The 143,799-nt window shown below is 37.8% G+C and overlaps 8 protein-coding genes across 26 annotated transcripts in view; 3 read left to right on the plus strand and 5 right to left on the minus strand.

Annotated features, from left to right (window-relative positions):
* Positions 1 to 11,639: 11,639 nt before the first annotated feature.
* Positions 11,640 to 14,827, plus strand: LOC104608032 (uncharacterized). 5 transcript variants are annotated; one of them, XM_019199573.2, is made up of 5 exons: positions 11,777 to 11,931; positions 12,203 to 12,445; positions 12,670 to 12,741; positions 13,711 to 13,979; positions 14,084 to 14,827. In XM_019199573.2, the coding sequence occupies exons 4-5, from the start codon at positions 13,899 to 13,901 to the stop codon at positions 14,648 to 14,650; spliced, it is 648 nt and encodes a 215-aa protein (XP_019055118.1). In that variant the 5' UTR covers positions 11,777 to 11,931; positions 12,203 to 12,445; positions 12,670 to 12,741; positions 13,711 to 13,898; the 3' UTR covers positions 14,651 to 14,827. The 5 variants fall into 5 exon arrangements, with proteins under 5 accessions (XP_088743297.1, XP_019055118.1, XP_010272191.1 ...); XM_088887171.1 differs by lacking the exons at positions 11,777 to 11,931; positions 12,670 to 12,741 and adding an exon at positions 11,640 to 11,752; XM_010273889.3 differs by lacking the exon at positions 12,670 to 12,741.
* A 3,286-nt stretch (positions 14,828 to 18,113) lies between these two features.
* On the minus strand, positions 18,114 to 21,355 carry LOC104608023 (BTB/POZ domain-containing protein SR1IP1-like). The gene is made up of 5 exons (XM_010273869.2): positions 20,965 to 21,355; positions 20,752 to 20,821; positions 19,900 to 20,511; positions 19,249 to 19,788; positions 18,114 to 19,009 (listed from the first exon to the last, which is right to left on the minus strand). Exons 1-5 carry the CDS (start codon positions 21,063 to 21,065, stop codon positions 18,470 to 18,472), a joined length of 1,863 nt encoding a protein of 620 aa, XP_010272171.1. The 5' UTR covers positions 21,066 to 21,355; the 3' UTR covers positions 18,114 to 18,469.
* Positions 21,356 to 27,651: 6,296 nt separating this feature from the next.
* Positions 27,652 to 41,345, minus strand: LOC104608015 (uncharacterized). 3 transcript variants are annotated; one of them, XM_088889072.1, is made up of 4 exons: positions 40,866 to 41,344; positions 29,191 to 29,419; positions 28,457 to 28,581; positions 27,652 to 27,962 (listed from the first exon to the last, which is right to left on the minus strand). In XM_088889072.1, the coding sequence occupies exons 1-4, from the start codon at positions 41,205 to 41,207 to the stop codon at positions 27,921 to 27,923; spliced, it is 738 nt and encodes a 245-aa protein (XP_088745198.1). In that variant the 5' UTR covers positions 41,208 to 41,344; the 3' UTR covers positions 27,652 to 27,920. The 3 variants fall into 3 exon arrangements, with proteins under 3 accessions (XP_088745198.1, XP_010272158.1, XP_088745199.1); XM_010273856.2 differs by having other exon boundaries at positions 27,652 to 28,103; positions 40,866 to 41,343; XM_088889073.1 differs by lacking the exon at positions 28,457 to 28,581 and having other exon boundaries at positions 27,652 to 28,103; positions 40,866 to 41,345.
* Positions 41,346 to 50,596: 9,251 nt separating this feature from the next.
* On the plus strand, positions 50,597 to 91,700 carry LOC104607991 (transcription initiation factor TFIID subunit 4b). Of its 9 annotated transcripts, none has more exons than XM_088887707.1 (15): positions 50,880 to 50,914; positions 51,043 to 51,148; positions 68,413 to 68,688; positions 68,787 to 68,942; positions 69,050 to 69,133; positions 69,213 to 70,292; positions 73,684 to 73,814; positions 73,947 to 74,034; positions 74,181 to 74,316; positions 74,439 to 74,494; positions 74,566 to 74,622; positions 74,694 to 74,837; positions 89,631 to 89,696; positions 90,028 to 90,292; positions 91,208 to 91,700. In XM_088887707.1, the coding sequence occupies exons 3-15, from the start codon at positions 68,428 to 68,430 to the stop codon at positions 91,387 to 91,389; spliced, it is 2,706 nt and encodes a 901-aa protein (XP_088743833.1). In that variant the 5' UTR covers positions 50,880 to 50,914; positions 51,043 to 51,148; positions 68,413 to 68,427; the 3' UTR covers positions 91,390 to 91,700. The 9 variants fall into 9 exon arrangements, with proteins under 9 accessions (XP_010272122.1, XP_088743832.1, XP_010272131.1 ...); XM_088887708.1 differs by having other exon boundaries at positions 68,416 to 68,688; XM_010273820.3 differs by having other exon boundaries at positions 50,597 to 50,914; positions 68,413 to 68,942; positions 69,050 to 69,145; positions 69,228 to 70,292.
* A 5,386-nt stretch (positions 91,701 to 97,086) lies between these two features.
* Positions 97,087 to 116,833, plus strand: LOC104607978 (casein kinase II subunit alpha-2). Its single transcript, XM_010273786.3, has 10 exons — positions 97,087 to 97,529; positions 104,208 to 104,337; positions 106,027 to 106,221; positions 108,017 to 108,174; positions 112,582 to 112,672; positions 112,840 to 112,905; positions 113,736 to 113,818; positions 114,025 to 114,088; positions 114,201 to 114,269; positions 116,466 to 116,833. The coding sequence occupies exons 1-10, from the start codon at positions 97,228 to 97,230 to the stop codon at positions 116,523 to 116,525; spliced, it is 1,218 nt and encodes a 405-aa protein (XP_010272088.1). The 5' UTR covers positions 97,087 to 97,227; the 3' UTR covers positions 116,526 to 116,833.
* A 3,282-nt stretch (positions 116,834 to 120,115) lies between these two features.
* LOC104607961 (leucine-rich repeat protein 1-like) lies at positions 120,116 to 122,963 on the minus strand. Its single transcript, XM_010273763.2, has 7 exons — positions 122,798 to 122,963; positions 122,505 to 122,637; positions 122,321 to 122,392; positions 122,015 to 122,158; positions 121,810 to 121,881; positions 121,642 to 121,713; positions 120,116 to 120,346 (listed from the first exon to the last, which is right to left on the minus strand). The coding sequence occupies exons 1-7, from the start codon at positions 122,871 to 122,873 to the stop codon at positions 120,277 to 120,279; spliced, it is 639 nt and encodes a 212-aa protein (XP_010272065.1). The 5' UTR covers positions 122,874 to 122,963; the 3' UTR covers positions 120,116 to 120,276.
* Positions 122,964 to 129,889: 6,926 nt separating this feature from the next.
* On the minus strand, positions 129,890 to 134,081 carry LOC104607970 (uncharacterized protein At2g23090-like). The gene is made up of 3 exons (XM_010273773.3): positions 133,939 to 134,081; positions 133,698 to 133,738; positions 129,890 to 130,222 (listed from the first exon to the last, which is right to left on the minus strand). Exons 1-3 carry the CDS (start codon positions 134,009 to 134,011, stop codon positions 130,103 to 130,105), a joined length of 234 nt encoding a protein of 77 aa, XP_010272075.1. The 5' UTR covers positions 134,012 to 134,081; the 3' UTR covers positions 129,890 to 130,102.
* The window catches only part of LOC104607947 (myosin-2 heavy chain-like protein), a 15,124-nt gene continuing 1,214 nt past the window's right edge, over positions 129,890 to 143,799 (minus strand). For 2 of the 5 annotated variants that reach the window (XM_010273751.3, XM_088887856.1), the window contains exons 2-8: positions 137,698 to 137,851; positions 137,417 to 137,589; positions 135,507 to 137,337; positions 133,939 to 135,384; positions 133,698 to 133,738; positions 131,830 to 131,951; positions 129,890 to 130,222 (exon numbers count right to left, since the gene is read on the minus strand). In XM_010273751.3, coding sequence (XP_010272053.1) covers positions 135,328 to 135,384; positions 135,507 to 137,337; positions 137,417 to 137,589; positions 137,698 to 137,851 — 2,215 coding nt within the window. In that variant the 3' untranslated portion in view covers positions 129,890 to 130,222; positions 131,830 to 131,951; positions 133,698 to 133,738; positions 133,939 to 135,327. Of the gene's footprint in view, positions 130,223 to 131,829; positions 131,980 to 133,697; positions 133,739 to 133,938; positions 135,385 to 135,506; positions 137,338 to 137,416; positions 137,590 to 137,697; positions 137,857 to 143,799 lie in introns of all 5 variants that reach the window. The other 3 variants (XM_019199561.2, XM_010273743.3, XM_088887855.1) reach the window with 2 other exon arrangements.

Raw genomic sequence — 143,799 nt, forward strand, 5'->3', positions numbered from 1 at the left:
CGCGGCTCATGGTGCCGCTGCCATGCGGTGCCGGCTGTGTGCGCGGTCGGTGCTGCCGTGCGGTGCGCGCTGCTGCCTCTATTGCTGCCGTGTGGTGTGGTGCACGCTGCCGGGCGGTGCGTGCGGCTGGGCGGCCCGCTATGCGTGCTACTGCCTATGACTACGTGCTGCTGCCTCTACTGCTGCCGTGTGGTGCGGTGCGCGCAGCCGGGCGGTGGCCCATAACAGGTGCGTGTTGCACGCTGCTAGGCGGTGCGTGCGGCTGGGCGGCCCGCTGTGCGTGCTATTGCCTTATGACTGCGCCGCAGTGTGCTTCCGGCTGGCATGCCCATAACATTAACAGAACCACAGGATGGATTCATTTTTATTAAAATAAAAAAAAAAACAGATGACACTCAAGGAGAATTAGATCATATAATTTGTTTAAGGGCATCCACTAGCTACCTACCTAATTTTGGTGTTAGTTACAAAGGGATGCTTCTTATGGATTAATTTTTATTAAAATAAAAAAAAAAGATGACACTACAGGAGAATTAGATCATATAATTTGTTTAAGAGCATCCACTAGCTACTTAATTTTGGTGTTAGTTACAAAGGGATGCTTCTTATGGAGAAACCAGATTTGTCATTCACGAATTAATGCACTCTTTACACCGATCTCACACCACATCTCAAATGTGCATTGGGAATAGACTTGTTCATAGGCCGGGCCGGGTTTTCACTCTGTATTAACAGATCTTTCTAAGGCTCAAGCCTAAGCCCGGTCCGACCATTGGGCCTATAACTTGGGCCCGAGCCCGATTCTCATAAAAAGCCCGAAGTTTGGGCCTGAGCCCGAGCCCAAAATTTAGCCCATGCTATTACTCCTGCTGAAGCGGCTGAATAGAGATAGATAGATAGATAGATAGAGAGAGAGAGAGAGAGAGAGAGAGAGAGAAAGAGAGAAATTATAAAGAAAAAAATAAAAAATGTATATATTAAATTATAAATATATATATATATATATTTCAATAAATTTTATACTATTTATATATTTTATATAATATATAAAATACATATTATGTATTTTATAAAATATATAATGCTGAGTCGAGCCGGGCCGGGCATTTTTTGACAAATCCCGAGCCTGGCGTGAAACACAGTTGAGCTTACTGTGTTAGGCCCGAGGTCAGGCCCGCAGGCCTAATTACATGACCAAGCCCGACCAGGGTGCGAACCGGGCCAGGCCGGGCCATCAGGCTACCCGGCCCATGTACAAGAGATGTTTCAATTGTTGTGAGCTTGGTGTGAGGAGCAAATTTGGATTCTTTTATGGATGAAAATAGAAAATGTCAAATAGGGGTGTTAAGGGACTGGTATTTATTGGCTTGGATCACACTTATATTAGATTAGGTCAGGCAGAACTATTGGTGATCATAAAAAATTGAAAAATCAAATCAAATGGAAGTGATGAGACCAAACCAAAAACTCTAGTTAATCAAACATGCTGGTTCGATATTTTCGAAAAAGTGAAGATACTGGTTCGATTTTGGTCAACCAATATAAAAAACTGACAATTAACTAAACCAACTAATATACATTATATATATTATATATATCATTTATTATTTATAATATAATATTTATATGTATTTCTAGTATTTTTATTATATATTTATATATTTATTTATAATATATATTATAAATATCAAAAAATTGAAAAATTACCAAACCAAACTGATAGTTAACCGAACCAATCAATTGGTTAATTGATTAGCTTTGGTTTGTTTTTAGTTACCAATTTTGCAAAAATTTATAGTACCAGTTCGTTTTGGAAAATAGGCCCAAGGTTCAATTAAATGACCTGTGAGCACCACTAGGTTGAACCAATATCTAGTCCATTGATAGAGGACAAAAGTATGGGTGTCACTTTGGACCCAATCTAAATTAAAAGCAATTTGAACATTTTGGATTAAATTGGACCGAGATGGGTTAGGTGAATATCCAATCGATTGACAACCCTATTCTCAAGTGTTGGGGGTTGATTAATTAGAAATGTTTAAGCACCTATGATATATATTATCAATAATATAAAATTATATAATATAAATACTAGAAATATATGAAATCTATTATATTAATAATAATATATAATATATTATATATTATAAATGTATATATTTATATAGAATATATAATATATATTAAAAATATATATACCAGTCAATTCGATTAATTGTCAGTGTTTCATTTTGGTTAACCAAAACCAAACTGGTACTTTGGTTTTTCCAAAACATCGAATTAATCGATTCAGATGACCAGATTGTTTAGTTCAATTTCATCGATTCAATTTGATTTTTTTTATTTTTCAGTTTTTTTGTTTTTTATGAGCATCCCTATTCAAATGAACAATCTTCCAAATAATTTTTATTGTTTTATAGGCTTTTTAGCCTTTTACTGATACTAGTGTAAGAGGATGAAAAGATGTAAAGACATTTAGTGTCCATTTGGTTCATAGTTGGAATCAGAATTGGAATCAAAACCCGTCAAAATTGGAATCAAAATGGTCTATTCCCATAACCTGTTTGGTTCAGACATGAATAAGATTAGGGGAATGCCAATCCACCAGGAATGGGAATAGGATTCCAATTACACCCAACCAAACAATTAGAATCAAAATGGGTCATTCTGATTTCGATTCTAGACCCTTATTCCCATGAACCAAAAGGGCCCTTAAATTTTGAAAGGATTTTTTACTAAACTTACTTAAATGCATTTAACACATCGGTCAAATTTAAGGATTAAAATAGTTAAAACATTTGTTATTAACACTATATGATGGTATTGAAATATTCTAATACAAATTTTATAACCTAAATGTGAAGTCAAGGCAAGTATCAACATTATAAAGTTTAGTGCAAGGGCATTTGTGCAACTGAATGATAAGGGCAAGTATCCACTTTATAAACTTACTTAAATGCATTAACTCATCAATCAAATTTAAGGATTAAAGTACTTAAAGGGTTTGTAACCATTAATACTATTAACATTATATGATAGTATTGAAATATTCTGATACAACTTTTATAACCTAAACGCGAAGTCAGGACAAGTATCAACATTATAAAGTCTAGTGCAAGGGCATGTGTGCAAGTAAATGGTATGGACATAAGTTGATATTGCACATCAAATTTACTTTTGTGACATGCACCAAAACCAAGGCAAATATGTACTTTATAATAATATAGATAAAATAGATTCTAAAATAAAGTTATAAGCCACAATTGGAAAACCCTTCCAAATGAATTCGGATTTGCTTGTCACTGAGTGCGTCTCACAGAACTTGCAGCCACACATCGAAAGTATCTCCCGTACTTATATGCTGTCATTCATGGGAAGATATTCCCAATTCACGACTGCAACATGCTTTGAAGTTAGTGTTAGGCACACTCTATGAGGAGCAAATCCGAACTCCTCCCAAACACACTTAGATGTTAAGAGCCATCTTTAAATAGAAGAGGTGGCACTAATTAGCCCATTAACAAATTGGATCATTTTATAAAGCACTATTAAGAATAACAATGCTAAAGACATGACTCCCAAAACACTTGGGCTCCTAGCTACTTGGTCAGAGAATTGTGTCTGACCAAGTGCCTTAGTTTAGGGTTTAGGGTTAGGACTTGGGATTTAGTAAAACATAGTGTTTTTTTTTTCAAGTAAATCAATAGTTGGTTGGGCACACTGGTCCGACCATGGTGGGGGCAAAATAAAGCTCCATGACAATATGAATTAACATGTCACATGGAGAGAGCCTTGTAAACAGCATAGGGTGTTGAGTATGGACAGCCAAAGTTTTCTCCCATATGTTGCACTTTTTATCTATTTTAATTTATGGAGAAAGGTTTAGCTGAACGCACGATGACTGTTCAGCTGGTTGTGGAATCAATAATAAGGTTCTAAGTCAGTAATAAAATACATGGGACCTGCACACTTTACAGTGGGGCTCATGAATTTATTACTAGAATGGAACCTTATAATTGGTTCCACAGCCTGTTGAACAGCCACCATGTTCAGCTAATCCAAATTCCACATTATGTACACTCTCATTCAATTGTGTAACAGCTGGACAGGTGTCCCATTACTTGTGTAATGTCATATGCATAGGCATTTACAAACATTTAGGCTTTGTTTGGTTTGAAGGAAAAAGTAAGAAAAGGAAAAGAAAGGTAGGAAATCTTTACAAACCTTGTATGGGCTTTCCTACCTTTCCCTTCCTTTCTCTACCTTTTTCCTTTAAACCAAACATAACCTTAATGGATCCAAACAGGTAGGGGTGTCAATGGACCAGGTTGGGTTGAAGTCTAAATGAAAATCAATTTAAATAGATTGGACGGACTAACAAGACATTGAATTGGAACAGTCCAGACTTAGCTTATGTTTGGTTTGAAAGAAAAGATAGGAAAATCTCTACAAAATTTGTAAAGATTTTCCTACCTTTCCTTTCCGTACTTTTTCTTTCAAACCAAATACAGCCTTAATGGTCCAAAATATTTATTAAATTTGATTGGAGCCCGTCCATTTATAATAGATTTTTATTGGAATGGGTCGAACTGAACCAATTGAACAGTTTGAACAGTCCAGACATTAAATTGGACCAATCCATAATGGTCCAAATATTCATTGGATTGAATTGAACCCGATCCATCGTATGCATTGGACTCATACTGGACCGGATCAGATTGGACAAATATTCGATATTGACAGCGTACCTGCGGGTACATAATAAAAGTGTAAGACATCGTGATTCATCTAGAGCTACAAATAGTTAAAATCAAATCGGATAGATATAGGTATATCCAAAATCAATATGTTTATATTTGAATTTGATTCATTTGAACCAGATTTTATCCATCAAATTTATATCATGTTTGAACCGAATTTGGATTATAATCGGATATTGAATAGGATAAACAAATAAAACTAAAAAATGATCTAAATATTATATATTATTAATAAATTAAAATGACTTTGGTATTGTAATTCATAAACAAAATGAATTGCAATATGAAACTTGAAGCTAACAACTTGATAAAGGGGATGTTTGGAACCGTGGCTGTTTTTTAAAAAAAAATGGTGCCACATCGGATCCATATAGGCGTTTCAACAAACGCCCATGTATCTCATTGTTTGGTTCAGCCAATTATTAAAAAATTGGGCATGCCTCAAAAATCGGGACCCTACCGATGCATAAACTGCCAAATTTAGCATTTCATACATTGGTGAACCGTTTCCCTCAACGGTTGACTGATGTGTATCCTATGGTGATGAAAATTATCTTACCAAACATCATAGTGTTGTTCACTGCCTACATGGCAAAAGCGTTTTTTGTAAAAAAGGAGCCTTTGAAACATAAGCATTTTTTCTTGAAAATCGATCCCAAAAAACACCCACACTTCCAAACACCATAAAAATACAACATTCAAACCAACTTTCCTTAAATCGATTCAATATAAATTTTATACCAAAAAAGTATATATTTGAATCGAATCGCGTATGGGTGGATCCATATTTAAATAAATCAAATTTGATTCACCTTTGATGGGATTGAATTCAAATTCAAATATGAACCATTGAATCATGCAGCCCTAGACTCATCTGATTCTCTCCTTTTTTTTTTTCAAGGTTTCAATCAAAGTTTCATTGATTCTCTTATTTTAGTAAAAAAAAAATCATAATAATAGTTAAACTAAGCAAGTCAAGCGGATTAAAGGTTAAACCATACTCGACGTGTCGGAAATTGTATGGGGCCATGGTTCCGGATTTAGTCTACGTTACTCATGAGTTGCATCAAACGACAAAAGTTTAATAAATAAATGGGCGGCCGGATGGGCTCAGGCATGGGCACACAACTGAGAGTTGTATAACTTACCACGTAGCAAAATTCAGAATAAATAATTCAATTGGCCCCACTTAAGAGGGAGCTCACACGAAAAATCAATATGATAGATGTGATTAGACTATCTCATATATGCTCCATTTTGGAGATATCAAAAGTTCCACCCAAATATTTTCTTTAAAAATATAAATTTTCCCATTTTTCAAATAAAGTGTAATATGATTTTTGGCACAGTATGAGGTGTATGAAAAAAACATGATTTTGTGTTTTTTTTTTAACAAAAACAATTGTCACACCAGCAAAATCACAAAATTACATTATTTTTGCTGTTGTGATAGTTGGTTTTATTTAAAGAAAAAGAAAACAAAATCATACGCATTGCCAAACAGCCCTTTAAATTTTAGGAAGTGATCAATCGAATATTGTTATGTCCGGCCCGATTATCGTAATGTAAGACAATGGCAATTTGTGGGTCCTCAGACAGGTTAATGGATGATATGATGGATTCCCATACCCAAGCCTTAACTACTCAAAAATAAAAATCTAAATCTCTCCTTGCTTAGCATAGTTCCAGATTTTGTTTGATATGATATAAATTAATGTTTTCTTTCAATTTCCCATAAAACAAAAATAGAAAAAAAGGACCCGTAATTGAATAGGTTGCTTTTCCTCCTTCCATCCCACCACCACCACCTCTACCCACTTGCATGTAGGGCTAGAGTACCTTAAAGTAAGTGACCTGTCCACTCTTGCGCCTTTTATTCTGTTTGCACCTTAAAAAAGGAAAAAAAGAAAAAAAAAGAAAAACAAAAGACACACTTAGGGGGAGGGGTGTTGTTTTTTCTCTGGCCCTACTCTCAAGAGTCAAGACTACGAATTACCTAAGTCTTAGTTCAAGTATTGAGCATTTTCTGCATGCAGACAGAGAAACATAGGCAGAGAAAATCAAAAGAAAGGAAAGGGAGAAACAGAATGTGGGAGCAGGTTGTTTTTTCCCACCACCACTTGCATATAACCAGCAACAACAGAGCAACTAGAATCCTCTAACTCTAAGAACTAAAGTGAACTAATTGGAGTTTAGGACATCTCTTACTATAGATCCCATATTTGGGGCATTATGTTTATGGACTCTTTCTCCCGTTTGACGACCCCCTACATAATTTATATTTGGGAATATCTCGGGATTGGGGTTATAGGTACCGGACCCATAAAGCAATTTGGGGCCCAATAACATGCTCTGTGTTCCCATATGTCCAGAGAATTACAACTCGCCATTAAATATGATGACAAGTTGAAGAGATTAGAGATTAAAGTAGAGCATAAACCAGATTGAAATGATACCATGTTGCCATATCCATCTGCATGAGTGCCATGGCGGAAACGACTTTTTCTGTACAACTGTTGGAAGGTTCCTGACGAAAATAATATTAATGCAGAGATCAGATGGCTTAAAGAAGTCATCTATCTGCTGATTTTTCCTTTTCCTTTTATTTTTTTTAATCCGGTCTGTCTCTCATGTAGCAACTTGTTGGTTTCAGAGTAGAGTTCAGATTGGCTCTCCCTGGATTCATTGCACCTTAACTCCTTTGCGTCATAAAACATCTAGTGGCCTTGTAGCTAGTTCTGAGTCTTCATGGCTAAAATCAATCCTGTTTTCAAACACTCATAACTGTGAGAAAGATGATGAAGGGGAGAAGGGTATGCTGACACACAAGAGGGGTACGAATTCAAAGAATATAGAATAGATAAAAGAGCTACCATTACCATATATTACCTCTCTGCATGCGCTGGCCCGCCCCGCTCATGACGTTTGAATTCAGTGCAAAAGCTATGTTCTTTCTGGGGCTCTCACAGGGGGAGGAGGGTCCAGCCCTGGGTACGGTGAGTTGGGAGCCTGGGTATTATCTTCTATATATGGCTATATGCTATATAAGCCAAACATGGTTATGGTTATTGGTTTGGACTTTGGACTTTGGGGGGGACGGGAAGAAATAAGAGTCGCTTTCTTCTCCACAAAGCTTTCCTACAAAAAAGATTCTTGCTTCATTTAATCACTCTTGTCCTGTCACAAGTATTCGTTATATCTAATTTATTCCAGGACGCAATTGATGGAAAATGTTTTGGAATTGAAACTGTCCTATGTTGATGTAATGTTTTTTAAATTCTATTTTTGCCCATGAAAAACATCACTGAGACAAAGATTAATTTATGAAATTAGCTGCCCCAATAATAAAGTGATTCACTCTATATATTCAAGTGGGTTTCATTGTCTATTTCATCCAGTGAACACAACAAAGATGATCAAAAGTTGGGGTTGAACTTAAAGCCTCAGACAACCGGAAGGTTTTTTTTTTTTTGGAGGTCAAAGTATATTTATCAGAAAATTACAATTAATATTTTCAAGGGAGATTTAAGTAATTTTCCCTTGCACAGAAGATATCAACTACAGATTTAACACTTTGGTTTGGAGCAGTAAAATGTTCGATAGATTTTACAATAGTAATTAGGAATCACCAATTATATATCTGAACTATGAACTATGAACTATGAAGGATGGCAGTAGAAGGGCCCCACCAAATGCACGCCCATAAATGAATAGATATTTCTGGGAGCGAGTGTATATAATATATAGGATTAGACATTTTGATCAGTAAGCTAAGTTATTTTAGAGATAAGACAGTTTATAAACAGCGATCAGAAAGTAACTCATTCTTGCTTTATTTTTTTAACCCCATTAAAGGAGCGTGGCCCCGGGAACACAGCCAAGTTCAGTCCATGGTTCTCAGGCTTTTTTTTCTTTTCTGCTCTCTCTTTCTTCCGTGGCAAACACATGGACCCACCATTCCAGATGGTTGCACCGTCGCTCACCGGCAACGCGTGCGCTTCTGTACCACCCCAGTCCTCTTCCCCTTCTGTTGAGATTGAGGCTAGTAGTGCACGAGCACTTGAGCAGAGCAGAGGTTGATGAGCTCTTGTTATGCGCATGAACCCTAAATGCATGTGATCCTCCTTGATAAATGATAACCACAACCAGACATCCATTTCCATTTGAATATATATATTGTAAGTATATACTTCTGAAAGATATTCATTCAATTCTTCCATTTTTTAAATCCTTCCTTAATTCATATTTCATATATATACTTATGGGGTTTGATTTTACAATCTGGCTATATGTATAACTCCCAGCCCAGAAGGGCAGAACAGAACATATGACATTTTCGAACAAGTAGACAAACAAAGTAATTAATTAATTGCAGTTTGTAGAGCAAATATTTTGAAGCAAACAACTCCAACACCACTCATTTAAATTCTACAGATTGGCTTCGATATTATTGTGGGTTGACAAGAGGAATAAAATTATTTTGAAGGGATTCTCTTGGTCTGGGACCTGGACACAGGCACACAGTCTAGGGGCCATTAGATTTGCCACCATCGATCGGATGGTTGGTATGTATATATGTGGTCCATCAATGGAATTCACCTTTTCCCTACAACAGGACGACTTGGGATCTAGGTTAGAACAAAAGAACGTGCAAGGCCAACCTGAATGTTGAAAATTAAAAGCAAAAATCTGTTGTCAGATCAGAGATGGGTGTTTAGGGCATAATCCATGGACAAGGCTCAGAAAAGGAAGGAGCATCATCCAGAGAAGAAACCCAGGATTCGGTCTCAATAAGCTTCTTTTCTTTCATTGTCCCATGATTTGGTGACTTTGTTTCCTGTTGTGCTTGGTTTTTTGGCATCATCTACAGACAACTCTTCGAAATATGGTTGGATTCCGATCAACACGGTTGTCAAGATTAGACTCTATAGAATGTCTTAATATATATAGAGAGAGAGAGAGATTATTCAGTAGTAATCAACAAGAAGGGTCGAAATAAGAGTTCACCCAGCTAACTAGTCTGTCGCTGTCCGACACATGGAAAAGGTTGAGAAGCATCTGGCAGGATAAGGATTCCTTTCAAGTTGTCTTTACATCGATCGTTCATGTCCAGTTGCCCACTCTTTATTTATTTTCTTCTACTGTCTCTTAGCTTCTCAAGCATGTTCTTACCCACTCATCGATCCATCAGTTAGTTTCTCTCATCAACTACTCTACAATAAATAAGATTAATTTTCAAGTTTCCAAACAATACTCTCAAAGCAAAACCCACGAAACCCGTTACCATCACTACGCAATCGACAATTAATTCAGGATCAAATCAGTGATCATGAAGTTCCTTGCATGCATATTAATTTGTCTCTGCTTGGTACAAAAATTGGAAAAGATTAATTCAAGTGTTTGTTTGTTTTGCCTGAATTTTTGGAGTCAGTCAGTAACAGATCGTCAACCACAATAGATCATATCGATGGCACATGAGTCATGACTGACTAAATGAGAGTGGGGACCCATAACTTAATTAATATTGAATACAGTGTCAACCCCCACCTAATATATTGGGACCTATAAGAAAATCAGATTGATCAGTTGTTTTTTAGAATATCTGATCTATATATCATTTTAATATCTTTCAAAGAGTTTAAATGTGCATTTTGACTAAGAATTTAAATTAAATCTTGGCTCAACCAATTAATCTTCAAGATGGTACCAATTGAGTGGTGGGTCTGAACATCCTAGCTAGTCTAATCTTGGACAGATGACAAATTATAGGGCCCCAGACTGATTATGGATCTTGTGTCCCCAGTCTGTCAATCACAGACCAAGCTTTTTTTTTTTCTTTCTTTTCCACAAAATAGCTAGCTAGAGGAGGTTCCCCCTACTGTTTGTTTTACAATAATTTTGATGATGCCTGCCCATGACAGATGATGGACGATTATGGTAGTTGGAATTGCATATTTATTAAAGTGGGTCCATGCATGTAATTCTCTCTACTGATCATTCTTGATTCTCCTTCCATTGGTGCCAATGTCCCTCTTACATTTACATTATGGTTAATTGATTCCTTCAATCCAAACTCATCAAACTTGTGCCCAACCCATTTCCAAAATGGTTGTTAATATCGTGGAGGAGAACTTCACAAAATAAGAATGAAGTAGCCTACCTCTTTGCTTTTTTTTTTGTCCTTTGTTTTAATTTTTGTACTTTTCCTTAAAAACCAAAATATATTTTATTTTTTCTTTTCTTTTAATTTTTCATCTCTGTTCTATTTAATTAATCATTCTTCTATTACATATATATATATATATATATATATTTGCTTCTATTCTTAACTGATACATATAACATGAATATTGAAGTAAAAAAATATGGGGTATATGATAAGAAAATTAATTTAGTGCAAATTTCCTATACCATTTTGGTTAATTGGCATAGGAAATTAAAACCATATCATACATGCATTTTTGATAAGTTTCCTTTTAATAATAAAATCAAGGGGTTTTTACCGTTCAGTCATCTAAAAATCCCTAAATTCAAAGGGTTATGTACGGATACTATGTGATGATGATGATGATGATCTATCTGATCTGGACAAACAACACATGTTATATCAAGGGTGCCCCGGCCCTCATCAATCATCATACATAGTCTCTATGATGTCATTCTTCAGCGTGGCAAGGACCCAGGCCAGGACCCCCTTTAATTTTCTGCACGCTTACGTTCATGGTGATGAACTTCATGCATGTACATATTATTACCATTTAATGTTCTTAAATCCTGAATTTGAAGTAGAATGCATGCTTCACTAAATAACTTCCCAATCTTCCCTTAAGACATTACAGCTAGGTTTAATTTTGCATTGCTTTGTTTTGATGATTTTTTGGACTATTTCTTGAGAGAGAGAGAGAGAGAGAGAGAGAGAGAGAGAGAGAGGTACCCACATAGCGTACGGGAAAGATCAATGAAGTGGAGCGTCACGGCCTACCTTAAGGAATGTAAGGCCTCTCTCTCTCTCTCTCTCTCTCTCTCTTCTCTCTCACTCCATATGAATGTATAGTGCATGGATATAAAATGTGTATATTATTGAGACAACTGTTAATGGAGATATAGAATTCCTGGTGCATGTGATTCATCTTAGCAGGCTAAGCTGTCCGCTTGATGATTGTCTGGAGTAGTAAGGCTCTGAGCTTCTGAACTTAGCTATTATAGAATAATATATTTGAGGAGGTTTTCTTTTTATTATATTTAAATTAAAATATTTTTGCTTCTTGTGCTGAACCTGTCCCAAGCATCTCTTCCACATACCTCGAATCATATTGGCCAAGGCACTGGGATTTGTTTGGCATGCCTCATTCCCTAATACAATAATATTTTCCTCTCACTGTGAAAAGAGAGAATCTTAAATTCTTCTCTGGTTTTTATTTCATCTTATTCTATGTTCGCAGTGTATATACTTAATTCGTTCGGAATGCCAAGCTAAGACTAAGAGGGTGTGTGTTAGCTTGTTTCCTCAAAGCTAGCTGTGGTTGGAGAGGAGTGGGTGCAAGCACATAAATAGTCGTGTTGCTCTCCCCCCCTGAAGGAGTTTGAATTTCTTTTCCTTCTTTCTTTCTTTCTTCCTTCTTCTTCCTCCTCGGAATACCAAGGTGTTCGATCTCTACTTATCAGCTCATCACCAGACTCCACAGGTCAGGATACGCACTCTTCTCTCTTCTCTTTTCTACCTTCACCTCTTATACTTGATTAAGTTGTTGAAAGACACAAGATTACAGACGTTTTTCTTACTTGTTCCTCGAACCTTGCCTGCTCAAAAATTATCCTACTGTACCTGAAATTTCAGAGATCTGTACAGAGATCTGTTTTGAATGACCTTAGCTTGTGGTCATAGAGCTCCGTTTTATTCCCTCTACAGATGGAACATGTCGATACCCAACATGCTATTATAAATTGGACAGTTGGGCTCTCTGGATTGCAATCGGAACTGGTATTCTGTTTTCTGAAATATACTTTTGTCTGTTTTCAGAATAGATTATATATGTTTCCTGTTAGGGTTGCTAGTTCAATACGCCCCGACCTTTAAAGCTTGTCAACACCTCCTGTTGGTAAGCTTTATCACCGGGCAGTACACCCACATTATAACTCTTATGAATTGCTAATTTCAGAAAACATAAAAGCCTCGGATCAAACTTGCTCTGATTGGTATCTACTTGCTTTTGATAGTAGCCTTGCTTGGTTATCAGGAACTGGAAAAGAATATGAATATATCAGTAGGAACTGAAACTTGAGACATTCAGTTCTACCAATGACATTCTAGTGATTTATGGATATGATCCCTTAATTAATTGCCTTTTTTTTCTTCTTGAGATCCTTTAATTTAATTGTCCATTTATTTTGTTTGTCCTCTCTATTTATGTTTATCACTGGTTTTAAAATTTACAAGACACTCTGAGCTAGCGCCAGAAAAGCAAGCAAAAACGATGAATTTATTTATTCCCAGAATTAAGAAATTAATAAAAGCGGTTTTAATTACAAGGAGAAATATTAGGTGAGGACTGAGCAAAGTGGCCAACAGCGAATAAAGAAAGAGTATTTCTTTGTTTGAAGTAAATCTCATGTAGAAGAAGATAACTCTAGTCTTATCTTTGTTAAAGAAATTTGAGACAAGGTCCTTCTATGTGATCTTCCAGAGATTGTTCAGCACATGGAAGAACCAAACAGGTCTAAAAAAAAGCTGGCATCGCCTTTCTTTCATTTTGATAGTTGTATAAAAAGAAATTCGAGTCATGACAGTAGTTACGCCCATTTTTCCACATGTCGATGCTTTATGATCTGAAAATTTTGGGTTGTGACAGTGTATACTGTATAGGCCAATCTCCAACAGCTGTAATTTTGATCTACCGGGTTCTGTTTTTTTTTTTTTTGAACTTTTTGCAACAATTTTCTTGTTTGACAGGTACAGGAAGAGGCAATAAGGCGATATGTTTTGACATCTTATAAATATTCAAGATGCAAATCTGAAGAATAGAACCCGATCCGAAATCTGAACAGAAACATCTCCGAGTTGTTAATTTTGATTTTTCTTGTGAAGATCACCATCAGAGAAAGAAAGGAGGAAGAACAAAAAGGCAAACTGCAGCTCAGATGGAGAGAATTCTGAAGCCTTATGATAAGGAATCCATGAAAATGGCCATGCTAAAGCATGAAAAGACATTCAAAGAGCAGGTACTCCAAACGTAAAACCTTTCTTTGATTTCTCCTTCTTTTCTCATCGGTCCATTGTCTATCCCCTATAATTCTAAGCTTGATGAGGGTGATCGATCGTGCAGCTATATGAACTTCATCGTCTATACCAAATTCAGAAGATGCTAATGAACAACATGAAAGGCAGTACTGGACCAGATAGGTGTGTTCCAAATGGATGGAACTTAGAGAAGGATATCAGTTTCAGCCAGGCTAATTGTACTTACAGAGAACAGCAGAAGCCACGAAGGAGACTTGACCTGGAACAGCCAGCCGAAGACTGCAATGCGGACGAAGGTGGAGATGGAGTGCTGGAGATAGAGGACGAGAGCGATATTGAGCTAACACTGGGGCCCGCAATTTACAGACGAAGAAAAAAAGATGAAACACCACTAACTTCAGATTCTGGACCAAGTTTTTCTTCGTCGTCCACTGAATCTGGCCATATGAAGACAAATACCGGGGCCCATAACAGGATTGATACAAGGGAAGAGTTAGGAGGCCATAACTGGGGGCTCATTCAGGTTCCTGACATGCAATCGGGTTTCCAGAGTGAAAGGAAGAACACTTTTGATGTTGAAGAACAATTGAGACAAGAGACACTAAACCGGCCTCCTTGGCTTTACCATGTTTTCAGTCTGAACCTGACTTAGACTAGCTTCCGAACTTTTAAACTGCTTCTGATCTGATTGACTAATCCTTGATGGCTGTTTGTGTTAACTTTTTCTCTTAGTTTTCAGTATAGTGGATGATGAAGTTTATAAAGAACTAAACAAGCAGGATATAGTTACAGATATATTCCAATTAGATTCAGTTCTGGAAATCCCAAATACACATTTCCATTGTTACTAAACCCACTCAACTGGGAAATGATTTCTCTACCAATTTCAGCTAGCGTAGTTTACTGTGCTTCTTTTCTTCGTGCATTAAGGTAATTAACAAGAATCGTGGTCACTATACAACTGCATGATTGCTTCTTCTTCGTGCATTAAGGTAATTAACAAGAATCGTGGTCACTATACAACTGCATGAGTGCTTCTTTTCTTCGTGCATTAAGGTAATTAACAGCTCAGTTTGGAAGGAGTACAAATACAAATATGTAGAGTGCAAAATCTTATATTTTGTATTATTTTATATGTATTTGTACTGTGCATAATTTGTACTCCTTCCAAACATTGCTTAAGGTTCCATATGTTACCTAACTTTAGTTATTGTATTTTTTTCTGAATTGTTAGGTTGTAAGGTTAGTGGGTTAGTGGGGATTTAGTGTATGAGTTAATTATTTCAAATTTTGGAATTTGTATTGATGGGTTGAGGTATGAAGAGGCCATTGCCTGGTGCAATTGTAAAACCTTATTTGACAAATATGAGAATGTGGATTTGAGCATGAGAGCGGCTAATTCGTGCAAGAACATGCCAAACGTTAAGGTCTGAACAAAGAAGAGTCTTGTTTTAAAAGGCCGGACACCCTCAAGGTGTTCAAGGAGAGGTCCAACCTCCTCAAAGGTGGTCATCTTCTTTTTTTTTTTTTTTTTTTAAATGAACCTAGGGGGTGATCGATCATCAATTTGATTGTCAAATCAATATACGAGAAATATAGCTAGGAAACAAAACTGGATCATGCATGGTAGTAAAGACGATGATATCATCTTTGATTTCGGAGAACCTTACAATTGATGTTGGGCATTGAATCATTGTAATGCGGAAAGGGACTATCTTTATCAAATCCTCACCGGTAGCCAAAATTTCAAGCCCAATGCTTTGGATCGTGTGCTGACTATGTATACACAAAAACTTATCATGATTATGGATAATCATTATAGAATTTGGGATTCAGGTGGGGACACAAAGCTTTAATCTTTATGACAAGGGAGTTGCATATCTTTCATTATTTTATGTCTTTGAATTTCTTAATTAATTTTTAAGTACTCATTGATTTTGTGGGTTAATTAGTGGATTCAAGTAGTTGGCTAATTTCTTATAGTCTAAATTTGATAGGTTGAGGTATGGAAAACAAAGAGTTCTGCTTGAAGAGACCAAACGCCCTTGAAGTTTTTAGGCCTGACCCAAACAAAGTGGATTGGTTTTCTCCCCAAGTAAGAGATGGATGGAGAGTGAAATCAATTGTTCTATTCTAATAACCTCTTGAAGAAGTATTATGTTCTTGTCAAGTTGGCATTATGTTATCGTTATGTCATCATCAAAGGTGGTCATATATATATATACATATTACTTGCCACATCATCATCTTCATAGAAGGAATACATGCCACATCATCTTCTACACATAAGGACTACTTGCCTCATGATCATCATCATAGTTGGATTGGACATCATCACTTTTTTTTATCAAATACATTGAGATCTTTGATTCCCATGGCGGTGTTTGGAACCAGTGTCATTGCTCCAGAAAACGGTGACACATCAACGCCATGTTGGAAAAATTGGTGCTCCATGAAATGTCAATATGTTTAGAATTGCTTTTTCATAAAAAACGGTGCTCCAAGCCATGCTTTGGAAATCGAGAAGGCGTTGTTTGGATCAACGCCGAATTCAATGTTTTCTCAAATTGGAGCTCGCTACAGCCAACGAGGACATGATGTGGCAGTGACATGGACTTCCTATAATGGGTAGCAGTGCTAAAAACAAATATAGAGCATTGGTACTAAACAGTAGATGTTACTATTGCTCCAGGAAACGTCCTACTTGACAGCAATGTTTAATTTTCAAACAAAAAAAAGACACCATTTTTTCATAAAACGGTACTTCCAATCCACACAGATACAACACCGTATTCTGCAACATCGATGCCAAACATATACCATATATTTGAGGGGGCGTGTTAGGGAGTTGAGATAAGGTTCAGTTTGTCATCATGAAATAACAATGAGATAGAGAGTTTTAAGATGGTTAGGATGGGTTTAGGGTAGAGATTAAGTTAGATTGATTTTATACTACTTATTATTGAATTAATGCGATATATTCAATTTCTCTTATATTTTACACCCACTTTAATTCTTTGGCAATTAACCAGCAGAAGTAGAAAGCAGGCTTATTAGTCCATAAAGTAAAATTTAAACAAGGTATCGGTCCCAAGAATTAGATTCCAAGTAAACAACATGGAAAAGACTTTCCATGTCAAAATTTTTATGGAGCATATATGCGCCGTTTGGTAAGGATTTCAGAAAGAAAACTTTTCCATTGTTTTAAACAACTATTTCTTTTGAAATGATAACTATCAAAAACAACCATACGTACAGAACTCTTTTATATGTCAGGACAAAACTGTTAATTTCTTGGTACAACCATTTGCTTCCCAGACTGGATGAACCGCTTTTAGTGGACATGCTCTTTTGGTTCTATTGTGATTGGCCACTACATGAATAAGCACTACTACTAACCTGTCCGACCACAGCATGAACAACCACTACTGTCCCTCGTGCATTTCTCGCTTTTCCAAAAGGTTCCAATAATTCATGGACAAACCTTTAGCTTAATTTGCTGTTATGCTGTACTACTCTCTCTCTCTCTCTAGAAATTCAGAATGCCGACACTTCCAGAGCAAGATATAAGATAAATTTGACAAGGTTGTTTTAGTTCATGTGAGAATGCAATGTTTTAATGAAAAGAAGAAAAGCCAAACATGAAAGATATTTACAGCCCTAAATTGCTCTCCCCGTAACATATATTTTGCTCATTATAATAATAAAAAAAAAGGTTGAAAACAAGAGAGTATGGCAGTGCTCGTTTATGTCTCTTGTTTAATTTGTACAATTGCATGAGGGACTTCTGTGTTTGTCCGGACAAAAGTTATCCAAACAAAAATGGAGGCATGCCTCTGACATGATAATACAGTACGATATCTGAAGCTGCTGTTAGCCTGTGACGTTGATTTCCACAAGGAAGAAGAAAGAACAAGTCTCTGTGACAGTGACGACAACCCAATATATCAATATATATGTTCTTATCAGTTTAAACTTCATACTCCAAGCCGTTGAACCGGTACAATTAATGGAACCTTTTCTGTGATAAATGATAATATCCACCGAGGCAATTTATCATCTACATATAGTAAAATTAATGCTTAGTGTTTAAGGCTTGTTGAAACTCAGAGTACAAAGAACTTTTAAGCCTTAAATAACAAATGGATTTAACTGACAATATTTTTCCCATTTCTAATGTAGAAATTAACTGCAATCGGCCATCCTAGTAAAGAGAAACTCTATTAGTATTATGGTCTCTGTATTTTACTAATCACCAACCTTGAATCTCTAGAGTTCTAGGAACTGTAATGGCAAAATAATTTACAACCACATTTACTTGATTGAAGTAGAGTGGGGAAAATAAAAAAAAAAAAGAATGCCCACTATGTCCTGTTGTCAAGCCATTGAAACAAGGACATAGAAACAGAGTATACTCCTGTTGTTGCCTGCAGTAAGTAAAATATTTTGAAATCAGAGCTGCATAGATGAATCAAGAGATGGAATGCCGTCTATTTCTGCTGGGCTTTATCCGACCTTTGCCATCAGAAGGCTTCACTCCATCTGCACGCACGAAGGGGTAGAGGCGCCCAAGCTTTTTGGACACAGAGTTGATAAATGACGGTTTCGACCGAGGCAACGGAGGCTTATCAGCAGATGGTGGAGTGCTTCCCGATGGGATGATTTCTGCTGATTTTTCGAGTTGTTTTAATCGCATCCGCATCTTTACCAGCTCTATCTTCAGGTCTTCGTTTTCTCTTCGTAAGCTCACGACCTCATCAGGGGCTGAGTGATAATCTGCAGAGTACAAATTCAATTTTTGAGGCAGAGAAGGAGATTCCCCACCCATGAGGTTGCCACCACCCATAACATCCCGAAGACGTTGCTGCTCGTAGTAAAGAACCTGAACCACGATTTGCACAGGGAGCCGATCGTTCTGGGCTGCATGAGCACAGGCTTCCCGGGATAGCTTCTGGCAGTCCATCAAGCTGCAAACCTTCTTCCTCTCCATGTCAGTCAGAGCAGGATGAGCCTGCAATGTGAAAACCATGGTATAATATTGCCCAGATAATTTTCTGTAAGAAGAAAACTATAATTTGGTAAAAGTAACAGAAGCTAGATAGAGAAGAGAATTAGTTGATGAGCTCATCTATGTACTTCCCCAACTATGATGACTAGGCGGCCATTCAAGTGACTGTAATACATAAAAAATTAAGCACAGTAATAGATTAAGCATAGATGAAAAGAAAATTCCGTATACAGCAAACAAACCTTCAAGTATATATCAATGGCTCTGTACATTCCATCCTCTGTTACCCTTGCTTGTTCTGGGATCAACTCAGCAAGAGCAATGAACCTCGATACAGATAAATTACGGTCAGAAGCTATTTCAGCAAGGTAGCTCTCCATTAGCTTCCCAACCCGCTCCATGTCACTCGGAGGAGGGGAGACATACTCTTCGTCTGCATTGTAGCCCAGACGAGCGGCTTCCAATTCATAATCAAGGTAGTTCATCATGATCCGCTGCACCGTGTCCACATCAAACAATGTATCCCCAGTGAAGGAAAATGAAGGAATCAAGAGATCATCCAGCACCGCCTGTCCAAGTTGCAGACCCATCCTCTTCTCCAGATCAAGCCGGCATGCAACCGTTGTTTCCAGATATATAGCTGCACGTAGTAGCATAGAGAGAAAGCTAACAGACATTGCATTCTTCTCCCTTGGCAGAAGACTTACAATGGTCTCCAAAATGACCCTCTTCTCGTGCTCTTGTTTAGGCTCAATTTTTTTCCTCGCCTTTCCAAATATTTCCTGCACCAAGAGATTCCAAATTAAGTACATGGGAAGAAGAAGAAGAAGAAGAAGAAGAAGAAGAAGAAGAAGAGAAACACAATCAATCAGATTTTCAGACTGGTTTCTCACCAAACCTCGAAGAGATTTCTGCGCATAGAGCATCAGTATTGGACCAAGTGCATACTGTTTAAAGCCTCTCGCCAACATTGCCATGATAACTCGATGAAAGACATCAATCCTGAGAACAGTTAAGTCTTCAGCCCACCAATCTACAATGGGTTTAAGGTGAGACCCTGAGGAAGAATTGACAACCTCGTGTCTATTCTCCGTCTTCCCAGGCATACAGAATTGGCTCTCCTTACAGGCAATATATGCAACAGCATCTATGGATCGACTAACCAATTTTACCTTCTCTGCCATTGGAAGGAGGTTTTCTGACGCATGCAACACGGAGATAGCACCAGAAAGGCTCTTCAGTGCCACTTCATTCAAGTAGTCCTCTGTTCTACCCACAAGGTTTCCGACTGCATAGTCCTCTGTCATCTCAAGATACTCCGCCATGCACCGGAGCATGGCAATGTTCTCTGTACTTATCTCAAAGTTTATTCCATAACAGAATTTTGCAGCCAGTTCAAATGCCTCCCCACCTGGAACATCAGGGAGTTCAATGACAGAAACAGCGGCATCACTAGCTTCAGAGACCAATTTCCTTATATATCCACACTTTGATACCAATGGAAACTGCAATTGAAGTTATTAATGAATGAGATTCAATTGAAACCCTACTCTAAATTCGCAATTCAAGGACAGATTCCGCTTACTTATCTCAGATTCTCAGTCTCTGTTTCAGTCAATTGGTCATGTAATCTTCTTTTTCTTTTTCTTTTTTTTGTTTACTGATACTACCATGTTTTGCAAATTTATCGATATTAAAGAATGAAAATCAAAGAAAAAGAAAAGAAAAGAAAGATTAGGATCTACCTTGTGCAATGAGAAAGAGGCTCCTCCAGCATGAACTGTGACATCGCTAGGGATCTCCTGGGAGAAAATCCTGTCGAAATTCAAGCTGACCATCTTCAAGATCTTTGTTATTATCCGAGAAAAAATTATTCATTCAACTGAAGCAGATAAGATTTTAAACTATTGAAAGAAACCCGAGTAAAGAAACTGAAAGCAAAAGAAGCAGAAGCAGACCATTCACTTGTTCTCTTCATGGCAGTGGAGAGCAGCTGTTTCTTTTTGGATGACATGTTAATAGCTGGCAGTGCAGCTTCCTCTTGATCAAGCTCCACCATATCTGTAACGCGAGAATCTTATCTTCTTCTTGTTGTTGTTCTTGATAGTGTCTCCATCAGAAGGTGGAACACGAAGCAGAAATCGACAGAGTCGGATACAATTCTTTATTAAGGTTGTGGTCAAGGAGAACCAGTTAGCATCACCATGTCTTCTTCTTCTTCTTCCTTTATCTATTTGTATATTTAGTTTCCTTCTTCTTCTCCTTCTCCCTGTTCTACCATCTGAGATTGAGAGTTTGAGAGTTGAGATTTTAAGCTTAAGCAAGTACTAAAATTGAAAACATAAACAAAAATTTTTACTGTTCCATAATTGAATTATCGACTTGTCGTCTTGAAACTATACGAGCCAAGTATCACTGATCACGATGCTGTCTGTGTCACGCTTAACAAATTACCGAAACTATCCCTCATCTATTGGGGAGGGGATAATTTTCACAGGGGTAAAAAGAGTCAAAATAAATGAAAGTTGTATCTTGTACGGGGATTCGATTCAATTATCAACGGTTGATGGACCCGAAATGTACTTGATATTGTGTGGTGTTTCAAGCTCAAACGGATGGATGGGAGATGGGCCAGATCACAGATGGCAATAATCCTTGTACCTTTAGCAACGGCCAACCGTAAAAATAGATCACGTACGAAACATTACAGCCATAAAACCTGCGAGGCTGCTCTCTCCTGAGTGAATTGGAAGTTACATTGGACCTAAAACTCTGAAGCATGGCCCTTTGATGTATTGCTGCTGCCTCACTCTGAATTGGATGAAGTGGCCTTTAAAGTGGGGGCCACAGTAAACACCGAAGGGCGCGTGGATTGGGGTTTGGGGTTAATTCTTATTTTTTAAGAAATATTTTATAAATTTAAGAGAAAAATAGGTGTTCGTTTTATTTTTATTTTTTATCTCTTAAAGAAGAATTTTATAACTTTTTATTTTTCGATGATACTAATAAAACATAAATATAAAAAGAAATCTCATATATAAAGTTAAAATAGATAGTTGACAATTTTCAAAATTCAAAATAATAACTTTTTACCAATTCAGAAGTTCAAAGAAAAAAAAATATCAATATTAATATACCTCTTAATATAATTATTATATTTTCATACGTCTAATGTATATCATAGCAAATGAAGGGACCCTGAATCAGCATAGCTAATTTCTCCCCACTAATTTTTCAATTTTGGTTCTGTTCAGAAAGAATGTAAATACAAATATGTCCATTGCCAAACTTTGTGTACTCTTTGTATTGTACATTATATTTATATTTGTACTATCGATCCTTCCCAAATTGGACCCATTTAAAGTTTCAACGGTCCAAACTCCATACATACTCCCAAGTCCCAAGTGAGTGTATTTGCATGTGATGTGGTGGACAAAACTAAGCTCAAATCAGTGTGTCTTCAAACCAATTTTCAAATTAAGTGGGATCTGATAGAAAACTGGAATGGTTACAGGGTCACGGCACTGACTAGTAACTGGTTAGCTCGTTCTCACGGCAAGAACCATCAATTCATCAGGACGTGGAATGGTCACCAGGTAACCCGGTCAATTGCCCAGTCCAATCCGAGCCCAAAACAAATTCAAACTATTGTTGATCTCCTGATTGGTCATACCGGCCGGGTGCCAACTGACTAGATTCAGGATTATATATAGACGGTTTTGAACAAACACAATGGACAAACTGCCTGCTTGAATGTTGAATCGCAGAATCGGTGGATGGACTGGAACTGGATCACTGTCCCTCAGCCACTTCCAAAAGCATTTGTCCAAGGGAAATACATGATTTATGATAATTTCCAATTATTTTAAACTCTGATATCAATATCATGAAAGAATTTTTTTTTCAAGAAATTTCAGGAATCATGTGAGAAAATAAATCTTTCTGTCATCCTCATCTTCGACAAGTGCAGTGGAAAAAAAAACAAAAGTACAGCAAATCTGAACTTCCATATTTTTCCAATGTGCAGTGCAGCTGGGTTTGCTTTCAAGAGATCCGGACCATCAAATCAATCCCCATGCTCTTCCTCATCATCGTCGTCATCATGATAGATCAACCATCATATCATTTGCATGCAGCTACCACAATTATATTGCAGAAATTGAGTTCCACAAACATCGTTGTCATCTTCGTTGTCTTGGTCACCCTTATCATCACATTTGATCTTTTTAAGCTGTGAAAGGTTGTATAAGAGTAGTAGTGAGACTCTGGAAAATGACTTGATTTGTAAGTTTTGAAATAATATCTAAGATAAGTTCACTCTATAAAATCACGTAAAATTTTAAAAATACAGAAGGACCCTATTGGTCCAAACAAGTCCAATGACATGGGAACCTTCCACGTGGCAAGATGGCTAAGGACCCAAGAGAGTCTCACATATTTCTCAAATCACCCTTTCAGGCTCAGCACAAACCTTTTGCCATGTGTTTAGAAATCAGATTCGGCCCTTTCTTTGGATTTATTTTATATTTACAAAATTAGAATTTCAAAAGGCTGAACTTTGGTTGTTCATGTTCGACACTAGACCTGTTCACGGGCCAGGTTTTGGGCCCAACTTTACACTGTATCAGGCTCAGGTTTTGGGTCGGGCCTATTACAATTTTGACAAAAGCTAAGCTCAAACCCGGTCTATGAACAGGTCTATTCGATAGGGGTGAACAAAAAAACCGAAAAATTAAATCGACAGAAACTGAACTAAAAAACCGATTAACCAAATTGATTGATTTGATTTCAGTTAACCAATATAGAAAACCGACGATTAACCAAGCCAACCGGTATACATATATTATATATATTTTATATTTTTATATATTATAAATTAATAAATATGTACTATATATATTTATAATATATGATATTTTATTTATTATTTAAAATATAATATTATATATATTCATTTATATTTTTTATTATATATATATATATATGTATTTTATAATATATATTGTAAAAATTAAAAAACCGAAAAGACTCACAATTACAAAAATCGGTAGTACCAGTTTTACCGATTCGGTTAAAAAAAAGTAGAGCACCCCTACTATTCGACACTCAACACTCAACAGCATGGGCTGTCAACAAAATTCTCCCTACTACATGACACAGTTGGTTTACCAAGCAAGCAAGAAGCAATACATACAGCACTGATATTGTTTTGAAGCTTATAGTACATGACACCTTATCCTCGTTTAGTTCTTTATTTGTTTTTGTAATTATAAATATATTGACTATAATTATTCTTTTACCCAACGCCCATGTTAACGTGTCATGCCCCAAAAATAAGTTTTTTTTTTTTGTGTGTGTGTTCTTTTTTTCATGCGAGAAGAATGTTGTTGGCCCAGGCTGTTGATTTTAGATAGCTAATTTTTCCATACATACAAAGAGGAAGCATAGGAATTGATGACATGGACTTGGGGCTGTAAATTGATTGGAGGATTGAGATTGGATCACCTACCTAGAGTTGAACACAATTGTATTAATTTGGAATCTAATTGAACTTTACCTGTTGGATTTGATTTTGATAGGATTCGGATGATACATTAAATCCCTTAATAAATTAAACTGAAAATGATCAAATTATTTATATTATTGATTAATGAAATGAATTAAAAACAACCTTCATGTGATTTGAACTTTTTACCTTTTAATTAAAACACAACATTTAAACCAAATTTTATTAAAGAATATAAGCTAATTTTATAAAGACATACACACAGATAAGGATTGGGAATGAGGCCGATCCAGAGGTTCCCTATGGAATAGACAACCAGAATAAGACCACATAATTGCCTCAGAGAGAACAAACATCAGAAATTTCCTTTTCTTTCTTCCAAAAAAGGGATTTGCTTTTTTGCTCTTTTAATGGGCATTGAAACATAAAAACAAACACACACAAAAGAAAAGGGCATGGAAGCAAATTATTAGTAATTAGATAAGAAATGTCCAAACAGAAGAGAAATCATGTCAAAGCCACTGAATGCGTTCCACTTGTTCGATTGGCAGGGCATGGACCTTCTTTATCATAATTCTGTAAGCCCATATTAGTTTTACACAGATATTATACGAAGATTAACTCCCAACTTCCCTGTCTTCTCTCAAGGGATCCGTACTAGCAATTAGCAAAAGAATGAACTGATGAAATCTTGGTGTTTTAATGTATGTAGCAAGAAAAGACTTCTCACCCGCCGCCCCAATCCCCCACGAAATCAAATTTTCTGTAGTTTAACACCTTCTTACTGGGATAGTTCTGTTATGATCCATGTCTCGTGTTGGTAGTATGGGATGCTAGTTTGATGTATTTCACATCCATAGTATGGGATGCTGTTGTGGGGTATATATATATATGCCCTTGGATTCCTTCTCTCTAATAATTAGCTTTTAGGGGTGAGTTTTCCTAAGGTACATAACAAGTTCTTTGAACCATACAATTCTTTCTTGTTGCATTATCGCACAGGATTTATTTGGGCCCATTTCGAAGACAGAGACAGAGACACAGAGAGAGAGAGAGAAAGAGTTTCAGCAAACGCCTTGGCAGAGGGATGCCAGAGAGAGAACCTGACAGATAATTGTTTGATTGATCATTATCCTCATCCTGTCTTGTATAATTGTCCTCGCAAAGAAAAGAAAGATGTCATGACTAGATCTAACGTTATGGGAAGATGCTTTATTGTCTCTACCAGAAGAGATTTCTCTTTGTTAAGGAAAAGGAAGTGGCGCTCTCTAAAACACAGTTGTAAAGCGAGCTTGTCTCTTCAATGAATTGTATGATAAAAAACTGTGGACACAATCACACAATTGCTCCTGTACCCAACACCAGGAGTCCCGCACAACCTTTCATATCATATAGCAATCACTATTTAATCCATAAATATGCGTTTACAGTTCAACCACGGTGCATTTTGCATAGTTACTGCATGATATTCAAAATTTCAACTAATCATATTAACAATGTTACATCATCTATTTGTATTTTATAAGATGTAAAGATTTTTTTGTATTTATTGATACACACCACACTAATAACCCACTCTTCCTCAAAGTTGGTGGTTGCAAAAAATTGGATCCGTTTTTATGCTGGAGTGAATCAGCTAAAATAACACCCCTCAGTTGGCAACAACATTAAAGATTCAATTGATACATATGCTTTATCACTAAATCAAGATTTTTTGCTTTACAGTGCAGTTCATGCATCATAGATTTTGTCATGCATTTAACATTTCATAAGCAGATTGAAAATACAACATCCTGTGCATCCAAATCTGTAGCAAAAAAATAGAAAACCTAAAATTATGGTTTTCAAAACTGGACCGGACCGAACGGTCAGACTATAAAAACTGGGAAGCAGTCAGGTAACTGATTTCATTTCACCCTAAAACCACTTTTTTGACCCGGGAACCAGTCCCCAGAAAAGTTCTGTCCAGTCCGGTTTTAAAAACCTTGCATAAAACCCTGTTTATGGCATAACCCACGTCCTAACCTTCACTCCTGTATCCATAGTCTTTATTGGTATATTTCTATGTGGGGTAATATGGCTGCTCATTTGGTGGCAAATAAGGCTGGAGGTTTTCCTCTAGTTGGCTTGTAAAAATTTTGAACTCTGATGATTTTAGTTGATAGCATGTTTTTTTATCTACACCAGGGTTGGGGGGTATGGATTTGAGGGATGAACTACCCCCAGCCCCATAGAGCAAAAAAGAGGAGAGAAAAAAAAAATAGGAGGATCAAATCTCTCTTATATCATGAAGCTAAAAAATAAGCGTGTACGAAGGACCAAGATTAGTCGAGCTCCCATGAGAAATTGAGGGTTTTTTGTTTTGTTTAATCTTTCTATGCCACTCCATCCATAGCATCAACATAATTATTGTATAGACTTCTAATTTGGTTTTGTTCTCTCGTTATTGATGTGATGCTCACTTCATGTCTATCCATACCATCGAGTATCTTAGTTGAACAGGCAGTGGAAAGCAGTTAGCCCCAGTCCCATCTTGTCCTTTTTAGCTTAGGTGCTAGGTACCGTTTGGACTTTGCAGAACAAACGTCCAACGTCGGTGATGGGTCTTCATTGCAGAACAAACCATCTTGTCCTTTCCAGCTTAGGCGCTACTAGAAGGCTACAGTGCGTGAACCAGATCCAGGGAACTTGAATTTGTTCGTTTCCAAAGTACAACTCACACCCGTTCTTAACATATTTATGTTATGAGTTAGTATAAACGAGCCAAGCCTATAATTAATATTTATAATATTAATTACAAATAAATAAATGTCCTAATATATTTTTATTTATAATGTTTCTGAAAACTGCCTCACTGAGAAGTGAGAACAGTAAATGTTAATAGCCAGATAATTGAAAAAGAAAGCATTCGCATCTTGGTACTATTATGAAGACATGACGTAAACTAAATGGTCCACCCGGAACATAAATTTCTATCAACATAATAGATGCTACTACTAAGGCTCCAGTCTCCAGATTGGGACCCAGGTCACAAGGACCAACGCCTGTTCAATCACCATCGTCCTTTATGTTTCCTTACCTGGACCAGTCACCTCAGATTCCTGTGTGTCCCCTGCTTCACTTGGTTTTGAAGAATTGCTATAGAAGTGCCAGAGAAGCAACTATTAAATTTAAAACTATTCATACTTTATCCTGAATTAAGGGCATAAACATATTTATGAGATAGACAAGTCCAATAACCATAAATTCACTCTTCTTTGTATGGTAGAAAAAATAGTTATTCCACTTCTGTAACTCCTGTGAAAAGGCTCTTGACATTATCTGGTAGTCGGTACCCAACAAATTGACTCAATCGAATAGCTTTATCTGCTATAAATTCTGCATTTTGCTATCAATGCTTTTTGCCGCTTAGAATGGAAGGTCTCCTGAGACCGCTAAAGCAGGAGAAACCTAAAAAGAAAATGTTATATTTATTGCAGGCGCCCGTTGAGTTTACATGTTAGCTATCTGGTCAGCTTCTACTTTCTTTAAGCTTGCCATGTATGTCAGATAGATTGTCCACAAAAATGCAAATGAATTGTTCATCAACGGCTGCCAAAACAGAAATTCAAAGATAGCAAGCATAAAATAGTCTACCCTCCAACAATCTCACAATCAGGATGGACAGAAGTTAAAATTTGAAACATAAGAATGGCAAGTATGTGGAACATGGGGTCCACCAAGGAGATCTCCTTGACTGAAATAAACAAGGTTGGATGTTTTATTTACCTATTACTTTTTTTTACACAACTTATGATTAATGATTTAGTGCTCGAAGTAATGAAGACACCAATGACAATACCTAGTTCTCTAGATGGGACCAGATGAATTGTAAATAATCCCTGACCATCCCATTTATCCATCTCAAGAAAGAATATTTTTATAAGATAGTACCTCAGACATACCTGCAGGTGAACAGGAACGAATCTGAATGTGACAAAATCACACATAGGCCAGTATATAAGACCATTTTTCAATGTTGGAAGTAAGTCTCGCTTCAGTCTGGCAATAATCTCAACACCATTTTCACCTAAGCTTCACATCCAGTCTCTCACTTAGAATTAAAAAAGATTAAACCAAATCATTAAATATGTAAATTCAAGGCATAGATCTATCAAGCATTATTGATGATGTTAATCACTCTGAGTTCACCTGCAATAACCAAAAGTAATAGGGGGGACATCACATTTTCAAACCTAATGACCAGATGACAATGAACTTTTTGACAAATAACTATACAATGGCTAGATTTATGATTTCTAATTACAAGTTCAAAAAACCAATGAAAGATTGACAAAAATACTCTTGATCCCCAAAGCTACTGAAAATGCATGGAAAAAAGAAATTTGGGGTCCTTTTCTTAACCATTTGTTTTGGCCATCAAAAAGAATGATTTATAGCCTGTGGTATGAGAATTCCCTTATAATCTCTTTCCGTATCTTCTTTTCTTTATTCAGCAAAGTTTTACTTGTTTAGTTTTTTACCAAAAAGAAATGGTTATGATAATAAGAAACATAATAACAATGGAAGTGAAACATAAAGAACTAAAACACAAGTTATGTGGCACAGACACATATATAAGCTCAAGAATAAAAAAAAAATACCATTGTCCATGAAAGGAAGCATGTGTTTCATGTACCTTGTAAAGCTGCATTCAGAGAGAAAAAAGTAGCAGTCACGATAGGTCCATAAATAACCTGCCCCATAATAAGTTTCTTCAGGGTAGTAACAACATCAAGCTTTGGAAAGACTCTTGACAAAAAGTTGAACCAGAAATGAAGTGATGGCCCCATAAACAGCATTCCATATCCAGTCATACGTAATGTCCTTATTAAATCAAAAGATTCTGAGGATGTTTGTGTCATTCTCTGGGTAAAAAATGTACAAAATCAGTATATAATATTATAGCAATACCATAGACAAAATAATTCTTAAAGCATATCAGTGAGGAAGAGGCAATTTTGACAATATGTCAGACATTGGATTACAGTTTGAAATAGACTTCCAAGTTTTTGGTTAGTTGATCTTGCTCGTGCAAATTTTGCACAAGGGGAAAATGATACTATTAAGGAGAAATGCACCATGTAAATGCTGCTAAATAAGAAATAATGATTCTTTGTTCTTTTGAAAATGATAACTATATTTGTTTTACAGGAAATCAAAATGTACATTAGAGGATGTAAAGGATGCCAAAAAAAATGAACCCCCCCCAAAAAAAATAATAATAATAATAATAATCACAAAGGCAACACATTGTTACTATACAAACATTCACTTTATACACCTGACTTGGTGAGCCCATCAGCAACAGAGTTCAATTCCCTAAAGATACACCTAAGCATAGCGTGCGTATCAATGCTGCAATGTCCCTAGCAACAAAAAAGTGAGGCATTCTCCAGGGACCACTCCCAGGCTTCCCCATTCAGTTGACAGTATTTGCCGAATCTCCTTTGGTGGCTAAGGAATACATACTTAGCTGTTTGGCTATCCTTGGCCCAATTAATAAAGACAGAAATTCAACCTTGGTGGAATCTACATCACTCAAATGCCCACTAAAAGCCCAACAAATACCCCCATCCTTTCAAAAGAAAGGTCCCCAAATGCCCTGGGGTTACCAAGAGAATTTGAGTCTAATTTTCATTTTCTTCCTGTTGAGTGATGCCCCAACTAATGATTCAACCAGGTGGTGAGGAGTGGGCAATCTCAATTCAATTCCTCCTAAGATCTCCAAGATAGGTATCACTATGCTATGTTTGGTTTAAAGGAAAAGGTAGGGAAAAGAAGGGAAAAGTAGGGAAACCTATACAAGGTTTGTAAAGGTTTCCCTACCTTTCCCTACTTTTTCCTCGTACTGAGGATATGCAATAGACCTCTTGCTGCCACCTTTCCTCGTATTCAGACCCCCAAAAACGTTAAGCCATGATCTCTGTTTGTCTAACCACTTAAGAAAGGTAGAATTTTTTTATCAGCAAAAAGAAATTTTATTAGATTTTGGATGATGAAATTGGATTTAGTGCAATACATGTTGGAGTATTCCAACAGCCCAAATTTTACAATATCAATTGCTGGTCTCTTTGAATCACTCAGGGAGGTCTACCTCTCCTCGTCTAATCCTGGTCATCGTATATAGAAAATTCACCCTTCTAGGCAGTTTTCTATTAATTACTTCAAGGCTCTTATTTTGAAGACAAAGTTAGTAGCTTCCCTAGCTAAGATCTAAAACTCTCTTATCCCCCCCCCTAAGGGTGCCTTTTTCCATGTTGATGGCAAACATTTGAAGGATTAACACCTGTGATGTGAGTCAAAGGAAGAGAATGGGTTTCATCTCATGCAAGTATTATGTGCCTCCAAGATGAAGAATTGGATGGGCATCTTCTTCTTCATTGTCTGGACTATGCTTTAGCACTACTTTCTCAACATGGTAGGATATAAGTGGGCTGCCCTGGAAGGGAGTCAGCTCAGTCCAAAACTTAATATGGTTGTCTTCCCCACATTATATCTAGTAAAAGTGATAAGGAGTTGTACGTGAACAAAATACCTTTCCAAGGATTAGAGGACCTGAAATGGTTCAGTTGGAGATCGCTATCCCATCCATTCACATCCCTCCCATATTTGCTGCAAATAATGGACGCCCAAAGTGTGTGGAATTCGATCAGGTACCCTCCAAAACCACTTCCAAGAAAGAAGAGCAGTGTTCCTTTGAGAGGTCTATTAATTGTGTAGGTCAACACCACCCCCAAAGGTGCTGCAATGAAAAATAATTGGCTATCTACAGAATGCAAAAAGACTGAAGCTCTAAATTTTGAAAGAAAAAAGTTGAGTTTTCATTTTTATTTGAATTTATTGGTTATTTTAAAATTTAAGAATTTTGAAATTTCTAACAAATCCTGGAGAAGTCTTGATCAATATCAGCACCATTTTATCCAAACTATTTTAACACTGTCTTGAACAAAATTGACAGTTTTTATCAAAAGTATTTCACTCTCACTTGTTATCAACCAAAATGCATAAATTGAGAATGAAATATTTCCCCTTAAGAAACAATATAAAATTCTTCATATCTTGGAAATAGTGGCCTCATTCAATCACAGAATGACTTGGTAAAGTCAAAGACCTTCAATGCCAAGGTATAAGGATGCCTCGATGTGCAAAACATAGTACCCTTGTATCATGCTGGAACTTTCATTATAAAATGAACCAAAATAGAATTTCTTGGTTTAATGTGTAGTCCACAAAAGAAAATGGCAGTTAATTTTCTACCAACACCTACAAATTCTTAAGACCTAGGAAAGAACATTGTTGCAAAAAGCTCATCTGCACATTGAAAGGCCTGCAGCTAAGGATTCTACCATTAGATCTTCATCCTCTCCAGAGTTGTGCAGATGGGAATCCATGTCAATTTACAAGTTTGTTGTGGTTTAGTTAGGAACAAATGATCTAATGATCCATGGACTCATTGTTTTTTTTTTTTTTTTGAGCATGAGCTTGAACATAAGAATCACTGAATTAACTGGTCTCTCTCTATAAATGACATCTCAACAGAAAGCTGATTGTTTTGTACAATTTATATATGATGGATAATAATCTTAAACAGAATAGTGAGTGAGACTCCCTTGTTCTCCTACTATCAAAACTAGAAAATGTCTTTCTGGACCAAAACTCGTCAGATGGTAGAATTTGGTCTCTCTCACTTGATGGCCTCTTCTCTTGTGCTTCCTTTTTCAACCTTCTTGTCCTTTCAAAACCTTTGGGGGTGAACTTACCGACGAAAGAAATCGGGTGCAAACCTATCCCTCCTAAAGTACAAGCTTTGTGTTGAGAAGTGTTCCTTGGAAAGATCAACACCTAAGATGTGCTACAGAAAAGAAGGCCAAATAAGTGCCCTCTCCTCACATGTGTATCCTTTGTAAGGCTAGTGGTGAGACCCTTCCTCATTTATTAAATCTCCTGTTCCTTTGTGTTTTCCATCTTCTTGTGGCAATAAAAATAAATAAAAAAAAAAAAACAAAAAAAAGAGAGGAAGACTTATGTGGAGGGAAGTAAGAGCAGTGTTGGTGTTGATTGTTTGGGAAGAAAGAAATCAAAGGATCTTTAATGAAAAGTGTATTGAAGCCATACCAGTTAGGACTGCACATTGGGTAAAAGCATTGGACACCTTTTGAGAATTCTCAACCAATGACATAATAAGGCCTTGGGTTGAAGTGGCGTAAATAGTTAGACATACAGAAAGTGTAAGGATGGAATGGAAACCACCAGCTATAAATAAGCTGAAGTTGAACTTTGACGGTAGCTCTTTGGGCAATCCAGGAAGAGCAAGTATAGGGTGAGTGTTTAGAAACCACCAAGAAGTGGTAGTGATTTTGTTTTCAGGACCAATTGGCTTTGGAGATTCAGTTCAGGCTGAAATGTCAGTTCTTTTAAAAGAAAGACTTACAGTACAGCTTGGAGTTAAGGAATTGGAAATTGAAGGAGATTCACAATTAGTCATATCATGGACCAGGAAAATCAACTCAGCACCTAGGAAATACAGACATGCTCTCAAGGATATTGGTCTCCTAGCAAAGAGGTCTAATTCTAACTTCAGCTGGGTAAGAAGGACTGCAAATGGGATGGCAGATGTATTAGTAAAACAAGGAGTTGATAGGCCTCTTTTGTTTTGGGTAAAGTTGTAATCTGACGTAATATGGGTTGGTGGGATTGTTATAATAATTGTACCAAGTTTCTGAATTAACATTAATGAAATACTTTTGCTGATCAAAAGAAAAAATCTTAAACAGCAGAAAGCCTGAATATCAATTAAGTATGAGCACGTTTTGGAAAAACATGCTTATCCATCATGGTTATGAAAAAACTACATAAAATGCACAATTAAGAGGAAAGGTACACCCCACATTCCACATAACCATGATAGCCCATGCAAGAAAAAGAGTAGCTATCACTAATAAGATTGACCTTCTCAACACAGAGCTACATCCAGAGCCAAGGACAACATTAAAATAATAAAATCAATGAAACATAGAATTCTCTGAAGTAGGGTTGGTAGTTTTTGGTGCAAGCCAATTCCTCCTAGGGTTGGTAGTTTTTACTGGGAAGCTTTTCTGGAAAGAATCAATACTAGTGATCTGCTCCAAAAGAAGAGACCCAAATCATGTTTATCCCCTCACAGGTGTATTCTTTGTAAAGCAGATGGGGAGACTGGTTTTCACCTACTAGTGTCTTGCCAGTTTGCAAAGTCCATTTGGGAGTGGGCTTTCTCCGTCTTTGGGTGTAGGTGGAATCCTCCATCAGACCTGCAAAGTCTTTTTTTTCCCCTTCCTTCTTCAGGTGGTGAATGAAAAGGGGAAGGACCATATGAAGATGTTTGAGGGCTGCAGTATGCTGGGCTTTGTGGGAGAAAAGAAATTCCAGGATCTTCTCTGAAGTAGAAAGAGGCAATGAAGAACTGAGAGAACTGATCCATATAAGGGTGGTGCAGTGGCTGAAATCTCCAGAGCTGTTTACAGACTTCACAGTGGATGACTTGTTGAGGAAGTTGGGTGAGACTGCTAACTGTTCAGACCAAAACAGAATTGAGTTTGTCTTGCCCCCCCCAGCTGCTGGCTTTTTAAAATGGGAGTAGTTGGGGGAATCCTGGAGACTCAGGGATGGGGGTGTGTTTAGGGTGGTGCAGTGGCTGAAATCTTCAGAGCTGTTTACAGACTTCACAGTGGATGACTTGTCGAGGAAGTTGGGTGAGATTGCTAACTGTTCAGACTAAAACAGAATTGAGTTTGTCTTGCCCCCCCCCCAACCTGCTGGCTTTTTAAAATGGGAGTAGTTGGGGGTATCCTGGAGACTCGAGGATGGGGATGTGTTTAGGGATGAGAATGGGTTTGTCTCAACCCTGTTCTCAGGCCCAATTGGATTGGGTGACTCTCTCAGGGCCAAAATCTTTGCAGTTTTGGAAGGAGTCCAAAGAGCAAAGGAGATGAGTATAAGAAAACTCATAATTGAAGGGGACTCAGAGGTGGTGGTAGGGTGGCTGAATAAAGACAATAGCGGGTTATGGACATACAGTAATGAGAGGAGGAAATTTAGGTGGCTGGTTCAAGAGATGGAAGTCAAGGTCAGTTGGGTGTAAAGATCAGCTAACCCTTTTGCTGATGGGTTAACTAAGCAAGGGGTCGAGAGGGAATCAATATTTTGAGCATAAGTGTAATTTTTTTTTTCTTTTTTCTGCTCTTTGGGGCTCAAGCTTCAGATGGAAGATAAGAAAGTTTATCTTCCTCCATGTAATTACTTCTGTGATTAATTAATGAAATGTTGTTATTGATAAAAAAAAGAAACATAGAAACTTACTCTGAAATTCAACACTTTTTTATCAATGAATTTAATTTTTAACAGTGAAAAAATTAAATGTTAATATACCACTTCTGGAGTTTCTGAACACAAGGGAAATGACCTTTGTTTTAGTTGTAAATCACACCTGCAATAATCTGAATTAAAAGAAAAGAAACAGGAGAAGTGATGGAGGAAGAAGATGGAAGAAAAGGAAGAAGAAGAGAGAATTGTTCTAAAACCTCTCTTCAGCCCCCAATGATCTCATTTATTTTTTTGTTGTAAAAATAAGGACAATTACATGACTGCCCTTAATATGGTGTCCATCACAAAAGACAGCAATAAAAAACAAGAAAACATGCCCATAACTAAGGCCCACTACATACTAACACATGCCATAAACATAACTTAGAGAAAAACAAAGAAACTAAGGTCCATATTTGGCCCATTATCTCTACAGTTTTTAGCATTAAATCCAAGGGGTGCATATCTTTTGGTTTCATCAAACAATTCTACCTGGGTTCATTTTTAGATTGGGTCCTTAAAATTATGTGACAAGGATGTTCAGTTTCCCAACATTTAGACTAAGGAATCACTACAACCTATCTTAGATATTTGAAAGAAATTTGATATATCATCCATGAGTCTCTATGAGTATTGTTGGTATTGATACAAACCTGCTACATGAGTAGATGGTTTGCATTCAAACATCATCCAACCCAAATCCAAAGAAAGGAGCTGAAGCACAGTCTATTTATGTTGCAGGCCTCCAAATAGGCTCATGCCTGGCCTAAGGACTGGTATAACCTATGACACATGGATAGAGGTGGCAATTGGGCGGGTTGGGTCGGGTTTGGTTTGGGTTGAGTTGAGTTTTAACCGAACCCATCTAACCCGCCAATCCACTAATGACCCAATTAGATAGAATTAAATGGGTTTGGTTCAACCCAAACCCACCTGAACCCAACCCAACCCATTTAGATAAAATAATGAAAATTACACAAAAATAATAGAAATTACAGGAAATAAAATAGAAATTAAACAAAAACACAAAAAATGCATAAAATTAATAGAAATTACATAAAAAGTTGAAAAAACAGAAAATGCAAGTTTCATTTTGTCCTTTCTATACATGTGAAAAAACAGTATTACTGTGAAAATCACAACACAGAAACTGTAGAAAACTATTAGAAATTACAAAAAAAAGAAAGCAGAAATTACATAAAAATAACAAAAATTATAGAAAACATAAAAAAAATGAAGAAAGGAGAAATTATAGAAAAATAACAAAAAACCACACAAAATTGTAAAATAATATGCAGAAACCAGATTTATAGAGGTGAAGGGGCTCACATTAAGTATTTCATCGCAATTGGCAATGACGTTGGAGTGGGAGCTCATGTACCTCATCATTCCCAATGCAAACAATTACAGCACCCAGCCCATGTACCTCATCATTCCCACACAAAATTGTAAAACAATATGCAGAAACCAGATTTATAGAGGTGAAGGGGCTCACATTAAGTATTTCATCGCAATTGGCAATGACGTTGGAGTGGGAGCTCATGTACCTCATCATTCCCAATGCAAACAATTACAGCACCCAGCCCAAACCCTTGAGTTCATCTGCGCCCTCTGATTTTTTCGGTTTGTTGAAGTAGATGAATCAGAAAAAATCAAAAAAGATAGGGCTTTGCTACCGCTTCGAGATGTTGTTTCCTTAATCGATTCAATCACCATTTACAATTACAAATCATAGGAGAAAACAACGTTTTAAAAAACGACCCAGAAACGAAACCATTCTGGCCACCGGTTTCCGGGTCGACGGTCCGACCATCTGGTTCGAACGGACGGCCCATTCTGACAAACAAATTAAAAAATAAAAAATAATTAAAAATAAAAAACGGTCAAAACCGTTGAACAGGTCGACAGTTCAACCGTCCGGGTCAATGGGTTGACTTTTTCAACGGTTTTTGGCCAAAACAAGGTTTGGGGTAAAACAAAACCGCTTGCCTAGACAGTTCCCGGGCTGAACAGTCCAACCGTCTAGGTCAACGGCGGTTCAAAAACCTTGGGAGAAAAGAAATCATCAGTGCATTTGTTCTCTTGAGTCTCAGAAATAGAGAAATTTGAAGTACCAGAGGGGGATAGCTAGAAGCAAATAACAAGTTAATTGATTAAACTAAAGAGCACTCAAAACTCCTCTATTGTGGCTTCTCCTCTGCTCTTGATCCCGTTATAGCTAGAAGCCCCTTCTCTTTGTGATGTCCTCTGTCTCCTCTGTTGGCGATCCCGTTATCTTCATTTTCATCTGCCAAGGCACTATGGGTTTGGTCATTTCTATAAACATCAATGACGATACAGGTTTCATCAACTAGTTGTGGTTCCTTCGTTTCTTGAGATTAAAAGTGGTAGTATTTGCCATGGTTTTCGAAGCGTCGTTGACCCGGACGGTCGAGCCGTTCGGCCCATGAACCGTCCAGGCAAGCGGTTCCATTTTACCCCAAACCCGGTTTTTGGCCAAAAACCGTTGAAAAAGTCAACAACCCATTGACCTGGGTGGTCGAACCGTTGACACGTTCAACGGTTCTAACCATTTTTTATTTTTTATATTTGTTTGTCAGAACGGGCTGTCCTTTCGAATCGAACGGTCGGACCATTGACCCGGAAACCGATGACCATAACAGTTCCATTTCTGGGTCGTTTTTTAAAACGTTGGTATTTGCAAAGAGAAACCCTAAAAAGATCTTTGTCTACTGAAAAAGACAAATGAGGATAGACCGATAGAGAGAGTGCTTGTGGAAATATGAAGAGGCTAATGTTGGATAACCATGACCCAACCCACCCAAACCATTAAGCCTCTCCCTTGTTGGGTTGCCCAACCCACCAGACCCGGGACTAAATGGATACAACCCAACCCACCAATTAATGGTTGGGTTGGGCGGGTTAGCGAGTTGGGTTGAAAAATTGCCACCCCTACACTTGGATACCTATACATGCCTAGCATACCAATATCCTATCCAAGATATGGTACTAGATATTGCATTAGTGCATGGATACTCTAGATGTATAACACTAATATGTAAAATGGTATTTTCTTAACCAAATGTACTATAAAAATGCCTGTAAAATTTAATTAAATTTGACAAGACATGAATCATTGAGAAGTGGCACTTAATTTCAAAAACTAGATATAAATGCATGATATAAGCATATTTACATGTGATATTCATACCCATACCTGTGGATTTTGGGGAATATATAGTCATCTCCCCTTCTGTCATATCCATGTCCATGTCCATATCAGTGAGCATCATAGGATATAACATAGAAGGAAATGTATTCAAAGCAAGTATAATGTACAATGAATGAACACCATGCTCCTAACGCATTTTAACATATTCATATTTCATAACTGCTAAGAGTGATCAAAAAAAAACTTCATTGTCACATACTTCATGTCTTCCCATGTCTATTAAAAATTTCATGCACATGAAACCCATGTTACCACTAGACAAAGCAAATACATAACATTTAGAAAAGGATTGAGCATTCAGAACAAAGAGGGCATATGGTTAATGACACAGAACATATTGACAATAGACTAACAACCAAAAGAAATTTGCATACAATCATCTGAAAATAACAAGTCAGATGTAAAAAAGGTATCTCTTATTTCTTTCAGAAATATAATTCCCTATGGCTATGTTTGGTTTGATAGAAACTAAATGAATGAGAAAATTCAATTTTCTCTCTCTTATTTTCTATCAACCCAAACACAGCCTAGAAGTCTGGAACTTCTAGAGATGAATTCCCCTCCACTGCCAGAAAGAGAGAGAGAGAGAGATGGATATGGAGATTAGGGAACATAGCAGTTTTGTTACTTGAAGGGTTATGCTAGGCAGACTAGAACTCCTGGATAGAGGACCACTCCCACACATGAAGCCTTGTGGCAGTTGGGAGCTAGCAACCTTCTTCGCTGTTTGCTATATTATGTCATTATGTGCCTATTTGGGAGGGCTATCATCCAGTGGCTTTGGCTTTGCAAGGTAGGCCCGACCCTGACAGCCTTTAAGCAATATTTGGTGAAAAACAGGGAAAGCCCAAATTAGCTGTATTTCAGCCAAAAAACATGGCTTTCCCATGAAGCCTCTTGTAGTGGTTTCTCCAAAGCATCTCAACAAAAACAACTTAACCAAAGCTTCAGCCCTCACAAACAGGCCCTATATGTTATATTCTTTCAATAACAAATAAAATACAAAAACAGAAAAAGAGAAGTCGGTGCCATAAATCCATAATCCATCTACTTGTTTCTTCATATTCTCAAACTTCTCTATTCTGCATCCTCTTCCCTCACATTTTCTTTCCGCAGCACAAGAAAAACAGCAGAAGATCATCCATGGATACATTTTAACAGAGCTTTCTCGGACAAAGATCACAGACAACCACCATTGGTTTTTGGACCTTCCTTTCAGTTTTAATGATCCTATGGTCAATGTATTTGACTCAATTCAATTAAACCTTGTCCAACTATATCGGTTCTGCTACATGAATGCCGTTCCACCATTCCACTCTGATCCTATGACTAATATGCAAGGGCTTAATTCCAGATTGCATTAAAGAAAAGTTGAAGGAGAATGAAGAAAAATGGATAACCAAATGAAATATGTGGTGACTAGATATGTGCGGAAACAAATGAGATATGTGGTGACTAGATATTGGATCTAATAAGGTTTCCACTAGAAATAACATTATTGCAAATAAGGAATAAAAGAAATCTTCTTATTTATTTCCTTGTTTTCCTTTCAGGAGAAAATTGTCCATGGATTTATCTAAACAGAGAACTTATCAGGCAGAGAAAAATGGATAACCACAATTTATTCTTGGACTTCCTTACAGTCTTAGTCTTGTTGGTTATATGAACAACATGTGAGGGTTAAAATTCATATCAGAATAAAGAAATGTTGGAGGAGCATGTACGGTTTTGGATTTGATAGGGTGGAGATTCAGCTTTTAAGATCCGAAAATGAAGAGTGGAAGAAGTGGAGATTATAATCTTTTGTCATTTGGCATCGTTGTTTTCTGTTTTTTCCACTAAATGATAAATATTGTCTTTTGACCATGAAATCAGCTATTGGAACACCGATGAAAACATTGTGCCAGTTCTCTCCTGGCAATGCAGTTCATTAAGAGTATAGATCCTCTACCTCAACGACCACAATGCAAAGATTATCCTTAATTAAACTTACAACTGCATCAATTACGGTCATTTAAGCCATCTGCCATGCGGTTACATCTTGGTCGTCATCATTTTTGCTCTTTCCATCTGCATCTTAGAAGGCGCAGAAGGAAAGAAAGATGTCGAGCAAGCCATGGAATTTGCCTGCAATAAAGGTTGTCGCTCCATGAACTCCTCATTGGCTTCAAACTTCGATTCCCATCAAATATAAATAAGCATGATACCCTTAATTTGGACTGCCATCCACTTTAAGCAAATAAAAAACAACATTAAAGTCAATTGCCGTTTTATAAAAGAAAGATTTCAGAAGGGGTTATACATCATCCTTGTACTCCTTGAGCTCAGCGGAAAACCAACCAAATCCACTAATATACGCAGAAACCTGTTTTCCTTAGTTATAATTGTGACCGTCAGGGCGGCGTTCTTACAGTTAATTTCTGTATTCCTTTCTTTTTCATTCATCTCAAGTCTCAACTGACTAAACTCAATATAACACATGAGAGGAGAAAAAAAAATATTCTCCTTGGTCCTCATTATTATTCCTCGTTTAGATGCTAAGATTCAGATAGAAATCTCTTGGCAGGATCAACAGAATTTGTAATTGCCTCAGACACTATAAGTAATGTACGACAATATTACACAGCTTAACATTAAATGACCAACAACTATACAACGGCACGTCGGCACATAAATATATTGTTCTCACTCTGATATAAATTGAACCAGAAAATAATAAATAACCGAAATCTGAATCTTACCTGAGCGGACAAGTCGGCAACCGAATAAATAAGCCCAGCGGTGATACTTTTCGTGAGAACGGGACGGGATTCGATCATGCCCAGATACCATCCAATAAAACTATTCGATGAAGAAGAAGACGAAGAAGAAAAGAAACGGGACGAAGGATAAAAAGATGTAGTGTTTCCCGATTCTTTGACCTTCCTGAATAGAAGGAGAGGAATTGGGGAGTATGTTCTTGATTGTTGTTTTGCTAGAATCGGTGCTTCTGTTGAAACAAAGGAATTGGGTAGAGAACGTCTCTCCAGCAACGGATGGAGGTAGCGCTTGCCGACATTTCTTAAGAACCAGCCGCCGCTCATTGCTTGTATTCTCGTTCCCGGTGAGATTTCGTGAAGAAAAGAAAGGGAGAGGAAGGAATTAACGTGAAGGCGAGAAGTGCGTGAATCGGAGGCTCGGAGCTCTATTGACCTCTCGGGAAGGCAGTGTGCTTTTGTTGGGTTGGCCTCTCATCGTAAAAGCTTTCCACGAGTTTAGGACCTTTAGGTGTTCCGCCCGATTATTGACACGTAGCTATTAAAATCGACACGTGGCGTACATTGATCACATGGAAGTTGGAATTTAAATAGGAGGGAACAAAAGTGCAAAGTGGGTCCGCCCCGGAACCAGGTGGGGACGTGGGGTTAAGGGTAATCGTTAATCGGTGGATTTTGCCATTTTGGTAGTGGGTGATTCCACAACACATTGCTGGCCATGAATGACAAAATAAAATATAAGAGTTCTTAACGTGTGGCTAATAACCACTTGGCCCCACCCCAGGATATGATTATATGAAGACTTGTGTCACCGGATTGGAGATGTTTGATTTCGTTTATGTTTATTGAAAAAACGCCGCCAATTCAGCATTTGACGCAATAAACATTTATTCATGCTAAATTCATTATTTGGTAAAAGCATTTATTAAAAAAATGCTAAAATATATTTTCCCAAATTATTTCATCGGCCTTCGTGAAAATAACTGTTGGGGGAAGCGAGAAATCCCAAACGGCTATGTGTTTTACGAAATGCATAGCTGACATGACGCTTATGTATTGCATGATGTGGCGTACTAAAGTTTTGATCCAATAAACACATACAAAATGAATCTAATGAAGAGTTGGGATCTGCTGACCACAATACATTGATGGGTGCATAACGGGAATATCCAGCAATATATTGCGGTCAGCAGATTTTCTTCTTTATTTTTTGGGTAAAAAGTGGTCAGGAGATTCGAACTCTAAATTCATTTACACATGCTAAGACTATGATGTCCAGTCACATTGTAAATATTTTAAGTGCTCCTTTGCGAGGGCTTTTTCAAGGTTAAATTGCATATAGTACATGAATTTTAAAATGTACCACTGTAATTGTGGTTGGGAGCTCATTAGTTATTTAATGCATATGATGTCACACGTGATTTATAATATTTTTAAAATTCCAAAATTATCTTTTAAAAGAAGACAATAACTTTATTGAGATTAAGAAACACCCATTCAATATTGTCATTAAATCCTGCTTTATTCACTTGTGCATTTTTATCCCCTTTTTTTCAATTATGGTCAATGGAGAGAATTCTAACAAGTTCATTCCTCAACGGGGGTTACGTTAAGGCAATTCTTTATCTCCATATTTGTTCATTATATGCATGAATGCTTTATCTCTTTTGTTTTTAAAACTTGTTGAGAATAAGAAATTGTCTAGAGTCAATATTGCTCGCGAATGCCTAATAGTCTCACATATGAAGTTTGTCGATGATTTAGTAATTTTTGGCAAAGCCATGGTACATGAACTTAAAAATGTAAAGAAGGCACTTCAGGTTTTTTGTTGTAGTTCAGGGCAAGAAGTCAACTATACAAAATCTAGTATTCTCATTAGTAAGAACGTGCATCACCGTTTTCGTAATATGTTAGTTTGTTTCCTGAAGGTGAAATGCATCTCACAAAGAGACAAATATTTGGGAGCCCCCTATTTATAGGCAGAAACAATAATGAAATTTTTTCTTCGATGGTAAAAAGGGTTTGTGACAGACTTAATGGTTGGCGTGCACATACTCTCTCATTTGTAGGCGGGGTTCCACTTGTGAATCATGTGGTAACAGCTATTCCTACTTACTTGATGTCAATACTTTCACTCCTCATAACGTGTGAAGACATAGAGAAGGTTATGCATTGTTTTATTTGGGGTGCTTTTGATTCGAACAATTTCTATCCGACAGTTTCATGGCAAAAGATATGCTTACCGAAAGTTGCAAGTGGCTTAGATGTGAGACGAATGAAATACTTCAATGATGCTTTGTTAGCTAAGGTTGGGTGGAGAATCTTGACTGAACAGGGTTCAATATGGGTTTCAATTTTGAAGTCAAAGCATTTTCCATTTGAAAAGTTTTTGGACTGTGATCTTAAACGGCACTGTTGGGTGTGGAAAGGTATTTGTCGCTCAAGGCACGTACTTCGTGCGGGCTGTGTGTGTCGGGTGGGTAATAGTCACTCTATAAGTATATGGGGTGATCCATGGGTCCCCTCTCAACCAAAATTCAAATTATAGATCCCACCTACCAGTGTTCTGGATGGCATGTGTAGAGTTTGTAATCTTCTAGACTCTAACTGACAGTGGAGATTGGATCTTCTTCACAGATTTTTTGATCCGATTTCAATTTGAAACATCCTTAAGGTCCCTATCTCTATTAGATCAAGTGGTGATGATGGTTGGTTGTGGTTGTTAGAGCGTAAGGGTATTTTTTTTTGTAAAATCTGCCTGCAAACATCTTTGCTCCTTTTCAACAGACGCTAAAGACAATGCATTTTGGAGGAAGTTTTGGAAATTGAAGATTTACCCAAGGATTCTACTATTCTTATGGAAAATATTACATGGAGGACTACGCACACGAGACAAACTTTTTGGTGTTGGGCCTGAAGCGTTATGCCCTTTTGGATGTAACCACATTGAATCACCAAAGCATTTATTTTGGGATTGTTCATTTTCAAGAGCTATTTGGTTTGGGTCTTCTTTATCTTGGAGACCAAATCAAGTTTCAAATATAACTATTGATGAATGGATTTTGAATTTTGTGAATGGTTCATGGGGTCCTGATGAGGAGTGGATGCCTGATCTAATTCTTAAGACTACTGTGTTGTGGAAGATCTAGGACGCTCGTAACAAATGCATTTTCCATGGTTATTCGGCTCAGCCAATGGATGTACTTCAAAGTGTGTATCGTTTCTATAGAGAATAGAGTTTTATACAACAATCAACATATGTGGATGTGGATGTTCAACAAATTTGTAGAAAAAAATGATCCAAATTGTGTCCCTGTTAACGTGGTTGTTATTATTTATACTGATGCTACGGTCATGGATGAATCTAATGCTACTGCATGGGTGATTACTGGGGTGAATAATAGGTTCATCAGGGTAGGAGTTACTCCATCTCCTCTTAGTGATGTTGAAGGTGTGGAAGCATGGGCTATTCTCTCTGCTTTACTGCATTGCTCTACATTTCATCATCAAAAAATCTGTGTGGTAAATGACAATCTCAATGTGATCACTGCCTTACAAGGAAATTTGCTCTCTTCGTCATGGGCTGCTCAATCAATTATATCTGGCATTAAGAACATTGTTGCTTGTTTTGATGATTTGCGTTTTGTTCATGTGCATAGATCTTTAAATATAATTTCTCATACTCTAGCCACAAGGTTTAGGGGAATTTAACAAGAATCTGTTTGGATTTCTCCTCCTGATGTACTCATTGACTTTTTTAGCAATTGAAAGTTTAGTTACAAAAAAAAAAAAAAAAACTTTATTGAGATTAACCAGAGTAACAATAAATAACAGAGTCCCAAATTCACCATTATTTACAACTATTACTTGAAAAATGTTTCCCCATAGATTTTAATAGGTTTTTTTAGCTTTTACCATTTTTAAATAAATAAACTTATTAAAAACAAAAAAGAGAATTTACTCATTAATCACAAGGGCCAATTATAAGACTTTGTTATTGCTAAATCAACCCACAACATTTTTACTGGTATGAGATAACATAAATAATAGCAAAACTACAACCATTGCTCACTGTATCACCACTATTTTTGCCACCATTTATGCTATTTCTGAACTCAACTTTGACTGCTATACTCAACCTCATCACGATGTGGTTCATCCCAACAATGTGGATAGCAATATGGGGCCCGATTGAGCCAGTGTAGTCTTGGCTAGCGATATAAAATTCATTGCCTTTCTTTTTCAAATTTTAGCAACAATGGGCCCGATTTTTCAAATTCATTGCATGAGTTTCATTAAGAATATCAGAAGAAACAAGAAAAAAATAAAACCAATAAATGTTATTTTCCGATGACTACCCCGGCAATGGTATTCTCTGTGTACGAGTAGGGGTGTCAATGGACCGATTTTGGGTTGGGCTCCGTTCAAATCAAAATCCATTTGGACAGATTGAACGAGCCAATAAGACATATTGAATTTGGACGGATTAGATGGACCGATATAATATATTGGATTGGATCTGGTCCGTCCATAATGAATTTATATTGGATTGAGCCAATATCTGGTCCATTGATAGAAGATAAAAACATAGTTGTCAATGGACCAGGTTTGAGTTGAAATCAATCTAAACTAACAAGAATTTGAACAGATTGAACAGTCTCTGGACCGGTTCAAAATGGTCCAAAATATTCCTTAGACTGGATTAGACCAAATCCATTTGTAATGGACTCACATTGGACTGGACCGGTTTGGACCAAATCCAGTCCAATTGACACCCCTATGTATGAGATTGTAAAGACATGAACGATAGCAACAGCATCTAATTGTAATTTGTATACCTGATATACCATTCTCTCATATCTTCCGCTTACACACTATGTCCCTTCCATTTGTCTCGAACAATGACATCAAAATGATGGTGCGCCGATTAATTCAAAGATGACTGCAAAAGCATAAAAGAATCCATTAAATTTTATGTCACCGTAACCCAAGGCTGTGTTTAGTTTGAAGGAGAAAATAAGGAAATGAAGGAAAAGGTTCTAATGTGATGGAGACTTTGAAACTCCTTTTTGTTAATGTTAAGTTTTGTTTTGTTCCAATAGCACTGCGTACAGCTCAGGTGGTCAAAGGTTCCAATGTTTTGTCTTTTAGTTGGAGCAATCCACCTTCGTGTATTCAACCGTTCCTTGTTTCCTTTTGCCAGTGATTTGTTTGTTTAATTGTAAAAATAAATAAATAAATAAATAAATAAATAAATAAATAAATAAATAAATAAAGCTCTATTTGGAAAGAATACAAATACAAATAGGCATAATGTAAAATCATGTATTTTGCAATATTTTATATGTATTTGATGTATATCATAATGAATTTTATTGTAAATTAAAATAAGTGCAATTAAATCATTATGGAGTGTAACACTAATGTAAAAAAATATAGATTTTGGCTTATAAGTTTAGCCTTGTAATATGAATAAACAAGGTTTTCATCATCTTATATATCCTTTGGTCGATCAATTACAAATAAAAAATTTAATCCAAATAAAACAATTTACAAGGCAGTTTGTTTTGATCAAGTGAAAAACATTTCAGATAAAAAGAGCAATAGTCCAAACACAACCCAATAAATGTAAAACAAATTCAGGTTCAAAAAATGATGTGTGCAGAATATATTTCATTGAATGACCCTTCTCATTAACAAAAATATGCCAAACAAAGCACTTAGCAAACTGAATAACATCCTCTGGCCACTTGAAATCAATGTATGCCAGGGAATATTGTTAATGCTTTTGATTGCAAAATCATTTCAATAACATTTGTTAAGTACAAATTCCCTAATACATCTGTTAAGGGGGTGGTGTTCACCATGTGGGAGTAGATTTTGATTTCAAAATAAAATTAAGCACATTGGCAAACACCCTCAAAATATTAAAAAATCATTAAAAAATGCATCCATGACCAAAGCAAATTAGAAGTCGAACAATAATGCCGTGAAATGAAGTCAAATTAAATCCAGGTATAATGTAGAAAGAGTTAAGTGTGTGGGTAAGTACATTAGATCCTTAATTGGAATCACTTGCAAGAATTCAACGTTTCAGATTGATATAGATATGGATATCAAATAGTAGTGGTGAATCCACAAAAGCCATAAAAAAATCACAACTTCATGTTCTCAGTTCATGCACACAACTGAATGTTCTATACATAGAGGCATGATAATTGATATAGTGCCATTCAATCAGGTCCATAGGCCTTTTCCTTTATGTCGAGTCCCAAAAACTTCACAAATGACCACACCCAAGATCCTCCTTTCCACAACTCTACAACTTCATCCTCAGTTATCTATAGACTTCGTCTATTGGTAGTCTCTGTTGGGTGTTGGAGGAAAGCCTCTACTAGGCATATCTCTCACTTTGGTAAGGGTTTCCACCTTGCATGCCTCCCATGTCCATGTTTGGTGCATAGCTGTTCTGAAAATCTCTGTTTGGCATGGAACCATTAGGCATTTCCCTGGTCTGGTAAGGCATACTTCCACTGTTAGGTTGTGAAAGCCTCTAGGCGGCATGCTTCCCATGTTGTTGGGCACATTGGAGTATCCTTCATTATGGGGCATACCTCCCATATTTGGCATGGTGTTCTGCACTAGTGGCATTCCTCCCATATTAGGCATGGGGTTCTGAGCTTTACAATTAGGTGGCATTTCTCTAGCTTGGAAATCACAACTCTGCATATTTTCTCTTCTTCTCTCAAAGTTCCTTGACCGATCAAAGTTACGGGGTCTGTCATTGCGCCTAGATCTCTCATTTGCCTGTGCATTATTTCTTACCCATTCCTCATGGTATTTAGGGTCATATGCAACGGCCTACCCATTAATAAATGGTTCCCCTGCCAATTATAAAATACAAACATTGTATAACAAATAAGCAACAGTATGTTAATCCCAAATAGCAAACCCCTAACACCATCCATCTCCCAGTTGTAGAAAATTATGTTAGATAAATTGCGAACAACAAGGAACAGAGTGGTACACTTTTAATTTTACCATTGACTTATTATTGGTATAATCCAATTATCAGGAAAGCCAGAAAAGGAAATACCAAAAGCTATAGGTTTAGCAAATCTTCTGTTTCCTAAAAAATTCAAACACAATGGTAATCAACTTGCACTACCTTTATGCCTCTACTGTTTGGATTTTGGGTTCAAATGTTGAAGGAGCATCCCAAAAATAAACGTACAAGGATTAAAAGTACAAGCATTTACTAATATGAGTGAGAATATGTAATACTTCACAAATGCATGCATAAAGTACCTTGCTTCAGTTTTCCAGAACATGTCTTTCTATTAACTAATATGTGGATGTAGCTTCATATAAGAAATGAAAGTTACATAGAACAATAGAATCAACATATCATAAATTAATTAGTTTGAAGTCTTGAAGTTTTGGAACTTTGAAGCTGCTTACAAAGTGGTTGAGACTATACTAGAGATTCAAATTAACAAAGAACAAGAATATCAACATGTCATGCATTAATCTGAGTGAACTTTGGAAACTGATGCAACTTTCAAGAAGTCAAGAGAGCATTCATAAGCCATTGGGATCTACGAAGCGGTTTAATAGAAATAAATATTTTCAGGACCCCAAGTCCTTTTAGGAATACACAGGATCCCAATTACAATGGAAAATTACTTCTTTTCTATGATCACAATTAAGGGTTTTAGGTCTTGACCATGAATCAATCACTAATTGAAACGTGTCCTGAATGGGATCAAAGTTTCAGTTGAATATAGAACTTATAAAGCTGAGAGACACGGAGAACTAAACGAATAATTGATTCTGGAAAAATTCAAAACAAGATCTTGTATTTCTTCATTTTAGAACAAGACTACCAAACAATAAAAAGAAACTTAAAACTTCTTATATATAGATAGAGAAATAGATATTAGAATCCTGTAGAGAACACATTAAGCCCTCTCCCCTCTAATTCTTCATGCAAGTTGAATGTCCTTGGGCATAATTGTGACCCTCTTGGCGTGAATAGCAAAAAGGTTGGTGTCTTCAAACAACCCAACCAAATAGGCCTCCATGGCCTCCTATAAGGCAGCAATTGTGCTGGTTTGTATCCTCAGGTCAATCTTAAAGTCCTCAGCGATCTCAAAAACGAGCCTCTAGAATGGAAGCTTTCGGATCAAAAGCTTGGTATTCTTCTGGTACTTCCTAATTTCCCTAAGAGCCACCATTTCCCAATGTGAATGCTCAAACGTCTTCGTCCACGATTGTGGTCCCAGGAAGCAATACTTAATTGCAGTCAAAAGTCCAAAACTGAACATGGGAGCATCGAAGTGGAAACATGGAAGATGTTTACTGAACTCAGGAGTTGCAAGGTACTCAAAACTGGATAGGTTGTGGGAGATCAAACCGTTTTCTTTGTGGGAGATAAACCGTTGTGAGAGCGTTCGATCTCTTTGTAGGAAAGATACCAAGAAATAGGAGATGAATCCGCTGGCACGAAAGGTAGTCAGAAGTGGAATAGCTTCTGAGAGATGATGAAACTGTTCGAGTTAGTGGGAAAGAGAGGGTATTCAGAAGTGAGAGATGAATCCACTTGAACGAAAGGAAGTCAATAGTGGAATAGCTTATGCTTATGTGAGAGATGAAAACGTTGGAGTTTGTGGGAGATAGAATCGATGTTTTTCAGTTTCTATGAGAGTGAGATTAAATTACATATACGCCCTCTGTATGTCCTTTGTATGCATAGACAGATGTGGGTAGAACTAATCCAATGCAAATTTTAGAAACTGAGACTATTCGCCTATGAATAGTCTATGAATTTTGGTAGTAGTGGAGAATTGGAGATCATGGTCCGGGTAAAGGCCTGATTCCTGGCCTATGAATTTTATGTATAAACTATTATATTATCTAATATAATACATGTATGAACTGTTTTATCGATCTTGTGATATAAAACATTATATATAATATGCATTATAGATGCTATTTTATAATATTTATATAAATTATAAAATATAAAACTCAACATAAAATAATACATATAAATACTATAATTAATATATGTATGAATATGTATAGGGCGGGCCAGACCTGAAATGTTGGATCCAAGCCCAGCCCTAAAATTTGTGGATCTAATGTGAATATGGCCAGATCAGGCTAAACACAAAATCTAGACTCAAGCCTGAAATTTTCAGACCGGGCTGGGCCGGTTAAAATTAATCACCATGGTAAGAGGTGGGGTTATGGTTGTGCACTCCCCGACTTCCGTAATGCTAGAAAGCCTAGAGGCTAGAATTGGACTTAAGAAGGCTTTGGGCTTCAACCAAATTGAAGGTCCAATTCAGTCATCGCACTTAAATAAAGCTCCCGGTGGCCGGTAGGTTTCTACAGATAATTTTACTGGTTACTAGTAAAGAAAATATAGACTTCACACCTCAGACGTCACTCCTCAGAAATCAGAGATTCAGAATGCTATAAAACACTGTTTGTTGTCAGTGAACTCGGCTGTCTTTTTAATGTGTGAATGGAATGACCTAGACCAGACACGTGATAAAAATATTGCACCCTAGAGTGTACTCAGAGCAGAGACCCTAGACGTTCACCCATCCGAGACTACAATCCCCGGCACGGGCTCCCTCCTCTAGAAACGGTTCATTGTAGTCAATAGTAAAATACTAAAATTTAATAAAGGCCTATTGACCTTTAGCCATTGCCACCGCCGAGCTCCGGTAAAGGGAACCGTTCGTACTTCTTCGGGACCTCGTCGGAAGAAATCCTAAGACTTTATATTTATTGTCGAATTGCCGAATTTATACACTTCCGGATTCCGGAATTGTTCTGTCCAGAAGCAGGAAACTCGGTGATTCCATCATAAACTAAAGCTAAACGCCACGGTCTCGATTGCCGCAGAGGAATCACTACAACTTCTTCCGTCAAAAAAACTAGTGGCTCCTTAGGCTGCTGCTTCTCCGCCAGAAACGGTTCAGATGGACCCTTCCATCATGAAGCTCCTCGAAGAGGACGAGGTCGTCTATCTTTTTCTTCAATCTTCATATTTATTTATTCTTTTGGTTGTTATTTCATTCCCCACCTACTTTGTGCCCTTCTAAAACTTTAATTGTTCTAAGATTTGCGTTGCTGTCTGTGCTCTCAGGATGAAACTATACATTCCGGAGCAGAAGTGGAGGCGTTCACTGCTGCCCTAAATAGAGATATCGAAGGCGATACGTCTACTTCCAAGCCATCAGATTCTGAAACCGGTATGGTTTCTTGCTCGTCCACTCTATTACATGTTTAGTTTATCTGTATTCAGAGCTCTTTTTTCCCAAACGAATATAGACGCCGCAACAATGTAAACTGAGCTGAAAATCAACGTCAAGAATTCTTGCCCCAAATTCAATGTTTGTATGCTCGAAGAGAAATATAAAGTGAAGTTCACTGTCGTCAATACTAGAAGCATTAGTATAACGCATTTAGTGGCCACAAAATTTGGATGTTGATGGGGGAAGAATCATGCACAATTCGTGGTCTCTATACAATGCTATTTTATATAACAATCATTCCATTATATTGTGGCTTCTCTAATAAGGTATGCCGGCACTAATCGAGATTATTTGGTTGATTTTATAACCCCTAGAGGCCAATCCATACTAATATAGCGCAAGAGTTAGTTTCTCTCGAATCTCCATCATCTTGGCATTTGTTACTGATAAAAAAATCATTTTCGCATTTATTGGAGTTTACTGAAGAAGAGAAGTCTTAGGTTTTTTTTTTAACGAAAAAGCTGCTTGGTTGGGTAATTCAGAATCGTGATGCTGCTCTTTAGTTGGATATCATGCTTGAAGGAAGAAAGGGTTGGGATTTGTTAATTTTGGTATTTTTTTTTTCTCTTCCGATTTTCTTTTGGGAGGGGGTGTTAATACATAATGATTCGTTTCTGTGTAAAAACAATGTGCTAGTCATATTATACCATACACTGGATGGTTCTCTATCAGCTGCTTGCCCATTTCACAGTTTAATGTGACTTTCATGTTACTTACCAATCAAAGTGCATACTCGACATAATTTTCAGAAAAAAAGAGCATACATGACAGTTGATTTAGATGCTGAGTTGGTCATTGAAATTTGCTTATTCCATGAGGATGCATTAGGGAGGATTTAATGTCTAGTGATTTCTAGAGAATTATTGTTATATTGGAGAAATGCTTATAGTTTTGTGATTGTTGTGTTGGTTATGCAACTTTACCTTCTGCTAGATGCCTATATCAAGTAATCAAGTCATTTCATGTTTGAATAGTGAAAGGCAGTCTATTGTTAATAAATCTGGCCAAAGGAACATTTTTGCTATCTTTTCTGCACCTATTAGCCATTCAACAAGGACAAAATTGATGGTAGTGGTGCAAAGTTTGAGATTATGGATAGTTAAGCTATTTAGTAAGATAATGAAAGAAAAGAAGATGCCTGATGAATGGAGAAAGAGTGGTTTGGTGCCGATATTAAAGAGCAAAGGTGATATACAAAGTTGTAATAATATCAAGGGATTAAACTCATGAACCGCACTATGAAACCTTGGGAGAGAATAATTTAGGAAAGGTTATGAAATTAAACAAGAGTATCATAGGACCAATTTGGTTTTATGCTAGGGAGATCGACCATGGATGCTACTTGTCATTTGAGATGATTGATAGAAAAGTTTAGAGAGAGGAAGAGAGATCTCCATATGGTGTTCATTGTTCTATAAAAGGCATATGATAGAGTCTCCAAAGAGATAATATGGCGGGTCTTGGAAAAGAAAGGAGTCCCCAATAGGTATATAGATCTAATTAAGGATCTCTATGAGGGTGTAATAACCAACGTTAGAACAATTGTGAGAGAGACACCAAATTTTGTAGTTACAATGGGTCTTCATCAAGGTTCAACTCTTAGCCCTTAGTTATTTTCATTGATCATAGATGAATCGACTACACATTCAGGAGGCCCATGTTGCATGTTGCTTGCTGATAACGTTGTTTTAATCAATGAAACTAATGAAGGATGCAAAATTAAGTTTAAGCACAAATGCCTTAGAAATAAATGGTTTTAAAATAAGTAGGACTAAAGAAGAATATATGATATGTAAATTTAATGATAATAGGAGTGCAAATGAGGATACACTTGGGATTGGAGATCATGGGATAATGCACTGTGGCCTTTTCCAGTACCTTGGTTTGATAATTCATAACAAGGGAGAGATTGAGGAGGATGTTGCTCATAAAATTAGAACGGGATGGGCAAAACAAAGGGGGTGCAAGAGTCTTATGTGATAGATGAATACTACTTAGATTGAAAGGAAAATTTTATAAAACAGTTGTAAGGCCAGCTATGTTGTATGGAGTAAAATGTTGGACAGTCAAGAAACAATATGTCCAAAAAATGAGTATAGACATGGGTGATTAAAATGGTTTGTTTACATGCCTAGAAGACCACCAACGGCACCCGTAAGAAGAAGTGATTTGTTGCAAGTTGAAGGGGCTAGAAGGGCTAGGGGTAGATCAAAAAGGACATGGGTCAAAGTAGTTAGAAATGATAAGTGCCCATGATTTGATAATGGATATGGCATTAAACAGAATGGAATGATGAAACATGATTCATGTATCTGGCCCCATATAGTTGGGATAAGGCTTGGACTTTTTTTTGATCAGCATTGGGATAAGGCTTGGATGATGATGCAATGTTTGAGATTGGTCAAAATACTTGATTATAAAGATCTTTTGGTGGAAGGAGTGGTCTTAGGATTACAGGCACATAGCAAGTGAAATACAACATTTGGCTAGAAAGCTGAGAGTAGCATTCATGTGGACACTAAGATCAGTTGATAGCTTAGCAGATACATTAGCCAGGCAAGGGGTTAATTATAGAAGGGAGCTATTTTGCAGAGTCATGTAAACTAAATGTTTGTACTTTGGGTTTAGGTAACTAATACTAACCTAAAGTTCTAAGAAGGATACTTGGCACATCTTGTATTATAACTCATTCTTATGAAAAAAAGATTATTTTTTACCAATAAAAAAATTGTCATTGGCAGATCAAATGTAGAAATGGAGTACAAATTATGTTCTGTATGGTTTATGCGTTAACATGGTACATAGATATCATGATTAGGTTTGCTCAAGTATAAATACTGTTAGAATGTTAGAGTGATGTTCGGCTGATAAGAGTTCTTATTAGCCCATTCTTATGTTTAACTTATCTTGTAACTGGGCTTGTGTTAATGGGCCTAATCCTGTTTAATGATTTAAGTCATCTGGGTGTCCCATCACTATTCAGGGGCATCCCAGTAATTTCTTGTACCTTGTACTATATTCATCTATAAATAAAGAACTGGTCGACTGGCTAGTACAGTTCGACATTTTCAGCATCTCTTCTTCTTCTCCTCTTCTCTGCTACTTCGACTACAGTGGTTCAGCTTTCATGGTATCAAAGCATTGAGCACTTTCCTGGTTACTGCTGATGCCATCTCATCTTTCTTGCTGTAGTTCACTTTTTTTTTATCTGGGTTGCTGCTGTGAAACCCTAGGGTTGCAGGAGAACAACACAAGGTTCGACCTAGGGTTTCCCTTGGTTGTAGGGCGCAAGGGAGGTAAGACCCTGAAGCTGGAGTCCTACTAGTTTCTAGTAGTTAGCAGCTATTCGGCTGCTAAGAAGAGGTCTGTATAGGACAGACCTAGTTGAGGACTGATTTCAGCAGTCCTAGTGTTGTCTGTAAGGAGGGGAACTCCCTTTACAGTAGCAGTACTCGAAGTGCAAAGTGGAGTCTACATAGCACAGGTCGATTACCAGCCCAGAACACTTTTTGCTGCTGTAACAGAGCTGCTTCAGAACTGTGACAGTCTCGGCAAGTCTGAAACTGTGTTGCGAGCTGTCAGGACCTGCTGAGGTTACTTCAGCTAATCAGAACCTGCATCAGAACTGGTTCAGAAAAACCTTTACAAGACTGTGGCGACTTCAGTTACTGATCATTTCCAGGTCGGTTACCAGCCCTACTCCAGCTCTGTGAACTGGTTCAGTTACAGAATTTTTTTCTTGCTGCTGTACCCGAACTGGTTTAGTCCAAGTGAAGCCTATCCGGTGTGCTATCAGCACTGTGAACTCTGTGACTACTTCGGCCAGCCCTAACCAGAACCACCAACAGTACTGTAAACAACTCCTTGACCGAAGTTAGGATGTCATCACTATCTAGTGAAGTTTCTTCTAAAGATAACAAACCTCTTATAAGGTCTTCAAACCTGGAGAACCCTAATCTGCATAGCTTGCAGATTACAAGTGTGCTATTGGATGAGTATAACTTTAGAGAGTGGTCTGTCTCAGCAAAACTGTTTATTACCTCTCGTGACCTCACTGGCTATTTGGATGGAGACAAGAAACAACCAGAAATTGGCAGTCCTGAATACACCGTGTGGCGTAAGGAAAATGCCACAGTCATGTCTTGGTTGCTGGCCTCTATGACTCCTAGGGTGGCCAGAACTGTTCATCACTTCCCCACAGCTGCTAAAATTTGGGAGAAAGTATCTAAGACATATGGCCAGAAAAAGAACAATGCTAGAATCTACAGGCTGAACCAAGACATTGCAGCCCTAAGGCAAGGAGACATGTCCGTGGCAACCTACTTTGCAACACTGGAAGGCCTCTAGGAAGAGCTTGACCACCATTTGATTTTGGATTGGGAAAATGCTAATGATAAGGGGAGGCATGATAAGCAGATTGAGGAGAGCAGGGCCTTCAAGTTTCTTGCGGGTCTTGACCCTGTATATGAAGGTATAAGGTCACAGATTCTAGGGAGAGATGAATTACCTGAGCTTCACCATGTCTACTACCTGGTGAGGAATGAAGAAGTAAGGAGAAAGGAGATGCAAGTTGACTCCCAGACACAGTCAACAGAACAACCTGGAGAGCATTCAGCCTTAGTCTCCACTAAGGGGAATAGATTTTCAGACAAGAAGTCCCTCAAGTGTACACATTGTGGTGGTGAGAAACACACAAAGGAGAAATGTTGGGTCCTGTACCCTCATCTGAAGCCAGCTACTCTGAGAAAGGACAAAAGGCAACAGAAGGGCCACACAGCAAGTGGGAATCTTGCCACCAACAACAGTAGTGACAACTCACAGAGTATTCAGACAGTGTCATCTTCCACCGCAAGGCAGGCTGCCGACTCCTCTGGACCAAGTACTTTGGGCTTCACAGCTAGTGAGGTAGAGATTCTCAGTCGGGCATTAGCTCGTCTGAAGAACAATTCTTTAGCTTCCACCTCTCTTTCCAAATCAGGTACAGCCTCTGCATTTAGTGCATCTAGTTCCATTAATTCTACCTCTTGGGTGGTTGATTCCAGAGCCACTGACCATATGACACATATGTCCTCCTTATTCTCCACATATCATTTGTTGTCTGGCCAGGATAAGATGAGAGTAGCTGATGGGTCCCTCTCCACCATCTCTGGAAAGGGGGTGGTTGACCTAAGCAAGGATCTCTCTCTTAAATCAGTCCTACATGTTCCTAGTCTTACCTCAAATCTGTTGTCTGTTTCAAAGCTTACAAAAAACTTGAACTGCAGTATAACTTTCTTTCCTTCTCATTGTGTCTTCCAGGACAGATTGACGAGGAGAACGATTGGGAGTGGTCATGAGTATGGGGGCCTCTACTACTTTGATGAAGATGTCAGCTCAGCCATGCAAGCTTCTACTACTAGTCCGGAGAGTGTGGAGTCAATAGCTAGGCTGCACTTGTGGCATGCTAGGCTAGGTCATTTGTCCTTTTCTTCCTTAGCAATGTTGTTTCCCGAATTATGTAAGGGCATTTCGAGTCAAAGTTTAATTTGTGATGTGTGTCAAATGTCAAAACAATGTAGATCAATGTATCCAATTTCTAGTAATGAAATTCAAGCCCCTTTTGACTTGGTTCATTCTGATGTTTGGGGTCCTTCACCCATTGTTTCCATTGATGGCTTCCGTTACTTCATCAGTTTTATTGACCATTATTCTCGGTGCACTTGGATTTATCTATTGAAAGGACGTGAAGAAGTTCCCCGGATAACTATGATGTTTTGCAAGATGGTTGAAACACAATTTGATAAAAAGATCAAGCAATTCCGTTCAGACAATGCAGCTGAATACTTTGAAAGATCCCTGAACTCATTCATGGAAGATACAGGCATGTTACATCAATCATCGTGTGCTTACACCCCTCAGCAAAATGGGGTCGCTGAGCGCAAGAACAGACATCTATTGGAGACAGCTCGAGCCCTTCTTTTCCAGCACAATATGCCCAAGCAATATTGGTCTCAAGCTGTTCTCACTGCATCATACCTGATAAATCGGATGCCATCTAAGGTACTGGGTATGAAGACCCCTTTCTCTGTTTTGTGTCCCACTCTTCCAGAATTTCCTCTTCCCCCGCGGGTTTTTGGTTGTACATGCTTCATACATGTGAAAGATCCAAAGAAGACCAAGCTGGATCCTAAGGCTACAAAGGGAATATTTTTGGGGTACTCTCCTACGCAGAAGGGGTATAAGTGTTATGATCCTGTCTCCAAGAAAAAATATGTCACCAGGGATGTAGTCTTTTTTGAGTTTCAACCCTATTTCGAGTCTTCTCAGAATCCTCTTCAGGGGGAGAGTAGTGGGTTGGAAGAGGATTCTCATTCTCCCTTCCTTTTTGTTCCCATTTCAGCACCTTCCACTACTACTAGCTATAACATTCCGGGTCAACCTAGTGAGACTTCCACTGTGCCAGTTGCTTCTCCAGATTCGGCTGATACTTCTGAAGGTTCCAGTAAACAAGAGAAAGAGATACTTACATACAGTAGAAGGAAGAAGGCCCCTCAACCTCATGATTGCAACCAGTTGAACTCAGATCAATCTGTCTCTGCAATCCAAGGTAATTCTGATTCACTCAATTCAGATTTGGATCTTCCTATTGCTCTCCGTAAGCCTGTTCGTTCTTGTACCACTCGGCATCCCATAGCCGATTATGTTTTTTACTCACACTTATCCCCTGCCTATCATTCCTTTGTGTCTGCTCTTTCCTCTGTATGTGTCCCTTCCAGGTATTCAGAGGCGGCATCTGATCCAAGGTGGAAAGAAGCCATGAATGAGGAGATGAAAGCCCTAATGAAAGCAAGGACATGGGAATTGGTGGACCTGCCAAAAGGGAAAGGCACTGTTGGGTGCAAGTGGGTATTCACAGTAAAGCACAGGGAAGATGGGTCAGTTGAGAGGTACAAGGCCAGACTCGTGGCAAAGGGGTTTACACAAAAGGAAGGAATTGACTACAAGGAAACCTTTGCCCCAGTAGCAAAGCTCAACACAATCAGGGTTCTACTGTCACTAGCAGCAAAATTCTCTTGGGAACTTCATCAGCTGGATGTGAAGAATGCCTTCCTAAATGGTGATCTTCATGAAGAGGTATTCATGGAACCCCCACCTGGATATGATGTTGGAAAGAAAGTATGTAAACTAAGGAAAGCATTATATGGTTTGAAGCAATCTCCCCGGGCATGGTTTGAGAGACTTTGTTTGGCCATGAAGAAAGTAGGATACACTCAGAGCAGTGCAGATCATACATTGTTTACAAGGAGACAGGATGACAAACTTACAGCACTCATTGTGTATGTGGATGATATGGTGATTACTGGAAATGATGTGAGAGAGATGAAGAGGCTGAAGGAGTTCTTAGCTTCAGAATTTGAGATCAAAGACCTGGGAAATCTGAGATACTTTCTTGGAATTGAAGTTGCTAGATCAAGAGAAGGAATCTACATATGTCAAAGAAAGTATGTGCTAGATCTCCTAGAGGAAACAGGCATGATGGGGTGTAGGCCAGCAGACACTCCAATAGAACCAAGCCATGGATTACAAGAATCAATGGGTGAGGAATACTGTGATAAGGAAAGGTACCAAAAGTTGGTAGGAAAACTGATATACTTATCCCTTACTCGGCCAGACATTGCCTATGCAGTGCATGTTGTCAGTCAATTCATGCACTCACCAAAGACCCCTCATATGAGAGCAGTGGAAAGAATCCTCAGATACTTGAAGACTTGCCCAGGGAAAGGAATTTTATTCAGAAAAAACAGCAGACTTGAAATTGAAGCCTACACTGATGCTGATTGGGCTGGGTCTGTTGGAGACGGAAAATCAACCTCAGGTTACTGTACATTCTTGGGAGGAAACCTAGTCACATGGCGTAGTAAGAAGCAGAATGTTGTGGCTAGATCAAGTGCAGAAGCAGAATACCGGGCTATGGCACACGGGGTTGTTGAACTCTTATGGCTTAGGACTCTCCTTAATGAGCTTGGTATCAAGACAGAGGGTCCTCTCAAGCTGTATTGTGATAATAAAGCTGCTATCAACATTGCCAACAATCCTGTGCAGCATGACAGGACAAAACATATTGAAATTGATCGACACTTTGTCAGAGAGAGAATTATTTCAGGAGAACTTTGTGTGCCTTATACTCCATCAGAGATGCAGATTGTAGATGTATTAACTAAAGGGCTGGCATCAACGAAGTTCAGGGACATACTTGGCAAGCTAAACATGATTGATATCTATGCTTAGCTTGAGGGGGAGTGTTAGAATGTTAGAGTGATGTTCGGCTGATAAGAGTTCTTATTAGCCCATTCTTATGTTTAACTTATCTTGTAACTGGGCTTGTGTTAATGGGCCTAATCCTGTTTAATGATTTAAGTCATCTGGGTGTCCCATCACTAATCAGGGGCATCCCAGTAATTTCTTGTACCTTGTACTATATTCATCTATAAATAAAGAACTGGTCGATTGGCTAGTACAGTTCGACATTTTCAGCATCTCTTCTTCTCCTCTTCTCTGCTACTTCGACTACAGTGGTTCAGCTTTCAAATACCTTGAAGTTTCCACAGGAACAGTATAATGCTCTCAATTTTCTGATGCACATTAGCAATGGGCATGCCATCTGGAACCTTTTTGAATGTAATATTTCCAATGATGAGGCAACAAGCACTAGAAGATACAGCATGTTGCATTTCTGAGTAATGGATGACCAGAAAAGACTACAAAGTTTCATTCTTAAATATTAGGACTCTTTGAATCATTTGATAGGATATTTTGTGAATACTGTCATTGTTTAATATTTTATGGACCAACTTAGTTTCAATATGGGTTGGATTAGTTATTACTTTGTTTGTTTAATATGTTTTTAAAATCCCTTGACTTGTCAAAAGTATTATTTATTTTTCCATAAAAATAATTTTATGATAAATATTTTATTTAAATTAAAATAACTGTCATGGAACTTTAGGAAGCAATCTGGAAAGAAATGATTAATCATTGTGGCCAATTGAACATGTTTCAATGTGCTCAATGTTGGGCGCTCATGTTTTCTGAGTGAGACATTAATCAATAATAGCAATAGAAAAGGACATTAACCATCCAAAATGTTTTTGATATAAATCAGCAAGACATACAGATTGGCTGAACTGTAGAGAGACTGGGTGGGCCCTAGCCCATTATTGTCTTATTATTAGTTATTCCTAGTTGCTTTGTTTGTTAATGGGCCTTTCCTTTATGGGCCTGTTAATCATTTTTTGTATGTTTTTTAAGCATGTTGATGAACTGGACACCCACTTAAGGGAAGAATTGTAATCTGTTCAATCTTAGTAAGATTAATAAAAGATAATAGAGGTAGAAGAGGAGACTATTGTATTCTTCTTCTTCTTCTTCTTTCTTGCTGTCTTCTTCTTCCTTTTCTTTCTTTGCTATAATCTGAAATTATTTTACAGAATTGTATTAGATTGAATCACATCTTGGTATCAGAGCAAGTCTTCCTTCCTTCTTTTTGTTTTTCTTTCTTTTCCCATACACCTTTTGATTAGAAGAGTGTATGGAGAGATAAGTTGCTGATTGTTCAGAGAACTTTTATGCCTAGTTGGTAGAGGGTTTGGAGAGTTAGAATTTGGCTATAGATTGGCAAGAAAGTGAGGCTGTTGATTTTTTGCCCAAAACCCTAGCCGATTAGAGAGTTTCCAGTTACAAGGTAAAGAGTGATGCAGCAGGGCTGGAACAAACTAATACAACACCCCAAGGAATCACTCCAAGGGGTCCTAGAATCACTCTAGGGTTTGTAGGAATCACTCCATGCAGCAAGAGAGCTCTTAAGAAATCTTCATTCATTCATTCACTCCACTCCTTGTCTTGTCCATCAAGAAACACTATAACTTTCTACCTACTAATGCAAATAAACTAAAAATTGAAAGATAAGCCCTACTAAGCTAGAGGAACAAGATGTTATAGCTCAGGCCCACATAGGACTAGTTAAAATGATGAAAATACCCCTGACCAGCTCAGTCCAAGTCCCAAGATTCTTCTCCATGCCAAATCAGAACCTGTTTGTTGGCCTTCTTATTGCGAGAATAGGTCTTATAATGCTTGAACCGATCCCCATCATCTCTCCCCGGCTTGAAAGAACTCGGCCCTGGCGAGTTAAAGGCATGATATTGCTCATAAAGTTCTGGATTAAGATGATACAAGTCTTCAGTTGTAATCCATGAACATTCTGAAAGGGGTAGATTTTTCCACTTTACAAGAAACTTTTGATAACCCCCACTTGCTGTAGAAATCAACTTCTCATCAAGGATGTCTTCAGGCACATCAATAAATGGAACCAAGTGCAGGGGCAGCTTAGGCAATGGGGCTGTGGGACAATCACTATGGCCATGATGTGCACTTAGGTCTTCAACATTGAAGATTGGGCTAATTCCCATTTCACTTGGCAGCTCTAGGACATAAGCATTGGAACTAATCTTCTTAGTGATCCTATAGGGACCTACACTCTTGGAGTGAAGCTTCTTATAAAAGCCCTTAGGAAAGCGTTCTGGACGTATACGCACCATAACCATATCACCCTCCTAAAAATCAGCTAGGCGCCTATGTAAATCAGCTTTGGCTTTGTATGCATCATTGCTAAGAGCAATCTTGCGCCTAACTTCATCATGGATTTCTCTCATGTGGCGAGCAAAGTCTTCGGCCTCTATGCTAGTCCTGGCTTCTTGTGGCAAAGACATTAAATCAATAGGCCTCTTGGGCTAAATTCCAATAACTATCTCAAAGGGACTTCTTCCAGTTGACTTGTTGACTGAACTATTGTAAGAAAATTCAGCCATAGGTAGGATGAGATCCCACTTGGAAGTATGATAACCAACTAAGCAACGTAGCAAATCACCGAGGCTTAGGAATGGCAATGGGGCGGGGCACCCCGTCCCTGCCCCGTAGTTAAGATAATTTGCCCCGTCCCCGCCCTTGGGGATAGGGAATCCTAGAATTTTCCCCACTCCAAGGCAACTACTTAAAAATTATCTATTTTATGGACAATTTACACATAGGATATAGGAATTTGGGGATATTTTAGGAATTGAATTATAATATTTTAGGGGTAATCCAAAAATTGAATTATGGGATCCTAGGATTTTAAGAATTTAGGGAAAAACTTAGAGATATTTCAAATATCAATATTAAACCTAGAGATATTTTACTAATTTACCTTTGGGTTCGGGGCGGGTTTGGGGAATTATATATAAAACCCGTTCCCGCTCCGTCCCCGGTTCGGGGAAAATATTTTTTCCCCGTCCCTGCCCCTTCCCTGTTTAGGGTCGGGGAAAACCCGCCCCGAAAGGCCCCGGTTTTATGGGGGAAATTGCCATCCCTACCGAGGCTCCTATTAGCTACCTTAGTTTGGCCATCAGTCTGAGGACGAAAGAAGATGAGAACTTCAACTTTGTATTGAGGAGTTTCCAAAGTGTCTTCCAAAAGTAACTTATAAACTTAGCATCACGATCATAAACAATAGTAACAGGAAAACCATGTAAACGAACAATTTCCCTAAAGAATAGGCTTGCCACATGTGAGGCATATGATTCTTACTGCAAGGAATAAAGTGGACCATTTTTCAGAACCTGTTTGCCACAACATAAATTGAATCATGACCCCTTATTGTCTTCGGCAGACCTTAGGACAAAATCCATATAGAGATCTTGCCAAGGTTCATGTGGAATTGGTAAAGGGGTGTAAAACCCTGTATTTTTCTTTCTCCCTTTTGCCAATTGACAAATTCTGCACTGCTTGATCACACAATCAACATCAGCCTTAAGGCTAGGCCAATAAAAGCGATCTTCTACCATAGCAATGGTCTTGTCCCGACCAAAATGCCCAGCAATTCCACCTGCATGTAACTCCCATATAACATAATCACGTAGTGAGGTGTTAGGAACACACAAGCAAGTTCCCTTGAACAAATAACCATCATGGATAGAAAAGCCAGGATATTCAGATTGCTGTGCAACTTATAAAGAACCATAAATGATGCTGAAATCCTTGCTACCATCATAATCTTGCTTCAAATGATCAAACCCCACAACCTGTACAAACATAGAATGAAGTATATACACCACTTGGCTCAATGCATCGGCTACTCGGTTCTCGGCACCAGCTGTATGCTTAATAACAAAGTTATATTCTGCTAAAAATTCATCCCATTTCTAATGTCAACTATTAAGATGCTTTTGAGATTTGAGATATTTGAGTGCCTCATGATCTGAGTACAAGTTCCCTTGAATGGCATATAATTCTTTGTCATATGTGGAGTACTTTTGTCTAGCTTTATTAAGCTTTTCACTATGAAAAGCTATAGGATGTCCTTCTTGCATAAGCACACCACTTATTCCAACTTGGGGAGCATATTTTTGAAAAGTTGGCGAATTGTAACATTGGGGTCTCAGTCATCCTTTGCTTGATAATCTCAAAGGCTTTAGTTGCAGCCTTAGACCAAACAAATTCCCCCTTTTTCATAGCTTCTGTAATTGGTGCCATAATAGTGCTGAAATTCCTTATAAAACGCCTATAAAAAGTAGACAATCCATAAAAGCTTCTCACTTCATGGATGTCAGTGAGAGTGGGCCAATCAAGTATAGCTTTCACCTTGTCAGGATCAGCCTTGGCACCTTCAGAGGATATAACAAATCCTAAAATGATAATAGTAGGTGTCATAAAAGAGCACTTCTTTAAGTTGATGTAGAGCTTTTCCTGGTGTAAAACTCTCATCACTTGACGTAAATGGTGAAGATGATCATCAGGAGTATGACTGTATATAAGAATGCCATCAAAGTAAACAACCAAGAAACGACCAATAAAAGGACGAAGTACCTGAGTCATAACTCTCATGAAAGTGCTAGGAGCATTAGTTAAGCCAAAAGGCATAACCAACCACTCATAGAGGCCATCCTTTGTCTTAAAAGCAGTTTTCCATTCATCTCCAAGTCGAATCCTAATTTGGTGATATCCGCTTCTAAGATCAATCCTAGAGAAAATTGTAGCTCCGCTCATCATATCCAACATGTCATCTAAGTGTAGAATAGGGAACCAATACTTGATTGTAATCTTGTTGGTTGCTCTGCTATCAATGCACATCCTCCATGAGTTATCCTTCTTGGGAGTGAGTAGAGCCAGTACAACACATGGGCTGAGACTCTCTCTAATGAAGCCTTTCTTAAATAGATCATCCACTTGCCTCTTCAACTCAGCATGTTCTATGGGATCATCTGGTGTACAGGCAAATTAGGTAGTTGAGACTCGGGAGTCAAGTCTATTGCATGTTGGACATCACATAGAGGTGGTAATTCATCAGACAACTCCTCTGGGATCAAATCTGAAAAATCAACTAGTAAGTCTTCAACCTCTTTTGGCACCTTTGAAATAGGGGCATGTGCTGGTTTATTCACTTCTTTCACTATTAGGGCATGAACAAGGTTTGATTCTTTGCTTTGGGTATTGACTATGGGAAGCCTATGATGCTACATTGTGACAACCAAGCTGCTATCAACATTGCATATAATCCTGTTCAGCATGACAAAACTAAGCACAAAGAGGTTGATAGGCATTTTATACAGGAGAGAGTTGCTTCAGGAGAAGTCTACCTGCCATTTATTGCTTCTGAAGAACAGTTGGCTGATGTTTTGACAAAAGGTGTTCCCAAAGGAAAGCTGATACACTATATAAGCAAGCTGGGCATGATTGATATCTATGCTCAGCTTGATGGGGAGTGAAGAGAGGCTGGGCCGAATGGGCTGCCAATTATTGTCTTATAATTAGTTCTTAGGTTCTTCCTAGTTGCTTTGTTTGCTAATGGGACTTTCCTTTATGGGTCTGTTAATCCTTTTTTATGTTTTATAAGTATGTTGATGAGCTGGCTGCCCACTTAAGGGCAGACTTGTAATTTGTTCAGTCTTGGTAAGATTAATAAAGGATAAGAGAGGAGACTATTGTACTCTTCTTCTTCTTCTTTCTTGCTGTCTTCTTCTTCCTTTTCTTTCTTTGCTATAATCTGAAATTATTTACAGAATTTTATTGGACTGAATCACATCTCAAAGTGATTGATATGAACACTTAGAAAAATATAAATCCTTCAGCTCTTGTGATAATTTGTACTTTGCAACAGGAATGACATTATCACTAATGGTTTAATTTACTAGATGTACTTTGTTCCAGTGTTTTAAAATGTGGAGGCACGCGGAGGCGTGAGGCATAAGCCTCCTTGGGTTATGAGGAGGATGAAAAGGAAGAGGGGATCTCATTTTTTCTTTATTTTTAATAAAAATCTTTTATATTAAGAAGAATATAAAAGATTTTTATATTCTTTTATAAAAATATAAAAGGGGGCGGGGGGTCTGGGGGGCAAAGCCCCCCAGCCGAAGGGACAGGGGGCAAACCATTTTTTTCCCCTTATCTTTTCTGTTCTTTCCTTTTCTCTTTTTTTCTTCTCTTTCCTTTCCTTTCCTTTTCTTTCCCTTTCTTTTCTTTTCCTTTCCTTTCCTTTCCTTTTTTTCTTCTTTTTTTTTTCTGTATTTTCATATCAGATGTGCATGAAGCGCAAGAAGCGTATGCCTCTAGCATGCCTCATGAGGAAAGTACAAGAGGCATTGCCTCTTGCACCTGAGGCGTATGCCTCGAGGTGTCAGCGCCTCTGGCATACGCTTAAGGGCGTTTTGGGAGCGCCTTGCCTGGAGGCGCGCCTCCAGGCGTACACCTCCCACGCCTTTTAAAACACTGGTTTGTTCTGTTACTGATGAAAAATTCAAATGTATTTGCATGTGTATCTTGTTTGTGCATTCACATGCATGTATCCACTTGTCTTCTCAGTGTAAGCCGCTCCAGTGAGATGACAAAATCCTATCAAATAGCAATCTATAATTCAAAATGTTATTACAAGAAATGGTGCTGCACAAGTTAGTAGGAGACCATCTGAAGCAGCAAGGGATGGCTTAAAGGAGGGTGGTAAGATGGAAGCAGATCACATCTTTGAAATATATGTGGTATTAAGAGTTAGAAAGGATCAATAACAACACTAAGGATTCAATGTCTCCTAAGAATATTCCTAATGCAGTAAGAAGGTTTAGAAGGCAGAAAAATAGTTGGACCGTTTACGTTTCAAAAATCTTTGCCATATTGAAAGGGGGCTTATTTGGTGTTGGACAAGAGGGTAAAGAAGACAATGAGAGTTATCAAGAGAAGTAAAGAGGCCCATGTTTCATCTGCTGGAGAGGTTGAGAAATTATACAGTTTAATGATGAAATATTAAGTCGAAGACATGTTCTTTGGGTGTAGGGCTTTACTCATGTTTGGAGGTTTGGTTTTGGTGGGGCGTGCGGATTGGCAGAAGGTTTTGGGAGTTAAGGGTTTGTGTCTTATTGCTGTCTGCATTTTGGGGGGTCTGATGCAGTCAGTATAGGATGTTTTATTGTTCCTTGTTTTTTGGGCCTTGGGATTCGTATCTCTGTTGGTTAGAGGAGGAAATTGGCTTTGGTTTTTTCTTTTTCTTTTATAGGTGATTCCTTATCACCTCTATTCTAATCTCTGTCTACTCTTTCTTAATAAATTTTCTTTTTTATTTACTACCACAAAAATGATATCCATAATACAAGATGCCCAAACCCAGCCACAGATTTCATGTTTACTAGAAGACTAGATAGTTAAACCTCTTGCATATGATGCTGATCCAAAAAAAAGAAAACCTCTTGCATATGATCCTAAGCCATATGCTTGACATTCTACAATGTTACTTAAAGGACATCCCATCTCCTCCTCCTCCTCCTCCTCCTCCTCCTCCTCCTCCTCCTCATCATCATCATCATCATCCAAACCTTATCCCAGCTATATGGGTTTGACTACATGAATCCTGTACCGTTCTGTTTAATGCTAGTGTGAGCTCATCTTGCACCACTGGTCGAAGCCCAGATAAAGGAGGGTTTAGGGATGCAAATGGATCATATCGGATTTGAATTAGTGTACATCTGAATCTGCTCTGATAATGTAAATCCTATATCTGCTCCGATCTGATGATCCGATGGATCTTACAAATGGTAATATGAATTCGAATTTGCTAAGGATGTAGGATATCCATATTTGATCTGATCTGGTTTAATTACCCATAGGTCTATAAAATTTAAGAAACTATTAACAGGAAAAAAACAAAACAGTCTATATAAAGAAAAAAAACACAAGCATTTTTTCAACCATTTTTGTCATATATATATTTTACACAAAATGGGGGCATACATGTCTTTTTACAAAACTACATAAATAATATAAAAATTCAAATTACAAAATGCAACGTAAATATATTTATAAATAATATGTATGTCTTGGATTGGATAGGGGCAGATCCGAATCCAATTCAATTATTAAATGGATCCTATTTTTTCAACACGATCCAATCCAAAAATCTGACAGAGGGATATCTGAATCTAGCAAAATAGGATCAGATTTGGATTCAAATCGGATCATGATCCAGTCCATTTGCACCTCTAGGAGGGTTCTGTCAGATTGGAGTCAGCACTAAAACTATTGCCAAACTCTCATGAAAATGAATAACCATAAACCATTATAATTAAAAAACATATTAACAAGTCAAAATGGCTTTGCCGAGGCGTATAACACTAAAATTAAGTTCCAGTTTTGGTTAGGTTAAGTATTATAAAGGGACTATTTGATAACTGCTCAATTGTCTGGTTGAATTGCTTATTTGTTTTCTTTTAGTGGATAGTCATACAATGAAACATATAGGGGGTAAAGTAATTAACCTCAAACATTCCATTCAGTCATAAGGAGCTTGCACCCTACATTGTTTATCCACTAAAAGGAAAAGTGATAAGCAATTCAGTTCAGCTAATTCAGCCATTATCAAATAGTCTCTAAGATGAAAATTTGTTTGGAAGGATTAATTGACAAACACACACATAGACTCTCTCTCTCTCTCTCACACACACACACACCCCTAGAAAAAGTGTCTTTGTGCAGCTGTACATGGGTAGGTATCTGCAATCTGCATAACTCAGAGACATGCATGTAAACATCTGGTAATTCCAACCCCAAGTCACACTGCACAACTCAAATGCATGGGTAGGTGTCTGCATAACACAAATACTGATTCCAATGTGCTTTTCATGAAACATTAATGGGAAATGCAGCAGATTTACCCCATAATGGAAATCCTACATCCAGTCAATTGTTTCCACAGTGGCAAACTTCTAACCAGGAAGAAAATAATACCTGCCAAAATCAGCAAGAAGAACCAAGGAATCTGCAACCACAAGAGCAGTGTAAATCTGAAAGTGACCCAATGCAACATGGATCTAGTGCGAACGAGCAGAGTTCACAAGAACGCGCTCAACTTCCTTTGCAACAGAAGCAGTCCACTGATCAGCAGCAGGAAGAACAGAATTCCCCCCAGTTTTCTCAAAAAGGTGGGGTCCAATTATCAGAACAAAATCCTGTCCACTTTTCAGAACAAGATAGAATGTTGCACACTGATACTCAGCATCCCCAATATCCGAAATTACAGAAGACAAACAACCAACAGGCCCTGCCAGCAGACCTGGCAAATAATCCAATGTCCCGTAGCAAACAAGTACCATTTGGTTTGTTGCTGCCTGTCATACTACCCCACCTTGACAAGGATAGAGCTATGCAGCTTCAGACACTTTTTGCTAAATTGAGGGTGAGTCTTTAGCATTTTTTGTTAGATATTCATTTTTTCTTGTCTGAATTGAAATTGGTTATTCTATTGTTCATCCTACATTTCATTGCAATTACTTTTGTTACTAGAAAAATGAAATCAATAAAGAGGGCTTTATCAGGCTCATGAGGAGTATTGTGGGGGACCATATGCTCAAACAGGCAGTATCCAAGGTACAAATGCAGGCAAGTGGATCAGTAATCTATATAATCTATTGTTGTTTTGATGAACTTAGCAGTCTGGTAACTAAAGCATGTATTACATCAGGAACTATCTAAAACTCAGGCTGCTCAGAACCCACAGACAGGTTCCCACCAATTCCAGTTACAATCTCAAGCTTCTTCTCATCATCAACAACAACATCATCATCAGCCTCAGCCTCAATCTCAGACTCAGCCACAGCCACAGACACAGCCACAACAGCAACAACAGCAACTTAAAATGCCATCTCTTACTACATCGCAGTTCACCGATCCACATTCATTTTCACAACTTCAACAGAAGAGCCAGAAATCACCAACTGACCTGTCTCAGGTTCCTACTTCAACAGTTCAAATACAGGCCGATTCAAATTTCTTGACCACAGAGAACAGTACTCAAAGGTCCAGAGATACAGAAAGCCAGTCAGATTCACAGGGAACACATGTGAGCAAAATGTCTTCAGCCAACATGAGCATGGTGAAGCAGGAAAGGGAACTGCCTACAATTTCAGTGCAAGGACTTAACAAACAGCAGCAACAGCATTTACACCTTCCTCAGACATCCTTCACAATGTATGGGGGCACAGTTGGTAATTATCATTCTTCTCATGCCTATTCTGGGCCACCTATTAGTGGTGCAGCAACTTCTTTGAAATCCCAAACTCAAGATTCACAGATGAGGCAAGTTCCACTTCATCAAAGTATGGTTTCAACTCAAATAGGAGGGGCAACTCAACCTGTGAACATGATGAGTGTGGCAAAGTATGAGATGCAGAACTCTCCTAATGAGCCAAAGAGATTGCCAACTGGACCTCTTTCTCACTTGTCCAGTCATTCAACATTACAACAAAATCCAGTTCCATGGCATTCAGCAATTAAAGAGCATAAAATTGGCGCTCCATCATCAATACCTTATATAAAACAAGAACAAGCTGAGAAGACTGCTGAGCAGCCGCACAAATCTCAGTTGTCGGCTCCCCAGGGTTCATCTTCTTTTGCCACTATACAGGCCGAGCAGGAGGAAATCACAGATAAGCCATCTGCTAGGATGTCCTTTTCGACATCCACAAGTATGGTGCCCACAAATTTAGTTTCCAGTACCATGTCAGCACAACTGGAGTCCACAATGCCGGTAAGGTTTTTTTTAGTCAGGGATGTCTGTGCTTAAGCAGACTACAGAATTATGATAAAATGACTTAGTTTCTTATGGAATCTTCCATAACCAAAATATATTCTGAGCATGGACATTTATATTTAATTTGTAAGAAATAAAATAAGACAAAATCCCTATGGTTCTGTTGATTTGTTGAATACAAAGATGGAGGAGGTTAAGCAATTGCCTGCAATTTATTTTTGGTTTGGTAAAAATAAACAATTTATCTTGGAAAGAGGAGGAAGAAGACAAAGAAATGACAACTCCTTAAAAGAGAAGAGAGGCCTGGGAAATGCATTACAATCTGGTTAGGGTTCAGGCCCATTGAAGATTTGAAAAATTGAGGCCAACTCCTCAGCTTACCTACATAACATGTGATATTTACATGGATCCTTGCTCCATGATCTTAATTACCAAGCTCGAATGCCTTCCCACTTCCCATCTGTCCATCCCATGGCAATGGTCCACTCCTAGCCTCTATGCAAGACCCAATCATCATCCCCACAAGAATTCTTCCTACCACTGCTGAAAAGACCGACATTGTACTTCTTTCATGGTTCATATCCCCCTAAACTCTACCATTGTCAGAAGGCTCAAGATTACCTAGAAAACAATTACCGAAGTTAAACTTCAACATAGTGCAAACCTTCTCTCATATCATACTAGCTTAGAATGACATCCTATTCAATGACAGTATGCTAGCATATAGCTTAAAATAAATGGTTCCAAGTCAATGAAGCCACAGGCCCACAGTTACAGTGTATAAGATACAATTGCAAGATTTACTTTGCTCTCTAAACATTTTACTGATATCAAGATTTAAGAGACAATAACTAAGTGTTCCTTATTCATTGGACATGCCTCATTCACTAACCTCATTTGTGATTTTCTCAGCTAAAATGCATACTTTTTGGATGGGTTAAGGATTTCCAAGTGATTGTTTAGAAAAACTGGAATCTTGTGGATGCTATCCTGTGGTCTTAAACAGAAGAAACTAGAATACATACACATTTATTTTATCACAGTGTGTAGCACATCAGAATCAGATCTCCATAATGGAGGAACTAAAAGAATCCCAGCAGACTTATTCTTGGGGCTGACATGCAGTGGCTGGCGATGCCCCACAAAGAAGTTTGGTGGTATAAGAGTTGAGGGTCCTGGAAGCAGGTTGCCATTTGGTAATCCTGGTCCTTCTGGAGTTGGGTTCTATAAGGATTTCATGGGCAATGTTTTATTGAGCTGTCCTGGTCTTATCGATGCAGGAAACTTACTGCAACTTCAGCTCTTTTCTTTGTTGCCGGGGTTGTAATCGGTTTTCTTATTGTATAATCACTGCAAGCCAAGTTGTGATCATATGTTTGTCTGCTATATGAGGTGGTTCCTAGATTCTCATATATCAAGTTAGAGAAACAAGATCACGGATGCTGGGCTACACAGCTCACTAAGATGGGCTCATAAATCAGCAAATATCTCATTGATTCATTTGCAAGTGGAGAGAGGCCCACTGAACCCCCATCACTTGACTCACTTTTAGTTGAAGGGTTATGTGCTTTCTCCTTCGCACTAATAAATTTCTTTGATTGTGAATACTGATCAAGAACCAAAAAAGGAGAAGAAAATAATGTTTTTTAATTCACGGGGTTACACAATGGGGGTTGCCCATCTCCCTAATCCTGGTGACAGCAGGATTTGATCCCAAAGTTTCTACTTCAACCAGTCAGAGAACTTATCAACCAAGCTATCATCAGTTGGTAAGAACAAAATAATGTTAGTTGCATTCAAACAACCTAATCCTAATAGCTTGGTTAAAAATATTAAATATCCATAGGAATTAAGGTACCAACCTGGCAGTGGCAATGAGGACACTAAGCAATTTACAATGGAGACATTTTTAGAATGAGCCAGGAAACCATTAATTTATTTATCTTACAACTCTTTTGGAACATGTATGCGATTCATCTAGTGGAAAAGGATGGAAGGGTTGAAGGGGGCACAAAAGGTATGACCATTAGGAGGTAGACAGGGAGGGCGATGTTGAGTTATAGATACTGAAGATGGGTAAAGTTGAATTATTATAAGAAAAATCATGGAATAAAAATTTGTTCTGAGTTACATGTTGGTAAAATTGTGTCTTCTTCAAATTTCTTATTATTTTGCTTTCCTTCTTCTAATCTCAGATCAGAAATAACTTTCTTGTTCTCTTTGGTCTCATATCTGGGTCTCTTTCTCATGATTCAGATCCTTCTTCATCTACCATCTTTCTCATCCTACATAGATTAAGTGATCAGTGACCTAGATAGTCATAAGTTAACCTAATACTAGGATTTGATCCCAATGTTTCTACTTCAACCAGCCAGAGAATGTATCAACCAAGCTATCATCAGTTGGTAAGAAGAAAATTGGTTAAAAATATTAAATATCCATAGGAATTAAGGTACCAACCTGGCAGTGGCAATGAGGACACTAAGCAATTTACAATGGAGATATTTTTAGAATGAGCCAGGAAACCATTAATTTAAATAATTTATCTTACGACTCTTTTGGAACATGTATGTGATTCATCTAGTGGAAAAAGATGGAAGGGTTGAGGGGAGCACAAAAAGGTATGACCATTAGGAGGTAGACGGGGAGGGCGATGTTGAGTTATAGATACTGAAGATGGGTGAAGTTGAATTTTTATAAGAAAAATCATGGAATAAAAATTTGTTCTAAGTTACATGTTGGTAAAATTGTGTCTTCTTCAAATCTCTTATTCTTTTGCTTTCCTTCTTCTAATCTCAAATCAGAAATAACTTTCTTGTTCTCTTTGATCTCATATCTGGGTCTCTTTCTCATGATTCAGATCCTTCTTCATCTACCATCTTTCTCATCCTACATAGATTAAGTGGTCAAGGACCTAGATAGTCATAAGTTAACCTAATACTAGAATTTGTGTAATAACTAAACTAAAGCTAAACATATGTAGTTACTGAATACCCTTGTGGCTTCCTATATTGGATATTTTAAAATTCACTATGCAAATGAGTTTTTTCATTATTTTTCAATCACATGGCGTATTTAAGGAAGCACCAGGTGTTAATATTTGGTGGAGACCACTGACCACCACAGCCTGGATCATTCGTTTTTCTAATCCCTCTCAAACATTACATAAATAGTACTTAATAAAACCCTTATTACCTGATGCTTTCTAATTTAATGTCTGCATAATGCATTAATTAATAGCTTGTACATTTTAGTATGAAAGATTTGCTCCCTCCAATGCCAATTTATAGAGGTTGTACTGTAAATTGTTGTCTTCTATCAGATGTTGATTGTTTTTTACTGATAAGATTTATATTTCCCCTTTTCATTGCTTTGGTCTTCTTGTTAGATGAGGAGCCAAATCCCATCTACTGCCACTCCAGTAGGGGTTGGACCCAATATGAAGACACCCCCAAAGAAATCTTCTGTTGGCCAAAAGAAACCTCTTGAATCACTTGGCAGCCCAACACCCCCATCAAGGTGAATTAGTTCTCTGTTTCATCAGAATTTATCAAAAAAAAAAGTTTGATTATGTGCAATGGTTTGTGCATCCTTGATCTAGATTCTCATTTAACACTGACTTGTCAAAATGTTTCATGTGATACAACACAGTAAAAAGCAAAAGGTATCTGGGGCCTTTCTTGATCAAAGCATTGAACAGCTCAATGATGTTACTGCTGTTAGTGGAGTTAATTTGAGGGTATGATATTTTCCATAGTTCTCAACCTCTCATTCACGACGTCATTGAATTTAATAAAAAAGTTAGCCATCTAATAATACACACTTGAAAGTTGGAATGCATACTTTTGAAAGATGATAACGCACTGGATTTTCTATTTCGAACAGGAAGAGGAAGAGCAGCTATTCTCTGGGTCTAAGGAAGAAAGTCGGGCTTCAGAGGCAACTCGAAGGGTTGTGCAAGAGGAAGAAGAAAGATTAATTCTGCAGAAAATACCTCTTCAGAAGAAATTGGCACAAATCAGTTAGAAACTCTTTGTCCTTCTCTTTGAGTAAACATTTTTTTAATATCATCATATCTGTGCATTTTTGCTGCATGGGAAAATGGGTTGCATGATTAATATCTTTATCTGATGTTATTGGCAGTGTCTAAATGTGGCATCAAGAATATAAATAATGATGTAGAACGCTGCCTCTCATTGGTGAGATGCTAACTTAGTGTCTTTCTCTATAGTAGTGCATTTAGATGTTCTAATTTCAGTTGAATCTACAGTCTGTGGAGGAGAGAATGCGAGGCTTGATCAGTAATCTAATCAGACTATCAAAGCAGGTAGGCAATTTTCTTTTTGCTTACTTTAATTGAATATTTTCATATTCCTAATTTAATTGAAATTATTGTAGAGGGTTGATATTGAAAAGCCAAGACATCGGACTGTTATTACCTCAGATATTCAACGCCAAATTTTATTGATAAACCGGAAGGCCAAGGAGGAGTGGAATAAAAAACTGGCTGAAGAAGCTGAAAAGCTCCGAAAGCTCAATGAAGTATGTGAATTACTATAACCTACTATACTTTTAGCTTTATGTATGGGAAACAGGTTTCCACTTTCTTGTTGCTCTGGTTAATGTAGAATCTTATTTGTAGATATGACACTAAGATTTAGTGTTGCCTTGTGCAAATATTTTCTCTAGTATTTATTTTTTTCAATAAGTGGTGAATTTATATATTTTAGATAAATGTACTCCTTGTTTTGCTTGTGCACAAGAATGAAGCAGATGATTATTTACATGGGGGAGTAGCAAGCACTTTGTGGAGGTGCTGTGGTAGGTTGGGAGTTCTGAATCCATAGGATGCATATGATTCTTTTAATGTGGTGGATATATTAATTCTTCCTTATATGTGTGATTTTTTTTTTTTGTGTGTGTATAGGACTGTGGGTTATCCTTTGAAATTGTTATGGACTGCTAGGAATCTAGCCATTATAACCATTGCCATCCAGAAGCAAACAAATCTGCTTCTTTCTTGTTTTTGTACTTAAATTATAGATGTCTTTATCTTTTCTACTTCCCTAGCTAGAGGTTGATACTACCAGGTTGTCAAGACAAGGCTTTTCTTTCTTTCTATTTTTTCTACTATATTTTAGAGGTAGTCTCCAAAATCCGGTGCTTGCTATAAGTATGTTATTTAGTTTTTCTTTGGCTATTAAATTGTGGGGATGGGGATGGGGGAGGTTCAGTGGTATCTGCAATTAGTTTCTTTTCTTAGAAATCCTAATTGTTATTTTTTGCTCAGTTTCTAGAAGCAAGTTTTCTGGGCATTGTGGGTAGCTGAAGTTGGTACCAAAGTGTATGCCTATGCTCAGATCTAGTGATGAGGGAGGTTTTTGTTGGAGATGAGATCCTTGTCCTTCTTCAAAGGAGTCAGACTTATAACTCCCTTAGTTTGGATGGATCAATATAAAGGTGCTCTTTCACCATTATTAGGTGGCAAGAAAGTGGGAATGTTTGTGGTAGTATTCTTATCCCATCAGAGAGGTCAAGGTTTTGGCATCTGGGTTGATCCTTTTGTTGCAACCATGCCATTATTGCAAAGAGAGCTGCAAAATTAGTTTTTAATTTTTTTAAATATATATAGTAAAGGAAGAGAAATTTTAGACAAAACCACTGCAGAATGGTCACCACCAAGTTGCAGTTGGAAGAAGCTGAATTTTGATAGTAGTTGCGTGGGTAATCTGGGACCATCAGGTACCAGTGGGGTAATAAGGGATGAGAACGGAAATATATTCTCATTTTATTCAAGTTCAATTGAGCAAGGTGATGTACTCAGATCAGAATTCTTGACAGCAACTTTTGGGTCGAGAAAGCTGTTAATGTCGACTGTAGGGGTATTTTAGTCTTTATTATTTATGTTTAAGTTGCTGATGTGTAATGTTCTATTAGTAGTTGTATCCCTCACTTAAGTATGGGCAAAGGAGACATTTTGTTATTAAATAGAAACATATAAATTGACCTGGCCGACTAGAGAGTGTATTCTCTCTTGTTCGAACCAGATTTTCTCTCCTTCTCTATCTTCTTCTCTTCTCCTTCTTCTTCTTCTTCTTCTCATCTTTCTCTTACTTCTACAGTCTTTATTCTAACAGAATTCAAGAGCAGATTGGATTATAATATGGTATCAGAGCTAGGTTGAGAAAATCGAATCTGCCCAGAATTCTGATCTTCACGCATCCAGTCTAGGGTTTTCTATTTTTTTTCTTCGTCATCAGTTGGAGATAAGGGAAGGGGCTGAAAAGGAGTTATCGCCCTCTTCCCTTGGAGGTTTCTATGCCTCCAGTCATGCAGTTCGTGAGTGTTTTCTGTGGTTTGTAGGAAGCCCCCCCTAATCGATTAAGAGAAGAGGGCAGATTTGAGTGATGCAGTGGAGTGTTGAGTACAACTTGATTTTCTGGTGATTAGGTAAGTGATTTTTATGCAGTTTTTAGTGTGAATTAAATGGTGGATGTGTTCCAAGTCGTGTGGTGAAAATTCAGGTTGTAGGTACATAGTGGTCACTAAGACCATCAGAATATAGAGGGTGTTAAACCAACGCTACGTGGACGCCTGCGATGAATCCATAACCCATCGCACGTTTGCGGTAAGTTCATCGTAGATCTGCGATTGCGATGAACTCATACCCAAAACAAGTTGCGATGAACTTCGGCTAGCGCAAATCAGTGATAAAGCTAGGACACGTGTGGGTTTGCGATGAACCCCGGATACGTGCAGATTTACGATGAACCCTGAACACACACAGAGTTGCGATGAACCCGACACCATTACAAGAACCGCAGAATCACAGTAGATCGGGAATAAATGTCGGTTACACGTGCGTCTTTTAATTACGCACGCCAAACGATGATGTCACCCGTGTCACATCGGAATACTAGGGTCACATACGGAGAGAATCCGGAAGAGATAGGATTCTCTAAATCCCTTAATAGTCAAACAAAAGGAAAGATCTCCTTTCCTAACGGAAAAGATCCCCTTTCCTAACAGGAAAGAACTTCTTCCTTGGTAACTTTAACTTTCTCTCTATGAAAGGGGAGAGCAATTCTTCCCTAGGGAGACAACATATTACAACCTTGACCTAGGGTTTCTGAGAAAGGAACTCTCCCTTCTCTCCTTTCTTCTCCTCCCTTCCCCAAATCCTTTCTCTTTCTCGCTGCCATCTTTGGACCTTCAGAGACTGACCAACTTCCGCCTTACCATGGTGCAAACATAGGTTGTAGTGTGTTAGGGTTTGTGCAGGTTTCAGTGTGGTTTGAAGGGGGAGTGATATTCGAGTAGTCGTGTGGTAAGGTTGTGGTGTAGAGAGTGAAGAATTCAGCAATAATAGGTGCTGAGAGCAGTGTGGTATAGTGTGCAGTGTGGTGAGAGTAAGAAAAAGATTTTTTTTTTTCAGCCATGGGAGACAATAGTGAAAGTAAAACTAGTGTGATGGTTCCCACCGACTACTTGAATGCTCAGATGACTTCTATCAAGTTGAATGGAGAAAATTATGTACCTTGGGCGAAATCTGTAAAAGTCTTCTTTAAAGCAAAGAAGAAAGTGAAGCACATATGGGAGGAAAAACCCTCTAATAAATCTCATGAGTATGGTGACTGGGAACAAGAAGATGCACAAATTATCACATGGTTATGGAATAGTATGAAACCCAAGATTAGTATGAATTTCATGTTTCTCAATACTGCCAAGGAAGTTTGGGACCATGCTAAGAAGTTGTATTCGGGACAAGACAACACAACTAGAGTATATCAGTTGTATTAGGAATACTTTAATTTGCAACAGGGTAATCGGAGTCTTGAGGAATACTATGCTAGCATGAGAAACCTTCACAATGAGCTGAATGTGTATCACCCCCTTACCTCTGATGTTAAAATTCAGCAACAACAAAGAGAACAACTAGATGTGACCAGATTTTTGGTGGGGCTGAAGTCTGAATATGAACCAGTGCGGGCAAAATACTAGGATAGGATGATCAACTCTCCCTTCCTTGAAGAGGTGTTTGCTCGGCTTAGGAGGATTTCTATTGGATCTACCTAGAATTCTAGTGTGTTTCTGATAGGTCAGCCTTTGTAGTATCAAGGGGCCGTGGTGTTAGAGGTGGAGCTCAAGGAGTTTAATCTGGCCGTAGTGGTAGCAGTGGACCGGTATATGGCCGTAGTGGTGGTGGTGGACCTATGTATAGTCGTGGTGGTGGTCGTACTGGAGGTCGAGATTCAGGGGGAGTCCATGGCAGATGACATAATTTTGGTCCGAGAAGATGTACACACTGTGGTATGGATGGACATACCATCAATTGTTGTTATGATTTGCATGGTCCACCTTCAACTTGGGCCAATCATGCCATGACCAGTGACAACAACTTCAGACAAGAGAGCCATTCAATTGATCATATGCCCCCTATATCCACAGATGTTCCCGGGAAGGAGATGATGATTGTTCCCTGTGATGAGTATGAGAGGTTTGTTCGAGCCACATCTCAACTGAATACAACCACTCTTGCACACTCAGGTATGGTTTATCTGGCATCCAAACCCAATCCCTGGATTATTGACTCTGGAGCCTCCGATCACATGACTAGAACTCCAGGTGTGTTTTCTTCCCTCTCTCACTGCCCAACATCACAATTTGTTACCCTTTCTATTGGTTCCACATCCTCCATTTGTGGTATTGGTAATGTTAACATGGACCCTTTATCTATATCCTCAGTTTTGTATGTCCCTAAATTTCCTTTTAACCTTATGTCTGTTAGTAAGTTGACTAAGTCTCTTAATTGCTCTATCACTTTTTACCTTTCTTCGTGTGCTTTTCAGGATCTCAAGACGGGGATGAAGATTGGTGGAGGGCATGAAGCTGGTGGATTGTATTACCTTGATGGTGGTGGAAGTACGTCAACAACTCTTCAGACATCTCTTTCTCCTCTCTAGTGGCACTGTCGATTTGGTCATCTGTCACTTACAGTTTTGAAGTCTCTTGTTCCTTCATTGAGTCATCTTTCTGTTTTGGATTGTGAGTCATGTCAATTGGGGAAACATCATCATGTTCCCTTTAGTCCTAGTGTTGATAAACGTATGTCGAGTCCTTTTTCTTTAGTTCATTCAGATGTTTGGGGTCCTAATAAAGTAATGTCATAAATGGTTATAGATACTTTGTTATTTTTGTTGATGATTATTCAAGGATGACATGGCTTTATCTAATGAAAGAAATGAGTGAATTGTTTAATGGCCGTGAATATTTTTATACGTCATTTCAGGAATATTTGGAACAACATGGTATTATTCATCAGACTTCATGTACCTACACCCCACAACAAAATGGGGTGGCTGAGAGAGAATCGTCACCTTTTGGAAACTGCTCGATCCCTCATGCACCATATGAATGTACTCAAACCTTTTTGGAGTGATGCTGTGCTTACTTCTTGCTTCCTAATTAACCGGATGCCCACGTCCATCCTTGATGGTCATTCTCCTTTTACCACTTTGTTTCCCACCTTGTCTCCATTTCCCCTTTCTCCTTGGGTTTTTGGGTGTGTCTGTTTGTTCATAATGTAGGACCAGGAAGGGACAAGTTAGATGCACGATCCATTAAGTGTATCTTCCTTGGCTATTCCCGGACCCAGAAAGGGTATAAGTGTTATAATCCTAGTTCTCAACGTTCCTTTGTGTGTGCTGATGTTACTTTCTTTGAGTCCACTCCGTTTTTCTCGGGGTCAGGTGATGTTTCTTCCTCCTCTTCCACTTCTAGTTGTGGATCCCATTCCACTTGTTCTAGCTGTGACCAAGTCTTTATCTCTGGTGCCACCACCTGTTGAACGGCCACCTATTCATCAAGTGTATACACATTGCCAACATGTATCGGCTCCTCCTCCAGCTCCATCATCGTCGACAAATCCGACAGTTGTTCCCACACCAGCCCCAACCCCGATTTCAGAACTTGATCTTCCCATTGCCTTGCGGAAAGGTAAATACAATTGCACCCTTCATCCTATTTCTAATTATGTTTCTCTCACTCACCTTTGTGCTTCCAATCGCCATTTTATCTCCTTGTTATCCTCTATTGTTGTTCCTACGGATATCCAAGAATCTCTTGCCTCTCTAGGGTAGCGCCATGCAATGGAAGAACTTTCAGCTCTAACTCATAAGTAGGTTGTCGGTTGTAAGTGGGTATACATTGTTAAGTATTTACTTGATGGTAGTGTAGAGCGGTTAAAAGCTAGACTGGTTACCAAAGGGTACTCCCAAACATATGGCATCGACTACACGAAGACCTTTTCTCCGGTTGCTAAGATTATTGGTTCAGTTTGTGTTGTGATATCTCTAGTTTCTATATATGATTGGCATTTCTTTCAGATTGACTTCAGGAATGCTTTTTTACATGGTGATCTACTTGAGGAAGTCTATATGGAGCAACCACTGGGGTTGCTCAGGGGGAGGATGGTAAAGTGTGCAGATTAAAGAAGGCCATTTATGGACTTAAACAGTCTCCTCGTGCGTGGTTTGGTAGGTTTAGTGAGGTGGTAAAGAAGTTTGGTATGAAACAGTGCCAGGTTGATCACTCAGTCTTCAGTCATGACTCTCAGGCTGGAAAGATCCTATTGGTGGTATGTGTAGATGATATTGTCATTACCGAGAATGATAAAGTGGGAATTGATAGGTTGAAGATCTTTCTACAGGAACACTTTCAGACAAAGGACCTTGGTAAACTAAAGTATTTCTTGGGGATAGAAGTAGCAAGGCCTAAGCATGGTATTAATTTGTGTCAAAGGAAATATGTTCTTGATTTGTTGGAAGAAACAAGATTATTAGGTGCCAAACCAGCTGAAACAGCTCAAATGGCTATCAGAAGAAATGATAATTCAAGTGAATTGGGTTAGGAGATCTGCAAACAATTTGGCAGGTGGCCTAGTTAAGGGGTTCAGATGCAGTTTATGTATTGGGCTCATTTGTAATATTCTGGGATAAATTAGTCCCTTTGGATCTGTTGTATCTCTTCACATCTTCTTGTAGTACCTCTTTTGTCAAATTTTAATGAAATATTTTGTGTTGCTGATCCAAAAAAAAATATATATATGAAATAAGGAAATTGGTTACATCTGAAGTAAGGTGTTAAAGCAACGCCTTAGGTTAACCAATTATTCAGAGATGCATATAGAATTACAATTTTGTAACTCAAGCAATTCCCACAACCCTTCCCCCCACCCCACCCCCTTTTGAGAAAAAAATTTCATTAAGCAAAAAGATACTATCCATAGGTACCATCCAAGCAAAAGTCTCCACCCTCAGTGAAAAGGCGATGGAGGTTGGTCAAGTCTCCGAAGGTCCGGAGAAGACGTCAAGAAAGAGAGAATGTCAGGAGGAATGCTGATTGTAGAGGACGGTGGGAGAAGATAAGAGAAGGAAGAAAGGGAGACAGAGTGATAGAGCTCCTTTGAGAAGCCCTAGGGTTAGAGTTATATTGGTATTGTCTGATGTGGGGGAGAGTTATCCCCCTTTTTATAGAGAGGACCTCAAGGCTATAAGGAGAATGATCTAAAATGAGACATTTCCTATTAGGAAAGGGGATCCTTTTGTCATCTATTAAGGGAGCACCATTGGGATTTCGCCACGTGTTTAGCGAGATCCTTTAAAGACAAAGTTTCCTTTCTCTTAAGGATTCTCACATGGAACGTGTAGGTTACATCCTCTTACGGGTTTCCTAGTGGTTACGTGTTAAAGGACAAGATCTAATTGGCGATGTTATCGCAAGTCTCAGGTGACACCCATTGTTCACTTTGGGTCCCAAGAGATGTTTTATGCCCATCGCAAGTCTTGGATGGTCTTCCGTGCTTATCACAAATCCCGAGTAGCTTTTAATCTCATCGCAATTTTTGCGATGGATATTAAGCTCATTGCAAGTTTGCGATGGTTGTTAAGCTCATCGCAAGTTTGCGATGGTTATTAAGCTCATCGCAAGTTTGCGATGGTTATTAAGCCCATCGCGGGTTTTGGGAGGTTCCGTGTGTTGTTAGGTTTGCGCTCATGACTTTATTTTGATATCTGCAATGTAATTGGGGTGATAAAGAACTACATGTACTTACAGGTTACATCCAAAGTAAGGTGTTAAAGCAATGCCTTAGGCTAATCAATTATTCAGAGATACATATACATTAAGCAAAAAGATACTATTCATAGGAACCAACCAAGCAAAAGTCTCCACCCTCAGTAGAATAGGATTACCCCTCACTCCTTCAATCTGATCAGACTCTTGGTTGCAAAGAGAGCTACAATATCCTTCAACCTATTCCGCCAAGGGCACAACCAAGGTTTTGGCATCTGGTTCTACATCCTTCCCCATATTCTTATCTAGCCACTTGTGCAAACCTTGGAAGGATCATTATCCAATCAACTATAAGCTTGCCAATATCTGCCACCAACTTATTCACACTTTGAGTCTTCAAAGAGCCTTATGTTCCTCTCCTTCCATTTGCCCCAACAAACTGCGAAAGGAATGCATCTTTGTTGGTGTGAAAATTTTAATAAATTCTTGTGCAGCATAATTCACTCAATCAAGTGATTGAGTTTTTATTATTTTGGGTAAGGCCCATTCAGGGAATCATACGGATTGTTCCCCTTAATTACATCTCCACAAGAAAGTAGAGAACACCTTTTGATTCTGACTTGGAGAAATGAATGCATAGAACAAAAGAAAAGAACAATAGGGTACTTAAAAAGAACTTTTCATTTGCATTTCTTTTACATCAAGTGTACAAGAATGAGAAGAAAGAAAAATAAAATACAATTGAGAAACTATACAACAATACATTTCTCTCTTTTCTTTTTTATACAAAGAAAATTTTCTTCTCACTCCTTTCTTCACAATAAGCTGTAGTCAATCAGATAAATTTCTGACTATAGACAGCCTTAATTCTTGGATTTTTGCATACAAAAAGGGAACCGTAGTCAATCAAACTGAATATTTGATTGTAGACGGTTTTTATCCCTCTATTCTTCATTTTCATTTGAAGGGAACCATAATCATCCCTTGAGAATTAGACTGTAGATGGTTTAATCCCTAACTTTGTCTTGAAAGATGGACCATAATCAACCAAGTAGAGGCACCTGGTTGTAGATGATTTATTCCCCTCTATTTCCTTTCTCAAAAGTGAAAATAAAAGATAGAGAAAGAAGGATACATGGCAGAAGACATATATAGGAAGCATTCACAGAGAGGACTTTCCTTTTTTGTTAGACGCACAAGGGGGCAGGAACTACAAGTATATTCTAGAAGGAGAAGAAGGTCACCTCAGCATAAGGAAGCCAGTGCAAAGACAACTGGAGTTAACTGAATCAAGTTGGAGTTAACTAAATCAAACAAGTTGGCAAGTTGTTATAATTCTGCTGTAAATCAGTTACATTGAAGGCAAGATTGAATATAAATACAGAGGTGTACTTACAATAAGGGGATAATAAGAAGATTTGATCTCTTTCTCTCTTCACTCTCACTTTCCCCTATTCTGGAGGTTATCCTCCCTCGAAGAGGATCTGAGTTGGGCAGCTGCCCAACAATTGGTATCAGAGCCTGCAACAAGCAACACCATGCCATGTTGATGGTGTCCATCTGCACAAGACCATAGGAGACTTGCAAGAAATCAAGCAGACACTAGCCATGTTGATGGAGAAAAATTCAAGAGAAGGAAACCACGATGGCGACCAAGAAGGAAACAACAGAAATCAAGGGGGCGGTCAGTTTGGTTGAGCCTCAACTTGTTCAGCAAAACTGGATTTCCCAAAATATTCAGGTGAGGATCCCATACCCTGGATCTTTAGGGCAAAAAGATATTTTGAATACCATGATACACCTAGCCATCAAAGAGTTCTTGTCGCTTCATTCAACTTGGAAGGAGAAGCAATCTTGTGGTTCCAATGGTTCCTGGATCTTGTCGCTTCTTGGTCTGAATTCACAAAAGGTTTGTACATCTGTTTTGGACCCATTGGCTTAGAAAACTATGATGAGAATCTCTCAAAACTCAGACAAACTAGATTTGTGAGGGATTACCAAGTCGAGTTCGAAAGACTGTCGACAAGGGTTCATGGGTGGCCTAAAATCTGCTTCATCGGTAGCCTAAAGGAAGAAATAAGAATAGAAGTGAAGTCAATGCTTTAAAAGCACAAGGCGAGGCGTACGCCTTTTTTATCAAGGCGCAAAATTACAAAAAAAAGGCTAAAAAATAAAAAGGTCAGAAAATTAAAAAAAGCCAAAAAATTAAAAAAAATGCAAAAAATTAAAAAAAAAGTAAACATAATGTTAATAAAAAATATAAACTTAATTTTTAAAATAAATGTTTTAAAAAACCTATTATCTAAAATTAAAATACATAAATATAACATGTAAAGCGTATTCAAATGAAAAGTTAAAAATAAAAGCAAACATATAAAGCATTTTCAAGCATGTAAAAGCCACAATCTCTTTTTTTCTTTAATTGCATTGCTTCAAGTAGCTAATGTGATGTTAAACATATTGCATTCTTGATTCTATGAGTCGCCTTTGTACTACGCCCCTCGAGGCAAGTCCGAACAAGTCTATGTTAGGGTTTGAAATTCTTATTTCTCACATAAAAAATAATGATTTTATTTGCTCGCTCACCGAAGCTCCGAGAACCCCCTATTTGCTAATGTTGTTCATTCATTCGTTGCAATAAAATATCTTCTTAAAAGGCGATGAAAGTTATAAAATCATGATTTTTTTATGTGAGAAATAAGAATTTCAGACCCTAACATAGATTTGTTCGGGCTTCCCTCGAGGGGCGTGGCAATATTCTTATCTAGCCACTTGTGCAAACCTTGGAAGGATCATTATCCAATCAACTATAAGCTTGCCAATATCTGCCACCAACTTGTTCACACTTTGAATCTTCAAAGAGCCTTCTATTCCTCTCCTTCCATATGCCCCAGCAGACTGCGAAAGGAATGCATCTCTATTGGTGTGAAAATTTTAATAAATTCTCGTGCAACATAATTCACTAAATCAAGTGATTGAGTTATTATTTTGGGTAAGGCCCATTCAGGGAATCATATGGATTTTTCCCCTTAATTACATCTCCACAAGAAAGTAGAGAACACCTTTTGATTCTAGCTTGGAGAAATGAATGCATAGAACAAAAGAAAAGAACAATAGGGTACTTAAAAAGAACTTTTCGTTTGCATTTCTTTTACATCAAGTGTACAAGAATGAGAAGAAAGGGGTGTGCCTAGGTTGAGGTGCAAGGTGCATCAGGCGCACGCTTAGGCACACCAGGCACGTGCCTTTTGAAAGAGGTGCACCTAGGACCTGGGCGAGGCGCATACCCCAAAATGCGCCTTGCCTGTGCGCGTAGGCGCACCTTTTAAATCACTAAGTGAAGTCCCTGCAACCCACCTCCCTATCGGCGGCAATGGGTTTGGCAAAATTGCAAGAAGAAAGGTTTAATTGAATGAAAAGGTTGGGTCGACCGAACACATTCAACTCTAGACCATAGTCTTGGAATCGACAACTAAACCAACCAGGTAATCCTTCTATCCTGGGATCCAGCCCAGCAGTTACAATAAATCAGACCCATGGGTAGGATGAAAATCCTCAACCTAAGGCCCAAGCCATTGTACCCGCTCCAATGCCATTAAGAAGATTATCTTCGGCCGAGATGCAAGCCCGAAGAGATAGAAGTCTTTGTTATAATTGCGACGATAAGTTCGGTCCAGGCGATAAATGTAAGAATCCCCAACTATTCATACTACAGACAGATGAAGCTGAACCTTAGGAGGAAATCCCTTACACACCCATTGCGATACCTACTGAATTAGAATCTGAGAATGGGCCAGACCCACCTGAGATATCCTTTCATGCATTAATAGGACTGACCTCCACCCAGACAATGAGAGTGATTGAGTCAGTACAGGGCCGAGCAATTTCAGTTCTAATTGGCAACGGGTCATCTCTCAACTTTGTGACCCAAATGACAGCCAAACAATTGGGCCTAACACAAGAACAGGTGTTGCCATTCAGTGTACATGTAGCAGATGGCAACAACATCAGTTGTGATAGCATGTCTAGAGGGGTCCACCTGAAGTTACAACAACATTCATTTCTAGTGGACCTCCATCCATTAGAGATGAGTGGAGCAGATGTGGTATTAGTTGTGTAGTGGCTACAACAGTTGGGACCGGTTGTATGTGATTGGTCAAGACTAACAATGGATTTCTCCATTAATGGACAAAAGTATCATCTAAACGGGGTGGCTAAGGGTGCACCGCAATAGGAAGGACTAAGAGCCATCCTCAAGACTAGTTGTAGTGAAGGGCAACCCCTCCTATTGCATATGGGATTGAATACCAGCCCAGTTTTAACAAAATAACAAGTCCAAAGGAAGCAGCCACGCCACTGGAAAACCAACAAGCACTCCAACGGTTACTCAACACCTATTCAAATGTCTTTCAAGAACCCAATCATCCACCTCCTTCTAGACCCATGGACCATAGAATTGAGATCATTCCGGGGGCAGCTCCATGAAATGTTAGACCTTACCGCTACCCCAGATTTGAGAGGGAAGAGATAGAGAAAAGTGTTCAAGAATTACTAGAGAAAAAATTCATACAGCCCAGTTCAAGCCCATATTCAGCCACCGTCCTTCTAGTCAAGAAAAAAGATGGAACATGGAGGTTTTGTGTAGACTATCGGGCTCTAAATCAGATCACAGCAAAGGACTGGTTCCCCATTCCAATCATTGATAAGCTATTGGATGATTTACATGCTGCTACCATATTTTCTAAGTTTGATCTACGAGTCAGTTACCATCAAATTCTGATGCATCTAGCGGATGTTCCTAAAACGGCATTCCGTACACATGATGGTCACTATGAGTTTCTTGTCATGTCTTTCGGATTGACAAATGCACTGGCAACCTTTCAAGCCATCATGAATGAGGTATTCTGTCCCCACTTGCACCGCTTTATTCTAGTATTTTTTGGTGATATCTTGGTATATAGTGTTGATTGGGCTTCTCGTCTACAACATTTATCCATCACTTTGGAACTTCTGAGAAAACATCAACTATATGCAAAGGCTTTGAAATGTGTTTTTGGACAAAAACAAGTCCAATACTTAGGCCATATGGTCAAAGAAGGGAGGGTCATGGCTGATCTGGAGAAAGTTGCTTGCATTCAACAATGGACAATGCCTACATCAGTCGAGGCCTTGCAGGCTTTTCTAGGCCTCATAAGCTACTACAGGCGCTTTATACCACATTATGCAAGGCTGATAGCACCACTCACCCAATGACCCAATTATTAAGGAAAAATGCATTTCAATGGAGTGAGCAAGCCCAACAAGCCTTCACTAACCTAAAGTAAGCTATTTCCACACCATCAATTCTGTCATAACCCGACTTCTCAAAGCAGTTCACACTTGAGTGTGACGCTTCTGGGACAGGTCTAGGAGCTGTTTTAATGCAAGAGGGGAAACCATTGGCCTATTTCAGCAAAGTACTCTCACCACAAAATCAAGCTAAATCAACATATGAGAAGGAGCTCATGGCCATTGTACTTGCAGTCCAGGAGTGGTGGGCTTACCTACTGGGCCGCTGATTTGTCATCAAGACAGACCACAAGAGTCTGAAATTCCTGATTGATCAGAAATTCCACACACCTGAACAGCAGCAGTGGGCCCACAAACTCATGGGCTATGACTACATTATAGAATATAAACCTAGTACAACTAATCGAGCAGCTGATACTCTATCCAGGCTACCTGAGTTGGCACAACTCACTGTCTCCAAGCCTAGTTATCCATTACTCGAGCAGCTCAAAGTTGAAGCCTTTCAAGATCCAGAACTGGCCAATTAAGGGTCAAATGGGCCCAGAATCTAGCCTTGACCCCAGGTTATTCAGTTCGTGACTCGACACTCTATTACAAGGGTCGATTGGTTATCCCATCCAAGTCAGCCCACGTAGCAGAATTACTACAACTCCTTCATGATTCAGCTATAGGGGGTCATTCAGGCATATTCAAAACCTACAAGCGTCTGGCAACACATTATTATTGGAGAGGCATGATGAAAACAGTAAGGAGTTACATCACCTATTGTATGTCTGCCAAAGACAAAAGTATGAAGCCCAACAACCAGCCAGCCTTCTACAGCCCTTGAGCATCCCAAATCAAGTATGGGATGAAATCTCAATGGATTTTATCATGGGCCTACCTGTTTCAAAAGGCAAATCAGTCCTACTTGTGGTGGTTGATCAGCTATCAAAGTACAACCTGTTTCAAAAGGAAAATCGGATGGGCAGACCGAAGTTTTCAACAGATGCATCGAGACATATTTTCGATGCTTTGTGGGGGACAGACCTAAACAATGGATACAATGGCTGCCTTGGGCAAAGTTTTGGTACAACTCCTCATTCCATGTCTCAGCAGGTATGACGCCATTTAAAGCATTATACAACAGAGACCTTGGGCAAAGTTTTGGTACAACTCCTCATTCCATGTCTCTTCTTGCTCAAGACACATATGGCACACACTAGCCATGCTGAAACCTCTGGTCTTCAAATTATCTTCCGTTAAAATACTATCTATAGCAACAAGCCAAGCACAAGCCTCCACTTTTGGTGGAATAGGATTATTGCCCCACACTCCTTCAACCTGAACTGACTCCTGTTGATTTTGAATTAAAGCTGCATAAAATGACTTCACAATCTTCCATTCCTACACTCCTTCCACCACAGCTCATCCCTTGAAGAGCAAGAAATCTTTGTTTTTTGTAGCCTGTCAAGCCACTCAATGCAGTCCTCCACCTCCCAGTCAAAGTTGTCTTCTGAACTTTGGGCACCACACCAGCTGATCTCTCCTCATCTAATAACATTGTATGATCCGAACATCATGTTCAGCTATCCTGTACACCATTCATCCTCCCAAAATCTTATCCTAGCACCATCCCCACTGCAAAACTTGTTGGGTTTTTAAAAAAGAGTTTGAATCTCTCCACCCCATATGAAGCAGGCTTTTGGATGTGGTTCTTCTTGATATTTTCTATGGGTTATAAAAATTTACAGATATTTGTTTAATGGTTTTGTTAGATACTTAGATATCACTTCAATATATTGTGCCTTGACACTATGACTTTCTCACATCTTATTGTCATTTTCAATATTATTTAGAATTTTAGATATAGTTTTTCTCCTCATTATTGACAAACTTGTTAGAAATGTTGATAAAACAGTTTTGCAAGATGTTTACTTAACTTTCAAAAAAAAGGCATGCTTACTTGCTGGTTTCAACTTATGTGCCAAGCAGGCTGAGGGAAACAGTGGAGCTGATGGTGACAAGGATAAAGATGAAGTTCGTCTAAAAGCACAAAAGGTATTGATTAGTAGAAAGTGCATTTTAAAATTGAAAATAAATGTGCCAGGTTAAGCAGAACATTAACCTGTTATTGTAACTTCTTTTTTTTTTTAATGAAGTTTATCTTTACTATCAAAATAAATAAATAAATTGGTAATGGTGAGGAAAATTCTATGTGTTAATTATAAGGTTGTGATAAATCTAGCATTTCAGTTGTGTGTTGTATATCTGAGGGGGAATTTGTTTCATCAATGATGATGATTTTATAGAAGTCTAGGTTCATTGATGAAACAAATCCTACACTTTGGAAAAGGTGGCTGCTTCATGTTGTTTCACGTTACATATACAGTCAAGCAAAGAGGAAGATGACAAAATGCGAACAACAGCAGCAAATGTTGCTGCCCGAGCAGCTGTTGGAGGAGATGACATGCTCTCAAAATGGCAACTCATGGCAGAGCAAGCTCGGCAGAAGCGTGAAGGAGGAATAGATATGGCATCTGGTGTGCTACTAGGTAAAGACTTGAGTCGCAGGCCTTTGTCAACGTCCAGTAGAATCACCAAGGACAGTCAAAAAGCAGAAAACAAGGGTCCCACTGCTGGTGCTGCATCATCTGGTAAGTAAAATCCATTTGCTAAGAATTTAGGGAAGTTTCTCTATTTTCATTGTCGTTTTTTTGTACATAAGTTGTGCATGGCATTTCTTGTGCATCTGGGCAGATATTTGTAGTCCAATGCATGGCTACTTTTTATGCATGAGTTCTCATAAAGATGCTCTTGTACTTTTTTATTAATACATTATATTTAACCTTAAGAATTATATGACTGAAATTTTGGTGAAGCTTTCAGTCTGGGATGCTAACCCCCAAAGGGGGGGATTTGAAGACTATGTGTACCTGTAAGCTGGACTGAACATTCTTTATAGCAAGCTGGACTAAACTTGAGTCTTCCAGCCTCTATGCCACAGCTTTAGTTGAATTTTAGTTGCAGGTTCAACTCATTGTGGTTAGAGGTGGGCTCTTATATGCCAGCTCGGATGGTGGTGAAGGGTAGAGGCACTTTTTCATGTTAAACCTATGAGTATAGAACCATGGCAGTAATCATCCCTTCATTCCCTTGCACTGTACCACATTTTTTTGCCCATCAGAAGATTTCAGACCATTACAGTTGCTAGATTGGTCTAAAGAAAGAGCAAGTCATATAGCAAGTATGAAGTATCTAACCCAAGAGCAAGTCATATAGCCAGTAGGTGAAACCTTTGTCTAAAATAGATATGCTACATTGTGCCAATTGCCTTGTAGTTGAGATGATCATTTGGTGTCACTCTGAAGGCGGAGGTACAGGATCAGACCAGTGGAACAGCAGGCTCTCTGGTAATGGCCAGTGAGCCTCATGTGCACCCTGCTACTGTCCCCACCTGAGTCCCTAGTCCCTACTAACTTTACTGATAAACCAACCCGACTACTGTAAAACAAATTAGATATAGATGTTTCATTTTCGAAGCGTTGATTCCTTTGTTGGTTTTCCAACAGGTCCTGTGGGAAAATTTGGTAGGAGTCATGTTGTCGTGTCCCAAACAAAGGTCTCACCTACAATTTCTGTCAAGGATGTGATTGCAGTGCTGGAAAGGGAGCCACAAATGTCGAGATCAACTTTGATCTACCGCTTGTATGAGAAGATGCATAGCGATGCTGTGGCAACTGATAGAAGGTGATGCTCAGGCACCGGGTACTGTGTTAAGAAAATGTGCATTTTTAGCAGTTCATTACTACAATCCGGTCTCTCAACACCTATGTGCGGTCCAGGAGAGCACTGTACAGATGGTCTAGGTTTCTCTTCTTATTCCACAAGTTATATTGGGGCTTTCATTGGGAACTAACTGTGGCTGAGATAATTTCTATCATTATGCTTGTAATCTTTTTTTGTTTTTTTCTTTTTGGTACATAAATTATGTTTGTAATCAGTTATTCTATAGTTTTGAATTGAACCCTAGTCTTCTAATCCACATTGTAACAATTCAGTCTAGTAATCAGCATATTCACTCGTAATTTAGGATTTTTAATGTGTTTGACCACCTTTCAGTTATTGTGTGTGGGGGAAGCAGGTTTATGAAGCCTTATTCGTCTTTTAAATAAAAAAAAAAAAAACTTTGAATAGGCTATTTATTATTAAGGGTGCGGTGGCAATTTATTAAATTTTCAAACCATAACCCGAGCCCTATATAGTTCATAATTGTCCAACTGGGACCGGACTAGCTATGTTGTTAGTTAGGTAGAACGGATAGAATTTTTAGATTTGCTGAGATTGCACCCCCCTCCGCACACAAAAAATTATAAATAAATAAGACAGCACAGTTTTGAAAACACATTTAGGCTGCGTTTGGATAATTGGATTGAAGGAAAAGGTAGGGAAATCTTTACAAACCAAACACAGCCTTAATATAAGTTTGGGGGGAGGTAGGGGCCACAGCCCACAGGCCACTCCCCTTTTCCTTTGTAGATTTATGGTGTCCTCAAAGTTTCTAAAAAAAAACGCCCCAAGTGAAAATCCTGGCTTCGCCCCTTCTGATTGGGCGCAAATCTTTAGGTCCAGGTTCGAGCCTAGCAGGGCCCTGTATTCCTTGTATCCCATCAAATGATATTATCCAGCCTAAGCAGTCTCGAGCTCTCATGTCTGCAAACAGCATATTAGCAAATATGCTAAAAGGAATTGCTCACCATCTTGCAAGGTTGTCACTTGGTCTTCTGCACTCTGTTTCAGGGTTGGGTAATTCTCCAAATTTTATTTTGTTAAGAGAGGATTTTCTTTTCTCCCCATCAACACATCTGATCCTTTTTCTGTTGAATGAAATTTGGCTTTAGTCTTACAAAAAAGGAAGAAAAGGACTAGAGGAATCAAGTGTTTGAATTCAAATTTGATCCAATAAAGCAACCCAAATTTCATTTATTATTTGGTCGGTTTTGAATATTCCAAATTTCCAATCTAAATCTACACAATTAATATGTATTTATTAGTAAAGTTGGTATAAGAATCATTTTTTTAAGAACGCCACATGGCAACTTTCATTGCGCCAAATCTTCAATCAGTACATGCAAAAAAAAAGGAAGGAATAGCAGACCAAGTGTGAGTTTTTGAAAGATTATAAGCAACTTTGCTAAACGATGATCCACATGATTTCCTGTATGAGTGTGAAGGAGATTAAAGGAATCCTAAGACCCATTAAGAAGGCTCTTGCAATCGGCTATAATTTATACCTATATCATATATAAAAATGTGAATGCAATATTGCAATGTGAAATTTTTGGACTAAAATTACCTTTTATTTTTTTGTTTGAGAAAGGGTATAAAAGTTATTTTATTATATTTTTAATGTCAGATTTAATGATTACTCAAATGTTCGTATTTATGTATTTAATCCATCACTAATTGTAAGGGTTGAAAATTTAACTTTAATTATTGTTTTTCACCTAATTTAATCCTTTCTCATTAAGTCTTATACTTAAGGTATCAATCTTATATCTTTAAGTTATTTTCACTAATAAATGCTACTAATTAGATATATGCCAATATTTTTAACAATATAAACCCATCTATTTTAAAAGTGATTTAAAAACAAAACCATTTTTTACCCAAGTGGTAATTTAGCAATTCAACTATTTGAATCAAATTGATCAACCTAGGAAATTAGACACATTTATGATATTTTTATTAATAACATTAAAAAACAAGTGTAATAAGCAATAATTATTTTTAGTGACAATGAAAACGAAATACATAATTTAGAACTAACAAAATATGAATGGTTCAACTTTTAGGTTAAATGTATTAACCTTTAATATCATAAATAAATAATAGAAATTAATAAAATAACAAATAATAAAAAATACATCAAAATTTATAAAAAAAAGCATTCAGGCACATGTATAATATCATGTATTTATCATATTAAATAAAAAGTAGGTGTGATATATTATAATTAGTTTTACATACAAAATACAAAAAAAAAAATTGAATGTATCTATAATTCTATATTTACACTACTATTAAAAATATAAATAAGATTGTGGAACTTTCTTTTGACTATTTTTGAATTTACTCCATATTTAATTGTAAGGTTTAAATTATAAATTGAACTAATACTTTTCACCTCATTTAATTCCCTCTATTTAAATCTTACATATATTTTTGATAAATGAACAAAAGAAAAAAGATAAAACACTACAAAAAGAAGAGTCTACCAAGCAAGTATGCCTATCAGTGATACTTAAAATTTCACAAATTGACCCGATTATCACACATTTGGATGAGGTGTTTATATAATCAGATTTGGATTTTGCAATTTGCATTCGATTAATAATAAAGAAACAAAAAAATACAATATACATAAAATTTATAGAAAATTTTGGATATATTATTACTATCGTTATCATCATTTAGAATTGCCACGTGCAAAGCACATGCATGTTTATTAGTAATGGACAAGTTCCAAGAAATCATAGAGGTGTGATTCAAGTGCAGCCAAGTAATAATTTGAGCATCTCATATTAAACAAGACCAATGCCTCAAGCAATCTATAAACCAGCCCAAAAGGCTAGAGCTCACATTCTATGGACCCCTTGGTTCACCTTGTACATGAACCTTCCATTTATTTTTTTTGCCACATCGTTTTAACTCTAAGGGAGGATTAACGGAACTTTAACAATAGTTTCTATGGAAGAAAGAAAAAAAAGAGTAAAACATCGTATTTCCAAAGATTGCCTTGACTCCCCCCCCCCCCCAAAAAAAAAAAAAAAAAAAAAAAAAAAAAAAAAGATTATAGACAGTAGAGACAATTTAGGAGGGTGAAAACACTGAGGCCCCATTTGGTTCGTGGGAATAAGAGTTTGGAATCAGAATCAGAATGGGCTATTCCAATTCTAATTGTTTGGTTAGACGGAATCAAAATCCAATGGTCCAAAATATTCATTGGATTAGATTGGACCTGGTTCATTTGTAATGGACTCATCGGATCGGATTGGAACCAGCGGTGGGTTTAGTGAGATTTAGACATTGCTGGCTATGTCCTCATTGATCTCAAATTCCCAATCCCACCTGTAGTTCCAAAGCTTGAGCGGTCCATTACAAATGAACCAGGTCCAAATCTAATCTAATGAATATTTTGGATCATATTTTTGCTGTTCAAACCATTTAATTTATTCAAATTTGTTTTAATTTAAATTAATTCAAAGTTCTAACCCAAACTTGGTTCATTTTCATGTCTTTTATCAATGGACGGGATAAATCCAACCTAATATAATATAAATTCATTATGAATGGACCAAGTGTAATCCAATCCAATAAATATTTTGTTGGCCCGTCCAATCCAAAAATTGATCCATTGACACCCCTACACGTGAGGTAAGTGTGAGGTGTTGTCGATCTAACTCTGCACACAGATAAACATGGTATATAGACACCTGTATATGTTTATATAAATTATTTATTTATTTTAACTATTCATGAATTTAATAAAAATGCATTTTCACGAGTGGTTTTTCTTGGAGAATGAATCCATGCTTTCGGCAGTAACCCCTTGAACTTTTGTTCGTTAAAGGCCTACACTAAACTTTCATACTCTTATCACTTCGCTCTCACCGTGTTGTATTTGCTCAATTGTAACTTTTTGCTTTTTAAAATTTGTAACGTTTTCTGTGTTTTTTCTTTTTTTATTATATATACATTTTTTATAAATTTCTGTTTTTCTGTGTTTTGTTTTATTTCTTTATTTTTTTTTGTATTTCCTATATTTTCTTTTGTTTTTTATTATACTTTATCAATTTTCTATAAAAATGGAATTGTAAAATAATACAAGGGCAGTTTGGGGTTTTAAAAATATTTTATCATGCACATGATACTTGAGAATCTTTAGGTTGCGTTTGAAATAGGCGTAAACACAAAATTACACTGATGTAAAAGAAAAACGGTCAGATATATTAGTGCAAAAGATGAACAGATAGATGCTACTTTTACACTGTTGTGCGTTTGGAAGAACAGTGTAAAATGTTAAAAGTATTTTCTACATGCATTTGGTAGAGTGCAGTTATTGAAGTCCTCAGAAGCTTGGAGCTAGAACGCTTTAAAAACATCGCCGGCATTCTCCACCGATCACTGCCGGTTGATACCATTTTTATAGAACAGGAAGAGGCCTCAGAAGCTTGGGGAGCTTTACCAATGCCGTTATTGAAGTCCAAATCCAGGGCATCAAAATCACGATCAACATCACCAGCACCATCGTCGTAGGTCCGGAGAAGACCTTCATAGGAGAGACCATTTTCGTCATCAATGAAGTCCCCGTAGGCTCTGAAAACCTCGTCAAGGATTGCACTGATTTGCTCATTTAACCCCAGGATTTTCGGTGACGACGAGATACATTTCTTGCCTATTGGGACCTCCATCTTTCATATCGAATTGCTGGAATTCTTCCTCGACGAAATACGGCTTTGCTTTCCCTCTTTTTTCTTTTGAGAGGCTCTGAAAACCTCGTCAAGGATTGCACTGATTTGCTCATTTAACCCCAGGATTTTCGGTGACGACGAGATACATTTCTTGCCTATTGGGACCTCCATCTTTCATATCGAATTGCTGGAATTCTTCCTCGATGAAATACGGCTTTGCTTTCCCTCTTTTTTCTTTTGAGAAGCTCTGGTCTTCTGGGTAGGCGTGAAGGAGTGGAAGAGAAAAGAGAGAGAGAGAGAGGGAGGGAGTGGAAGAGAGAAGAGGGTTGCATGGAGGATGCCGGCGAAACGGAAACAGGAAACTTGACGGTGGGGGATGCCGGCGAAACGGAAACAGGAAACTTGACAGTGGAGGATACTGGTGAAACGGAAACAGGAAACTTGGCGGTGGAGGATGCCGGCAAAATGGAAACAGGAAACTTGATGGTGGAGGATGCCGGCGAAACAGAAACAGGAAACTTGACGGTGGAGGATGCCGACGAAACGAAAACAGGAAACTTGACGATGGAGGATGCCGGCAAAAGAAGATTGATGGTGACAGAGCAGAGGAAGAGAGCCGTTGCTTTCTTTTTACACCGATGGGCAGTTCGATCGAGTTTTACATCGAAAAAGTCGATGTATTTTATACATCGATTATCAATGTAAACATCTTTCAAAATGAAGTTTTACACCGGTCTTCGGTGTTCTTTTACGTTCCAACCAAACACATGCAAAAGTAGACCACGATGTAAAACTACACCGAACCAGGATTTACACCTCTACCAAACGCAGCCTTAGTAACAGAACGGGGCAAAGGTCAGATAAAAAAAAGGTCAGGGTGGTAATCTGTAAACTATCCAAAAGAAAGGATAAGAGATGAAAAAAAGAAGGAAAGGGCATTTACGTCAAAGGAAGAGAAAGATACTTTGGTAATTTGCGCCAAAATATCCGATTTCAGATCGATTCGGAAATTCGACAGTGGGGAGTGGGGAGTGGGGAGACAAGCGGAGGCACGTTTCTTTTGTTTGGTGTTTACTGTTTACGGGGAAAGGAAGGAGGGATGGTGATCTGATTCTTGAATGAAAGATGCTCCTCACATTCCTGTATTGCTATATCGGCTCTTGCTAGCGGGCACGCTGGTGGCGTTGTTTGCGCCGGTAGCGCAGCCTCCTGCCCTAGGTCCGTGCTCCTCTTCCACTCTCTCCTCCGACAAGTGCATCGATACAACTACATCCAATATCACCACCAATAAGAAGATCGATTGCTTCGAGATCGGCGTTTCAACCTCCGTCACCATGTCCAAAGCTCGAGTCTACGCAGATGTCAATGTTCTCCGCCCCAAAGAATACTGGGATTACGAGTCTCTCACTGTTCAGTGGGGGTAAAATCCCTAATCTCCAGTTTTCTCTTTTGTTTTTCATCCTTGGTTGAGAATTTTTCCTCTTACTTTGTTTTCTTTCCTCTTTATCTTGTTCTATTAGCTTTCTGCTTGGATTGTTTTAAGTCTCTCTGCATTCCCAGAGAGCAGGTATTAGCCAGTATGAATGCGGAAAAATTTTGAATTAGGCTAATGGCCATATTGAACCGGATCATCCAAATTGCATCATGTAAAGGAAAATCCAGTTAGTTGGTGATCACAGTGGCATCAAGAGTTCAATATATGGAATTCATTATAAGTTGTTCCCTATTATTGCAATACGAGCTGTAGGTTTAGTCCCAAGACAAAAACTTTCTTTGGAAGTCCTTCAACAAAACCCTTTGATTTTAAAAATACTAATGGGCCTTCTTTGAGTGCAACAGATTTCATCCAGACCCTTCCATTGTCTGCCACAATCCAGCAGGTTCCGGAAGCTGAATGGAAGGCACAAGGTGATAAAATCTGGGATTTAATCTGTGATTCCTTTGAGGAGCTGACTAGGAGGGATGCAGAAGTTGGATACATTGAAGAAGACTTGAATCTACAGGAGGCTAGCCAGAGAAGGGAAGGAAAGGAATGAGGGTGAGGGAATGGGGAAGCGACCGATGAATCAAGTGGCTGAAAAGATGGGCCTGAAATTGAAAGAAGTAGTGAGTGTCATAGCGCATTCCAAAAAGAAGGGAAAGAAGGAAAAAGATCGTCCAAGAAAGAGGAAGCTTTCGGAGCTAGAAAGATTAAAATCAGATGTGGCAGCAGACTTAGAATTCAGTACAAGGGGGGAAAGAAGGAAATGAACCAAGTAAGGGATGGTGGTGTATAGGGTGGAAATTTAAGTAATCCAATGAAGATACTGAGCTGGAATATCAAAGGGTTGGATAGTGCTAGGAAAATGAGGGTAGTAAAGGATTTGATTAGAAAGGAAAACCCGGATATAGTCTTGCTTCAAGAAACAAAAGTGGCAGTTTGGGATAGGAAATGGGTAAGAAGTGTGTGGTGTTCTAGAGGAGTAGGGTGGTCTTTTTTGTCCTGCAGGGCTTCAGGAGGTTTAGTGACTTTGTAGAGGAAAGAGGTAGTGGAGCCAATGGAAGAGCTAATAGGTTGGTTTACGATTTCTTTGAAATTTAAGGGTGTGGGAGAAAAGTTTACTTGGGTGATGACGAATGTCTATGGCCCGAATAGATATGGAGAGAGAGGCGAAATGTGGGAAGAGCTCTATGATATAAGGGGTTTGTGGGAGGGTCCGTGGTGTTTAGGTGGGGATTTTAACGTGATTAGGTTTACAAGTGAGACCAATAACCCCAATCAAGCGATCACAATTAGCATGAGGAAATTCAATGAGTTTATTAATGAGTGTGGTTTGTTAGAAATCCCCCTCCAACAAGCTGTTTTCACTTGGTCCAACCTACAATCTAACCCGGGATGCTCTAAGTTGGATAGGTTCATCTTTAGTTCAGATTGGGGAGAACTTTGGTTAGGTCTATCAGCTAGGGCCTTGCCAAGAGTCACTTCAGACCATTGGCCGATAAGCATTGGAACTAGGAATTTCCTAAGTAGGCCTAAACCTTTCAGATTTGAAAATATGTGGTTAACACATCCAAACTTCACCCAAAAGGTCAAAGAGTGGTGGAGTGAAGAAGTGGTGGGTACAACTCTCTCTCAAGAAAATTCAAAGGCTAAAATGTAAAATTAAAGAGTGGAATAGGGAGCATTTCGGGAGAGTGGAGGAGAAGAAATTAAGTGTTATTTCCCAGATTGAACTTTTGGATGAAAAAGGACACAACTCTCTCTCAGAAGAAAAGGACCTTAAGATGGAATCTGAAGAAGGAATTGGAAGAGATAGTGCTAAGGGAAGAGATGTGTTGGAGACAAAAATCAAGGCATCAGTGGATTAAGGAAGGGGATGGTAATACTAAAATTTTCCACGCAATCGCTACTGGAAAAAAGGAGAAAAAACTTCGTGGAAAAGTTAGAGATTAATGATGAAGTAGTGAATGATCAAGAGGAGATTGCTAATGTTTTCAAGAATCATTTCAAGGCAATTTACAAAAGACAGGGGGATGTGAGGCTTAGAGTGGCCTAAAGCTCTTGGACCTGATGGTTTCACTATGGCTTTCTTTCAAGATTGTTGGGATATCATAAAGTTACATATGTTGGTAATATTTGAGGAGTTTGCGGAGTCTCACTTTATAAGTCTAGGGATCAACTCCACCTTCCTGGCTTTGATCCCTAAAAAGGGAGAGGTTGTTCAACCCAAAGACTTTAGACCCATCAGTCTAGTGACTAGCATTTATAAAATTTTGGCCAAGTTGTCGTTAAGGTTAAAATCAGCCCTGCCAACTTTAATAAGCCAATCACAAGGGAACTTTATTCAAGGTAGACAGATCATAGATCAAATCTTGATAGCAAATGAATGTGTGGAGGACTTCAAGAGAAGGGGGAAGAAAGGTTTTGTATGTAAACTGGACTTGGAGAAAGCGTATGACATGGTCGATTGGTCTTTTTTGTTGGAAGCCCTGAGGAATTTTGGGTTTGGAGAGAAATGGTGTGGCTAGATTGAGGCTTGTTTAAAAACTTGTCATTTTTCAATTTTAGTTAACGGAGTGGTTAGAGACTTCTTTCCAACCTCTAAAGGGTTGAGACAAGGGGATCCTCTTTCTCCTTTCCTTTTCACCTGGTAGCCTATGTGTTTAGTAGGCTCATTTCGAGAGCTGATGGGTTGGATATGTTTAGAGGATGGAGGGTAGGAAGAGAGGGTACTGTGGTGTCACACTTGCAATTTGTGGATGACACAATCATTTTTTGTGAATCTGGAGATCCTTCAAAGGCTAGAAACTTGAAAGGAGTAATAAAGTTGTTTGAATGTGTGTCGAAGATGAAGGTCAATTTTGAAAAGAGTTTTGTAGTGGGGGTAAATTTGGAGATGGAGGAATTGAGTGAGGTAGCAGAGTCCTTAGGTTGCCTTATATCTAGCTGGCCCTTGAAGTACTTGGGTATGCCTCTAGGAGATGATCCAAGAGAAGGAAGATTTTGGAATTCGATCGTAGAAAAATGCACAAAGAAGCTGGCAGTTTGGAAGAGAAACTACATTTCCCTTGGAGGTCGGATCATTTTAATTAGAGCTACTCTTGCGAACTTGCGAACTTACCTTCTATCTGTCTTTAGGATGCCACAAAAGGTGATTTTGAAGGTAGAGAAAGTCATGAGGGATTTCTTGTGGGAGTCAAGGGAAGGGAGGAAGGATCATGTGGTTAGGTGGGAAATAGTGTGTAGGAGGAAGGAGCAGGGGGATTGGGATTAAGCAATCTAAGGAAGAAACATACAACATTATTAGGTAAATGGCTATGGAGTTGGCCTCTAGAAAGGAAGAGACTTTGGCATAAAGTGGTAAGGAGTGTGCATGGTGTTGCAGACAATGGATGGGATGCTGGTGTATCTCGGCGTGCTACGTTGAAATCCCCATGGATGAATATTCATAGTATTCTTCCCGTTTTCCTGAACCTGATTAGGTATGATGTTAGTACTGGAGATAGGGTTTTGTTTTGGGAGGATGTTTGGATTGGTGACTGTGCCCTCAAGGACCTCTTTCCCTCCTTGTATTCCATCTCGTGTTTTAAAAACGAGCCAATTCAAAGGTTTGTATCATCATCCTTTTCTTCTGGCATAAACTGGAATCTGGGTTTTAGAAGAGGTTTGAGAGATTCTGAGCTTGACCAGGCTGCTTTGCTCCTCAAAACTATTGATTTTGTTTGTTTGGACCCTCCTTCTGTAGACTCCCGTATTTGGAAGCCATTACCTTCGGGTTCCTTTTCTTGTGCCTCATTCTTTGCTTCCTTGTGCTCCTCTCCATTGCCTCAACCTTTTCGTAACAAGGAAGTTTGGTCCAAACCTGGCCCTCCTAAAGTTGGAGCCCTTTGTTGGGAAGTCTCCCTCAGGAAAACCAACACTTTGGATGTTTTGCAAAAAAGAAGACCTAGTCTTTGTATCTCTTCTAACTAGTGCACCCTATGCAAAGCTTACGAGGAAAGTTGCTACCATATACTTATCACTTGCCCTTTTGTTGTAGGCCTTTGGGAAAAGCTTTTTGATCTTTTTGGGTGCAGGTGGACAAAACCGGTGCAGATTTGCAATCCTTTTGATCCTACAACTTTCAGGTGGCCAAAGAGAAGAGGAAGAGTTTTGTGGAGGTGTGTTAGAGCTGCTTTTGTGTGGACTATGTAGGAGGAACAAAATGCTAGAATCTTTAATGACAAGGAGAGGGATCAAACATGTGTGTTAGAAAGTATCTTATGTAGGGCCATAAGTTGGGTAAAATCCTTGGATCTGTTTTCCACCTACACTTTCGATGACATAAGGAGAAATTGGGAACAACTAGCTAAAAGTTCTGCAATCAGAAGCAAGCCGGTGATGGATTGGAAGCCTCCTGATGTAGGCGTCATTAAACTAAATTTTGATGGCAGTAATTTGGGCAACCCAGGGCCATCTGGAATAGGGGGAGTCTTCAGAAATGATGAGGGTCAGATTGTAGCTCTATTTTCTGGTCCTACAGGGTGGGGAGACTCTGTAAATGCAGAACTCCAAGCTGTGTTACAAGGAGCAGAATATGCAAGAGAGTTGGCAGTGGAGCATTTAATGATTGAAGGTGATTCCAAATTGGTTATTGGATGGCTAAAAGAACCAGAGACGGCAGCCTGGTCGTACAGGGGGGCTTTGAGAAGATTTAAGTGGCTGACTTCAAGTATTTCAGTCACAGTTCAATGGGAAAGAAGATCGGCAAATGGGCTGGCAGACCTTCTAGCTAAACAAGGAGTACATAGGAATCATCTCTTTTGGGCTCAATTGTAAACTTTATGATGTAGTTTGGAGGCTGCACCTCACGCTTCTTTGTGGGGAATTGTATGATGAATACTTAGTTCTTATTTAATAAAATTTTCATTATCATTATCTATCAAAAAAAATATTGCAATACGAGCTGTATTGTTGCACTTGGACTGTTTTTGTCATCTTTTCTGGTACCATGAATTTTCGTATTGTCTATGTAAAATAACTAATTTATGGGCGTATTCAAAAAGCAAGATAAAGAAGCTATTTCTCTATATTTGGAGAAGTTTCACCAATGAGCCATTAATCCACTATAGATTGCAGTAAGTTTCTCTTCGACTGACAATACATGAATCCTATGACAGAAGTACACAACATAATTTATGCATAGAATCTCCGCATTGACTGAAATTTTACTCTGGTTAGATTAATTAAGCAGAAAATAAATTCTTATATTCCTTTATTTTGATTGTTTAAATCCTTGTATTCCTCATAGTTAGCCATACCAAAACGAACAATATATGTTTCTTATTGGAGAACCATTTACACATGAAGCTCTGATTTAATAATCTAAAATTCTTTTGCAGTGAACAATTAGTGTTGTATTATCTTTTAATTGAAACCTAGTATTGGATAAATAGATAAACATATTAATAAACTAGGCCATCCAATGCTGGTCCTGGTTATCTGGGGTCTTGGGAGGGATGGATTGGATGTGAACCTCACCTTTGGTACTTTTTTGCACAGTTGCCGCTCCCGGACTTGAACCTGCATTCTTACTCATATCAGCATGAGATTTTACATTAAGTCCTTACGTAGACATATTAACTTTGAATTTGATCCTCCCATGGTTTCTCTAAGGGTGCTTCAAAATTAGTCCACCACTAAGCTTGAATCTTTCTGAAGCTCTAAATGAATGTTCTGCTAAACAACCTGAGTTCTTGGGAGGGGTGGACTGGATATAGACTTAACCTTGGGCAACTTTTTGGCACAAAGAGGCTTCACTCAGACTTGAAGCCTCATTCTCACACTTGTCAGCCTGAGATTTTATGAAGATAACAGTCTCTAAATGAAAATGAAAAAAATATATGATCCATGTACATTTGAACAGTGGACACAGATACAAGGGTCATGTTCAAACATGGTTATGGGATATTAGGAATGTGAATCTCTCAACTCTGGATTGTAGACTCACTTGTAAATATACATATATACATGTATTTTACGTAGACAGCCTGAGATTTTATGAAGATAACAGTCTCTAAATGAAAATGAAAAAAATATATGATCCATGTACATTTGAACAGTGGACACAGATACAAGGGTCATGTTCAAACATGGTTATGGGATATTAGGAATGAGAATCTCTCAACTCTGGAATGTAGACTCACTTGTAAATATACATATATACTTGTATTTTACGTAGACAGCTATGCACACGTGTATATGTACTGATATATTCATATACACATACATGTAAGGCTGCCATGGGCTGGGTTAGCCTGACATATGTGGGGTTATAAGACTCATAAAAGTTGCCGGAACATGGTTTAAATGGTCCAACCATCTATTCTGATCCTGGTCTGGCAGCATTGTTGTTGAGTTTGGCAATGTGCCTTTGGTTTTGGTATCTTAATCCAGCTGTCTATTCATGCTTTTGTGGATGGATAGTATAAGCTATCCGGCCTACACAAACTTATGAAAATTGCCTGTTGTGGAAGGCTGTGGACAAAACTAATGTCTTTGTTTTCCAAATTTAAGAGAAAACCAAAGAAATGCTATGAGTTTTACATATTTGTGACTCCTTTTCACATTCCTGCTCAGTGACCAGGATGATTATGAGGTTGTTCGGAAAGTTGGGAGAGGAAAATACAGTGAAGTTTTTGAAGGAATAAACACTACTAGCAATGAGCGTTGTATCATCAAGATCCTTAAGCCTGTCAAGAAAAAGAAGGTAATTTGTAGATATTATTATGTTGTCTACTGGCTATTTGAGGAAACTTTTCTGCTTTCTGGTAGAGGTTATGTTTTATAGCCTTGATACTCTTTCTTTGATATTTATGGCCCCAACTGTGGTTACTTTCTTATTCATCAAAAAAAAAAAAACTGTGGTTACATTCTTCTAGGACACTTTCATCTGTCCCATATATTTGTATTATCATATCTTCTGTTGATGACCATGTGATATTCTGTAGATAATTTGTAAACCATATTATATTTAATTCTATGTAATTATCTAGTAATACTTTTGTTTCTCTTATAGTAATGAATATATTTCTTACCTTTTTTTTAAAAAAAAGGCTGCAGATCCACTTTTTGTTCTTTAAACAAAGTGAAATCTTGACCAGTTAATGTGGCCCTTTTTTGTGGTAATTCCACACCGGGAGCCATTACTTAATGGTGGCCCTAGATACCTAGCATCTTGGGAGGGGTGAACTGGGTATGGACCCAACCTTTGGCATTTTTTGCACAAAGTGGCCTCTCTCAAACTTTAACTCATTTACTATGTGCCATCACAAATGCTTAAAGCAACTAGCATGTATATTAAAATAAAAGCATATATGATATTATCTTAAATAACTTTATAGTTGGATAGGATAGTTGTTAGTCAACCTAGTTGGTGTTTACTTGTCCTGTGTGAGCACATCTACTAGTAGGTGAGCAGTTGGCGTGACGCTCAACTAAGAACAGAGCAGATTAATTTATGGTGCTTTATGATTATTTTTCAATCTTGGTCTTCTTTTTTTAATCTTTAGATCATATATTACTATCTTTTGGAGATATCCTATTTTGTGATATGTGCTTTACCAAAATGATAACCTTCTATGAAGTAACCATCTCGTTTTGTTGATCTTGTAATGCCCTATTGCATTGCCTATGCTCTTTAGCTTCTAATGTAAAATCTTTTTATTAATTTTGTTAAATAGTATCAGTGATTTAAAAGGCATGCCTAGGTGCACAAGTGGGTCGCATTTTAGGGTATGCGTCTCGCTCAGGTCCTAGACACGCCCCTTTCAAAAGGTGCATACCTGGTGCGCTTGATGTGCCTTTTTAAAATTATGCACTTTTTGCTCTGCCCCCGGATCCCTGACCACGCCCCTCGAGGCAAGCCCGAGCAAGTCCGAGAACCCCCTAACATGGACTTCTTCGGGCTTGCCTTGAGGGGCATGGTACAAAGGCAACTTGTAGAATCAAGAGTGCAATATGTTTTACATCACATTAGCTAATTGAAGTAATGCAATTAATGAAAAAAACAGATTGTGGGTTTTACATGCTTGAAAATGCTTTATATGTTTGCTTTTATTTTTAAATTTTCATTTGGATACGCTTTACATGTTATGCTTATGTATTTTAATTTTAGACATAGGTTTTTTAAAACATTTATTTTAAATTTTAAGTTTATATTTTTTATTAATATTATGTTCAATATTTTTTTTGATTGTTTTTTTTGCTTTTTTTGAAATTTCTGACATTTTTTTTTAGTTTTTGCGCCTTGCTTCAAAAAGGCGCGTGCCCCGCCTTGCGCCTTGTGCCTTGTGCCTTAGGCATAAATTGGCCCTTGCGCTTTTTTTGCGCCTTGCGCTTTTAAAACAGTGAACAGTATAGTACATTGACATAATTATTACATTATTCTTTCATGCAGATAAAGCGGGAGATAAAAATACTTCAGAACCTTTGTGGTGGTCCAAATATTGTCAAGTTGCTTGATATTGTCAGAGATCAGCACTCGAAGACTCCTAGCTTGATATTTGAATATGTGAACAGTACAGATTTTAAGATTTTGTACCCCACACTGACAGATTATGACATTCGCTACTACATATATGAGCTCCTCAAGGTTTCTTTCTTATCTATTCTATTGTTAATTGTATTTTATTAATTTTCCTGCATTTCCACATTTCTTTTCACTTCTAAGACTATATTTGGCTCCAAATTGTACAGATAATCTAATCTGTATTTGGAGTAGGGTGAAAATATATAGGAGATAACACAATTCAGCAAGAAAAGTAACAGAAGAAATAAGGAATATGAGATGTCTATGTTGCCACCACTAGTATGAAAGATAATCTCTTTCCTAGAAGACAGATCCAAAATTAGCTTTCCTGTTTTTCTGCTGGGATATTTTCACCTTGCTGCATGAGAGAAGCCTTTAGGATTGATCCAGTAAGCTTCAAATATTTACTCCTTCCAGGGAGCAAAAATTTCATCAAGCTAGTCTTATTATAAGCTATAGGCACATATAATTAATGATATTTGGTTCTACATTATTTATCCAGAATTTTGGTCGTCACACCTTTTGTAACAGGCTTGTTGATATTGATGTGATTCCAAAAGGTAGAATCCATTTTTTTCCCACCATTTCTACCATAAGCATGGTTTGGATAGGAACTTTTACCTGGATACTCAACACCAAATACTACATGTGTGCTTATATACTTATGGAAGTCCTAACATGTAAATGTCATTTGCTAACAAATCATGTTATACAAAATGTTTAGATGCTAAGTGGCAAGATGATAGTATTAAGAATTGATACTTTGAAGAAAAAAGAAGAAACTAAATGTAGAAGCATGAAATTAACATATCAAATGGAACGCATATACCCATATTTGTCTCTTGGTTCTCAAGGAATGGAGAATCATATTCCTTGTTTCCATTTTCAATTCTGGGCATCTTAGGTTTTCCATTCCTCCAGGTGTGGAAGTTGATATGTTTCCTAATATTTCCACAACATAATTTCTATTTCCATGGATGACAACATGGGATATTACTAGGATTGACATATTCCCAAGTGAAAACTACCAGTACTATGTGGAGTATGTGAGATGGTATTATAACATAACGAGTTGGCAACAATATCATATGTGACTACTTAAAGCCTGATCGAAATTCTTTTTTGACATGATGTCAAATCTTGGTTTTTATTTGTGGTTGATCTATTAGAATGATATGCACTTTCTGTGAGTTAAAATTTTGCTAGAACTTAGTTTATTATATGGTTTTCTCTCTTAAAGCCAATAGGGTAACATCACAAGTCGCAATGTATTATTTCATCTATTGACTTTGGTTTCTTGGCTTTGTTTGATGGTTTGGAACAAGCTAATAATCTAAAATGGTGTACCTATGCTTATTTTATCATTTCATAAAATATCATTGTATATTTCTGCATGTTTTACAATGTTTCCACCATTTCTAATTTTCTATACTTTTGACAATATCCATATGATGTTGTGACCCGGTTTGGGTGGCTGATATTTCCACCAACACTGACATTTTAATTCTTGGGTGTTTGAGGTGAGATGCATCTTAGGTGGCTCAGTAGAGTGACACATATGCATGCATGGTGGTTAAAGGAACTCCTCTGCCATTATTCTTGCTCATCAGAAAACCTCTTCCCCTCAGCAGTCACTTTAGTATTGCTTAACTTAGTTATTTTTAAGGTTTTGTGGACTTCTAAAAGATGCATATATTTGATATTTTATTGGGCCATTCATTCTTTGTATTTCTATGTTATGTTGATTTGATTCAATTGAGGTTCTTAAATTCATATGAATGCACTTCTGCATATGAGAAAATGGTTTATCACACTTAGTGGCATATGCTTATTGGTTGTTTTTTTTTTTTTAATGCAGGCATTAGATTACTGCCATTCTCAAGGAATTATGCATAGAGATGTCAAACCTCATAATGTTATGATAGACCATGAGCTGCGAAAACTCCGATTGATAGATTGGGGTCTTGCTGAATTCTACCATCCTGGAAAGGAATATAATGTCCGTGTGGCTTCTAGGTATTCATCTTATGTGGTTGTTTATCTTCCCTTGTATCTTGTGTAAGATAGTCTTTCCCAACATGATTATTGTTTATCCATCTCTTAACGATTCAGCTTGAGTAACTTAAACCATCTAATTTCTAAGAGAATGGCGACAAGGGGTGGAACTCCAAGTCTTGATCTGTCACAAAGAGTTAACATGTTTCTTTTTAATTAATGACCAGATCAAAGGGCAAGTAAATCTGAATGAAGATACAATTGTCTAGTTGCTTAAGAGGAGACACTAAAACCCAAACCTCTCCAAGGAGAAGTTCAACCAGAAACATTTATCACCCAATGATGGTCCCAGCCACTTGGGAGTCTTGGGATGGGTAGACTGGATAAGGACCTAACCATTGGCATTTCTTCTTCTTCTTCCTTTTTTTTTTTTAATAAATACCATTGGCATTTCTTTTGCGCAAAGCAGCGGAGACAATTACATTAAAATAATACAAGTAATGGAGCTAAACTATCTGCTATCCACCAAAACTTGGTTATCATATTGTATTAAGCATCTGCTATAATTTTCAATGTTTAGTATTCTGGTGGCTATCTTCTAACTTCATTGATTATAGCCAGATGGATCTATATGTAGATAGTATAATATGTTTAAAATCCAACATATTTCACATTAAACCAACAATGTATACTGAATTGCTTTGATGCATAGATATGGATATGGACAAGGACGTGGATACAGGTACAACTATACTATGTAATATGCTTATATCTAGCTTTTAAATCTACAATGCCATTTTTTTTCAAGACTTGTGTTTTGCCAAATTTAATTAAATTTCTAAAATGTGCGGATTTTTTATAGTATAATTTGTTAAAGCATACCATTTACATATTTTAAAAATGTTTCTGCTAAAAAGTATACCTATAAGTATATATGCAGAAAGCAGTATCTGATACTGGTACTCTAGGCATGTTCAGGTATCTGTATATCATAGCTAAATTGTAATAATCGCTGTTGTTTCTGTTATTATCAATGTTTAGAGAACCAGACCGGACATAGAATTGGAAAAGGGAGGTTCAACCGTAGTCAAACTGCAGGTTGAACTGTGATGATGTGGCATTATGCATTATATTTTGTAGGTCATATAAATACTATGTTTCATATATTTTACAAATATTGTACGCTTGCATGTGGTGGATAGATGGTTAGTTTTAAAGATTTTAAAATAAATAACCAGGGTTCAGGTCTCTTAACTCACATTTTCTTTAAAATATTTGTGTATTAAAGCAAAATATACATTAAAAAGGCACAAATAAATGCAAATAAAGAGATGGATTAATAGTAGCAAGACAATGCACATAAATAAGAGGTCTTGGGTTCAAGTCTTGTTATTACTATTTTGAAGTTTCTATTCATGTTGTGACCTGGGTGGTTTCATAAAACCGAGATGGTTCATTGGTTTTCGGGTTAAAGTGGCCAGTCAGTTGGTTTTTCATAAATTATGGTTTCCAGGGTACGATCGAACTGGCCATGGATCTGGGTCACTACTCAATCGGTCCAACCAGCTGGTCCATTTCAGTTTTCTAAACAATGGCTATTGTTTTGGTAGGTTGTGACTTTGAATTATTACTTGGGATGATCGCCTTGGTTGCATAAAGAGCATGTCTTATTAGTGATATCAATCACCAAGTTTATGTATTGGACATGATAACTTTGAATCTTTTGATTCTGAATTTCATTCTTCAAATGATGCAAAATGAATGATATTTCCTGAAACCCAGCATGCCATTTTAATAATGGGAATACTGAAATCAAGTCCATACTTAAAAGGGTGCAGACTAGCATGGACTGGACTTCCTTTTAGTTTTTCTTTCCGGTTTTATGTGCATAGGTTGGTTAAGTTTTTGTTTCTTAGTATTCTATATTGAGGCTTGGATGATGATGATAATCATGAGTGAGAATGTTTTGTTTATTTATGCAACTTGTTTGGATCTAGCTATGTTGAAAATGAAGCCAAAATTGTTTGCCAAGCAATTCGTTTGAATGTTTAGTCATGGGAGATCTGCACATATTACTCTAGTCTTTGCTTTATGCCTTTATAACAGTAACCTATTCAATGAATCAGCCATTGATGATTTAGTGTGGGGTTGGTTTGCTGTGCATCATCATTGAGATCCAGAAAGAGCGAGAAACTATCCTGGGGAACTGGCTTCCTCCTCTCCTTGGAGTTATCAAGCTTAATTTTGGTAGGTGCTTTCTGAGGAGATCCTCCTGGTTTTCTCAAAGAGTCAGGACCCATAGGTCATGGTCCTTCCACCATAATTTTGGACAGACATTTTGTCCCTTCTGATTTTGTAGATGTTGGTGCTTCCACCATAAGCTTCTCTAAGGTTGAGGTTGGGGGGATTTTCAGGTGCTAGTGGGTTTGACTGTCCCTGGTATCTCTGCCATCATATTAAAAGGAAGATGCTTATCTCCCAGAATAAATATTTTTGTTTGGGTGCCAAGATCCTTCTAATGATCTAGCTGGCTTTTAGGTAGCATTGGAGGGTATAGAGATGATATATAGGGGTCGTTCCTTGACTTCATAGTTTTTTCCTTAGACATATGAGGGGGCCAAGATTGCCAGTTCAGTGGTTTTTTGAGGTACTGTTTCTTGTTATATTACATCTTTTTCTTTTTCTCTTGTACTAACAAATTGCTTTTGATCATGTTGCCAATTAAAAAAAGTATAATTACTTGTTTTACCTTCTCATATGGATAGCCAGGAGTAGTACATGCCTATTTGATAAAAATGTAAAGTAGGTTAACCAAATGCCTCTGATTAATGGCTATGCACAATCTATGATATAATCTTTGGTACCATGATATTTATGTATTTTTTTTATCAGTGCCGTGGTATTTTAATTAAAATGCTTAAACCTAAATCACGACATCAGGAATTGAGAAAGTGTTATGTTTTGGCACGAAACACTGTGTAAAATAGTTTATTATTGCTTCAAACATGTATACACTGATAGGGTGCCACATAGGACAACTGAAGTGGGAACACCATCCAAATACAAGAAACATCATTTTGATGGGAGGTTGTTTGTAGAAGTTTACAAGGAGGGTTGGGTGTTAGGAGTTTGGACAAAAATAATATGGCTCTGTTAGGGAAGAGGTTATGGAGATGGCTGTTGGAAAGGGATAGGCTATGACATGAAGTAATAGCTAATATACATGGTAGGTTGGGGAATGGTTGGGATGCAAGTGTATCCAACTGGGCTACTTTGGCATCACCGTGCAAAGCTAGTCATGGCATTCTGCCTCATCTCCTCTGTTTTGTGAGGTATGATCTTTGTTTAGGGGATCTGTTATTTTTTGGGAGGATACTTGGGTTGGTTCTTTCCCATTAAATGATCTCTTTCCCTCCTTATACTCGGTTTCTTATTACAAAAATGAGCATATTTCAAAATTCATTGTTCCTCCCCTTTGTTGTAGCTATTTGGAATTGGTTTTTTTCCTTGTTTGGGTGCAGGTGCTACCAATGGAGGTTAATATGCTATCTTATCCTTTTACATTTACTTTACCCCAAAAGAGGGGAAGAATGTGGAGATGTGTGAGAATATCCTTGATTTGGACCATTTGGGAAGAAATGAATGCGAGAATCTTCTTAGAGAAGGAAAGAACCGAGGAAGAGGTTAAGGGTTGTGTGTTGGTCAGGGTGCTCCATTGGATCAAAACTCTGGAGCTGTTTTCTCAGTTCTCCTTTGATGATGTCTGGAGAAATTGGGAAGTGGTTGCTAGAAGCTCTTCTGCAAAGGAAAGAATGAGTGTTGCTTGGCTATCTCCGCCTGATGGCTTTGTGAAGCTGAACTTTGATGGGAGCAGTCAAGGTAATCCAGGCCCTTTTGGTATAGGAGGGGTCTTGCAAGATCTAGAAGCTAAACTCATAGCGATGTTTCCTAGCCTTGTGGGTATGAGTGATTCTCTCAAAGCGGAATTTCTTGCTGCAGTACAAAGAGTGCAAATTGCTTATGAATTGAATATAGAGGATGTGGTGATTGAAGGGGACTCTAAATTGGTGGTGGGATGGCTAAAGGATCCAGAATCCATAATATGGTGCTACAGGAGTGAAATGAAAAAAAATGGATTACCAGGAATGAACTTGAGGATACAATGGGTGAGGAGATCGGCAAATGGGATGGCAGATGCTTTAGCCAAGTAGGGGGTGAATAGGACTCATTTGTCCTGGGCTCAATTGTAACTCGTCTTTGTTTTAATATAGAGAGGTAGCATCTTGTGCCTCTCTAAGGGATGCTTGTAATGTTTTTACTACTATAAGTCTAATAAAATTTGAAGTCATTTATAAAAAAAAAATTAAATGTGCCCAACTAGTTGGAAGTTATTTGTCGGAAGCTAACAACTGCATTCATTTTCTCCAGATACTTCAAAGGGCCTGAACTCCTTGTTGATCTTCAAGATTATGACTATTCTTTGGACTTGTGGAGCCTTGGCTGCATGTTTGCAGGAATGGTGAGTCTGTTGCAGGCATTGTGATTTGTGAGCCTTGTATTCAAGGCTAAACTATGACCATGGGGTCTACTTGTAGTGAATTTTCACTTGAATAGTCATTTATGTAGTTTCCTAGTTTCCTCCAGCTTAATTACCAAGCTGACATATGCTGGATATGCTATTTGCAGATATTTCGCAAGGAACCATTCTTTTATGGTCATGATAACCATGATCAGCTTGTCAAAATTGCCAAGGTGATATTCTGGTCCATGGCTACTCCCCTCAACAAAGAAAATATATGCACACATACATACAAAAAAAAAAGGAAAAAAAGAAACTAGGTGCCCAATAAATCCCTTAGCTTGATATTGTCTTGGTTGTATGAGGTTTGGGTTGTTGCACAATTACTTGCATTCACTATTTCACTTGTGTTATCATACTGAATGAAATGCATGTTGAGAACCATGTTTTGCCATGTAACTGATGTAGGAAATATCAGTAAACACATCAAACAATGTCTTTATTGAACGTTTAGTTGGTAACATGTAATCTTTTTATCTATATGGGAAGTTAGGAACCATGGCATTCCCGATCAAAAAAGGTGTCTGATATAGAGTTAAACCCTTTTGAAAGATCTTTTTTTTTTTTTGGCGGGCTTTGCTATTGGAATCTTAATATGATTTGCTTGATCAATTTTAATATGTTAGTATTGGTACCAGAACTACCATCAACTTTATTGTTAGGATGAGCATGTGGACGGTTGGTATTCATCAACATAGATACATATTGGTTTATAACAGATACATCTATGTACTTCATACTGGCAACCATCTGGTCAATGTATGATGGGTACAGTAGGCTCCTATAAGTTCCAATAAATAACAATGTATTGAAAAGTAGAAATGCAAGAATGGATTTTGTACAAAATAAAATAAGATCACTTTCAAAGACTACCAATAGACAAAGGTTTGCCTTCAACTACCAACTGGATCTTTTATAGTCCCTTGGTTGCACAAGTCAAATTGGTTAACAATTACATGTTCTCACAAATCGTAGTTTGATTTCAGATTTATATTTTTTTCAGGTACTTGGGACAGATGAATTGAATGCATATTTGAATAAATATCGTCTAGAGCTTGATCCCCAACTTGATGCTCTTGTTGGGAGGTATGCTTGACATGAAACATAATTTTTTTCTGGCCATGGAATTCCAGTTCAACAAACGCTGTGGTTCAGTTAGATATTTGCATTATTCAGAAGTCAAGTTAATCAGCTAATTCAAGCTGCTCCACTAAATAAATTAATAAAAATGCAACAAATAACCCTTACCCCCATATCATTAATTGGCATGCTTTGGGTAATTATTTTTGCAGGCACAGCAGGAAGCCCTGGTCAAAATTTATTAATGCAGATAATCAGCATCTAGTTTCTCCAGAGGTCATACATTTTGAGCATGTTGAAAAAACATCCAGATTTATTTTCTCTTCATTATGTTTTGGTTTCTATATTTATTGACTCTTTCAGGGTCATATTATTGTATGACATGCAGGCCATTGATTTTCTTGACAAACTCCTTCGTTATGATCATCAGGAGAGGCTTACAGCAAGGGAAGCAATGGTAAATTCTGATGTGCCAGTGCTTGCTATTTTTACTCCACCCCTATTTTTTTTCCTTTCCTTCCCTTTCTGTTTTTCCCCTTTTTTACTTGGTGTTAGTGCATGATCAACCAAGCATGCATTTCTTCTTTTATTCCAGGGATATATATTTTTTTTGATCAACAACATCAACTTCATTAAATTAAGAGAAGAGAGGGAAAAGAATACAAAGGGAGATAAAATAACTTAGCTCCCCAAAAACAGAAAACACAGGGAATGCAAAGAAAATTAAAAACTAGCCCAAAAAACAGCCTCCCTATTCACTCCTTGCTTGGCCAACCCATCCGCAAATGAGTTTGCACTCCTCTTCACCCAGCTGTACTGAATCTCAATGTCCCTACCCAGCCATAAGAACTGTTTTTTCTCATTGTTAAAGTTCCACAAACCACTGTCCTCTGTCTTCAACCAATTAACCACCACCTTCGAGTCACCTTCCATAATCAAACGGCTAATATTTAAATCTTTTGCTCTTCGAATCCCTTCAAGCGCTGCAAGGATCTCAAACCTAAGAGAGTCACCTTCTCCAATAGGGCCAGAGAATAAAGCAGTAACAATCCCTTCCTCATTCCTGAAGACTCCTCCAATCCCAGAGGGCCCTGGGTGCTTACACTACTGCCATCAAAATTCAGCTTTATAAAGCCCGAGGGGGGAGGGGACCAGAACGGACAAAGAGTTCTCTTACATCTAGCAGTGAAAGCAATCTCTTTCCAGTTTCTTAGCAAGTCATCCATAGGATAATCTGAAAACAACTCCAAAGATTTTAGCCAGTGGACCGCTCTTATAAGGATTCGATCTAACAAATCTTCCAAAGTTTTTTCTTTGTCAGAAAATATGCGTGAGTTTCTTTCTTCCCACAAAGACCAGCAAACCGCTGCCCTAATATACCTCCACATAGTCTTCCCTCGCTTCTTAGGCCAACTGAAAAAAGGAGGAGAAAACAAACCTTGGACAGTCTCCGGAGGATACCAAGAACACCCAAAACGGGAGAAAACCCACTCCCAAACAGATTTAGCAACCTTACAAGAGACCATGAGGTGGTAGCCAGATTCCTCATCAGCTTTACAAAGAGCATATCTATTAGGAATTACTTTCTCTTTTATTGATATTGGTCTGAATCCCACATCTAGGGAAGTTTCTGTCTGGCATATGCAAAACCTTCTTATCCCTTTTGTTTATTATACCCTGGCGGTGTTGTTGAATTCCCTTTCTTCGGCCCTAAAAGTTTCATTTTTCCATCAAGCCTCTCTTGTGTCAAGGTCCCAAATCATATTTTGAGGTTTCAGAGCTTTTATAAAATTCACCATTTTATTTGAACCAAATAGCTGTCTCTTCATGATAAATGATATCCTCCCAAAACTCAGTTATTGCCTCCTTCACAAAGGAGGTGTTCAAATGATCTTTATGGACTGTATTTGAGAAGATTGTTCCTGGTGGCTGGCTACAACCCTAGAAGACAGCATGGAATGCTGACATTGACAGCATCAAAATTGGGAAGTATAAAGCTGAAGTTTGATAGTAACCTTGGCTCTTGAGGGCTGGATACTTTAGAAATTGGGTGGGAAGTGTCCTGCTTGCCTTCTAACAGGAGTTTAAGTTGGTCTGTTGTTCAGGTTGGGTTGACTTGGTTGTTGGAAGGAGATTACCAGGTTGTTATTGGATGGTTATCCTCAAGGGAAGAAGGCCTCTTGCTCCTTTAGCAACCAAATGAACTGTGTATGGACCCCTATTTCCACCAACAGCCTTGCTGACTCTAGCAAGGACAGGGTTGACTATAAATTACAATAAACTTGGGCTTGGAATCAAATGCTCTTATGGAAAGTACTTAGTAACTTTTTAGGTTGGGGTAGGGGTAGGGGTCATGCACACGATGCCCTTCTGTGCTCTCTTTTACTTGTGTGTGCTTCTCATGAGTGGTTATGTTTTGTTCAATCCCTGACTTAGAATTAGTTAAATTTTTAGCCTCTTTGTTGTTCCATACCAACAAGTAATCCATGAAGTGCAAAATGTCTTGTTTTCATTTGCCAGTCTCATGAAAAATCCATGAAGTGCAAAATTTTAGCTTATCTGTAGCCGAGCTAGTGATCTTTAATTTTCAGAGTTTTACTAGAAATTTGGATGTATTAGTCTGACACATTTTTTTCATATGTTTTGGCATCAGGCCCATCCTTATTTCTTTCAAGTGAGAGCTGCGGAGAATAGCAGGATGCGGACACAGTAAAAAATGCCTATTGAGGATCTACATTTCATATAAACTTGGGCCAGATGGTGCTGTTGATTTGTGATTTAGCCTGCTTTACCAGTTACCATTATATGTTTACATAAAGCGTGGCGGCTGTGTTCCAGTTGGAGGCAGTTATTTACACATGAGTTTTTATTTAATGGTCTCGTGTTCAACTCTCTTCGGTCTGTTTGAGAGGTTATGTTGTATCCCTGCTCAAGGTTTTTAGTGACAAATTTTATGATAGTTATATACAATCTACTTTAGCTGGCTTTTAAGCAGTAGTGGAATGACCTCTACTTGATAAATTTATTCTGTGCACTCCAACTTCAAGAGCCAAAATAGCGGTGTTTCTCCCAAGTGATCAACCATTCAAAGAGTCTTTTTCTGAAAGAGATAATCAACTCCATGTCCTAATAGCATTCAATCATTAAAAGTTTCTGAAAGAGATATCTTTTGCATTGATGATTAAACGATCCTGCTAACATTACTATGTCTTGAAACCGCAATTTTCCAAATCGACAAAGGACCGGGCCTTCTAAAATCCTGATATTTATGTTCAAAATCCCTACAAGGCCACAACCACGACAATGGGTCTTTACAAAGTTCAGTTATTGATTGAATTTTAGGATACAATATGTAGTGCACAAGTTATTAGATAAATTATTGAAATTCACAAATCCTACAAATGCATTGAAAATACTAAATCTAAATGACTACAAGGTATTTTTTGGCACTACAAGTAGGATATAAATACATAAGAAACACATTTTAAATGTTTGTGGAATGTGAGCTACTAGGACTGCAAGTCAGGTTGCGCAATTAATTGAATTTCAATTATATCATTCTCAGGCTTGTTCAGGTTAGGGTCCGATCTCTATTGAAAATTTAACAAATTTGTTGCACTTCACCCCTAATTGAAACATGCATGTATACATTAGAAAACCAACATAAATTTTAATAATACTTAAAAGTATTAATTTTGAAGTATATAAAATTAGGCTTAGGGTTAAAAACTTAAAATTGAAACCTTCGCCATTTAATTTGAAGTTATCGCGTGTAATGGTGGGATTTGCACTTCTTGTGTGAGATTTGGGTTCAAATCTCTACATCTGCTTTTTTTTTTTTAAATAAAAGAAGAGTAGCCATAGTTTTTTTTTTTCTTTTTTCCTTTCTTTTTTGGGTTTTGGGGAGGGGGAGGGTAAAAGACTTAAAGTGACCCTGGGCGTTCATTAATTGACTAAACATACCCTTAAGTTTTCCGAATAGACTTAGCGTACCTTATTCCAGTTAACATAAACGAAAATAATAAAAAGACGATTGTACCCTTTTGTTGCAAAACACGGTCTTCCCCATTTGTCTGCAACATCTTGCCGTAGTAGATGCTAATGCTGGTACAATATACTGTTGGTGATGCTGAGAAATGAGAACTACAATATATCTTTCAATCTGAGTTATGTTTATAGTATACATGGGAAAATGCCTGCTCTCACCTTCACATGATGTACATGTGGGTTCAAGACCGGGATTCATGAGCATCTTCGTTGAATGGTTCAATCCTCACCATTTTATTGTTTACACCCTTAATGGTTTCTTGGGTCCAGACCTGGGTTTGTTCTTAGAGTGGATCAATCCTCACCCTTGTATTTGGGTTCTCTGATCATGGATGCTGATGTAGGGTAGCCCGGCCCAGCCCACGAGCGCCAGACTTGGGGCTACGATTCAGCACAGCGGAGGCTACCTTGCTCCTCTCATACGGAGCCAACAGCAGAGTGCCCCTGCGTCCCTGCAATGCTTGCTGATCGCCCTCGTACGACATTCATCGGGGGCGTCCATCTCCACCTACCTCCCAGCAGCTCAAGTATAAATACGAGGTGCCCCCCTCTAGGTAAAGGATCCCTGAATTCCAGCTCTAGCTCTACTCCTAAGAGGACTTAACTCCTGGGAGCCTAGTGCCTACGAGTGCCCTCTTTGGCACCAGATTCCATTCCTCTTGCCCTCGTACTAACTTGACCATTGGAGCCTCTGCCTTGGGTTCCCACCCGAGGCCTCTGACACTTTTTGTCTTGCAGTACCTTGGATTTTAAGGGACTTCGCCACTTAGTCAACAGCCCTCGGCCATAAACACTTGACTCCAGTATTCAAAGAGAACAATCCGCCTCGGCCTACAGTCCTCAGCCTTGGCATACCTCCTCTGAACCCTCAAAGCCTTTGGCCAGCCTTCAGAGCTCGAGAGCGAATTTATCTTGTTGCCCTTGGCCAAACCGGGTAGCAACAGATGCCATCCACCAACCCTTCTACATCTTATCCCAAGTTTTCCCTTGTCATTGTTGTAGAGTTGACTCGTCAGGGTTTTTCTCTAGAAGGCTTCCTCGGTTCTTTTATTGAGGTCAGTGTCTGAAACTAACTCTAAGAAACCTAAATAACTCCTAAACATTTTCTCTCTCCATTTGGACCATATAATTTATGCAATAGCAATTTGTTACTAGCTCTTGAATTCTGGAATTAAATAAGTTGGGTTTTGGGAGATGATATTAAAATAGGGATGACAGGAAACAATAGAGAGATGGGACTGTTAGGAGCCATACATACAACAATAGACGAGAAGCAGGTGAGGAAGAAAAAGAAAGAAAACAGATCAGGTATATACGGGGACTTGGGAATCATTGAGAGAAGAACGTTAAAACAGGGATGCTCCGGTTTTCTTTTGAAGCTAAGACAGGGATATTTTTAATGATTTTCTTTCTAATCTAGATTTACATATACATAAATTTCACCTTTCAGAAGATAAAAACTAATCACTGTTCAAACGTGATATATAAATAGGATTCCTTGATTGCAAGCATCATCAGTGAGAGAAATTTTCTTATATATATATATATATATATATATATATATATATATATATATATACATTTGAAATTGAAGCAAGCTCTGGTTTTTAACAAATTTGAGAAAAGAGTCTTGAAAAATTTAGTGTCTAATCGCAAGCTTGAAAACAAAACAACCTCAGATTCTCCAATGCAAGTTTTACTGGTTCTCGTTAGTTTACTCTTGAGAAATTTGGGTTCAGAATCCTGGAAGGAGACGAGAAAGGAGCTAATATTTTCCTGCATGTACCATACAAGGAGAGGAGGGCCTAATCACATGGGAGAATAGAAAGGGTCAAATAGGGTTTTTGAAATTTTAAACAGGTCACTGGTCTGGTCACATGGCAGTTACATTGAAACGCCATATAACTTTCACTAACGGAAATAATTGATACAGTAACGTGCATTAATTAGGGATTCAATTTGTGGACAGGTAATTAAAAATTTGAAAATGTACCGCAATACATACGTTATATTGGTCTTTATGTATTGAACAACACATTGGATACAGGTAGAATCGCACGAAATTTCATCCATTCTACCTGTGTAATGTATGTTGATCCCATTGGAAACCGATACTATGCACCATGTATTGGGTTTGTCGTATCAATATTTAAACCTTGTTTGGAACTTGATAGTTGTTTAACATGCTGTTCTAATTACAGTTTATCTAGAGAGAGTCATTCCTCATTCCATTTCATGGTTGTGTAGATTGATCAGTTGATGCCAATTATTCTCTTATTTTGTTAGTTTTGAAATCCCCCCAAATACATATATTGTTTCAATTATAGTGTTATAAGGCATTAGGTCTGTCTCATTCAACAACCTTAAGCGTAGTAACCTGCAAAGCATGCAGCAGAGTATCGTCTGACTACTGATCTTCAACACCCAAAATCATAAGATGCCAATCCTTGCAGCTCTGGTCCATTAAGTCTGCTGTTGTTCTCAAAGCTGAAAGAAAATAAAGGAACACAAATAGCTTAGTTCATATTCACAGAAAGAAAATTTGGATTACATTAGAAAGCAAGTTTGAAATGCATTTTTGGATAATATTGTGTCAGAAAGAACGGGAAAAGATGCATTTTGGGCAAGAACTATGTCTTGCCCCATGATATTGTAAGGAGAAGGGAAATTAAATAAATGAGGAAATATGCTCCCAAGTTGGAAAATCCTCCATAATCCATACACATGGGTGTAGACTTTTAACATCTAAATAGTAAATATGTTCAGGTTGGAAATTCCTCTGCAAGCATGAATAGATGCAAATAAAGGATGGATTATACATCACCATTGCCAAAAGAATTTACAAAAAGTAATTATAAACACGTGAACATTCATTTGAGTGCCTTTACATGGTAATTCACTTGATAGATGCACAGTTGCAGAGATAAATGGGGAAGGGATATTCATAATTTAGGCTTGATATATAATCAAATCTTTCTCAAACAAAGCTACATCTGTATAACTAATTTCACATATTTCAGAAGATTTATCAAAGCATCACTAGCTGGACCTCGTGCACCGGCAATACTCAGACAGAAAATGCAATTAAATCTTCTTTAATTTTTAAGTTATAAGATGTATACAATAGATCAAAATGACATACTTATGTAAGCACACACACAAGTTTACACTGACATCTGATGGTTGAATGAAAAAAAAGGGCAATATTGATAATATCCTACAATGAAGACATCCTCCCACCCATTTGATGTGCCTTAGCATAAAAAAATTGACATTTCTATGCCCACCACCTTGTGCACCGTTAAATACAAAAAGATAGGAACTATTGATCTTTGTACAAGTACCAACCAATGCACGGTTGAAACTTGAAACAAAAGACATTAGGCTGACTGCCAGAGTCTTAACATCATTTATGTTTGTAGTGATCATCCCTTTGGGTTGAGAAAGCGCTGTGGAATTGTGTCCTAACCTAATCACTAACAAGATCAGGACATAGTTTTTTTCTTATAATTCTTATTGTTCTTCATATCACCTCAAGATGATGAATATTTCCTGGACCTATCATTTCAAAACAAAAGGAGTGTGAGTATTCTTGAAGTGTGGTCTGATCTTCAATATTCTCATTTTCTTGTGATGTGCCATTGGGACATCACCATCTACTAACATATGCAGTAATAAACCTTCCTGTTATCCTGATTTGGGTGTTTGAGATACCATATCCTCATCAGTGTAAGATTCTAAGAGAGAGAGAGAGAGAGAGAGAGAGAGAGAAGCAACAGCACCTTTGGATGGGGAAGGTCGCAAACGGCCCGTCGGTTGGAATTGTTCCGCAGAGATTGTTGTTTGAAACATCACTACAATGGAAACAAATCCGTTCAAGATAGAAAATGGAACTGAGAAAAATAAGAAAAGAAAATTAAAAAAAGCAAAGCTTATTTCTCTATACATACAAGATTTTGAGGTTTGAAAGGGCTGTGAGTTCTCTGGGGATGGGTCCTGTCAGCTTGTTGTTGTTCAGACGTCTGTACCATCAAGTTCAACCAAGGAGAAAGGTTAAAACCTTTTTTTTTCCGAAATTTGTTACCATATCGCGGAGTTGAAACAATTCACTACTAGTAATCAATAATCCAGGCAAAACAGAGAAACCAAACTTACAGGAACTTAAGTGACTTCAACTGGGAGAAAGACTTTGGGATCTTTCCTTCCAATTTGTTGTCATATAAATCCATGCTAACAAGGTTCTTCAGTTTACCTAATTCCTTTGGAATTTTCCCTTGGATGTTGTTCCTATAGAGCTCCCTGTAATTGATGGAGAAAGTCTACTCTCAATTACTTAAAATTACGAAAGAAAGAGATGGCGAGGTTTGAGCTTATTCGCCTAATGAAAACATAAAACTCAAAGATAATGAAAAATAAAAAGTTGAGCAATTGCCCCACTAGTCCAAGAGGTAAGGGAATTACAGGTACTGGAGATACTTGAGATCGCCGAGCTCTGGCCCCAAAGTACCAGAAATATTACAATTACCCAGATCCCTGCTCACATGTAACAAGGAAAAGAAAAAGAAAATAACCCAGCAAGAAGAATAAGAGGAGAGAGAGAGAGAGAGGAGTAAGGAAAGAAAAACTAAAAAGAATTTAAGCTTACAGTCGGATAACATGATTGTTAGAGTCGCAGGTGACATGAAACCAGGTGCATGGATTGACCAGAGACGGGTCCCAGCTTTGCAGAACATTTGTGGGATCCGAGAGCCTGCTTCTTAAGGCATGAAGAGCATTTCCTGATTTTTGTTTAGTTTAATCACGAAGAACCACTAAAAGAACTTAATATAGATAAAAGAAATTAAATAAAAGCAAGATAAATCTGCTAGCCCCAAAAGAAGAGGGTGGGGGAGAGAGACAGAGAGGAAAGAAAAAGAAACTCGGAAGTCATAAAATTACCTTCGGAATTGGTTGAGATGGCTGGAGAAACAGCGAAGTGAAAGGCAAGCAAGGAGAGAAGGAAAGAAAGAGCCATCGACAAAACAAGAAGAAGATGAGAAGAGGAACAGAGGAAGAGGACCCAACTATTATGTACGTATGAGACCTGCTTCTGCTGCTGCTGTGTAAGAATGAACGGAGAAATTAATTAAAAAATGCTGAAAGAAAGTCCTCACTATGGTCCCCACTCCCCAGAGTAAATGGTCAACGAATTCGATCGAGTCCAGTAGAGAGAGAGAGAGGGGACTTGGTTGGGAATGAAAAGTCAGTCAGTGGGTCAGGGTGACGCTCAGTCGTAACTCGTAAGATAAATTTTGCTGCGTCATGTGGTATGTGGAGCCCCTTTACTTACGGCATCAATAAAAAATAATTGCATCAAAATCAAATCAACACAAAATTTTAAATTTGGGCTACAAAAAATGTGTCAAAGAACTACACTTGAGCTTTCAAATAACGTACTTGACTCATATGGGATGGGTTATTCAAATAAGGCACGAAGGTAAATTTCTCAAACCTCCCCTCAAGTTTCTGTTCGTTTCTGAAGAAATTGGTAATTGCAATAATCTCTCCTCAATTTTATGAAACATTCTCTTCCAATCCTCTAACGAGAGGCATAAAATATTCCATATCTATCTTAAACCTCCCTTCAACTAAAATGTTTGTTTTTCAAATTTTTTCTTAATATCAATCGCTATCTTAAACCCTTTTAATTTTATTTCTGATTTATTTTTCAAATTTTCTTTCATATCAATCTCTCAAAACTAAAGCTATAACTTTAAACTCTTTGTCTTATTGTTGATAAAGTTTTTATTATTTTTTATGTAGAAACCAGTTTTAATAGTAATTGCAACTTTATCAAAAAAAATTCAGGGGAAGTGATTGTAATTTAGGGGTGAGCAAAGAAAATCGAAAAATCGAACCGATCGAAAAAATCGACCGAAACTAAACCGAAAAATCGATTAACCTAACCAGCCAGTTCGATTTCGGTTTGGTGTTTTAAAAAACCAAAGGTACTGATTCAGTTTCGGTTAACCAATATAAAAAACCAGTGGTTAACCGAATTGACCAGTATACATATATTTCTATATATTTTATATATTTTTTTTATATTATAAATTAATAAATATATATTTATAATATATGATACATTATTTATTATTTAAAATATAATATTATATATATTTATAATTTTTATTATATATTTATATATTTTTTTATAATATATTGTAAAAATTAAAAAACCGAAAAATTGATGAACCAAATCGACGGTTAACTGAACCAGTCAACTGATTGATCGATTGGTTTCGATTCGATTTCGATTACCGATTTTTAGAAAACTGATAGTACTGATTCAATTACGAAAAAAAACCCACGGTTCGATTTTAACCGAACCATGAACACCTCTATTGTAATTACCAAACTTCAATGGAGATTTCAGCAATGATCAGAAACTTCAGGGGATCTTTCAACAGTTTACCCTAAAAAACTAAGACAAATAAGATGATGTACCAAATAACACAAAATCTAAGCCATTAAAATAGTATCTTGAGCTTAATCAACTAATTCCAACCATTGAAATGATACACCAAGATTTGGCTTGATCTAACCCACCCAATTGGTGTATCCAATCCAACATTGCATCTTTGTTAGAATTGGATTTTTAATGGTCTCATGGATTGTTGATAGATTCAAGGTTTTGAAAATGGTCCTGAAAATGGAATCGCTTTGGCCACTGTTTTTTGCATCTGTGATTCAACCATCTGGATTGAATGGTTCGACCTATAATGTCAAAAATAAAATAAACATAAATATATTTATAAATTCTAAAAATATACATAAAATATTTAGAAATAATAAAAAATGTCATCAAAATTAAATAAATACAAGATAATGAGACATATCAGGTCAGATCTGGGTTTTAAAAACCTGTTTGATGCCCCATATACCATAACATATGACCCTTAAACCGCTGTATGGTCGAATGGTTTAACAGTTTGACTTCTCGAGTTAGTGGTTTCTTTGAAATCTAATCCAAAATCAGACTCGGAATCATGACGGACTCCTGGGTCCAACAGTCGAACTGTCCGATCCAATTCAATTTTCAAAACAGTGCAATGATTAGTATTTTTTTTTCAAAAATTTTGAAAAGTGATTATTTTGGCAACCGTTTCTTGGTTCTAACGGTTCGAGTGTTTAAGTCCAGAGTCCGAGTCTGACAACATTAATCCAATAAACCCAACAATTTAAGCTATCACAAAGGTCTAAGATTAATGAACCAATCTCAGACATCCAAGTGATATACCAAAGTTCCAACTAATTTGTTCTCCAAACAATGCACATAAAATCGACTCTATAAACTAGGTCATTAATTTGGTCTCCTAAGAGCAAAGGATAAATTTTGACCATCCGAGCAATGTACCACTATTTCAATTCATCCTGCCTATTCAAATAAAAACCAAAATTCATGAAAAATGTAAGCCAAATAAAATTATGTATAGAATAAGTCAAAGATCTGAGCCTTCAACATGACCTCTTTAGATTAATCACTTAATTTCAACCATCCAAATTATGTACTGAGATTTCATCTGTTTTAGCCTGTCCAAATGAAGCACCAAACTTGATTTATCCCATACAAATGAGGCACCAAATCAACAGAAATAAGCCATTAAAGTGGATTCTTGAGATCGGGGTTAAGCTCAACCAAAGAAATCCAGCCTATCAAAGTGGTTTGCTAGAGCAATGGGTTAATCTCACCCATGCAAATAACAAATTAAATTAAACCAAACATTTGGTTTATATAAGCAGTATCCATGAATAAATGAACCAATGGATTTTTATCTAATTTATCTTATAGAAGTTTCATAGGGTATGAAAGTGTCACACCCCGGACCCCGTTCAGTTTGGGAAGAGTGCAAAAACAAATATATACAGTGAGTTCGACTTCAGTCAGTGCAAGCCCATGCTCATATCTTTTGAACAGCCTCTTGTAATCGAATATCTCTCCATAAGATAAAGCACATAAGTGCGGATATATTCTCAATGGATGTTGCATTGACTGAAGCTAAACTCATATACAGTATAAAACCTTGTATACATGGTATTTGAAACCTTCCACTTGCACTTTACATATTGTATTTGAACTCTTACTAGCTAAGTTTATTTGCAAGTTTCATTTGTACTTGGGAGTGCAAATAGGCTGTGTAAATTCTGGTTTACTTTTTGGGTGTGTAGGAAGAGTTATGAAGAGAGTTATTTGTTTCTGTAAGAAGCAAGATATATAGGGCGTTTGAAACCGAGGGAGTTTATTAAACAAACGCTGCCACTTAAACATCACTTCGGCATTTCTCCCATTATGTGAACCCGTACACATAGGGACTTATAAAAGTAGGCTTCAGTTTATACGTACCCTACCATTGAGGGAAGCTTCATTTTGGTGCTTTCACCAACGCAATAGGTTCATTATTGTTTTTTTCGGTTTTCTAAACAAATCAAGTACAAAACATTTAGTCAATAAATGTCCACGGTTCCAAATACATACATAGTGATTCCCACTTTATACAGGAAAGAATTGAAGTATAAAAAAAAAATTATGCAAATTTTGCATCAATATTCTAAATGCAAAAAATACAAATTTTGTATTAGATAGAAATCTAAATCATAGTTACAAACGAACATATGCAAAACTAAACTGGACAAAATTTGTATTTCCATTCAGATTGTACTTCAAACAAACAGAACCTAAACAGCCTTGTCTTTCCTATTACGAGCCCCGAAGAATAGCATGTAACATACCATGTGCCAAATATGGTCGAGATTCGAGAACCATTGTTGGATGAATCTCACCTATGATGGAGCCTACGCGGTTACATCATAAGTCATCAAGATCACATGTAGACAGTTTTCTTTTCAAACCAAACGGATCCAAAGAAAATAAGAGCCCGTTTGGGATGACTTCCCATTGAGCCGATTCAGAGAAATTAGATAGCTTCATTTAAAAATCGATTTTATGGCTCATGTTAATCTATTTTCAGCTTTCTGAATCTTGACCATATATGACTTCATTATATTATGGGATTTTTGGTTCATGTACATCACCCCACAACGCTCCACAGCACATCCCCGCCGTACATTGAGAACATCTCCCAATACATGGCAGGGATGTGCTGTGGGGTGTCGTAGGGCGGAGATGTGAACTCCACTATAAGCTGCTGTGTGAAAACCCTCCCAAACAAGTGCCCTAATTTTTTATGTGAAAGAAAAAACAAAGAAGAAAACAATGTCAAGTCCCAGATCTAAAGCTCTTAAAATTGCTATTGGATCAGCTACCAATACATGGTCCCAACAATGTCCTAATCAGCCTTTACAGCCCTATGTTGTGAACATCTCCCATGGAGATGTAATGTTCCGATTGTGTGGCTATAGTGATCTATTGGGACAGTGTTGTGAGCGTATTATTGGTAGGTTCCTACCCCCTTAAAATTCAAAATGAGGCAAAAAAAAAAAGGATAAGTGGACTGCAACTTATCCCAAACCCCCTCCCTCCCACAAAAAAAAAAAAAATAGAGCAACTTAGAAAAAAAAAACGTGAAATTGATTGAATGGTGGGTCCCGAATTCCGGAATCAACGGATTAATCATAGAAGGGATGATCAGTAATGGTTACCGTATCCGTAGGACTAAAAGCTATGCCGCGTGGGGGCACAACCCCAACCCCAAAGAAAACAAAGGAAGGAAATATTCAAACAGGTGGTGGGACTCACCCAATGATAAGTCCCCATCATCAATCGGGGTGGGACTCACGCTCACCCCGATTCATCTATAGCTAGCCTAAATATACGACTTTCAGACAGTTTCACAATTAGGCCAAGCGATTATTTATAATGAAGCTTGACGACGGCTAGTACTAGGCTACGGCTCTTCCCACTACTGTGAATAATAAAATTCTGTATTCAGTAAAATATATAATGAGGCTAAAGTTTGTCTTGGATGACTGGCAGCAATTGTTTTTGAACTATATGATATACAGAGAAACGGCAGAAACTATATATGATGAAAGGATGATATTGATTGGACGATTCTATGTCTCTAACCATTAAAAAGAATATCCGTTTTTCTTTTTTCCGATTATGAGCAATTTTTGAACGCTTTGGTCTTGTAAAAGTATCCATAAATTTTACATCATTGTTCGTATCTTAAATATGGTCATGCAGAGGTTTGTAATTTGTACATTGCAAACAAGCCAAAACAATGTCTGAATTCTGAAAGACTTGACTAGGCTAGACAAGAAGGTGAGCATAAAGTACAGTGTGCACACTCTGTCTCTGGCTACTATTTATAGTTTGGGTTAATTGATGATTCAACTCAAAATCATAGAGCTTTACTTTTATTATTGGGAAAATTCCCGATTAGTATCCTGTACTTTGAGACTAGTGCCATTTTGGTTCTTAAACTTTAAAATGCGATAATTCAGTATCCAAAATTTTAAAATATGATAATCCATTACCTATTGTTAACCGGCTGTTAAGTGACATTTGAAAAAGACACAAATGCCCTTCAAGTGTTATTTAATTTTCTTTACCAACCATCTAAACGTTGACAAAAAATTAACAGTCCCAAATATTTGTCTTTTTCATTCAAGAAAGTTGGGCTCTCATTTGAGTGGGCATTTTGGTAACCCCAATTTTCTTGAATAGAAGAAGCAAGAATTTGAGATAATTAATTTGTTGTCAATATTTAGATGGTTGATAAAGAAAATTAAATGTCACTCAAAAGGCATTTGTGTCTTTTGCAAATACCACTTAATGGCTGGTTAACAATTAGTTAACAGCAAGTACTAGATTGTCATGTTTTGAAAGTTTGAGTACTAAATTGTCGCATTTTAAAGTTCGAAAACCAAAGTGGCACTAGACTCAAAGTACATGATACTAATCGAGAATTTTTCCTTTATTATTAAACCAATTGAGTTGAGCTCACCAAACCAAACCTGGGTATTAATTGAGTATTAATGTGAGGAGACCACATCTGTGCCCCACATGCACATCTCAGCATGAATACACGGTTGGGATATGCTGTGGGGTGGCAAATGTGAATTCGAATGTGAGGTTCTGCTTCATGAGAGGATAGCTTACAAAGAAGGGTACTTACGAGGCTGCATCCCCTAGATTGGCTAAAGGATCTTTGGGCCAGGGATTTGAATAGTGTTAAATATAGCGGCCCGTAAAATGTTTTTATGGTTGTGTGTTGCTTGCTTTTCTTTAGCTTGTAACCTGTTGGGGGAGAATGACTGATCATGCTCAGAATTTTTTAGCCCCACCCGCTGTGCGTCTTGCTACTTTTCTTGTATCCTTTGTTTCTTCCATTGCTTCATGAATCCTTTATTTATCAAAGAAGAAAAAGAATCTAAATTTGGCCTCATTGAGAGGATATCCACCCAATAGATGAGAATGAGATCGGCTCAAGACTGCTCGCACCGTTTGCACACCAGTGCATTGAGAATGTATGTATACTTGTATGCTTTTATTTCATGGGAAGATATTGCCAATGCAAGCCTGCAAAGACTGCAAATGGTGTGACCAGCACCAAAGCCGATTTCTCAGCAAGTATAATCAATAAACAATAATCGTCCATAAACACCATGCTGGCTTTATCCGATACAAGAGGTTCTCTCTCTGGTCTCTACAACCATTTCTCACAAAGTCATCCCCTCAATAAATAATAATCGTCCGGCAAGTTTTAGGGGCTCTCCCCCATCCCTTCTCAGTGTCATATTCATATGCATATCCAGTTTTACAAGGTTGCATTCAAAAATCAAAACCACCTAAACCTCTTAGCAGCTGGGCCTGGGCAGCTGCAACATTCCATTATTCTCAACCGAAGCTTCAAAATGGTGTTTTACCAACAACTTGCGTATAGTGGTCCGACCGGCCACGTTCTGTTGCGTTGAGAAGGACTGGCGATTCATAAGCCTAGCTTAAGCTGGATCAACCATTCTTTATAGGAGCAATGGAGATAAGTCCTTAAAATAAGGAATGCCAAATGCAGACTTAAGGGGGAATAAGAAAAAGGTCAGTACCAAATACCAATTAAAACAAGAATTAAAAGACAGACCATTCACATGTATATATCATATATATTCCACAAACAGTCCTGAAGTCTAGATGGATCCCTTGGGAATCTAATTCAGACATTCAATAATTTAACGAGCTTGGAAGCATCACTGCCTCCTCATTTCAACAAGCTCTTTTTTCCCAGTTCTTACAAAATGTTATCATTTCTTCAGATGGGGAAAGCACGTATAAAGATCAGACTTGGGATGCTTCGCTTCTGCATGTTCCTTGCACTTCACCTCAGACGTGGTGCAGATAAAGGTTTGCATGCACACCTTGCACTGCATTCACCAATCACCAAGTACCATTCAACAAAAAATATAGGCATTTTTTTGTAACAAAAAATGATATATCTTCAACTAAAATTAAGGGTCCATTTGTTTCTCAGGATTAGAGGTCTGGAATTGGAACCGGAATGGTTCATTCAGATTCAGATTCCACTTCTCATTCCAATTCCAACTGTTTGGTTGGGCAGGCAGAATCATATTCCACTTCCCATTCCTCGTGGAATGGCATTCCCCCATATGAGGGAATGAGAATCCCATCCCAGCCGATTCTGATTCCAATTCTCGTCTGAACCAAACAAGTGGGGGAATACACCATTCCACTAGAGCTTCAGACAGTGAAGCAAATGGACCCTAAGATGTGCTAAGATCTAAGCATCAAGTTGTTAACAATGAAAAATACCTAACAAAAGAAAATAGAAATACCTAACAAAAGAAAATAGAAATACCCACTGCTAAAGAACATGTGCACATCAAGCCTTTGACTAGTCCACTAAATGTAAGAGGCTATAGTAATTTCTAAGTACAGCTGTATTTTAAAACACGGAGTACAGGGCAGTAACCTTTTGATTCCTATTTCTAGGAACAAATAATTCCAGAAATGGGTTTGTAATACACACTGGAATGTGTTTCAAGGTGTAATAAAGTGATGAATAAATTACAAAATAAATGTTACATTCTGAAGAAACACAACTTGTCTATTCAGAAGATAAATTTAGAAATGGAAGAATTACCTACATTCGACAAAGTTTCTTTCATATAATATATGAAAAGGGCAACATACCTGAGTTATTATCTCTTATTTTTTTGATGATTTGTACTTAAAAGAAAATTTCATACAAGAATTTAACCAAAGCATCAGTACTTCTTTGACATATTTATAAACCTAACAAAGAGGCGGTGGACAGAGAGAGGATTGTATATGCCCATCAAGCTTAGTATCTGTAATCTTGTACCTTTATCATGCATCAAATTCTTAGTCACAACAGAAGCTTAATTTATATTTTTCTGAATGATAAAATTCCCATAAAAAGGTCCTCTGCGCCATGTCTAATGTGGAAACATCCATTTGTCAAAATTTGTCACTTAAAAATGATAACATGGCGAACAAAGCGAACCTTTTTGAATCACAACACAAGTTTATACAATATTTCGAAGTCTTTGCTGTATGACAGACTGTATTGCAAATCCATCCCAGTACATCCAGCAGTAACGGATGGCTAACGGTAGGGGAAGTATTAGTCAATTGTCAGAAACAGTAGGGGTAGCATTAGTCAATTTTCAAACAGTAAGAGTACACTTAGTCAATTAACTAAACCATAAGGGTAGTTTAAGAAATTTACCCTTATTAATATCATTACGGATCAACCAACAAGAAAATAGAAAATGTCTAATACTTCGTTCTGACACTGCACAAAGTTATATCAACAATCCATCTGTAAACTTTTATGCAGTCAATTCATGCTTATACAAGCACACTTAAATAAAAAGACACAAGAAAAGTTTACCAAGCCAACTCTTAGTGGTCAAAATACATGTAGAATTACATAAATCTCAATCCATATCTCAGTTATTGAGTTAATTTAGAACCTTTGCCAACTTACAACAATAATGCTGCACATCAAAGTTGGAAATAAAGCTCTGCCCCTCCTTTCTTGTACTTCTCTTAGTTTTCATTTGATAACTCTCCTCTTCTTGCAGGTGGCCTTTTTTCTAGCTTTAGTTACTTCAACCATACAGTTTTATGGTTTTAGCTATTGAATGATGTCATTACATCAACACAAAAATGAGAGTGCTAACTGCTGAAGAAAAAATGCTGGTAATTCTTGCAAAATGACTAAGATGCCAAATTCACAAAATTCATAAAAGGACACAGATCAAGCACAAGGCAAAGAATCAAGGCAACCCAAACATCTTCTAAACTTCTTCGTATCAACTTATATTGCCCCATAAAGGCTCTATGTTCCTGGATTTGCCCCTTTTATGGGTCAAACTAAATGTCAATTACCCCTCTCTACAGAAAAAGTATAAGCTACTAAAGTAGTTAATATTTATCTGAACACTAATATCATATAAGCTATTAAAATAACCCAAGGAAATTCCAATGTGCAGGTTGGAAATAGCCATCCAATGGCTGTCTTCCTAATTGTTATGTCCAAACCTCTCCATATAATGGGGAGTAGTGGAATTTTCATTTTACACAAAATCAAGCTATGTGTTAATGATCAAAATAAATTCTAAAATTATAAACCTATAGAAAAGGAGGTTTTGGATAGTTTCCCTTAATTATTTATTTATTTCGAGGGGGATTAATTTTCAACTAAGGCTCAGTTTGGAAGGAATGCAAATACAAACATGTAGAGTGCAAAACCTTGTATTTTATATTATTTTGTATGTAATTGCACTGTACATATTTGTATTTGTACTGGGCCTATACTTTTCTTTCTAGTTGCCAGCAGACTTTATTATGAACTCTGAACTTCAGAGAATTCAGGTTGACATGGTACCTCTGACAATAGACTTTCTAGTTGACAGAAAACTTTTCTTTCTAGTCCAAGCCTAAACTTGAACCCGTTTAAGTTTACCTGACTTATCACTTTGTTTATGTTTTCCACTTTGTCTTTCCAAGACATGGTAACTTCAAATGCTTTATCCTGCACAATTAATTTGTCGAATCTCTCTAAATGTAATAAAAGTGGTCGTCCTTTTTTGTTTTTCAAATTGCGTAAAATAGTTCCAATTTCAAGAAACCAAAAACAGCAAAAATGGTTTGAGATGACAAATTATAGAAGTGTTGGATAGTTCAAAGTTAAGAAACCATCTGGTTCCAAATTTTGGTTCGATATAAATTTACATGGATCCAGCATCTGGTTCCAAATTTTGGCTCGATATAAATTTACATGGATCCAGCATCTGGTTCCAAATTTTGGCTCGATATAAATTTACATGGATCCAGTTAGCAAAGTGATAACCACAAAACAAATTACTATGCATTACACCAAGATGTTTCAACAACAGAAATTGCCAAAACCAGTATAATTTGATTGATTTAAATAATGATAACGATGGTAAATGGATGTTCAGAAGCCAACTCTGCTTAGAATTTGACAAATAAATTCATTATCTGAAATGGATTCAGAAATGTTAACAAGATAATATAACGACCTGGATCCTTGAATTATAAGATGAGTTAAATTTTGTAGCATCCTTACAATGAATCCGAGTTGGATAATAAAAATGAAGTAATTTCATCCCATGTGGCCACCTAATGCGCCATAAATGAACCATACCCAAATCCTTCCCCACAAAAGTAATAGATAAATAACTTTTCGAAAAAAATAAATAATACCATTTGGCAACCACGGCTCTATGGTTAAGTCCTAAGAAAAAACCCTAAAAAAAGGATAATATAGCCAAAAGATAGAAGCCTAAAGGCACAGATCAACAAACTCAACGCAGAGAAGAAGGTTACCTGGATAGTCATCGCCTTCTTGTTCGATTCCAGCTGGCTCCCTGCACAATTCCAACAGGTTAATGAAAAAAAAAAAGGCAAAAAGATAAAACTGACAGAGGATCCAGAGGTATAGAAGGATGAATTAATTTCTTTTTTCTCGTTACCATAAAAAAAATCTAGAAGGATGAAAAGAAAATTTCACAAAAACGAAGAGAGACACCGAAAAGAGGGGACAGTGACCAGAGAGAGAGAGAGAGACCTTTGGGGGCTTTCATTTTATCCAGGTGCTTCTCTCGAGCCATCCTGGACTTCTGCCCGTTGCCTCCTCCCATGGCAGCTTATTTACAAAACAAGTCTGGGAACAGAGGGTAAAGGGTAGAGAAGGGTTGGGGAAGAAGAACAAGGAAGGAGGAAAGCAGGACAACCTAAATCTACACGCGGGAGAGGGCAAAGAAAAAATGCCAACACAAGCTCCAGTTTATAGTGGAAGGCTGGACCCCCCCTTTCATCCGAGAAGCTTCATCGTATTTTCTAATTTTTTTTTCTTTTATTTTCCTAAAATTTTATTGGTGATTTTGTGTACGAATTTAATGATGATTTGGTGCACTTGGAACCACCAATATATCGGTACACAAACGGTTTGAATGACCGTACATCTACGCTTTCGGGTTTCGTTGTGGTTCCACATTTGGGTCCCATCATTTTCTTGCTCGATGCGAAAACTTGGGATTAGTTTTGATGAAATAAATATGATCACCATCAGCTCATTGTACTCTGCCGTCAAATGTTGATCTGACGGTGACAAGCTTTGATCGTTTATAGTATGTGGGACCTACAGCATCTCTTCCCCATCTTTTTTTGGTAAACCTTAAACCCCTCTTCTTCCCTATCTCCGGTCCCAAGCCCAACCCCGCTTTCGTTTTAACCTTTATTGACTTCCCGACTTCTGAGCCTGCTCTATGGTTAACTAGTGATAGCAAGCATTAGTGCATGATGCGCTGGGCCTCACTAGTGATTGTGGTTGGATGAGTGTCGTTCACTTTCTCACTTCTCCTGCAAGTGTAGGAACAACAACTAACAAGTGGCCTGTGGCCAGCCGGTAGGCCCACCATTAGAGAAAAACCTGTTTCTTCCTTTGCTGCTACACTAGTCGTAATTTGGTCATTTCTTCCTCAGCTTTGACTCAACCGAGTTGAGAAAACTTTTTTTTTTTTGGCCAAGAAGAAGTAAGCTCCATTAACTAGTGGGGGTTGAGAGTTGAGAAGTTGGAAGTGGAATTTCATTAATGCTTCCTTCGTGCTGTGACAACGCGTCTATGGACGGTCAAACGCGGGCACGTAGGATGAACGTCACCGTTCAAATCCCAAAACTGTAACAGAATAGAATATATTGCGTTCACGCTGCAGCGGCCAATAGATTAAGGTGCGCATACATCCTATTGGAAATTAATAACGACATTGCTTTGTTCTGCTAAAAGCCTAAAACAATTCCGATCACCCATGGGCTGGTTATATCTCAATTTTTTAGTAGTTTAATCAAAAGCCAGGCTTCTGAAAGGTGCGAACAGTTTAGTAGGGAAAGAGGGTTGAAGAAGCGAGAATATACGTTTTATTATAAAAGAGCTTTTGGGTCAATTATCTCGACATTTTTAGAGCTCCGCCCTAGATTGCTTTTGCTCCTCTTCTTCAGCTTTTATCCAAGCAGCCTGAGCAAAGAAAGAGAGAATAAAAAAATTGGTACAAAATGAACAAATTACAATGCGTTTTGCAAGCTAAATATAAACGAGAGAAAAAACAAAAAAAGGAGAGAAGGATGAAGAGAACTTGCCTTGTCTCGCTCAAGTCTCGAGAGACGAGGGCGTATAGAATTCCCTAAGCTCAAGCCTCCCCATGCCTCTTGCAATTCTCTCTCCCTTGCTTCTCGACGTGCCTCTAAATGTTTAGTGTGATCTCCCCCAGATTGCTGAGTAGCAGCCAACTTCTCCTTCTCAAGTCTTGACTGGTGTTTCACCAATATTTGATCCAAACCGCCCTCACTTTTCTCGAGCTCTGGCTCCCTCCTCCTCTTCAATATGATCACTTCTTCCCTCACACCTAACCCCATTTTTTCTTTCTCGAGTCTTGGTACATGCTTCGCCAAGACTTTGTCCAAGCTCTCACAATCTGTAGCATCGCTGCTTCCTTGTTTTTTCTGCTTTCTCTTAACATAATCCATTCCCAATGCTAATGCTTGCATTTTCTCCCTTTCCAACCTGTGCACAGGCTTCACCAGTATCTTATCTAGGCCATTGTCTGTCTCTTTTATTCCATTTCCACCTTGAAGTGACGACAGTAATTCCAATTTCTCCACTGATTCGTTGGAATCTATATTTTCTTTGCCCGCTTGCCCTACTGTATCATCCAACTCTTTGACAACCTTAGGCAAAGCCAGACTCTTGTCATTAACCTTGCTGTTGCCTCCCACTAGTTGGTCAGTTTTTCTCATGTTCCTGGCATCTTGAACCTCTCTTTCAAGTCTTGACACATGCTTCACCAGAAACTTGTCTAGACTAGGGACATCTGAAACATCTTTTTTTCTTTGCTGGATCAATCTATCTTGCTTGTTTCCCTTCTTGTCATTAACCCCAGATTCTGTTGCTAACTTCTTTTTTTCCTCTTCAATCTCCTTCTGTAGCTTAGAGGAATGCTTTAGTAGAATACTTCCCAAATCTGTGATAGCCTCAGATGAAGTGATAGTCCTGTTTGAATTGTCTGCCGTGTCCTCTGATCCTTGTGGATTGTTCCTGCATCCTTCTTTACACTCACTGTTTCTCATGTTTTTGGCTTCTTCTACCTCTCTTTCAAGCTTCGACATGTGCTTAACCAAAAACTTGTCTAAACTTGGGAGTTCTGTCACCACCTGTTTCCTTCTTATCTCCCTATCCATGACGTGCTCCATGTTAGAGCGTCGAAAAACCCCCGTATTTCTGCCAAAAGTAACAATAGGAGCCATGGTTTCAGTGCCAAATTCTGGATTCTGCTGCTTACTATTTTCCACTTCAAGCAGAGCAGCATTCAAGCCACAGGTAGCAACTATGGTGGCAAGAGAAGCCAGCTCATCTTCTTGTAAACATTTGAGCCTGTTGAGCATCAAATCAACAAGTTTTGTGGTATTAATATTTGGTGAAATTTGCTTGTTCTTACTCTTTCTTTGTCTTAATTTTGTGCCTGGAATCTTCGAATTTGAACACTGAGAAACAACACCATCTTCTTGAGACCCTGAGTCCAGTCCAGAATCATTATCTGCTTCACATTCTGATGAAAATTCTGATAATTCTTGGTTGGTCTCATTTGTATCTGGATTTTGACTGATCTTCCACAGTAGGTCTTTGATATCATCCTTAGTTAGAGAAGAGGGGCAATGTGCAAGCCTAATTAATGCAGTCTTGACAGCTGCTGCAACTTCTTTGTCTACCTCAAATGCTGTTTCAAAAGATGCCGTAACAGTATGTGTGGTAGATCCTCCTTTGTTTACTGAAGATGACTCTATTTCACATGGCTTCCAAGGGCAATCTTGTCTCTCATACATGATCACTCCCATTGCTTTTGCTGCTTCAAAGGCTTCAACTACACCTTTCTCTGCTTTAAGCAAAAAGGCCTCTGCTTCTTTGCTCTGGATTCTATTAAAAATTAAAGAAACAAGTTTAGAGAGGAACCAAAATTTTGATCTTAATGTAATGAGTGGGGAAAAAAAGAAACCTGGCAGCTCGAAGTATTCTACACCAAGATGCTTCCACCATTGCAGCTTTACGAGCCTCCATGACCCTCTGTGCTGCTTCTCTAGCTGCAATCTTTTCTCTCTCTACTCTACAGTAATGAAGATTTGAATTACCCAAAGTCTCATCAAGAGTTGAATTCATGCCCCCTATTTCCTGTAATATAATATGTACTTCAGATTAGTAACTGTGCTTGCCTCAAACAACCAAACCTAGTGGGCAAGAAATGCCTCACGGAATGAAAATGAAACCAAAAAGTAGTACCTGCAGGAGCTTTATTTTCCTATTCAAGTAAGAATCTGTCTTTTTCCTAGGGAACCAGTTAAGTGGAGAAGAATTCCTTCTGTGAGGAGGCTTCTTTATGTGGGATGTTGATTTATTGACAGCATTTAGTGTTTGACCAATATCTTTTGAAACTCTATTCTGCATTAAAAAATCAATGTGAAAAGATAATAAGAAATGATTTTTCTTCATCTGGGAAAAAAACTTGATCACATAGCCATTTTGATTTCATTTTAGCACATCATTGGATAGTATGAATAGACAAGTGCAATTGTATGGCATATAGTAACATAACCATGCAAGGGACTTGGTCAAATAATTTGTGTGAGCATGTCTACACATACGCACAGTCGCACATATGTCATGCTTAACTAGTTAAAGTTTGCCCAAGTTTTGCCTTCTGTGGTTCCAGTTTTTTTTTTTTTTTTTTGATAAATGAGAATAGATTTTATTAATTCTGAAGGTATATAGGCATTACAAGCATCTCTTAGAGAGGCATGAGATGCTACCTCTCTATAAACAAAAACAGAACATAAACTATTACAAAAATATTACAGGTGAGCCCAAAACAAAGATTGTCTATTCACCCCCTTGTTTGGCAAGGGTATCCAGCTAACCCATTAGCCGATCTCCTCACCCATTCTATCCTCAAGTTCATATCCTTGGTGATCCATAAAAACTTTTTTCTGTGTAACCGATCTCCTCACCCATTCTATCCTCAAGTTCATATCCTTGGTGATCCATAAAAACTTTTTTATCTCATCCCTGTGTAACAACCCACCACCAGTTTTGAGTCCCCTTCAATCTCCTCACCCATTCAATTTATTAGCAGTCTGTGCTCCTTGTACAAGGCAGAAAATAATTCTGCCTTGAGCCATGTGTCTCACAACCCCTGCTACTCCCGTCAAAATTCAGCTTCACATAGTTTTCAACTGGGTAGCCATACAGCATTTATCCTTTCCCTTCTGGAAGAACTTCTTGCCACTCTCCTTCCCAATTTATCCTTATTTGTTCCTTGCTCCTCTCCTTCTCAGAGAAGATTCTCATATTCCTCTCTTCCCAAATAGTCCAAACCAAGGCTGCTCTGACACACCTCCACATTATCCTTCCCCCTCTTTTTCGGCCAAGTAAACATAGAAGGATCAAACAACAAGTTAGCCTCCGCTGGTAAGGACCATCTGCACCCAAACAAAAGAAAAAAACCAATTCCATATATCAATAAATGAGAGCAACTCTCATTATCAGATCTGCACAAGAAACACCGGTTAGGAGAGAGACATGAATTGAGTTTCCTCTTCTATAGCATTTCCAAGGTATTAATTTTTCCATGAATTACTTCCCAACAAAAAACTCTTATTTTAGGGGGAATGGATTTGCACCAGAACTCTTTCAAGGGGAACAAAGGAGAGGGGGAATAAATACAAACAGACTTGAAGGAGGCACATGAAAACAGACCCTTAGGTTGAGGGGCCCAAATACACTTGTCTGAGTTATTAGGATCAAAAGCAACTCCGTACAAGCCCTCAACTCGCCATCCCTTAACTCTCTATGAAAGCCAAAGTCCCAATTATGGTCCAATGGGAGAACTGGGGGAGCAATGAATTTGACAATACATTCATTTTTGTACAAGGAGACTAAGTATAAAGATGGGAAGAGATCCTTCAACAGGTAAGATCTGATCCAGATATCCTCCTAGAATTTAATAGTATCCCCTGAACAAGCGTCATACCTGACAAACTGGAGGAAAGTGGGCAGAATATGATGAATTGCCTTCCACGGAGATGCTAACGTAGCCCTGTTTAGAGAAACTTGCACCCAGCCATTCCCCAGCCTTCCATGTATACTGGCTATTACTTTATGCCAAAGTCTATTCCATTCCCGTGGCCAACTCCATGGAGATGCTAATGTCTGTTAGAGAGACCTGCATCCCAGCCATTCCCCAACCTTCCATGTAGGGCTATTACTTGATGCCAAAGTCTATTCTGTTCCCGTGGCCAACTCCATGGAGATGTTGATGTAGCCTTGTTAGAAAGACCTGTATCCCAGGCTTCCCAGCCATTCCCCAACCTTCCATGTATAATGGCTATTACTTTGCCAGACAGCCAGAGTCTATCTTGTTCCCATGGCCACCTCCATAACCATTTTCCTAGCAATGCCAAGTTCTTTTTATCCACATTCCTAATTCCCAATCCTCCTGCTTCTAAACTTCTACACACAGTCTCCCTATTCCCACAAAAAGTCCCTCATCAGTTTCTCTATCTTATTTATCTCCTTTTTAGGGATCCGAAAGACCAACAAGTTGTAGATTGGCAGGTTAGCAAGTATGGACTTAATTAGAGTAACCCTACCCCCAATAGAGATGTAGTTTCTTTTCCAAGTAACATTGGAACCCAAAATCTAGTCTCTCTAGGGTTTGCACCTAGGGGAAGTCCTAAGTAAGTTGGAGGCCAACTTGAAATGGAGCATTCTAGGACATTTGCAACAACTGTAAGGTCTCCTTCCTCTATGTTAATTCCCCCAATACAGCTCTTCTCAAGATTAATTTTAAGGTTAAGACTTGTCATTATGGTTAAATGGGATTGTGAGACTCTCCTTCCTCTATGTTAATTCCCCCAATACAGCTCTTCTCAAGATTAATTTTAAGGTTAAGACTTGTCATTATGGTTAAATGGGATTGTGAGACTTCTTTCCATTTTGTAGAGGTTTGAGGCAGGGAGACCCCTTATCACCCTTTCTCTTCACCCTAGTTGCAGATGTTTTGAGTAGTAGAATGATTTATAAGGCTGAAAGGGAGAATAGATTCAATGGTTGGAAGGTTGGTAAGGAGGTGAAGAGAAAGGGATCAGGGGTCTCCCTACCTCAAACCTCTACAAGCTGAAAAGAAGTCTCTCACAATCCCATTGACCATAGTCGAATAATAACAAGTCTTAATGCATCCAAGAATCCAATTGTGCACCATCTCTCCCCGAAACCACAAAATTCCATTATCTCAATTAAAAACGCCCAGTCCACCATATCATAAGCTTTCTCAAGGTTCAACTTACATACAAAGCCCTCTTTCCTATATCTTTCTTTTCATTTCTTCCACACATTCATTGGCAATGAAGATTTGATCACCTATTTGTCTCCCTTTTACAAAAGTCCCTTGCTGCTGGCTGATTAAGGTAGGAAGAACTGTTTTTAACCTTGCGGAGAGGACTGTAGCAATAATCTTATACAAGTTGGTCACTAAGCTGATCGGTTTGAAATAACTGTGATTCCAATTAGGGTGTAAACGGATCAAGTTTGAATCGAATCAGGCAATATCCGAATTCAAATCCGATTAACAAATTCAATATCCGACGGATATTGAAAATTAATATTCGAATTCAAATCCGATTAAATATTCGAATATTCGATTCGGATTCGACTAATTAATTCTTTTAGGTAATTAATAAATATATAAAATATATAAATATATAAAATATGTATATAATTTAATTATTATATATATATATATAAATTATATAAAAATATTTAAAAAATTTATATATTATATATAAAATTAATAAATAATCGGTCAAATTCGGATATTTTTCGAATTGAATCAGGTCTATCTGAACTCGAATCCAATTAGCTATTCGGTATGAATAGGATATCCGAATTCGACTTAGATATTCGAATTATCCGAATTCGATTCGATTATGTTGAATCTCGAATTCGAAATTGGATTTTCAAATACTGTGTTGACACCCCTAATTCCATTTATTTTAGATGGCTTTATGTGAATATAGCTGGAAAGAATCAATTTTCTAATCCTTGGAGATATGTTCACATCACTCCATCCATGAAGTACTTTCTAATCACAAACTTCAAACCATTATTGAACTGTTGGACACTATATTCTAGAAAACTTTAATCATCAAATGGAAGCAGACAAATGGATGTAAGTTCTACTAGCTTAAACATGGAAGTGAGTGTGTAAGTATACAACTGCTATGTAGGTCAGCAACACAGAATAAAAGGACTGCAATAATTTCTGCAAATCTGCAGATAGATCATCAAATGGAAGCAGACAAATGGATGTAGATTCTACTAGCTTAAACATGGTCAAACACTCATCAAATGGAAGTGAGTGTGTAAATAACTTAGGTCAGCAACACACAATAAGATGGTCAAATTGCAACAATTTCTGGGAATCTGCTCATTGTAATACTCCACATGAATGATTCAATTAGGTACACAAAGTGTTAAATAAAGTTGTGATCTATTGCTGGAATCACTCCATGTTAATTTGAAAAAAAGAAGTTAAGTGGATACCTCTAATTCTTCTAGTGAGAGCACTTTCACTGTTATGTGGCCAAATGTAGAATAAATTCTATTGCAAAGGGGACTTATGCTTGCAACCCATTTTGTCCTAGAACAGGTTTCCTTGACTCTTTGTAGTCTACCCTGTTAATAACCAATTGTCTGACCAGTTCTAGCTTCTGCCACAAGCAGTTCTTTTTCAAACATGCAAGTTTGTAACGTATGTAGCATTCTCATTCAAAGTTAAAATTTTGCAAACATCAATCTAATTCAGGAGTTTGTGTTCATACATGCAGACACAAAAGCACATTTCTGCACACATAAATTTAGAGCTGTGTAAGCATTCACTGTTATGTGGCCAAATGTAGAATAAATTCTATTGCAAAGGGGACTTGTGCTTGCAACCCATTTTGTCCTAGAACAGGTTTCCTTGACTCTTTGTAGTCTACCCTGTTAATAACCAATTGTCTGACCAGTTCTAGCTTCTGCCACAAGCAGTTCTTTTTCAAACATGCAAGTTTGTAACGTATGTAGCATTCTCATTCAAAGTTAAAATTTTGCAAACATCAATCTAATTCAGGAGTTTGTGTTCATACATGCAGACACAAAAGCACATTTCTGCACACATAAATTTAGAGCTGTGTAAGCATGAAGAGTCCTAGAAGTGGGCCTGCTGCAGGCTGCCAAGTTCCTTTTTCTTAACCATAATTACTTTTTTTTTTGCTTTAATATGATGAGCTTATATTTGAATCTTCAAATATAATCATGAAATTGAAGCCTTAGTGTCAGCCAGAACAAAAAATTTAAGCCTTAATACAATACTGTTTACATTTCCATCACTGAGGTGCTCGGAAGGGTGCCTGCCATCCCTAAATTTGAAACAGTGATTGATTGGAATCATCTGTAAGCCTCTTACGAAAGAACTCCAAGAAGTTGGTTTAGTCGTTTTAAAGATTATTTTTCCTTTTTTTACTGTCGCTTTACAGTACTGATTACATTTCCATCACTGAGGTGCAGATGCCTGCATCCCTAAATTCCAACAATTTGATGTCATTTGTAATTCATCTCAGCTTTAAATGCCAACAATTTGATGTTGTCTACACAAATCCTGCCTCACCATGGTTCTCTATCAACAGCCATGCTTTCTCTCCAATTGCAAGTCCTTAGTTCATATTTTACCACTTCAGCCCAAATTTTCTCTGATCCTTTTAGAGCCTTCTACTTGCACCAAGTCACTTCTCATTAGTGCAGTCATTGATCGTCAAATGCATGTGACAAATCATCTCAATTGACTGTCATCTTGTCGCCAATTGGGGCTGCCCTTCTGTCCTCTCTAATGTGTTAATTTCTAATTCTGTCATTTCTAGTCTTTTTCACTTGTGATGTCTATGTGTGTGACCAAACCATCTCAATTTACTCCATCACCTTGTCACCAATTGGAACTACTCAGTCATCTCTACTGTGCTAATCTCTAATTCTGTCATTTCTAGTCTTGTCACTCGTTCATCTCACATTCTCATCTCAGGTACACTTTTTTTTAATTGAACAAACTCTTTCTTGATTTCAAAATTCTGCAGATTGAAAAAGGAGTTATTTCTATGTTATGCATGAAGCATTCAACTAAAAATTTGCAACATAGTCTAAATTAAACTACATTCACAATGTCAAGAGTTTTTTTTTTTCTCTAGCTCAGTTCTTTACAACTGAAAAGAGCATCCATAACATTTGAAATCACATTAGTGATAATAAATTACAAAATGGTGTCGAAAAGATTTCTTTGGCATGGAAAAGTCATAA

This window comes from Nelumbo nucifera, chromosome 5 (genome assembly GCF_055504915.1).
Source record: "Nelumbo nucifera cultivar China Antique chromosome 5, China Antique-T2T, whole genome shotgun sequence".
Classification (NCBI taxonomy): Eukaryota; Viridiplantae; Streptophyta; class Magnoliopsida; order Proteales; family Nelumbonaceae; genus Nelumbo; species Nelumbo nucifera.

Excerpts from the sequence above, each read along its gene's own strand:
- LOC104608032 (XM_088887171.1), top strand. The coding sequence starts at position 13,899 with ATGGAGAGAATTCTGAAGCCTTATGATAAGGAATCCATGAAAATGGCC. Across the intron at positions 13,980-14,083 it reads AAAAGACATTCAAAGAGCAG|CTATATGAACTTCATCGTCT; the intron begins GTACTCCAAACG and ends TCGATCGTGCAG.
- LOC104607978 (XM_010273786.3), top strand. The coding sequence starts at position 97,228 with ATGAAAGATGCTCCTCACATTCCTGTATTGCTATATCGGCTCTTGCTA. Across the intron at positions 97,530-104,207 it reads TCTCTCACTGTTCAGTGGGG|TGACCAGGATGATTATGAGG; the intron begins GTAAAATCCCTA and ends ATTCCTGCTCAG. Across the intron at positions 104,338-106,026 it reads AGCCTGTCAAGAAAAAGAAG|ATAAAGCGGGAGATAAAAAT; the intron begins GTAATTTGTAGA and ends TCTTTCATGCAG.
- LOC104608023 (XM_010273869.2), bottom strand. The coding sequence starts at position 21,065 with ATGGTGGAGCTTGATCAAGAGGAAGCTGCACTGCCAGCTATTAACATG. Across the intron at positions 20,822-20,964 it reads ATGAAGAGAACAAGTGAATG|GATTTTCTCCCAGGAGATCC; the intron begins GTCTGCTTCTGC and ends GAATTTCGACAG. Across the intron at positions 19,789-19,899 it reads AGAAATCTCTTCGAGGTTTG|GAAATATTTGGAAAGGCGAG; the intron begins GTGAGAAACCAG and ends CTCTTGGTGCAG.
- LOC104607961 (XM_010273763.2), bottom strand. The coding sequence starts at position 122,873 with ATGGCTCTTTCTTTCCTTCTCTCCTTGCTTGCCTTTCACTTCGCTGTT. Across the intron at positions 122,393-122,504 it reads AACAATCATGTTATCCGACT|GGATCTGGGTAATTGTAATA; the intron begins GTAAGCTTAAAT and ends ACATGTGAGCAG. Across the intron at positions 121,714-121,809 it reads CTTTCAAACCTCAAAATCTT|TGATGTTTCAAACAACAATC; the intron begins GTATGTATAGAG and ends TTTCCATTGTAG.
- LOC104607991 (XM_010273811.3), top strand. The coding sequence starts at position 50,876 with ATGGACCCTTCCATCATGAAGCTCCTCGAAGAGGACGAG. Across the intron at positions 69,134-69,212 it reads TCAAACAGGCAGTATCCAAG|CATGTATTACATCAGGAACT; the intron begins GTACAAATGCAG and ends TGGTAACTAAAG. Across the intron at positions 74,035-74,180 it reads TTAGTGGAGTTAATTTGAGG|GAAGAGGAAGAGCAGCTATT; the intron begins GTATGATATTTT and ends TATTTCGAACAG.
- LOC104608015 (XM_010273856.2), bottom strand. The coding sequence starts at position 41,207 with ATGAGCGGCGGCTGGTTCTTAAGAAATGTCGGCAAGCGCTACCTCCAT. Across the intron at positions 28,582-29,190 it reads TCTGAATGCAGCTTTACAAG|GTGAAAATGGTGTTGAGATT; the intron begins GTACATGAAACA and ends TGTGAAGCTTAG. Across the intron at positions 28,104-28,456 it reads TCGTTCCTGTTCACCTGCAG|CCGTTGATGAACAATTCATT; the intron begins GTATGTCTGAGG and ends CTGTTTTGGCAG.
- LOC104607970 (XM_010273773.3), bottom strand. The coding sequence starts at position 134,011 with ATGGGAGGAGGCAACGGGCAGAAGTCCAGGATGGCTCGAGAGAAGCAC. Across the intron at positions 133,739-133,938 it reads TAAAATGAAAGCCCCCAAAG|GGAGCCAGCTGGAATCGAAC; the intron begins GTCTCTCTCTCT and ends GGAATTGTGCAG. Across the intron at positions 130,223-133,697 it reads AGAAGGCGATGACTATCCAG|TGCAAGGTGTGCATGCAAAC; the intron begins GTAACCTTCTTC and ends TGGTGAATGCAG.